A 144,179-nucleotide genomic window follows, 5' to 3' on the forward strand; every position below is an offset into this window, starting at 1 on the left:
TTGGGTTGGGCTATCTAAAGGTATAGATTATACCCTTGTGAATGATACTTGGAGATGGGGGAACAACAAACTCCTCACATACTCCAACTGGTTCACACCCTTATTTTGTGCAGTGATGGATGTGAGAGGCTTCTGGCATGACCGTGTTTGCTTCGAAAAGAACCCATTTATCTGCTCTAAAGAAATAACAGGCAACCTTGAATACAAGCTGGTCTTTGAGAGTAAAACTTTTAATGATGCTTGGAACTACTGTAAGTCGATAAGCATGAACTTGGTCATGGTGAAAACAAAGGACAACAACACTGCACTACTTAATTATATTCATTCCTCTGTAGATAATCTTTACTTTTGGATTGGGTTATATAATGACCCATGGCTGTGGGACAATGGCGCTTCAAAAGTTCGAAACTGGAACAGCTTGCAGCCTGACAATATGGATTTCCAGAACAATGTCATACGAAGCCAAGTTAAAACTTGTGTAGCATCAATGAACGGTGAATGGTTTGATGATGACTGTTCCAAGTCCCACAGTTTCTTTTGTTCGACCCCAGTTCGCTCCATGATCCTGGTGTCAGAACCCAAATCATGGGAGGAGGCACTGGATTACTGTAGGGGCAGATATGTGGACTTGGTCAGTTTGACATCAGATAAAGAACAGATTGCGGCTGTGAGGAAGATTCAAGGGGTTCAGAATGGTTATGTGTGGACTGGACTGCGTTTTCTGACAGATACTTGGTTCTGGGTGTATGGTGATAGTTTACAGTATGAAAACTGGCTGGACGGTGGACAGAAGCAGTGCCCGGGAAATCTTCGCTGTGGTGCTCTCGCTGTAGCAAGCGGGAAGTGGGAGCCCAGATCATGTGAGGAAAAACTGAACTTTCTCTGTTTCCAGAAATGACTTTGATGACCCAGTTACCACCAGATGTAGTTTTCTAGAAGTTAATCTATAGTTGCTAATAGATATTTTTTAACATATTTAATTAATTGTACAATTTAATTGCTGCAGTACAGAACATGAAATATTTAATGGGTAAATGACGAGTTGTGTAATGCTGTTGAAAAGTTTCAATAACTTTTAACTGCAGAAATCTAACACTAATAGTTGTTTTCAACACTTGACGCAATGAAATTACAATACAATGTTCCCTTGTAAGAAAAACTTTCACCACTGTTGTACTTTTTAGAGAAACTAAAACTTTCTAGTGAAAATTTTGGTAACACATTCTTTGGACCAATGTACAGTAGCTAATAAAATATTGTTTCACATGTTTCACATGCTGTATGTTTTTTGTTGTTGTTCTTTCCTGTTAGTTGGGATATTACACAATACAAAATAATTGTACATTTTAAATTAATTTGGTTCAAATCTCCTAAATATCGTGTATATATATATATATTTTTACAGTGTTAATGGCACACATATTGACTTTGTAAGCATATTTCAAACTGTATAGTATGATAAAGTATGATAAAGTATGTCAGGTGGTTTTTGTTTCTTATCTTTGCCGAGGACTTGCAATTTCCATTGCAAAGTAAAGATGAGCAATTGTATTGACAGCTATCATGCTCTTTTTTAAATACACAAACACACACTTTCTATACCTTACATAAAGCTCTTTCTGGCAAATTCGCTTGAATTGAGGGTCATACAGTATATGCATATAGATTCACACAAGTTGTAGTAAATGAATTTGTGGTAAGACACTCAGTTGAATTCAAAACAATGAATATTTCTATTTAACTTATCAGCTGTTCGATATTATTGGGTTAATCCTTATCATGCTCACTATTTGCTTACAATTGAAAATAGATTGTGACTTTGCATATACAATCTAAACAATTCAAATGACAACATATGCAGAAAGGATGTTCCTCATTTTAGCCCTGGATAGTTGGATGACCAATATAAATCAAATAGTTTTTAATTTGAGTAAAAATTAAATTTTTAATTTGTGTACTTTTTTCCTGTCTTCCTTGCATTTCTGGGACATGAAGATGGTTAAACAACCAATTACGTTCAACATTGACAAAGCAAGTTTTGCTTTTCTCAGCAATTATTTAATCATGCAAATATTAAATATACAAAAATGAATTGCAGACACTGAATTATACACAGCAAAATCACCAGTGTTACATCTACACTGCTGGTGTTTATATGGGTACCACTGGACCTGGTACATTACCAAGTAGTTCAATATCCTGAACAATGAATATATCCCAGAAGCCACTCGGCCGCCTTGTCCCTGAAACCCCCATGTTCAATTAAAATTGGTAGACTCCCAAACTGAATGGAACAAAGGATTCCCGCCACTACTTTCCCAGAGATATAAAACTATGGGACAAACACCCAGGCCCGGTACTAGGCTTGCTGGACTGGGGGGGCAGTCAGGATTTTTGGGTGGGCAGCCATTTCTCGACTAAAATGATTCATACACAAAAATAATGAATGTTTTTTCAATCCAATATTATTTTGCATATGTTTTATAATAAAAGGCCATTTATATGTCATTTTGCACATTCAAATTTTAAAAGTAGATGCAATTAGATTAATAATTTATAATGTTGTAATGATTACACTAGTTTGACACATTTAGTCACAATTAATGAAATCAGGCAAGCAGGTGATATGAATACAAAGCTGTACATATAGCTATATTTTATTAATGTTTACACTGCATTTAATCTATTATTTCACTTATAGATAAATTAAAGCCATCCTTACCCTACCCAACATATGCCTTTATTCTAAATAAACACTTGTTAGGAACTTTATTTCCACTTCTTAAACATTTTCTTCATTTAAAATAATGTATTTTCAATGTGATATATGTGATAAGCTGTATTGTCATTAATTCCTGACCCTATCATACATACTGCTGCAGCAACCTCAAATATCACAACAAAGCACAACGCTTTAAATAATATATTTTGAAACATCATGCAATTTGACATGCATGACAAATTCGTCAAAGGTTATCCTGTAACAGCACCAGACAAAAGCACAAGCCGTAAAATACTGTAAGTGTGATTTGCGGCGAGACCAAAGATAAATCACATTGCTTTGTTCATAACACAGCAAATTAGATATTATAATAGAACGCAACATTATAAAATACAACGTTTTACCTTACGATGACCTTGCGGAGTGAAAGTTGCTCCTGAACTTAAGAGTCTGTAGATTTTTGCGTGTGAAGTTTTCCTCAAACGCGAGCTGAATGATGAATGACGATGACAAAACCGCTAAAATTTGAATTTAAAACTGCACGCGATGCTCAGCTGTTACGATACTGTATATTTACTGTATAACCATCTTATATCTACTATATAGCATGCCACAACCAAACTGCATATTCTAATTTTAATAAACAGAACTACGTCTAAAACAAACACATTAAATGCTGCTGGAGACTTGCCATTGGCTGTTGTATTTGAATGAATAAATAATGAGGTGAGTCCAAGAAAGGATAAGGGGCTATTTTGGGCATGTTTTACTATTAAATCTTTTTTCAAATTAATATGTGTTGGGTTATTACGTTTATGTAATACTAAATTGCATTGTTTCTGATATATATTTTAAAGATGTGGTTTTTTTTAGTTACCGTCATAGAGAACAGTAGTGCTTTTCCTGTGACTTAAATACTGCTGAAAAGACCTTTAAGGTTTAAATAAGCTAATCAGATGAGAGTGGTGGGAGCTGTAAACACTAGCGCTTGTCTAAAGAAGACATTTTTGTTTAAAGACACTCCATTATTTTAAGGTTGGCTGGACATTTTTGGGGGGGCAGAAGGAAAATCTGGGGGGGGGGGAATGCCCCCCCAGCTCCCCCGTAGACCCGGCCCTGCAAACACCACAATGACAAAATTCCATACACTCTTTTTACTTTACAATTAATCATTATAATAAAAATATCAATACAAAACTCACAAGAGTCTTGTGATATCTCTCTAGTTCTTGTTTCTTTGTATGTGTGAATATGTCCATGTTCAAGTCCCAGTTCTCTGTGTGGTCATTCTGTGACCGTCACACTTACTACAACTTTACTATAATAAAACCATGGTTAATTTTTCTAAGATTTTGCGCCTAAATACAGAAAATTAAAAAGAAAGAACATCACAATGCCAGCTATGAAGAAGTGGCATCACTCATGTTTCACTTTGTTGTGTGATCCTCATCCAAAACATAATCGCTTTATGCTGAGCTACTTTCATGGTACCCAAAACCCAGGATTGGTACAACTAAACCGGCTTCCTGGTACAGGCCCCTGGTCTCCTTTTTGTGTCTTTTTTAGTGTCTTGTGTTGTAATTGATTTATAGTGGCGGTGGCTTGGTTGCAGGGACGTGCACAGGAATTTTTAGGGGCAGTTGCTCTGACCTAAATAAAGGGCACCCCCCCCCCCCCCCCAATTTTTTTTAAACTCACGGCCTATATTAAGGACTGAGAATAACATGGTCTTTATTAAAATCAGCAAACATGTTTACCTAATGCCAACCAAAAAAATTGTAGCCTAGGCTGCTTGTCTGCAAGCTGTAGCTAGCTGCTATCTGTCTGATTGTTTAGGCTTAAACATGGCAAACTCAGCCTATTCATGAAGATTTTAAAGCTCCACTGTGTAAGATCTACTCCCATCTAGCGGTGAAAGTCTATATGACAAGCAACTGAATAATACTTTCTAGCCCCCCCATTCGGAACGCGTTTTAACTCGTACGGTGGCCCGGCCGTGTCATGCCAAGGTTAACATGGCTTCCAGTAGCTACAAAGCAAAAGCAATGAGAAAAAAATGAACAATTTGCAATGTCCTTTGCCTGTGATCCATCAAAGCACACCGATTTATGTTTAACATGAAAAAAGTCTGATTGTCATGATATGTCCGCTTAAAATCACATACAAAAAGCAACCATGACGGGTTTAAATGGACGCGAATTAATATTATGTCAAAGTACAATGCTTATGTTTTAAGTAAACGTTACATGTCCGTGTATATGTAAGAGCTTTCTCTCATATTGGTGAAAAAAGATCACGCAACTTTCACACGCTTGTAAAATGAAACGAAAGACGCGCAGATCAGACGCTTTTATCAGAGTATTATGTCAGAGTACAATGCTTATGTTTTAAGTAAACGTTAAATGTCCGTGTATATGTAAGAGCTTTCTCTCATATTGGTGAAAAAAGATCGCGCAACTTTCACACGCTTGTAAAATGAAACGAAAGACGCGCAGATCAGACGCTTTTATCAATGAAAGGCTAAAAATAGCGCTGTCACCGTGTGTTTGTGCTAGAGGTCAGAAAAGATGAAAAACATTTATCTCAGTACCTCAGATTACATAAATTGGCGGAGAGACGGCGTGTGTCTGTTCGGACACATTAAACCACATGCATGTTTACACTAACAAGTGTTATGCATAATCATGCTAAAGTTAGCCAAGGAACTATAAAACTTCAAGTTCACAACATGGACTGTATAGATGTAAACGAATATGCTGAATTACCTGTGGAGAAGATAGAAAGTGCAACTTCAGTGTCCCTTGAGCCCCCTCTTGGAAAACTAACTCCAATAGTGACTTTGGTCTTGATGTTTTTCCTGTCGCGTTGTCGTTTAAAATCCCCGTTTCGCTTCCTTGGCGATTTGTTTTAATGTCCTCGAGAATATGTCTTCAACAGGCTTTCAAATCAAAGCATTAGATCGCAGGTTCATCACGGTGTGCGGCTGTTGTAAAATCCGAAGGATTCAGCTACGCAGGTCACAGGCTGGATACGATACGTCATCAAGCCTGGTTTATTTAAATCAACTGAGCATTACATTCGCAAGTCATACGCATATTACATCAATTTACAATTAACTAAAAATAATTGTCAGCTTTATAATTGTTAATATTCTGAAATAAGACTGTCTTGATGACGTATACCGCCTACACATGCAACCTCCGGAGGCTTCAGCTATCGGCCAGCATGAGTGTAGAGTGAAAGCGCGAAAGGCGGAGCTTGAATTTCAGGAATGTCCCTCGTCGGCGAATGTATTTCAAAGATGGAGGTACAACATGGATTCAGCCAGAGAGCGCTTCGACGGTATGCATTTTAAATAGCAGATTCTACACTTACGAGAATACTTTGATTAGTGGGTGGGAAGTAATTACACATGAATGAGCACATACTTTTGAAAGAAAACATGGGTTTTTGTTAAGAATTAACTCAATAAAGTACACAGTAGAGCTTTAACAGAGGTGGAAAGAGTAGCCAAAAACTTTACTCAAGTAAAAATACAAGTAACTAAATAAATAATTACTCAAGTAAAAGTAAAAAGTTTTCAATGAAAATAATACTCAAGTAGCGAGTTACTAGTTACTCATGAAAAAATAAATCTAGACACGCGCAAACACACACACACACACACACACACGCAAGCACGCACGCACGCACACACACACACACACACACGCACGCCCACTCTGGTTTCCATGTTTTTTGGGGACATTCCATAGACGTAATGCATTTTATTCTGTACAAACTGTATATTCTATTCCCCTTACCTGCCCCATTCCCTAACCCCAACCATCACAGGAAACTGTCTGATACCTTAGATTTTCAAGAAACATCATTCTGTTTGATTTATTAGCTTGTTTCCTCATGGGGACATCAAAATGTCCCCACAAGGTCACAAAAATACTGGTATTCCTATCTTTGTGGGGACAATTGGTCCCCCAACGTGATTATTACCCGGCCGCATGCACACACACACGCACGCACGCACGCACGCATGCACGCACGCACGCACGCACGCACGCACGCACGCACGCACGCACGCACACACACACACACACACACACACACACACAATACAGTGCCCTCCATAAGTATCAGAACTGTAAAGACAAGATTTTTCTGTTTGCTATGGAGACCAGAAATTGATAAGATAAATATCAGTATGTCAGAAGTTTAGAATGTCACATTTTATTATTCTTTGTTTATGTTCCAACACATACATTCTTTAACAACAAAGAACAACAGCATTAAATGCTGACTTATGTGTGTTGTACACAAATGCACATAAGTGAATCAAACTGATCCTACACATTTTATGCTTTTCATCTGTAAACAATCAGGACACAGCTCAGTGACCATTAAAAAAAATAATGTGATAGATTCTGTACTTTTGTCTCATGTTCATCTTTTAATGTTTAGACATTTCTTGACTCCACAACAAACAGAAGAATACTTATGAAGGGCACTTGTACATTATGTGTAAAACTGCAACATACACAAACAGTACAGAAAAAAGAATACAAACAAAGAATAGACAAGCATTACAAATTAACTCTAGTCTCAATGTTGATGTAGCTTATACATGGGTTTCAGCTGGCGTCACTCTCTTGTCTTCCGCCATTTTGAGGACCTGAAGTGATCGCAAAAGAACTAGAAGCTATGCCTTCAATATGTTGTGAGCATCAAAATCGCTATTTTTACAACACTAAGAAGGCTCGACAAAACATGATATTTTGCTCGAAGTATCGCCTGTGTCTCTACACGTGAACTCGAGCATTGAGAACATTGTTTGTGAACAAAGAGTTTACTAAAAAGAAGGTTTTGAACAACTGACTTTGGTTGATTTGGCTTCCGCTCGCCGCCATCTTCCCAGTCTAGATGTATCGATCTGCGAATGGAACGTAAGGAGGGAGGAGAGTAAAGATGGATAGCTCCTAAAGCATAGTTCCATATAAATGCACAGATAATTCGTTGTTTTGTCGCAAGTGAAAAACAATATTGACCTTCTAGTTGAAAAAGGAGCCTCATATGAGATTCATTCATTCGCATTCAGAAATCGATTATTTCCGTCTGGCAGGGATGACGAGCAGACACCATAACAGCCAAAATCAGTTGTACAAAACTTTCTTTTTATTAAACTCTGTGTACACAAACAATGTTCTCAATGTTCGCGTTCATGAGTAGAGATCCAGGTGATACTTCGAGCAAAGTTTCATGTTGTGACGCGCCGCCTTAGTGTTGTAAAATAGTGGTAGTTCGGTAGCAGCCAACAGCGGCTGGAAGAACGCATCAGGGATTGAGTAGGCATCACACCCAAACCAAGGTATATTTTTTTAAAGTCGCGTTTCTTTTCATGACAGTCGAGGTGCGACATGTTGTCTTTCGTAGCCATTTCCCGTATCCATAAGAATCATAGACAGTAAAAGATAAGAAATCCGTAAATCGTAGCAAGCCAGCCAATGCTTGTCAGTAGCCTACTGGTACTCGGTAGGTCCTCAAGATGGCGGCATAACGTAAAAAGTCACATGACTGAAAGCCATGTATAGCTGAAATATCAGACAAGTAAACTGACAACAGTTTTGCATATGTATAAAGTTAGAAATCTCCTATGGTCTGAGGACATTGGCAGTTTACACTTACATAAAAATGATTTTAGACAAAACTCATGTTTTCTTACGTTGTCATGTCACGTGTGTTTTGTGAGAATCACTTACAATTACAGTACAGTATACAGCGAATCAGACGTCAATCATCGATGGATTTTCTTTAATCTGTGCTACAATGCTTCTGGAGGTTGTACGAACAGGTCGCGTGTATGTAATGGTGGGTACATGTGTGTAGTTTTGCTTTTAGTTAAAAGATTGGTAATTTCATTTCCACGTCACCCAACACTGGTTATATTCTGCGTGTTGCTACATAGGTTACGAGTAAAACAGCTTCGAACGATTCCGTTTTTGCAGCGATCTGAACAATTCATTCAAACTGATTCGCGAACCAATTAAAAACGTTTGGCCCATTCGCTTTGTAAAGAATCGACTCAAAAGACTCGTTTATTTGCAACACTTTGTAAGGAATCGACTCAAACGAGTCATTTATTCGCGAATGCGCCAGAAACACAAGATAGCAATTTAAAAATAAAATACAAATTTCGTAATTAATTAAAATACAGTAACGAAGGAACGCTGCATAGTGTAAACGAAGTAAAAGTACAATTTATTTTTTTCCACCTCTGCAACTTGAGTCGAGAAGGGCATATGGGCAGTTGCCCGGGCAACCTGAGCAACCCACCCTGTGCACGTCCCTGCTCGGTTGTCTACAAAGTGGAAGGTTGGTGGTTCAATCCCCAGCTCCACCTGAGCAAGTGTCGAGGTGTCCTTGAGCAAGACACCTAACCTCAGCTGCTCCCGACAAGCTGGATGGTGCCTTGCATGGCTGACACTGCCGTCTGTGTATGAATGAATAGGTAAATGTGATAAAACTTGTTAAGTGCTTTGGATGGCCATGGGTCTGTTGAAATATTACAGTTTTTTTCGATTGCTAAACGACAGTGGGCACAACTGGAGTCGCATGTGCAAAACTCTAACTACAGTCTGCACAGCAGCAGTTCATGTGGACCAAACTCTAGTTCGTTTTTCATTGCTTGAACACAGTTTTCAAAACTTTACACACTTATCCCATGACTTTAACCACAACCTGCACAACACTGTGGATTTACAGCACTTTGTTCAAATGCTAACACACTGCTGTCAAAACTGTAAACCACACATTCAAAACAGAATTGATTTCAGCATTGTGCCTTTTTGAAACACTGCTGATTTCAATTTCATATATATATTTTATATATATAAAACATTACCTTTCATGTACTTTTAGTTTCTACCTTTATTTTCTCATTACTGTAATTCCGTAAATTACTGCGGACTACTGAAGCAAACTGCTAATTTTCATTTACCTTAAAGAATTATGATGTTCTGAAAAAAAAATTATAAATCATGTGATAAATCAATAAATAAATCATTATTTGAAGAAAACATTACTTTGTGTGACATCACTGAAATTGTTGAAACTGTAAAGATAAAAAGTTATTGTAGTTGTATTTTGTGTATTGGTGTTTGCTGTTAGTGTTTTTCCTCTCAGTGTGTTGTGAGTGACAGTGTGTGTTATCTCAGTGAGGGTTATGTTTAGTGTTTGGCTGCAATGAGCTGTTTTGAGCCATGTGTTAAAAGTTGTGCTCAGGTGACTTTTGGTAGTGCAGACTGTAGTTAGAGTTTTGCACATGTCGCTGCAGTTGTGCTCACTGTTGTTTAGCAATTGAAAAAAACTGTAATGCAGTCCATTTACCATATGTATATTTTTTTGCCATTTATTTTGCATATATAAATTACCTTTTTTGCTACTTTTTTGTACTAAACGGAACTGTAGTATAGTACACTCTTACAGTTTTTTTCGATTGCTAAACGTCAGTGGGCACAACTGGAGCTACATGTGCAAAACTCTAACTACAACCTGCAATACCAAAAGTCACCTGAGCACAACTCTTAACACATGACTCAAAACAGCTCAGTTCAGCCAAACACTAAACACAACCCTCACTGAGATAACACACACTGTCACTCACAACACACTGAGAGGAAAAACACTAACATCAAACACCAATACAGAAATTACTAATTTTTATCTTTACAGTTTGAACAATTTCAGTGACTTCATACAAAGTAATATTTTCTTCAAATAATGATGTATTTATTGATTGATTTATCACATGATTTATTGAAATTTTTTGACCAGAACAATTCTTTAAGGTAAATGAAATTTGCAGTTTGCTTCAATAGTCTGTAGTAGTTTATGGAATTATAGTAATGAGGAAAAAAGGTAGAAACTAAAAGTACATACTGTAATTCAAACAAATAATTGAGGAGCTAATCCTGCCTTTCTCTAGCATCAGGCCACTACCTGCCACCCTTCTCCCTCCACGAACCCGTCTTCCTTGTTCCATTTCCAAAATTTGTCTTTCTAAGCTCTACCTATCATATTTATATAAAAAGTAATATTATATATAAATGAAATATATAAATGAAATTGGAATTTATATTTATATGAAATTGCAATCAGCAGTGTTTGAAAGGCACAAGGCTGAAATCAATTCTGTTTTGAATGTGTGGTTCACAGTTTTGACAGCAGTGTGTTAGCATTTGAACAAAGTGCTGTAAATCCACAGTGTTGTGCAGGTTGTGGTTAAAGTCATGGGATAAGTGTGTAAAGTTTTGAAAACTGTGTTTAACCAATGAAAAACGAACTAGAGTTTGGTCCACATGAACTGCTGCTGTGCAGACTGTAGTTAGAGTTTTGCACATGTGACTCCAGTTGTGCCCACTGTCGTTTAGCAATCGAAAAAAACTGTAAAATGACTGGGTTATTTTTGACCCATAATGGGTAAATATTGGACAGAACACACCTCTGGTTTAAAATTAACACAATGCTGGGTTGTTTTAACCCAAATGCTGGGTTATTATACCCAGGGCCGGTGCCTAGGGCCTCAAGCTTGGAGGGAGGCCTCCATAACTGCTAAATCCATGTGCGCTGGTCCGACAATCAATTCTGACAGCAATAAGTAAAGTTTAAAGGAGATTACGACTTTATGCTGCACCGCTGCCGCAAGAACCGCAGGCGGATGACATCAAGAGAATGACTGATAAGCAGACTACTTTGTATTTCTCTCATAGTGCTTTGATATCGTCCACATGTCGGCTCTTGCAATGCCTCATGAAGTTAAAGAAGCTTAGATGAACAGCATTCAAATCTCTGCAGCTGACCAACTTGAGTGACGCTGAAAGCGGCTATCACATCCTTTGATTTCTGCTTAGATAAAGCGGCATGCAAAGACAGTTCGGCACATGAGGTATCTTGAAATAAAAATAAACTTAGCTTTGTTCTGTGTATCAACGTCATTTCAGGGCAGATCAAACTTGAGCGCTGTTGACTCTGTAGACACTTTGAATGCTTGCGCTCGATAGCATCGCGTGGGGAGCTGACTATCAAAATAGTCAAGTTAAAAAAAGTTTGTATTTAAAGTCAAATAGCAAACAAAACTGGCGTTACCTAAAATAAACTGTCTGAATATCTTGTAAGCCCTCTATAATTTATTTTAGTTTTCAAATCATGAAAACATGATGCATATTTATTGAAAAAAAAAAAAGTATTCTGCTTACTATAGTTTGTCTGTTTAACTTCCAGTGGCAGCTGATTTGTATGGATATTTAAGGTATAAAAAGGTATTGAAATACATATGAATATATCATAGTCTAATAGATAACTTTATACTGTATATTGGTTCAGTAAGAGGGGAATTCCTCTTCATACCCAACTAAAATAAAAAAGTTTTCTTTGATATGTGTTTGATTGTAAAGTTTTCATTTCGCTGTGACTCAAACTTTTCTATTCAAATGCTCAATATGATAATACATGCAAATGAATTTCAAGACTAGTATAGCATGAAATCTGTTCTTGGGGCATTCATTGCTTGATCATGGAGAAGTTTGGGTTACTTAGCTGTCTGCTGGTGCTGTATGCATCTGCAAACGCATCTATTCCTGGGTTAGTGAAGGATTTTGTCCACATAGAGAAAAAACTGACATGGGCTGAAGCAAGAAAGTATTGCCTAAATAATGTTGAAGACTTATATGTATTCTCTAATCAAAATGACCTGGGAAGTCTCAACACTTCTGCAAACCAGCTCTCTTGGTTTGGAATGTTTGGATCTACCCCAACATGGAAATGGATAGATGGGACTGTAGCCTCTTACGTCAACTGGTTTGGAGACTGTGCCTCAATAAGGAAGAATGGATGGTGGTTTTCCATGTCCTGCAACACTAAAATAAGCTTTGTGTGTAATACAATTTCTGGAGGATGGATCTTAGTAAAAATTAATAACACTTGGCAGGAGGCAAAATTATACTGTGATACATATCATGCTGGTTTAGCGCTTATACGTAACGCAACGGACAACACCAATATTCGTGCTGTACTAGAAACTGATCCGTATTACTGGATTGGACTGGCTACAGTTACAGAATATACCCCTTTAAATGATTCATGGAGATGGGTAAACAACGAGCCCCTTACATACTCAAACTGGTATACCCCCTTATTTTGTACAGTAATGGATTGGAGAGGCTTCTGGCATGACCGTGTTTGCTTTGAGAAAAACCCATTTGTCTGCTTTAGACAAAATAACAACATCCTTGTATATAATCTGGTCAATGAGAATAAAAATTTTACTGAAGCTCAGAGCCACTGTAATCTGTTGAAAATGAACCTGGTCATGGTGAAATCCCAAGAAGAAAACATTGCACTTCTGAGGCAAATCAATATCAACAGCAATCTTTACTTTTGGATTGGGTTGAAAAATAGCCCTTGGTGGAAGCTCCTTGGCAGCCTTGCACCATTGATAATTTGGAACCAGCTGCAACCTGATGGTAAAGATTATAAAAACCAAACTATATCTGACACCACTATTAATTCGTGTTTAGCTCTACAGAATGGTGAGTGGTATGATGAACCCTGTACAGATCCACACCCATTCTTTTGTACGACCACAGTGCGCTCAATGATCCTGGTATCAGAACCCAAATCGTGGGAGGAGGCACTGGATTACTGTAGAGGCAGATATGTGGACTTGGTCAGTCTGGTATCAGATGCAGAACAGCAGGTGGCTGCGAGGAAGATTCATGGTGATCAGAATGGTTATGTGTGGACTGGACTGCGTTTTCTGGCAGGTTCTTGGTTCTGGGTGTATGGGGATAGTTTAAAATATGAGCGCTGGCTGGATAATGTACAGAAGCAGTGCCCGGGCACAAAACGCTGTGGTGCTCTTGGTGTAGCAAGCGGTAGGTGGGAGCCCAGATCATGTGAGGAAAAACTGAACTTTCTCTGTTTCCAGAAATGACAGAAGAGTCTTTACCTGTAGTTTCTCTGCAAACCTATATTTGCTTTTGAATAGCAAATTTGCCAGATCTTTAAGGCTAAAATTTTGATAAATGTATTTCAACTTAAATAACAACTTAAGTAAATGACAACTTAAGTAAATGACAACTTAAGTAAATAACAACAACTTAAATAACAACTTAAGTAAATGTATGCTACCATCTTATTTAGTCTCTTTTGTGCTTTAAGGGCTTTTAGATTAAAATAAATGACTGATAATCAGCAAATAAATGTTTGTATAGATAATAGATGACATGAGAATTTTTAAGAGTTAAAGAATGATGCTTTGGTTAAAAATATTTTATTTAAATATTATATTTAGAAGATTCTGTTATGAAAACATTGTATTTTTCTGTTCACTGTTTCTATGTGCTTCAATAATTTATTTTGTTTAACATTACATTAGACATATTGGAGTGGTTTCGCAGACGGGGTTTCCGAGAACAGCTCAAACATGCATTTTAAAAACTTGGACTATAGGCAAGGCAAGGCAAGGCAAGGCAAGTTTATTTGTATAGCACATTTCATACACAGAGGTCATTCAAAGTGCTTTACACAGAAATGAGAAAACAATATATAAAAAAGAAAAAGAAAAAGTAAAAATAAGATTTACACGATAAGATCACAATAAAGACAAAGATACATGAGAATTTAAAATAACAATTAAAGAAAATAAATGTGATTTTAATAAAACAGTTTAAAATGTTAAAAAGAATAAAACAGGAGTAAAAGTGACTTGAGTTAAAGGTGCAGTCAGTGTGAAGCAACACAGTGCTCATTCTGTATAGCTTTAAGACATTCCTGTCCGTGAAACAGCCGCATTAAGTAAATCTAATCTCACAGTTTAAAGTAGTTTCTTGATTTAAATGTATAGATATTCTGTTTGTGCATTAGGCTATATGCCGGTTTTGAACATGAAATAAAAACAATATGTGCCAGTTTAAAATTTTATGGCTATAAATTTTGCACTATTAGACTTAGATATAATTAAACAATTGCTTTGAAACATCACCATTATAAAATATGTGGGTAAGAAGACATAATAAAATATACACTGTAAAAAAAATCCGTAGAAATTGCAGCTGGGTTGCCGGTAATTTACCGTAGATTTACATTTATGTTATTTACTGGCAAGAGTTTGTTCAAAGTTAAATGAACATTAAACATTTACAAGTCTTTGTCTACGGTAAATTACCGGCAACCCAGCTGCAATAACATCGTAATTTCTACGGAATTTTTTTACAGTGTATGTTGTTGCAATTTTTTGTTTTTACAGGTTAGTTTGCTTATTTTTGGCAAGTTACATAAAGTTTGATATGTGTTAATGTTCAGTTTTTATGTTGTATACTCAACGATTAAATACAAAGCTTTGCTTTTTGATGAGATAAAAATTCCCATTGCAAATTACAGATTAGCTGTAAAGGCATAATTTAAATAGCCTACATATATCTTTTCATTCAAATACTTGTACACAAATATTTTTACACATATAGGTTTTTATTAGGTATATGGCAGGTTTTATGACATGTTTTCTGATCAAGCTAAGACACTTTATAAACTGGTTTAATTACGTAATGGCAAGAAAACAGGACAGCATGAAACCAGGATGATAAAAAACTATAAAAGTCTCTATTTTAAAGTCTTGTTTTAGGCAAAGTATTTTCAAATATTTAAAAATACATTTGACCCATGCTTATGTACTTTCTGTAGATGTATATGCCTGTTTTCATTTAGACAGGTCAATAATATGTTGCCTAATGCATATTTGTAAGGAGACAAATTTAAAGAAATTACTATTCTAAAAAGCTTATAAATATTATTTCTGTACTTTCTATAGATGTGTTTGCCTGTTTTCATTCAGCTCTAAGACAGATCAGCAATATGTTGCCTTGTGCATATTAGGAAGGAGACAAATTTAATGTTAATTATTTTGCACGTACAATATAAGCAGCACAGCAGCCTTCCTCTCAAGTGATAATTCAGTGAAGTATCCTTCCTCAACCCCATCCTCTCCTGTATTGTAATGTACATTATTAAAAGACTGGACTTTGTTTTTAGAAATGACTATTCTGACTGATTTAACCATAGTCTATTTTTGCACTGGACTGCAAAAATTAACTGGTTTGTCCATAATGATTCCCGTGTTTGGACACAAGATGGCGCTTTAGTGTCCACATCCACTCACTCGTTTTTATTCAAGTGCGCTTTAAAAGTATTGTAGAAATAGAGAGTGAGTACTGTATATAGAAGTTAATTTATTTGCACACAACCATTAATAAAAAACGGAAAATCCTTATTTTTTTCCGAAAATCTTTGATAATAATGCATTTCTCTGAGAGTGAAAGGGCAGGCATGCATTCCTTGCTGAAAATAATAGTAAAAAACAGATGGTTTGCTGTTTTAACTAATCTCCCAGTCTGGCTTTAGCTTGTTGTGAGAAAGACCAATAAAGGAGGTAAAGAGCACAATGCAAGAAAAGAAAAATATCTCTGGGGTCATTCTTTATAATGGACCTAAAGAGAAAGGTGACATGATGGCATTTAATAACACTTGTAGTATCCATGTAAGAGACTTGCTGTGACGCTGTCTATGTTGTGAAATATCTTTACTTAATAAAGAAGATTTAATAATAACACTGCACCGTGGGTGGAGTCCAGCTGTAAATATGAGCAGAATCAGCACGCTGGATAAGGTGACCCATGCATTTTGGTCTAAATAGTCTAAATAAAATGGCACAGAGTCTAAATAAAATGTGTGTATATTTATTGTATTTACCTTGGCTATAACTATATATAACAAGGGTGTAACAAAGCACCTTTGTAATTTACAGCCCACAATGTTACACTTCTTCAGTAAATACACAGAACAAGAGGGTATCAAGCATTTCTTAAAATTACAGAACGCCAATGTTAGTTACCCTATGAAACAAATGGATATTTTTCCACTGTAATTACAGAGATTATTTTACTTCCTTTAAAACACAGGATAACCAAATTAAATCAGCTGCACTTTTGCAATTAAAATCTTATCAGTTATACAGTATGTGTAATCAGTGCATTAAGTGGCCCAAAAGAGGTGCCGGTACTCTAGTTTTCTTTTTTTTTCTTTTTTTTGCTGACTCGACTCCTATTGAAGGGGTTTTATATTCAACAGTCAACAGACGACCTTGTAAAAAATAATAAATCCTTTTATACATTTGTGGATTATCTGTGCAAAAGGTAGATATGTGAGAAAAATTTTCAGCATGGTTAAAGATAAAAACAGCTTGAAAAAAACCTTAAAATGACACTAAGACCATGTCCATGGGTTCAAGAATAACAACATACTGGCCATTTGAAACTAGAAAGTCATCACTTTATTTTGTCCCATTGTTTTCCATTTTGCAGGTGTTAAAACTCCCGTTGTCGTTCAAATTAATTGAAATTTTGTTCACTTGTAGTTTAGCAATTAAACTAAATGTCTATTACAATTTCAAGAATGTTTTTACTCTGCACATTGCCTGAGGAAATCCGAAGGTGCTTGAACCAAACTGACAGCCGTGACACAGCGGAGATTGTCACGTACCTACAAAAGGGTATTGGATAAAGCTTGCGTGCGTCTGACCTGTAGCTTTCATTCTGGCTTGGTGGGATGTCAGCCAGCGAATACTCTGATTCTGACCTGGTTCTTTTACTACTCAGAGTCTAAAACAAGTAGGGCATATTAAGTGGTCATTGTACTTTCATTTTAACCAAGCAGCTATGGTTGCGCCTTTCACAAACAAACACACGCCTCCAGTCCAGACTACACTGACTGACAGTCAGCGGCAAAAGCGACGCATGCGCTTCTAACTTGTAAACGCAAGGGTGTATGGGTAATGTAGTCTCTGCTCTCGTTGGGACGAATTAGGAAGCATACATTGTGATGGGCACTCTGAAGAGTTCCAGCCATAGACTGTTAAAAAAGTTGGACGATGTAATTCATTTTTTTAGTTGGTCTCAAGTCCCATTGAATAACATGAGGAGGCAGGGTTTATGACCTATACTGGGACCAGTCACTGGTGGGCGATTGAGAAGTTTTGGCTTCACTTTTTGGCTTCACTTTTCAGGGCTTGTGCGGCACACTTGGTACCGGCGCGATCCGGCCCACTTAAAGCACTGTGTGTAATGAAATTAAAGTGATGTGTTATATTTATATTTTTGCTGACAGACATCGACTGTATACATATACAATATACACTTTCATCAGGTATCACATATTAATAAAATATAAGATAAAATCAATACATTATTTCCCCATATTACCAATAGATTGTTGCCTAGTACAGTAAGTTCTACATACCACATAATATTACAATAGGTACCCCTGTAGTATGTGAATAACAGTGAGCCAGGTGTGTCGGTCAGAACACCAGAGAAAGCATGGAGCAGCTTCAATTATTTGTTGAGAAATGAAATAAAGATGATTATTGAAGGGGAGAGCCAACATATAAGATGTATTATTAGGCAGTATTTGCTAAACAACAAATTTAATTAAGGGTGGAGAGACTGATGGCTGCTTTTTCAGGAATATGGTATAGTAATCCAAGCACAGACACAGTAATGTGCTATGATAGGGAAACTTGGGCTGATCCTTGATATTTCAGAGGTATAATGGCTGAACTTCTGGAGGTTGGACCGTATTTGGTCATAATTGCAGGTAATGTAGGTGTGGAGATGTGGGTTTCCCTGCAACAGACAATTAACATTTCCCAATAACACCAAACTCTAAACACTAATGAACATTCAGACCAATAGCACATTATTATGATAATGTATCATTGTTAACATATAAACTATATGGCTTCTCCCCTAATCCATTGGCAAAGATGCATAAACATATAATTTAACATGTCTATTTATCAGGGGCGTCAGTTTGTGTTGAAAAGTGGTGGGGACAGATGAAAAAACATTACAGCAGGATGGGAAAAATATTGAGTAACGGCGCATCAAAAATGGGTATAGTGTAGGCCTGTCAACAACACAAAAATACTTAGAATAAAACCCTCAACAAGTCATTTTGCTCAAGAAAAAGCATCTTAATTTATTTTTAGATATTTCTACTGAAAACAAGACAAAAATACTAAGTAAGAAAGTCATTTTTGCCGTGTAAGTCGCACAGATACACTGCAAAAAAAAAAAATATATATATATATATATATATTTCAAGAAAAAAAAACTTTGTGTTTTTGTCTTGTTTTCAGTAAAAATATCTAAAAATTCTTAAATTAAGATGCTTTTTCTTGATAAGCAAAATGACCCAAGAAAATAAGTCTAATTTTTAGACCAAAAATATCAAATTTAGGTGGTTTTGTGCATAAAACAAGCAAAAACATGAATTTTTCTTGAATTTAGTGTTTAAGAAAAATGTTCAAGATTTTTTTGCTTAACCCCATTGGCAGATTTTTTTTGCTTGTTTTATGCACAAAACCACTTAAATTTTATATTTTTGGTCTGAAAATAAGACTTATTTTCTTGGGTCATTTTGCTCATTAAGAAAAAGCATCTTAATTTAAGAATTTTTAGATATTTTTTTCATGAAAATAATTTTTTTTTGCAGTGTATCACTTGATTGTTAAGAACATTTTAACCAAATGCTTTCAAAAAGTGGTGGGGACAAAATCAGCCATTTCAAAAAGTGGTGGGGACATGTCCCCAGTGTCCCCAGTGTAAATGACACCTATGCTATTTATCAACATTTACAATACTTACATAGCTGTTTAATATAATATAACACCAGGAAACAGGTTAAACAAACTAGCACTGGTAAACATAAATAGCTGCATAACACTATGCATAACACGCTAATGAAACATATATAACTCAATCAATTATTATGATCCTCTGTACTTACTCACTATTATACAAAGCACATGAGCACACAACACAATGTAATCTAGCAATAACAATTACGAAACAGGTCGTCTTTTGTACCGCAGTGAATCTGCTCGCTCTGATGTCCTCTTGCATCCTTCTATCCTATTACATATTTTTTACAAGATTTAAATACTTTTATGCAACATTAGACAGACAGCTAGCAAAGCAACACCACTGGGAGAGCGAGCCAAGTATGGAGCGAGACCTGACCCATTTTACGCCGAAAGCGCACCCTAGTGGGCGGGAGCATTTCCGTTGTGTTATCGTTTATTTCGTTGTGTTGTGGCTTTATTTCGTTTTGTTGTGAGCTTACATTTGCTTTTCAAATGTTGCGGTACTTGCCTGAATGATCCACCGTAGGTTCCTAATGCATATGGTGGATCCCGGATCCCCCCAGCCACCCTCAATTCGAGCACTGAGGCCAAAAATAGCGCTGTTCACAGTGTGTTCGCGCCAGAAGTCAGAAAAGACGTAAAACCTTAAGGCCGCGGTATACTTTTTTTCCGCGTCCGCCTCCCGCGCGCACGCGTCCGCGCAGCTTTTCGAGTATACTCCCCGCGGCTACACGCGGATGGCCGCGTTCGACACTATACGCAATACAAATGATTTCTTATTCAAATTATTAGTCTAACAGGCTGTCAGGGCAGCACTGATTTGGCGACATTTACAGTACATTAAAACATTAGGATAGGAGAAGAAAAGTAACTCATCCACCATTGCAAACACAGTTTAGAACAAACAAGAAGACAACAAAGTCTGTCGCGCACTGTCCGCGCGGTCTCAAATTTTGGGCTGCACGCGGACGGTCCGCGCGGCCGGCCGCGGACCCTCTTTATGACGAAAATGACGTCATGCGGACGGCGCGCATACGCGGACGTCCCTAGTATACTTTCGGCTTTACAGTCTATGCGTAAAACATTAGGTGTGTGTTCGACTTCATGCGGCGCTGCGCAGACCGATCGGTGGCTGACTTGAAGCAGTGCATCCCGGTTAGTAATTTTGGCGCTGCAGGTGTGGTGGGTTAAAAAATAAATAAATAAAATATGCAAAGGAAAAGATCAGAATATGTTGTTATCATTGGAACATTAATTTAATGTCCTTAATGCATACTGTTATGATTGTGATGTTGGCGATTGGTATCCCTTGCCTATTGATGATCGATCATTTGATTATTTTTGCCTGGGGACTTTCACCTGTAGAGGGAGAGGGCGCGCTGCTCAGATATGTATAAAGGCTAGATGGCTCGCTAGCGCTGCTGGCCAATTGAGTGGAACGTCTGCATTTTGGCGGCCATCTTACAACAGGGCGCTCGCTCACTCCTAGCATTGAGTTTTAATGATGCAGGTACTTTTAAATGACCATAACTTGCTTAAGTTTTTTACCGATTTTCAAACGGTTTGGTGGTTTGTTATAAACGTCAAAGATGTAACTATGACACTGCATACCTATACTAAAAATATATAAAAAAATCATGAAACATGTCAAAGCATCCAGTATTATAGCCACGTTAATAACGTTTGTAAAAAACCAAACCGTTTGAAAATCGGTAGAAAATTGAGCAAGTTATGGTCATTTAAAAGTACCTTCACCATTAAACTTAATGCTACGAGTGAGCGAGCGCCCTGTCGTAAGATGGCCGCCAGGTGATGCCATTAGGAACTCGTCGGTAAGCCATCTAGCCTTTATACATATCTATGGCTCAGACAATACAGAGACTCAGATGATGTTGCAGCAGCTCCGTGTCTTGTGTCTTTTATTAGCTCTTTATCTCCCCTAACCAGGTATGAGATGAGTAATTGTAATTAAATACACTTTATATACGTAAAAGCTGTGGTAAATGGCAAGTGTCATTGTGTAAAGTGTATCAATTGTTCAAATATACATGTCTAAAAGTTCGTTAACCGCGTGTGTGTCACGTCCTTTCATATTTTATTTTATTTTAATTTTGTTGTTTTTATTTTTTGTTGTTCGAAATAAAAATAAATTAATAAAGGAAGAAAGACAAGTGTAAACAGCCTCTATGATTTCTCGATTCACTCTCGCTGTGCTATCCTGTCGGTTCCTGCAGTGCCTCATGAAGTTAAAGAAGCCTAGATGAACAGCATTCAAATCTCTGCAGCTGACCGACTATGAGTGACGCTGAAAGCGGCAATCACGTCCGTCTGCTTAGATAAAGCGGCATGCAAAGACAGTTCAGCGAATGATACAGGTACTTTGAAATAAAAGTAAGCTTAGCTTTGTTCTGTGTATCAATGTCATTTCAGGACAGATCAAACTTAAGCGCTGTTGATTCTGTTTAGACACTTTGAATACGTGTGCACGATATCATCGCTTGGTGAGCTGGCAATCAAAAAAGTCAAGTCAAAAAAAGTTTGTATTTAAAGTCAAACAAACAGCAAACAAAACTACTTAAAGTAGCCTATCTAAAGTAAACTGTCTGTATTTCTTGTAAGTCCTCTACACTTTATTTTAGTTTTCAAATCATGAATAATTTTTTTATTATTCTGCTTGGTAGTTTGACTGTTTAACTTCCAGTGGCGGCTGATTTATATGGATATTTAAGGTATAAAAAGGTATAAAAATACATATGAATATATCCATAGTCTAATAAATAACTTTATACTGTATATTGGTTCAGTATGAGAGGCAGGGGCGCCGCTAGCCATTTTGGGCCCTATGAAAAAATAGGGGGTCGGGCCCCCACCATACCCATTTCGCACCAAACATACAATCCAACCTACTGTATCTATTCAAACTCTTTGTCTGTAATTTAATAATACAGAACTATTTATTATGCTATTGTTTTGACCACAGTTATCAGTATTTATAGATACCTAAAATGTCTGCAGCTAAGATATTTTATAGTGCTATGTAAATTTAATTGAAAAATACAGTACATTAAATCAAATATTCAGAGAAAATGCAACATTCTTAAAGATTAAAGATAAATGTGACCATGCCTGTGAAAACCCAGCTGAAGTATTTCTTTGTAATTTACTGTTTTCCACATAAAATCATCCTATAGAACATTTTGTGAAAATATAAACTTGATATCTTTAATATTGACTGAGTAATGTCATGTCAGCGATTGAAATCATAGTGAAATTAATGCTTGAAATTAAACTGTGATGCTTTTTATCTCACAATAAGATTTGAGACTTTTCTGATTTTCACAGGCAGTCTCAGTGACATACTGTACCCTTGAGCTGTTACACACACGACAGAGGGGACGAACTAAGTGTGTAATGAGATCATAACAAGGCGTGGTGAGCTTGAACCTGCTTACATTACGAGGCATTTTTTGGACCCAACATCCAATACAAAAATTCAACTGCAGTAGCCACCGTTTAACCTGAAGAGGGCAGCACTCAGACGTTTTTACACCAGTATTGAAACACTTTATATCCAAATGTCAAAAAACTTACTAAAATCAATGAACAGCACTAAACAAACCCCATTCTTACAGATCATTAACTAAAAAAGTTGTTTTATGGTTTATTACTCTTTAAGAAAACAGCTATACTGTTATTAAATGATTCTTCAGACTGTTTTTTAATCAACGGGGCTCTAAAATGAAATGAATGACAACTATAGCAGATTACGACATAGATTTCCATTGATTTCTTAAAACTGTTGCAAGTTGAGAAGCTTTATAACATAACTGGACTAGTTTAGCCTTAGTTGCATTTCAGTTTTATCACAACCAACTCGATTCACGACTGCATAAAAATACTTCCTTGGCATATTGCGTTACAAAACTAGTGTGTAACTGATCGCATTTCTAGTTTATGCTACGGGCTACGTTAATTAAACAGCTTATAGCTGACTTCGCGTTAGAATCATAACACAAAACAGGGAACGTAAATCCCCTTGTGTTTTTTTAAACTGAGGTGAACAGAGCGAAGACTTATTACAGTGGAAAGAAAACTACATTGTATTGATCCAGCGTCACATTGTGTAAACTGCATTTATAGTAAGGAAGTGCACATATGCAGATATCATAGCAAATAGCAGTAAATACACACACCTTGCTCTGTTGTGAAGTTCACTCCGCACTGTGAGACCGTGGATTGAAGACGGGGCGGAGCTAAGAGGGCTCAGCTTAATAAGGTGCGGCACAGTCCTTGGCTGGGGCCCTCAAAAGTTCATGGGCCCTTAGAATCGTCCTAACTTTCCCCCCCTTATGGCGTCCCTGATGAGAGGAATTCCTCTTCATACCTAGCTAAAATAAAAAAGTTTTCTAGGAAGTGTTCATCTTTTTTACAGTTAGGGTTTTTGCAATGCAATGTTGTCTTTTTCATTTTTCTCTTTGGAGAAAGCAAAACTGTTATCCAGTGTTTTAAATAAATTACTGCATCCACAACAAAAAAAAAATTTAACCTGCCTTAAAATGATTAACACATGTGGTTTACATAATTTTTAATGAAATTTTAACATAAATTTAATAAATTTGTTATCATACAGAAAAGTAATGGGGTAATGTTTAATCACTGTAGTGGTCAAATGATTTCTAGGGTAGGAAAAAAAACACTTTCTCAGATTTTTCTGAAAATTAGAGGGGTGTGAGGGACCTCCAACAGAAATTTTTCCTATTGGGCCTCCAAATATCTAACCGGCCCTGGGTATCCTGTAGGTAATTCCAAGAGGAGGCGGCATTATATGTAAAACTTTTGTTCCCTATCTCTGTTCGAACCCGGTGAACTTTAAAATGCGTCAAATCATTTGAGCGGATTTTGTAGGATCCGTTTGAATTTGATAAGTTGAGAGACAAATAATGTGAGTTAAAATTGTAAATCGTCTTATAGATAAAGAAATACCAATTAAAACTCCTTCGGGTATGCAAGGATGGTTACTGTCTTCTCAAATGATGCGTTTGATAGCTACACCCAGCTATAAAACGAAAGACACTATGGAAAACTATATCTAGTTTTGCATTCATATTCAAAGGACAAAATGTTGCAGAATGCAGATACCAAATATTTTCTAGTATTAAATTAAAATAAGATTCAGTTTCTGTAATAAAAAGCTGATTTCTCAGTGGCCAAGTAAACTTTCAGTATCATACTCTGATTATGGTTCCAAAATTATTGTTAAACAGTTGCGTATTGTAAGTGTTGGTGCTGTATGGATACATTCCGGACATACTATATCCACCATGTTTTATTTTTACGTGAACCTTTTCTTTGACCCGATCATTGTCGTACTAAACACAACTCTTAAACAATAAACTACTTCGGTGTTAAACAGGTACAATACATTTCTTTGCACACATGTGACATTGGACCACAAAACTGCTGCATGGGTATTTGTAGAAAAAAGACATTGTATTGGTCAAAATTATCAATTTTTCTTGGATGCCAAAAAATGATTAGTATATTATGTGAATATTATGTTCCATGAATATATTTTGTTAATTTCCTACCGTTAGTATATAAAAACTTTGCGAACAAAATTGGCCTAAAACTCGTCATGCTCAGTCCACAAGTTCATTACAGCGGTAAACCAGTAGAAAGCGCTAAAGCAAACATTTTCATTAGTTATATGTGCTGCTAGGACTTCATTTGGACTTTGATTTTATATATTTAGCTTTCAGATTATGTATAAATCTCAATTTCACAAAATTTACCCTTGCGACCGGTTTTGTGCTCCAGGGTCACATATTTACTGTAGTTTGAAAATAACTACCCGGCTCATGGTTTCCAGTGTTTTTATATAAAATATGCATGGTTTTCTGCATTATTTTATTTGTATTTCAAGGTGAATGAGCTGTGTTTTGATTTAATTATTTTACATAGTCATCTCTTCACATTTAAAGAAGTAAAAAAAAGTGAAATCAGTACTTTGCTCAAGTTTTTACAATTCCTCATGACAATTAATATGTTTCTGAATCTAACCTTTGAGATTTAAAGTAACTGGAGGTGAAATATCTTCTTATAGATTGTAATCCATTGATTTTGGTTGAGAAATATAAATGTTATTGTGTTTTTTATCCAGAAAAAACACAGCTCCCATATTTAATTACATGAAGTCATAGGGCAGTTTAATTTTACTTTATGGAGTACTAATATAAGTTGACTTAAGGTTAGATAGTCCAGTGTATCTTTGCATTCTTCGATTTTATGTTGTATACTCAACGATTTATCACAAAAGATTTTTTGCTTTTATGGGATTAAAATTTTCATTGCAAATTACTGATTGTTTGATAAACATCAGTATCTTCCCTGAACCGTCTCATTCAAATACATTTACACTTCATATCTAAATACATTAATCTTCTCATTCAAATACTTAAGCACAAATACACGCACCCTTTCTCAAACCATTTTTGTTCTGCAGATACACACACCTTAATTGGTAAAGGGTTACACATTGATCACTCCTTATGCGCCCACTTAAACTTTATTACACAATAGAAAGTAGGATACACAACAAAATGAAACTAAAAGAAAATAAAACCTTTCATTTTCTTAAAAATGACTAAAACGTGTATATTTGGTTAGTTTCAATAGCCTAAATGTATCTGCTTATAATAAAATAGCTCTGCTAACTGACAGGATTGTAGTTTCACTAATAACAGTACCATGATTTCATTTAAATGAAATGATAACTTTGCAAGTTTTATGATGAGTTAAGCTAAGTCCAGTGTTTTTCTTCAAATAAATCTACATATGGGTTCTCTGTTCTTGCCTCTCAGTACTTTAGTAGTTTTGTTTATTGCTGCCACATATTTGTATACGGGGTGTCAGAAAGAGTCTTTGTTGTTTGTTTGATTGTAAAGTTTTCATTTCGCTGTGACTAAAACTTTTCTATTCAAATGCTCAATATGATAATACATGCAAATGCATTTCAAGACTTGTTTAACATGAAATCTGTTCTTGGCGCATTCATTGCTTGATCATGGAGAAGTTTGGGTTACTTAGCTGTCTGCTGGTGCTGTATGTATCTGCAAACGCATCTATTCCTGGGTTAGTGAAGGATTTTGTCCACATGGAGAAAAAACTGACATGGGCTGATGCAAGAAAGTATTGCCAAAATAATGTTGAAGACTTATATTTATTCTCTGATCAAAATGACCTGGGAAGTCTCAACACTTCTGCAAACCAGCTCTCTTGGGTTGGAATGTTTGGATCTACCCCAATATGGAAATGGATAGATGGGACTGTAGCCTCTTACGTCAACTGGTTTGGAGACTGTGCCTCAATAAGGAAGAATGGATGGTGGTTTTCCATGTCCTGCAACACTAAAATAAGCTTTGTGTGTAATAAAATTTCTGGAGGATGGATCTTAGTAAAAATAAATAACACTTGGCAGGAGGCAAAATTATACTGTGATACATATCATGCTGGTTTAGCGCTTATACGTAACGCAACGGACAACACCAATATCTGTGCTGTACTAGAAACTGATCCGTATTACTGGATTGGACTGGCTACAGTTACAGAATATACCCCTTTAAATGATTCATGGAGATGGGTAAACAACGAGCCCCTTACATACTCAAACTGGAATATCCCCTTATTTTGTACAGTAATGGATTGGAGAGGCTTCTGGCATGACCGTGTTTGCTTTGAGAAAAACCCATTTGTCTGCTTTGGACAAAATAACAACATCCTTGTATATAATCTGGTCAATGAGAATAAAAATTTTACTGAAGCTCAGAGCCACTGTAATCTGTTGAAAATGAACCTGGTCATGGTGAAATCCCAAGAAGAAAACATTGCACTTCTGAGGCAAATCAATATCAACAGCAATCTTTACTTTTGGATTGGGTTGAGAAATGCCGTTTGGTATAGGCTCCCTGGCAGCCTTGCACCATTGATAATTTGGAACCAGCTGCAACCTGATGGTAAAGATTATAAGAACCAAACTATATCTGACACCACTATTAATTCGTGTATAGCTCTACAGAATGGTGAGTGGTATGATGAACCCTGTACAGATCCACACCCATTCTTTTGTACGACCACAGTGCGCTCAATGATCCTGGTATCAGAACCCAAATCGTGGGAGGAGGCACTGGATTACTGTAGAGGCAGATATGTGGACTTGGTCAGTCTGGTATCAGATGCAGAACAGCAGGTGGCTGCGAGGAAGATTCATGGTGATCAGAATGGTTATGTGTGGACTGGACTGCGTTTTCTGGCAGGTTCTTGGTTCTGGGTGTATGGGGATAGTTTAAAATATGAGAGCTGGCTGGATAATGTACAGAAGCAGTGCCCGGGCACAAAACGCTGTGGTGCTCTTGGTGTAGCAAGCGGTAGGTGGGAGCCCAGATCATGTGAGGAAAAACTGAACTTTCTCTGTTTCCAGAAATGACAGAAGAGTTTTTACCTGTAGTTTCTCTGCAAACCTATATTTGCTTTTGAATAGCAAGTTTGCCAGATCTTTAAGGCTAAAATTCTGATAAATGTATTTCAAGTTTAGGTAAATTTATGCTACCATTTTATTTAACCTGTGTTGGGCTTTAAGGGCTTTTAGATTAAAATAAATGACTGATAATCAGCAAATAAATGTTTGTTTAGATAATAGATGACATGAGAATTTTTAAGTAGTTAAAGAATGATGCTTTGGTTAAAAATCTTTTATTTAAATATTATATTTAGAAGATTCTGTTATGAAAACATTGTATTTTTCTGTTCACTGTTTCTATGTGCTTCAATAATTTATTTTGTTTAACATTACATTAGACATATTGGAGTGTTTTCGCGGACGGGGTTTCCCAGAACAGCTCAAACATGCATTTTAAAAACTTGGACTATAGGTTTAAGACATTCCTGTCCGCGAAACAGCCCCATTAAGTAAATCTAATCTCACAGTTTAAAGTAGTTTCTTGATTAACATTAATAGATATTCTGTTTGTGCATTAGGCTATATGCAGGTTTTAAACATGAAATAAAAACAATATGTGCCAACTTAAAATTGTATGGCTTTAAATGTTACACTATAGTTAGACTTAGATATAATTAAACAATTGCTTTGAAACATCACCATTATAAAATATGTGGGTAGGAAGACATAATAAAAAATAGACTTTGTTGTTGCAATTTTTTTGTTTTTACATTTTTGTTTGCTGATTTCTGGCAAGTTACATAAAGTTGATAAGTGTTAATGTTCAGTTTTTATGTTGTATACTCAACGATTAAGTACAAAGCTTTGCTTGTTGATGAGATTAAAATTTCCATTGCAAATTACAGATAAGCTGTAGACATAATGTAAATAGCTTACATATATCTTTTCATTCAAATACTTGAACACAAATATTTCTACACAAATAATAAGGTTTTTAGGTATATGGCAGATTTTATGACATGTTTTCTGATCAAGCTAAGACACTTTATAAACTGGATTCATTCAACACATAATGGCAAGAAAACAGGAAAGCATGAAACCTAACAGGATGATAAAAAAACGTATTTAAAAGTCCCTATTTTAAAGTCTCGTAATTACAAATATTTAAAAATGCATTTGACCCAGCTTATAAATAAATTTCTGTACTTTCTATAGATGTATGTTGCCTTGTGCATATTAGGAAGGAGACACATTTAATAATAATTATTTTGCACATACTAAGCAGCAGCCTTCCTCCAGTGATAATTCAGTGAAGTATCCTTCCTCATCCTCTACTGTATTGTAATGTACATTATTAAAAGACTGGACTTTGTTTTTAGAAATTACTTTTCTAAAAGAAGACCCCAAATCATTTCCCTTTCATACTCCATGATTTCAAAGCTTTGTTTTCTTATAGGATTAAAATTTCCATTGCAAGTTATACTAGCTATACAAACACCAACATTCTTACTGAACCATCTCATTACAATACATTTATACTTTTAATACCTCAACACGTTTATCATGCCCTGGTTTTAAGACATTTGCCACCACGGTTTAACCATGGTTAATTTTCGCACTGGACCGCAAATATTAACTGGTTCGTATAATGATTCCCGTGTTTGGACACAAGATGGCGCCTCAGTGTCCACATCCACTCACTCGTTTTTATTCAAGAGCGCTTTATAAGTTTTGTGGATTAAAGATTGAGTATATAGGAGATCATTTTGCACACAGCCTTGGATAAAAAGCAGAACACCCTTCGAAAGTATCAGATAATAATGCATTTTTCTGAGAGTGAAAGGGCAGGCAGGCATTCCCTTGCTGAAAATAACAGTAAAAACCAGATGGTTTTCTGGTTTTAACTAATCTCCCAGTCTGGTTTTATTAGCTTGTTTTGATATTAGTAATCACTTCTTCTTTCTGCGTAAATGAGAGTACATCATGTCTTCTTTCTACCACATGATGGCAACACAACGCAGGAAAATGGCTTGGAAATACGAGGCTGATTCTCTCAAGGATATGAACCTTTCCTTCCTGTTTCTGTTACACAGGCAGCAAAACCTCCGCATACTGGTCTGGAATATACAAACCTATCAGGCCTCCATAATGGCAGTGTTCGTATCCTTAGGGTTAAAACGGCAGTTAATTCATATCTTTAATCACGCTGAATGCGTGATATTATTAATATAGCATCTGTTATTGTAGTCATTGCATTTATTGCGGCCACACGTTTGTATAGGCAGCGTCGGAAAACACGCGCTGTTCTCCGGCAATTGTTCTCACCATATTCTCATGGCGGAGACTAAAATTATTTACCACATTGACGAGGAGGAAACTCCGTATCTAGTGAAGCTGTCAGTGGCCCCGGAGAAGGTAACTTTGGCGGATTTTAAAAATGTCCTCAGTAACCGACCGGTCAACAGCTACAAATTCTTCTTTAAATCTATGGATCAGGATTTTGGGTAAGTCTGCTTTGAAGGTGGAATAATCTTGTGCATTGGCAGTATATGCTAGTATATAAACAATGTAATACATAATGCACAAGACTAGCCTTTTATTTAGGATCGCGTGTAAATAAGCTGTCATCTCGGCTGCGGCAGTGTCATCATTGGCACCTGCCCCTTAGTGCTGATGATGATGTCTGTATCATCTCCATTGTGGGATCAGCATCAGAAAACAGCGGGCAAAAATGGACCTGGCTATTAAATATACCGTAGCATCCCACATGAAAGATACTGTAGCATACTTTAGTTTTTACTATAGTAAAAGTTGTAGCATAGGCCTATATGATAGTAATTACCAGAATTTATTCATGTGTAGGCCCACTGTAGTATTTTGTCATATTAACTATTCTAAATATATTGTAAATACTACAGTATAATTTAATTTAATAATTTAAAAACACAGTGGTATCTAAGCTTTTAACTACATTTTACTATAATTACTAAAGAATAGTTGTTTGATTTGCATATGGTAACCTGGCATTTAGCAAAGAAGAGTACAAGAGTACATCAGTAATATTTGAACTACAATGTTACATATGGATTAATTCCATATTAATAATGTTGATACATTGCTGATTGGCTGATACTCCTCATAAGTGAGGTATCAACATTGAATTATTGTATAAATTATTATTTGCTTCTGTCCATTATCTTTATTTCCAAATTTAAATTCATGTGTTTGTAAAACTCATTGACAATAAGTATAAGTTATTTTTTAGGGCTGTCAGTTATATTTCATTCAGTCATTGTCAACCTCATTGAATTTTAAGACACAGACTTTGTTTATTGTGCTAAAACAAGTAACACTTACAGAAGTAAGTGGACTAATGTTGTTTCATATAGTGATTGTCATCCGCAATGAATATTTACATTGTAGGCAATGTCACTAATTAAATTTTTGAGGTTTGTTGTGCCTAGTAAATATCTGCTCTTAGCTATTTGTCCATTAAGATCAAAGGGCTAAAAATAATCTGTAACCAAAGGTACTCTTTAGCAAACTGAAAGTCGAACTGCAAACTAAGTCAGACGTGTGAGATACCTTTGGCCCAATGCCGGCCTTTGAAATTCCAACAATTTTTGCATACGTATTAAAAAAGTATAAACATTGACACAACAAAGATATTTTCATAGTTCAGTATGTATAGTGTTTTTTAAAAAAGTGTAGTGATTTCAAACATTATTTTGTAGCATTTTTGTAGCACATTCAGATTTTTTAAAAGGTCAACTAAAGGGCTGTCACTACAGGCATTTGTTATGTAGCCTAATTATCTTTAGCTTCTTTTAGACTTGGTAATTTTTAGGTAAACTAATTACAGATACGTATTTTAGGTCTTTTTCTGAACCACATTGAATATAAAATGTCTTTTGAAAACAGTATGTGGAGTAGTAAAATAAAAAATTTATATTAATTATATGTTTATTATGCATTTCTAATATAAATTAAGACATACATTACACAATGAGCTGTCATTTTCGTCTGATTAAAATTGTATAAGAATTATAGTATAACACATTATGTATTAATTATGGTGTTATATAGTATTATATATTTATTGTATGTATTACAGTAGCTGCATGTTGCAAAATAATAGGTTATTGCAGAATAATATTTGTAGTAGGACTTGAATGACCTTTGACTTAATGACAAACCTGTTCTGTGACCTGTATTTCATACTAGTGTTTAATATTTACATATGGGACAACAACAGAAGTAGCAATAAATCATCTGTAAAATTAATTGTTTTGCTGAGGGAAGGTAAGGGAAAGTTGTTTAAACTTTAACCTGTGTACTTGTGCCATAGCCTTTTAGCTTTATTTGTTTGCTTTCCACTGAATTTAAAAACAAATATCTGTAATATGGTCAAAGAAAAATGAATCCTCCAAAGCATAAATATGAACATGCATTTTAAAACTTTATTTGTACTGTCATGCAGAGGCTGTATGAAGTATGCAGAGACTGACAACTTAGATGGGGGCATACTTGCATGACAGGCAGGCAAAATAGGTCCTTTAATAAACATTTACTGTGGTACATCATGAAAGTGGGAAAATTCAATATGGATCAAAAATATACAGTAGTTTCTTTAGCATGTGTTGCATTACAATGTATAATGCATATGGTTATTTCTCTGTGTTCCTGCAGGGTTGTCAAAGAGGAAGTCTCAGATGATAATGCCAAATTGCCTTGTTTCAATGGGAGAGTGGTGTCATGGGTGAGCTGTGATAACCTCAATCCAGTATAGCATCAAATTAGACGGGAAGAGGCGGGCAGTAATGCATTCATAGACATCACATGCACTGAATCATATACTGCTTTATATTGAACATCACTGGCCTGATTGATGGTACTGATCTAAATATGTTTAAAAAGGGTTCGATTTGCAGAAAATGCACATACTATGAATGTAGTATCTGCCAAAAGCAAAAATGTTAAAGTTTGTCTACAAAGTAAACATGCATTACATTGTAAAAAAGTACAACAGACTTTCAAAACTGTGAAACATCAAAAGTTTATATGGGTAGTTTTGTTGTGACTATCAAAAATCATTGTAACATTAACAACTTAAGCTATTTTATCCTCATTTTCTGAGATCTTCTGTAACCTGTGATATGTTTAAATTTCCTCATATTTTTTATTATGTATTTTCAGCTTGTGTTGGCCGAGAGCTCCCACACGGATGGGATGTCAGTGTGCACGGACAGTCATACTGAGCTGCCCCCACCTCTGGAAAGGACGGGAGGCATTGGAGACTCCAGGCCCCCCTCATTCCAGTGCGTATGCTCACATCTTTAGTCAGTGGAGCAAACAACCTACAGTCACCTGCACATATTCATAACACTCATTTATGGCTTAATGTAAAGAAGCAATGTACAAAAAGAGATCAGAATGCTGTTTATCGCTTCTTGTATTAAACTTTCAAAAGTAATGTATCCCACACATTTGCGCTACCGAAATACCACCCCAAGTCATGTGACATTTTGAGAATAGGTGATTTTTTACGATTTCGTGCCTGGTGAATAGAAAAGCGGCAGTATTTAGGAATATAATAGGACTTGCAGTGGGCTCTTTTGACTTGTTCTAGTAGGTATACAATTAGAAATCACCAATGTGTTCATAGCTCTAATTGAGCACGTGCCAGCAACATCAAGGTCAAACATCGAATAAAAGCATCTGTTAAAGGACAAGTTCGGTATTTTAGACTTAAAGCCCTGTTTTCAGATTGTTTATGGTGAAATAGAATGGTTTTGACTGAAATTTCGACATTTGCGGCTGTCCTGAGAATTTTCGCGTGTTTGTGTTTCAGCTCACACCTCTACAATGGGTTTAATGGTGCACTGGAACAATCCTTCCTAAAATGCATTCAACTTTCGTTTACAAAGACGTGAAACTCACCGAGTGGTCAGGGGTGTTCACTGATATGCTCACACAAAAATCGCTGCAAAAGATGCTTTCCAACAGCTGTTTTAGCATTCGTTGTTAACTTGTGGACCTATTTTTCCAAACGCCTCACACCCGTACATTCTTCCGCTTAGAGCTTGAATAATAAACACTCCAGCCCAGGTGGTGGCGCTAATCCGCCTTTGCCAATTGCAAGAATAGAAACAAAGTTCCCGGCGCGGAGTAATACCGTACCTCACAGCACATCTAATACAAGTCAATGGAGTTGGTAAAAACTACGATAAAACCTGTTGGAATGCGTCTTTTGGAGCTATTTTTGTGTGAGCATACCAGTGAACACCCCTGACCACTCGGTGAGTTTCACGTCTTTGTAAACGAAAGTTTAATGCATTTTAGGAAGGATTGTTCCAGTGCACCATTAAACCCATTGTAGAGGTCTGAGCTGAAACACAAACACGCGAAAATTCTCAGGGCAGCCGAAAATGTCGAAATTTCAGTCAAAACCATTCTATTTCACCATAAACAATCTGAAAACAGGGCTTTAAGTCTAAAATACCGAACTTGTCCTTTAAAGGGGAGAAAAAGTCAATTTAGCTTTAAATATAAAAATGCTGTAACTGTTAGTATTTAAGTATAAATATTGGGATTATTCATTTGTAAAGAATCTGTGATGCTTTTGTGTAGTTAACAAATTCAAGAACAAATGCAAGAAACTTAAACACACAATTTACATTTTTTTACATTACATTTTAAAGCTGTAATATAAATATAAAATAGCCATTCGAAGACCCCAGAAAGAAGTTTCTGCAACTTTTACTTGATTAATGATGATACGATACTAAATCATATTTAGTGTAATGTGGTTTCAAACCAACCTCTTGTTTTGGTGTCCATTAAGGGGTTGACGTGGCCTGTGGATGAACACACTGATATAGGTCACTAGGGCTGTAGCTAGTATATTTCTGCCCTCTTGTGACTTGTCTTTAAACTGCAAATCAGTTATTTGATTATGTAACTTTGAAAGGGTCTTTACAATTTCTTACATTGGCTTGACTGATCATACTTTCTTCACTGCTTTTAAATGTGCATCAAATTCATTCGTGTATCTGTGTAGTTAAAATGAATAACCATTTGATGTTTGGTGCTGTAAGTTCCCTTTTTATGGTATATGGTAAATTGTTTTAAAAAAGGTTATCACATTCAGGGATAAAGATATAGATGTAGGCTTTTTTATTTGATACTGGTAAGGTTGAGCTTTGTGTGTTCTTATTGGAGGACAGAGGCAGTTGGTTGGGGATTAGTAATATTTCTTAGAAAAAGATAAATCCATTTCTCACCTTGCTCAGGTTTCTGCAGAGACCACGTATAGTCCACGTTTGCACAAAAACTAGCCTTCCCCAGGGGTGTAATTCAGAAATCTTTTTTGGTAAAACACCCCTGCGCATCATTATTTACTGACTACTTTATCCCTCCTCTCTGTCATCTCTTATAAAAACTCATATATCTTAGGTGTGTTAGGGCACACTGTTCAATGTCATCCCACATCCTTTTTATAGAGTCTTAGGATTACATTGCTTACATGTGTCTTTTACACACACATACAGTGGCAATAAAAAGTAAACCTTTTGGAATTTTATAGTTTTCTGAATAAATTTGTCATAAAATGTGATTTGATCTTAATCTAAGTCAGGGGTATTAACTAACATAATGTCTAAAAATAATAACACAAAAAATTCTGATCTTTCATGTCTTTATTGAGAACAATCAAAAAAACTCATAGTGCTTGTGAAAAAGTATGTGAACCCTTAAAAAAGCTAATTGGAGTTAGGTTTTAGCACACCTGGAGTTTCCTTAACTCTTTCACCGCCAGCGTTTTTTTAAAAAGTTGCCAGCCAGTGCCAGCGTTTTTCATGATTTTCACCAAAGTTTAATGCCTTCCAGAAAATGTTCTTCTTTAAATATATAAACATACAATATACCAAATGAAAGAACAGACCCTCTGCTTTCAAACAAAAAAAAAAAACATTTCATCCTACCTTCAGTGGTTCATATTTTGAGCAAAAAGCAGAGATAATTCCATTTTTGTGACGGACTTTTCATAGAGATCGCATTCAGAGCGATCTTTAAAACAGACACGGACATGCAGCCGCTTGCCATAGGGCAATACTTCCGGGTTTAAAAAGTTGCAGAAGGCGGTATTGCGGAAAGACTGAAAATCTCGTCATTGGCGGGGAAGCGTTTTCTCTTAATTGACGAGATATAATTTTATAGTTTTCTGAATAAATTTGTCATAAAATGTGATCTGATCTTAATCTAAGTCAGGGGTATTAACTAACATAATGAGATATCTTGTCAATGGCGGGGAAAGAGTTAAGATAATATGTTTGAAGGTGTGGACTACAGATACTTTGATAGAAAAAAACCCTCAAAGTTTTGGAGTTTGCTCTGCACAAGAAGAACACGCTTATTTGAGCCATGACTCGCCAAAAAAGAGCTTTCAGAGAAGTTATAATCAAGAATTGTTGCTTTACATAAAGCTGGAAAGGGTTACAAAGTTATTTTAAAGACTTCAGAAATTCACCAGTCTACAAATGGAGACACTTAAGGACTGTTGCTTCCCTACCAAGAAGTGGGCGCCCAGTAAAAATGACACGAAACAACCCCAAATGACAGCCAAAGATTTGAAGGCATCATTGGAACTTGCTAACATCTCTGTTCATGAGTCTACAATACGTAAAACACTGAACAAGCAGGGTATCCACGGCAGGACACCACAAAGGAAGCCACTGCTTACTAAAAAGAACATTGCTACACGCCTGAAGTTTACAAAAAGGCACATTGACACTCCACAGAGGTATTGGCAAAAAAATTTGTGGACTGATGAAACTAAGATTGAACTATTTGGAAAAAAACACACACAACGCTACACCTGGGGTAGAAAGGGCATGGCATATCATCATGAAAACATCATACCAACTGTAAAGTATGGTGGAGGAAACATCATTTGGCCCTGCTTTGCTGCATCAGGGCCTGGCCAGCTTGCAATGGGGAGGATGAATTGGGATGAATTCCCAAGTATATCAGACAATTCTTCAGGATAATGTGAGAATGTCTGTACATCAGCTGAAACTGTGTAGAATGTGGGTGATGCAACAGGACAACAACCCAAAACACAGCAGCAAGTCCACAACAGAATGGCTTAAGAAAAACAAAATCCGCCTATGTGGCCCAGTCAGAGCAGAGACCTCAACCCAATAGAGATGCTATGGATTGACTTGAAGAGGGCCAAAAAGCTACAGCAGTTCTGCCAGCAAGAATTGGCTAAAATTCCTTCTCAATGATGTGCAGGTCTGATCCACCGCTACAGGGAGCGCCTGGTTGAGTTATTGCTGCCAAGGGGGTTCAACCAGTTATTAATTCTAAGGGTTTACTTACTTTTTCCACTGCCATTTTGAATGTTGAATGAGTGTATTCAATAAAGACATGAAAGATAAAAAAAATTGTGTAATAATTTTTAGAAGTATTATGTTTGTCAATACCCTTGACATGAATAAATGAAATTACAAAAGGTTCACATACTTTTTCTTGCCACTGTGATTTGTTCACTGTCAGGCTAGTTAGCTGACCTCTGTATTACGATTTGGGTTAGTTAGATTAATTATAGCTACAAAATAGTATAAATAAACATAATAGGCCTACATGTACAGTATGATAATGTCTTTTTGTGTATCTTTCACACACAGTGCTAATGCAGTAAACAGCAGAGATGGGTTGGACACTGAGACGGGAAGTGAGTCTGTTCTCCGCCACCGTCGAGAGCGAGAGCGTGAAAGGACCAGACGGAGAAGGGATGAATGTGAGTGTTTTCAATGAGATGTTTCAAAATTGCTACTTTTCAGATCCCCATTTTTTTACAACTAATATCAGAACATTTCACATTCTTAGACAAACTGGATATGATTGTGGCTTGATCACACCTTGAGTATGACAAACCAACTTGCAGTATTTTTGTCTAATTGGTTTGGTAAATGCGTTATCTTTTAAAAACGGAGACCTGTGTAATTTTGTCTTATTTGCCATCTCTTCTCATTTTTGTTTTTTTATGTCTCAGAGCAAAAGTTTTACCAACTTAATTTAAAGCACACTCAAATGACATCTTTTTGTTTCATTCATTCTCTGATTTCTATTAATGTACAGAACAATGCATATAGAAAGTAATGTTTAAAAAAAATTAATACAACATTTTTCTTTGTTCTATTTGATTTGCATTAATTGTTGGTACAATAACTAACTGCACAAGCAAATCCAAACCCATCCATAATTTACAATTTATTCATTTACAAAAACAGATGTTCACACTGGAGATTTACCCTCCCTTCCTGTTCTATATAGTTCTCTAACAAAACAGATGCTCTCTCTCTCTCAAACACACAGCCAGAACTCTCACAGTAATTTGTCTGTGTGTCCTGGCAGTGGTGCAGGCTCTCCTCTGTTGGCCCATTAGTTTCCACTGATCATTAATCAGTTGTGGTTTAATTAGGTAGCCAGTCTGGAAACAGTGCTGTCAGTGGTGACAGTGCAGCGTACTCTAATAATAGGGCAGAAAGGATATACAAATATTAAACTATAAGGCATGTTGTCCTATGGGAATACCTAACATATAAGCTAATATGTATATTTGGTCTTTATAATATAATGTAATCGTAAAATATATAGATATATATGCCTGTTTTATTTGCTCTGTAGTTGTGAAAGAGATCCGTCTTTAAAGAATTTTATGGGAATGTTCTGTCACCTTTGTTAACACGCCGTGTCCATTATTTAGCTGCTGGTAAATGTTGCGCCTGAATTACTATGCAAATGATGATGGTTGGTTTGGTTGTCGCGCTCGAGCAGCAAATGCGAAAGGAGAGTCGCGTGCTCATTGTTCGCGCGCAGCAGAGGTGATGAATGGCAACGGGCGCGTGGCTGGAGCGCAAGCAGAAGGGGCGGGTAATAAATTCACAGTGCGCGCTCCCGCGGGAGATCCAGTTCTCTGTAGTGTGTAGCCTAGTACTTTATGTGCACACCGCCGACAAGCTTATGCTGTTCCGTTATCATTTTCTGAGGTAAGGTATATTTTTATCACCATTTTGTTATACATCAAATACAAACGTTAACTTACCTTAAACGTATTTATTTCTGTCCTTTTATGGTGGTTTTGTAATAGTTATTTATCAGTAAGTTATTCGTCTTTGATGTGTTATTTGGGCAGGTTGAGTGACCTGAAAAGGCGACTTAAATTTTCCCATTTGCTGTCCAATAAAATGTTGAATTGAATAGGCAGCTGTTTTTTGACGTAAAACTGTTTTATTGAAGCGTCCAGGACATGTCCTCTCAGATTTAAAATGTAATTTGAATGTAATACCTTACGAAATCTAACGTTAAATTAAAAATAATGTAATACATTGTCGCAAGCATTCAGAAGATTGCCTTGTTCGAGTCAACCGAATGATCTATTGTTATTATTTTTCTAAACGCGATTTATCTTTAGGCTAAATGTATATTGACTCACTACACACGTGTGGGTGATGTATTGTGTACCCTGTTTAGTAGCCTACATTTCGTTGCTGAAAGTCATACATTGGATGGTTTGTAGTGTCTGGTTTCCTGTCTTCATACAGATGTAACGTTGTACAGCTGGATGTGCATTATCCTGCTTACATGACCACGTAAATAATAATTGGACACAAAATAAAGATTTGTAATATTTTATTAGCTTATTTTTAACAAATACATGCTGGTATCGGTAAGAAGTACAGATCAATATCAATTTCCAAAGAAGACGGTACCTATATGAGCGGTGTTTTGTCATTTTTAGGAGTGACCAATCAGAATCAAGTGTTTCGTGCGGCGTATACTGCAATCATTTGAGTTTGTGTGCTCACCCTCTGTAGTCTATGCAACTTTTTTATGGGAAAAAACTAAATAAACTTTTTATGGAAACTTCTATTGTGAAAGAAACTGAATATTTAATTGTTTTTTTCTACAGTACTGTCGTGTGCTTTTTCAACCTCTTTTCTCATTCTGTCAAATTCATATTGTTTTATAGCCTTTTCTCAATCAAACCTGTACATTTTTACTAGTCTGGAGTCTGGAGCATGATCTATAAATGAAAATCTAAAAAACACCCCTAAAGATTGGCACATGTGTGTGCCTATCCAGTATACAACATAACAGTATGAGAGAGCGATATCAGCCCGGTAAAGGAAGTGTGGCCAGTCCAGCTCTTCTGGAGTGTTTTGGGTTCCACCAGAAACAGTATTCAAAGTTTGGCTCTTTGAGATGCAACCGCCTTACCAAAGCCTTCCAGCCAATCCGCTGTCACCCAGAGGCACAGCCCCGCCCAAAACAATGTATGTGTTTCCCTTCTTTGTTATATTCTTGTATAGCAGAGTAGACCTCAAGGTGTGATCAAGCCATGAATTTATTGACATATGTGTTAAATGTTTTTAGTAAATTTCGACTACTTGACAAGCCACATATTGTGCATGGTTGTCACCCTCAGTCCCCCGTGTAAATGGTCACTCTAAAGCTGAGCAGCGGGTGGTGAGAGACACAGCCATGGGTTGTGACAGCACTTCAGTGATGAGCAGCGAGCTGGAGTCAAGCTCCTTCCTCGACAGCGAGGAGGATGAGAATGCTAGCAGGTCAGGATCGAAAAATTAACAAACTTTTATGTCAAATTGCTATAAATAACACCGTTTGTTAAGTATGCTTATTGTTTCACATAGACTGAGCAGTTCAACAGGCCAAAGCTCCTCGTTTCAGTTAATGAAGAGACACAAACGCAGGCGCAGACGACACAAAGTGACAAAAATTGACCGGGTGAGACTTGCATGTGTGTATGGTCCGTAATATACTGTGCGGTTTTTTGGTACCTTATGTAACTCCATCGCTTTTACTTTCACAGTCCTCTTCCTTCAGCAGTATCACAGATTCAACCATGAGCCTCAACATCATCACAGTGACCCTTAACATGGGTAAGATCAGCTTACCCCAAAGTGCACATCTTTGGGTACGCTACATCGCAATTCTTCACTTTCCCTTACTATTTTCCTCTCTCTTGCACAGAGAAGTATAACTTTCTTGGTATCAGTATTGTGGGCCAGAGTAATGATCGAGGAGATGGTGGCATCTACATTGGCTCCATCATGAAGGGAGGAGCTGTGGCAGCAGATGGAAGGATAGAGCCAGGAGACATGCTGCTGCAGGTGGGTTGAGCTTTAGGAGACCTGTTCCTTTTTAACACTTATTTATACTTAATTTATAGAGATGCAGCGATACCGATACTGGTATCGGGTATCGGCCTCGATACCACATTTTCTAAAGTACTCGTACTCGTTAAAAGTCCCCCGATACCAGGGATCGATACCACGGTTTGAGAAATGTCTATGTTTGAGCGGCGTGTAAGGGGTTGATGCCTCTTGTGTTGTCCAAAGAGGCAGAGTTTACAACAAACTGGAAAACTAGTCCCTTGTTTTTTTGTTAAATTATATGACTAAAGCTGTTACCTGTAAATTTAAATCATGTTTTTTTATTAAGTACTCGGTATCGGTATCGGCAAGTACTGAAATGCAAGTACTCGTACTCGTACTCGTATTCCAAAAAAGTGGTATCGGCGCATCCCTATTAATTTATGATGAAATTAGATATTAAATTAGTATATAAAGATCCATGGTCTCTTGTTTATTCCTTTTTTCCAACGCAGCATTGTAGAGTTAATACAGTGAAGTGACTCGACGATGATATGTCTTTTTCAACTTTATCTTTAATACAAGGTGGAAGCTTAGGCTTGTGTTTACATTAGTATTTTAGAGATTATCTCGATATCCAGGCACAGCTGTCAAATGCCTCCAGCAGTTACTAATCCTTATTGAGTGACATATTACAGTAATGAAGGTGGATTAGACTGATACTCTACATGCACATGGCACAGTGTGGCAGACTGATAATCTGAACATAACCATAAAAGGTTTTAGCATCGTTGTATATATATTTTAGTTTCCAACACTAAGGGCTGTCACGATCATGAAATTTTTCTGATTAATTTCCTAATAATTTATGACGATTAATTGTCTGTTTTATTGCTTTGACATTTAATTCTCATACAGTACTTTTTTTGTTGAATTGTTTTTTTTAAATAATGAAATAATTTTCTCACATTGTTGTGATTATTTAAATTAATTATTTGCAAGGTTTACCTGGCATTAAATATTAATACACATAACACACATTTAAAAGTAATAATTTAATTAATATATTTCAAAAACTGGAAATTCTTCATAAGATATAAACAACACAATAAAGTGTCTAAAAATAAATGAAAATAAAATGCAATACCAGAACAGGTCTTAAATAGTAGCCAATCCTACTAAGGTCATATTTGGGTCTGGACCACGTTTCTAGTGGCTGCAAAAAAAATCAATTCCTTACAGATCCTTAACATTATACACTTCCCTGAATTTGGAATTGCTGTTTTGGAAATGTATGTTTTGTATGTTTTATCTGCATTTTTTTCCACTGTATTGAATGGCTTTGCATAATGTATCGTGTTACACTGTTAAGTAGGGCTGCAAAGATTAATCGCGTGTCCCATTAAAAATGCCTTTGAAATCGATTCACGCACAAGCTATGCATGAAATGTGTTTCATGCACAGCTTGTGCGTGTACTACGGCATTTGGTCAGTAGAAAGTCCTTATGAATCTAACATCATTATGAGTCGGAGTCGTTTATAACGTTCATTTAAAAAAGCTAATTTTCTTTATTATCATGAAAATACCTGAAACAATTTGAAGAACAGCAATATAAATATTCCTATAGACATTTCCTGGAATAGCATTTGTAATGGTACTTCTCCTGTGGCACAAAGGGAGTTTCTGCACGAGAGCACCCCCTGGCTTTAGGATGTTCCGGGATTTCACCATAATTTTATTACAATTTATTCATTGAGAAAACGCACATTTGCACGAATAATCATTGCAGCCCTACTGTTAAGGGTTGTCATCTGATACAGTCTCATTTATACTGGCGCTGCAGCACCCCCTTGTGTTTTTAGAGAGATGTGCAATCATTGCGGTGATTTGAAATCATCACGATGAGGTCAAACAATCATTATGAGACAATTATTTAATCATTGTGACACCCCTACAACACCTCCCCTCGTCTGTATGTCCTTATCAGTATCGAGTGCCATGTATTGTCAGGGAATTAGATGTAGAATTAAATGTACATTTTTCCTGTTTGTATTTGTAGTTGGTATCAGCTGGTCCTAGTATAACAATCCTATAGGGGACATGTATCATTTAAGTCTGGTGGTCTTTATATATGAAAGATAAGGGTCTGATTAAATAGTTTTGCCACATTTTGATTTGCAGGTAAATGATGTGAACTTTGAGAACATGAGCAATGACGATGCAGTTAGGATCCTCAGAGAGATTGTCTCAAAGAATGGGTAAGAGTGAAGAGGAAAAAAGTGTCAAAACATGTTGTAAATTTGTTTTAGTTGACCAGTGTCCTTGTCTTCAATAGCCCTATCAGTCTCACAGTCGCCAAATGCTGGGACCCTTCCCCTCGCAGTTACTTTACAATACCCAGAGGTGAGCACACACACACATTTTGTTTTTTTGCAAATGTAGATATACACAAAATATATTTATTTATCTAAGATATTTTGCTTATCTTTTTTTCCAAAGCTGAACCAGTTAGACCAATTGACCCAGCAGCCTGGATTTCCCACACTACTGCACTAACAGGGTCTTACCCACAAAATGGTATAGTCCACTTTTTGACGGCTCAAGTTTGTTTGAAGGCACAGCCCTAATCTTCTGGTTGTCTTTGTGTTCCTCGCAGAGTTTGACGATCTCCCTCTTACAATGGGAAAGACAGACATGGCCACCATTGTCAAGGTGATGAAGCTCCCAGACTCAGGGCTAGAAATCCGTGACCGAATGTGGCTAAAGATTACCATTGCCAATGCGGTTATAGGTGAGATATTACTGTGTCTTTTTTCCTTTAATAGGTTTGTGTTCATAAACTACATTTTAATGATGTGTGAAATATGGATGAGCAAGTTATTGAACTAGTTCAGCAACTTTTTTTAGTACAATTTTAATATTGTTAGCATTGGTGGTTGGGGGGGTGAAATAAATGAACTTGGCAAAAAGACATGGCAGAGGGTGCTAACATTTCAACAGTGTTGATGTGGATATATATAGACGCACGTGATACACGTCTGGATCCGAACTTTACTTCCGGTTTCGTTTTTTTAATGGTCTGACTAGTTGCTAAACTGATCTGTTGAACAAATGCCTCGTCGAAAATAACAAATGTTTTGGTTTTCTGTGTGTTGTTTTTTTGCTTGTTATATAAATAAACTACATTTAAAGTACTTTGTTGTTATTTATTATTAGCGGAGTTTACCGGAAGTTACGTGCAGACCGCGACAGCCGCTTGTTTATGTTGTTACTGCTGAAACCGTCTATATTAGTTTATATATTTTTTATAAGTGAATTAAATAAAAAATACACATATATTATGTTTTTATGTTATTTCTTTCTATTTCCCATTTTTTATATTCATTCTGTTTTAAGCTGCACTGCTACAGCCACCAAAACACATTTTATATAATTAATCCAACCCTCTAAACAATATATTTTAAAGTGTCTGTTTATTTTTTTGTGTGCTCTGATTGTATTTTGTGCTTTACAGGAGGTGATGTAGTGGACTGGCTCTACTCACGGGTCGAAGGATTCAAAGACAGACGAGATGCCAGAAAATACGCAAGCAGCCTCTTGAAGCATGGTTATCTCAGACACACCGTCAACAAAATCACCTTCTCTGAACAGTGCTACTACACTTTTGGAGATCTCTGCCAAAGTATGACAAACATTGCTACTTTTCCTTCCTAGTTCATACATTTTGAGTATTAACTTTATTTTAAATGGTATTTAGGCAATGTGCAAACAGTACCTATTATAATATCCTAAATCTTTATTCTGGATTATCTTTATTGCTCACTTGCTTTACAGATATGGCTACACTAAACCTGAATGAAGGTTCAAGTGGTGCTGGTTCAGAGCAGGACACGCTGGCCCCTCTTCCACCTCCTTCCACTAACCCATGGCCCATGGGTGGCCAACCCTTTCCCTATCCACCCTTCTCCACGGCTCCCTCTGGCTTCCCTCCAGGATATTCCGACCCCTGCCACAGTTTTCACAGTGGCAGTGGAGGAAGCCAGCACAGTGAGGGTGAGTGATTATAACTGAATTTACTAAAGGATAATTCACACTGAACTGACAAACTCCCAACAAATTAATATGCCTTAATATGTTCACCCGTTATGTTTTGAGCTGAGGTTGTATTTAAAATCAAATATGGGGATCTGGTGGTTATAGGTGTAAAGTGTTTTAAGTTTTATATTTTTATAATATCGATTTGGCTCATTTCATGATTCACTTCAATGTTAATTCCTGCTTGCTTTGAATTTGTCAGCCTTCATCTTCACTTCTGCTTCACATGAATACATCACCTTTGTTCATCTCACACATGGCATGCATTTTTCAGAAAATAAGCTAAGGTTAGCTGTTAGGAAGAAAACACTGCACAGCAGCCTGTCATGGTGAAATGCATTACGAGTATTTGTGAGTTTAGATGTGTGTGTGTTTGTGTAGAGAGTGGTAGACGTGTTACTGACATCCCGTTGAGGCTTCACATGTGGTGTTTTGGTTTTGGCCAGATTTTACAATATAGGTAATTACGTTAACTTAAACAGTTGGTTTGTCTAAAGCGAATATAAATACGGTAGGCAGGTGAACATTTCAGATTGATTAGCCAGCGTAATTGCAGTCCAATAGATTTTCTTCTTCCTACTTTTTTGATAATACTATCAAATACCAGTCCTGTTATTGCTCTTCTTGAAAATCTATTTTGTTTCCTTCAATTATTTTAATCATTACTTTAAAGTCCCCATGAAATTAAAACTGAAAATTCTTATTTTTTTATTTAATATTGCGGGACATTTAAAATGAATGTGTTCTCATAAACTTTAATCAAAATCTGAATATGTATTTTTGCCCTCTTGTGGCGATCATTCTCTGATGACCTCAGCTAGACGTCTTGGGCGGTAGCATCTGTTAACCCCGCCCCTGCCAACTGTCAGTCTGCGGCAAGTTAATTTTTCAATGAAATGCCTACTTTTCTGTATCCAATCAATTCACAGAGGAAAACATAAGACACGTCCGCTGTTTCCTCGTGTGTTATTCCATTTGACTTGGAAATTCATCACAATACGGAAGTTTAGTAGATCGCGTCTTTGTGTTAACAGGAACTGTTAAAATTGAATAACACTTGAAGACTACATGCTGTTGTTTAAATGGTTTAAACGTTTGCCGTTATTTTTCAATCAAAATAATGTTTTTAATAAAAAAAACTATCATCAGTGAAATACGTCAGTATTTAATAAACATTTAATCTATATTTAAATTCACATTTAAATCTGACATATCATCAAAACATCTAAATAAATATCTTATATGAGCACATATAAGATTTTATTTGAAATGAGCAGATAGTTGTAGATGTGGTATACGGGCAGACTTGGACAGGCACGTGGCTCTGTGTAACTTTGTTGTTTCCTGTCACTTTTGCTGGGCAATGACAGACTGATGGAGGAGGTTATCTCAACGCTGGGGTGTCCGGTAAGGCAGCCTCACTTCGACTCTCCCCCCTTCTCTCTCTCTCTCTTTCTCATGGTCATGCCTCCCTCCATAATTGGGTGTTTTTGTTACTGGATCTGTCCTGCTGCCTCACCTCTTGTCTTTGTATTTTTCAGCATGTTTTGGTCATGTGTTAGATTGAAAATGCACACAACAAAATCAATATAGATCTGTTTAGAAAAGGTTTAGTTGAGTATAGAAAATGATTATTGGCTTTAGTGTTTTGTTTTTGTCTGAAGCAGTAGTTTTTATATTTAGGAGCACCTCATCTTCTCATTTGCATTATTGTCATTTGGCTTCTGTGCTGCATCTAATTTCATTTGCACATCTCATAGATGTATTTCATCAGCTCTTTAATTTCCATATTTTCTTATCACGGTCTTTAAAAAATAGATGCACATTTGAAGTTATTTTCAAATATGCAGCAAATTTGTGTTCTTATAAAGAAGTGAACCCAAGGGATAAAATATTTTCTGAACAAAAGGGATTCATTCATTCCAAACCCATTGGCTGTTACATGTAATATGAGAAGGTACATTGACTAGCTAGAGACGTTGTTTTTAAAATCAAATTGTAATATTTATTGTTATTATAATGAACTCCACAAGCTCAACATTTTGCACAATTATTAACCTGTTTATTTAGAAACTAACCATTTGGTCTTTTAAATAGTATCATACTCCTGAAACCCTCACAACATAAACCATGGTTATCCTTGTTGCATGTGAACCTGTATTTTTTGTAGCCTGGGTTAAATTTTTTTTGTCTTGCATAGTTTTGACATTGGCCTAATTTAGTTTTGACCAAATGACAAATTAATTTAGATTGACAGTTTTTGGTGCAAAAATGCTTTTCTAAGTTTTCATAGTTAATTGCATCCAAGTTTTATTGGATCATTTTAAGTGCATCAGTTAAGCTGTACTTTGGTTGCTATGATACTTCTTTTTGGTTTATTAATTTTTTTTTTTTTTTAGGATAAGCCTGTTGGTTGGTGTGGTATTTGTCATGCCCATTCACTGTTTAAACAGCTGAGTAAAAAGGGACATTGATGAGCGAAGCATTTTACCCAAATTTGAATCATGGCGACCATTAAACAAAGCAGAGCACCCGACACTCAGTGCAGAATAAATGCTCAGCATCTCGCTAGCTGCCAATATTTTTTGAAAATCCAAATAATTACACTGGCCTAAGGAATATTGTACACATGGCCTTATTAACTCTTTCCCCGCCATTGAAAAGTTATCTCGTCAATTAAGAGAAACATTTGCATAAAAAAAACGTGTTCCTGAAGAATTTTTATGTTAATCTGCAATACCGCGATTATCCACTAGACCCACTTACCCAATTTATGAAAAAACTGAAGCCAAAAGTTTTTTTTTTTTTTAAATACCCATATTTAAGAGTTTATAAGCAGAGAAAAAAATATAGATAGGATAAAAAAATCCTGTTTGTTTATTTCTTTGTTTGTTTATTGTTCGTTTGAAAGCAGAGGGGCTGTTGTTTCATTTGATATATTTGTATATTTATATATTTTTAGAAGAAAATTTTCCTGGAAGGCATTTTGTGAAACTTTTGTGAAAATCACAAAAAATGCTAGCGGCCAACTTTTCAAAAAATGGCTGGCAGGGAATGAGTTAAAAGAATTTCCACCCTTTTTTTAATGGTTAAAGTCATGTAAATATTCAAGCATTATATTTATGTCTGTGTTTCTCAGTATATGTTTTAAGTGCTCATCTTTATCTTTTTCAGTAAGTCAAAGCAGCAGTTCCAACCCCAGTGTTGGGAGGACCCAGCGATCTTTGCCAAGAGAAAAAGACCGCAAGTCGACTGGTAGTGGCGGCAGTGAATCCGATTCAGCCAATCGAGCGGGTGGGAAGAGGTGTGAACGGTCAGGTAGCCAATTAAGTCATCGTAGCCATGCCCTATCATCTCACAGCCACGCCCACTCCGGACACAGCCAGACTCATTCGCGGGTCCCCTCCCAACATAGCCGCACATCCTTCTCTTACAGCCATACGTTTTCCAAATATGGCCGCGCCTCTTGTGCACTCAGTGAACGGAGCCACGCTTCCTCTTATGGACCCCCAGGTCTGCCACCTCCGTACAGTCTGGCCAGATTGACCCCTAAGGGCGCTTTCAACAGCGGGCCCCCAGGGGCCCCACCAGTTAGGGAACTGGGGGTCATACCACCTGAACTTACCGCCAGTCGCCAGTCCTTCCAGCATGCCATGGGCAACCCTTGTGAATTCTTTGTGGATATAATGTGATCATCTAATGAAAACAAAAAATAGTAGTACACTTAAATTCATTTTGTAACCTCACGCAGCACCTCTGTTCCCTTGAAGATGATGCCATATAGCATTTTACAGTCAGTTTTTACTAACAGTATTAAATACTGTGGTCACAAGTTAGCTATTTGAAGGATAAGATAAGTGTTGAACAAAAGTGAACCAAACTCTTCATGCCAGAATATTTACAGTGCTCGAATTATTTGAGGGGTATGTAAGTTATATATTTTTTATTATCCATTATTAGCAATAAAATTGCACACCAGCAGTCTAATTTTTAAGTTGCTTGTAAAGGGTACTATAGTTGCTTTAGCACAAATGTAAAATATAGTAGAGACAATCAGATGATTGGTCAAGAACTGTTAGTCCATTCCAAAGTTTAGTAACTCTACAATCAGCTTGACTACTCGACACTCTCTAATATGAGAAAGATCCAGCAACAGTCAAAAAGTATTTTCATCTTTTCAGATGTCTATATTGTATTTTTATGGTGCACATGTCGTGATTTATGCCTACCGAGTGGTCTGGGATGGTGAAAAGTATTGGCAGTATAAATCAGTTTTGGACACTTTTTCAATTATTATTATTATTAGGTTTATAAGGTAGTATGTCACTGTTATGAATGGCTCCCATGGCTATAAAGCACTAACTAGAAAACTGTATTTTTAGAACATAAATAAGCCCAAAACGTCTGGGCTGCTGGACATCAGGGTAAACTCAAGAACCAGCACTTACGTATGTGTGAAACCGATTGGCTCCTGCTTAAAGTTTAAATGAGTTGTATTTTGTTAGGATTTTAAATATTGTCTGTAAAGTCTACAGAGTCTTGCCCTTGGGAACCTGTCAATCAGTCTGAAAGAGAAGTTGAATTGGTGAAGAGGTTTAAAGGAACTAAATAAAGGGGGATTGATATATTTAGGATACTTACTGTATGTTCAGTATTTCTCCATTTAGATTTCTGTCAGCTTAAGCTATAATTGGCACTTTTACATGGTTTGACCTGCCCTGTTATTGTAAGTGTACGTCACTAAAAGATGTGTCGTCTATTTTTTGCTTTGGAACGGTCTGAGAAGTGTTGTGTATATAGTTCATTTTTATTGTAAATATGAAAACTAATTGTATAGAAAGATGTGTACAGAGCTTCTGGCAATGCCTTTTTGTAGTTATGTATAAATTGACCTCTGTGTAGGTGTTTGTGTATGTTTTCTGTTGAAAGCAGTTTTCTAAAGTTCATTCTACTCTGTGTATTGGTCTGTCAGTGAAACTGTCAAATAAAAAAGATCCATTCTGTGAGTTTAGTTCTTTTCTTCTTATTCGGTGAAGTACACAAGTCAACAGTGTTGGGGCTAACGCATTACAAGTAACGTGCATTACGTGATAATATTACTTTTCTTAAGTAACGAGTAAAGTAACGCATAACTTTTTAAATGTACACATTAATATTTGAGTCACTTTTTTAAAAAAGTAATGCAAGTTACTTTTTTAGTTTGATTAATTTGATAAAAAAATTATGTACTGATTAAAAAACTAAACGTAGTCACATTTATCGTACACGCCTGTGCCGGAACAGTTTGAGTCAGAAACTGAGATGGCAGGCCAGAGCTCGACATTTTTATGATGAAATATGCAATTTCTGAATGCAGAACTTTTCAGTCATAAAAAACATCTGCAAGGCCTGAAAGAGATCAAGCTTCAGCCAAGAAAAGGTAACGCAAAAGTAACTAAAAAGTAACGTGAGCATTACTTTATAGTTACTTTTTTGGGGGAGTAACTTAATATTGTAATGCATTACTTTTAAAGGTAACTTTCCCCAACACTGCAAGTCAACATTTGAAGTGGATCAAAACCTTTCATAAAAGTTGACCAATACCCAATACTCGTTCTTGTCCTAGGACAACTTTGATTATTTTTTTTGGATCCACATCAAATGTTGACTACTATCAGCACATGTATTGGAAAAAATAGGTGGTTTGTATGTTTATTTGTATAACATGCAAAACAGAGATTTTGAGCCCACCGAGACTACAGAAGTTGCAAAATTAGAGTAGGAATAATTTGCTTGCATTAAATTCTTACTACATGGGCAGGTAAATGCACTAAAATACACTTTAGGTACACTTGGTAAATGTACTTTTTCATGCACTAATTTTCAGGGTTCATTCAGGCAACACTTCACGAAAATGATCACATTTGTCCACGAAGTTCATGAAATAATGTGGATATCATGTAATGAAATGAAATACTTTTTCCACAAAATTAACATACTTGGGGAAATTTCATATATATGCTCATTTCATATGTGACCCTGGATCATAAACCTTAAGTCGCAATAGCCAACAATACATTGTATGGGTCAAAATGAGAAAAATAAACTTTATTTGAAAGTTGATGCAGTTGGTGAAGACTTTACATGGAAAACTTTAAGTTAAAGGCAACTTAATTATTGAATTTAATATTAATTAAACTTAAATATTGTCCTATCCTCAGGGGCGCTGCTAAGGATTTTTGGCCCCATGAAAAGAATCTTGACAGGGCCCCCAACACAGCTGAGAGTTTTTTCATATTAATTTACATAAAATCAGGCGCTTTTATTGTATTTCGACTACCAATGGGGTGAGAAAATTTTACTTGAATTAAGTGTTTGAGAAAAAAGAAATCTTATTTCACCATTTTTTTTCACCCCATTGGCAGATAATTTTGCTTGTTTTGAGGACAATTTCACTTAAATTGTATATTAATTTGTCTTAAAACTAGACTCATTTACTTAGGTCATTTTGCTCATCAAGAAAAAGCATCTTAATTTAAGAATTTTTAGATATTTCTACTGAAAACAAGACAAAAACACTAAGTAAGAAAGTAAATTTTTGCAGTGTTGAACGTTTAACTAAAACGGTGTATTATTATTTTTTCCAGCGTTTTCTTGACCTAACATGGGGAGAAAATTGATTTCCCTTATCATGCACTTTTAACACTAGAACGGCCACAAGCAGTCATTTTAACCGTAACATTTAAACTTTTGCATTGCAAAAAATTATTTTCAAGAAAAAAAATTCTTAGTATTTTTTTCTTGTTTTCAGTAAAATATCAAAACATTCTTAAATTAAGATGGTTTTTTTTGAGCAAAACGACCCAAGAAAATAAGTCTAGTTTTTAGACCAAAAATATTACATTTAAGGGATTTTGTGCATAAAACAAGCAAAAAAAATCTGCCAATGGGGTAAGCTAATTTTTCTTGAATTTAGTGTTTAAGAAAAATTTTCAAGATTTTTTTGCTTACCCCATTGGCAGATTTTTTGCTTGTTTTATGCACAAAATCACTTAAATTTAATATTTTTGGTCTAAAAACTAGATTAATTTTCTTGGGTCGTTTTGCTCATCATGAAAAAGCATCTTTATTTAAGAAATGTTAGATATTTTTACTGAAAACAAGACAAAACTACTAAGAATTTTTTCTTGAAAATCATTTTTTGCAGTGTGGTAATTATCTTTAACACTAGAACGAACATGGCGTCATTTTGACCGTTTTGAAATTTGCATAGTCAATAACTTTGTCTAAATAAATCATAAAGCCTTGCTGCTCCCTGACTTTTCCTAAAACTACATGCATTTTCATTTAAACTAGTTGAAATATTTATTGTGTGAATAAAAACAGAAATATAATCATTTCTATCTATAACGTCCACAGGCAGTCATTTTGCGCTGTTTAAATTGAGTTTTGCCAAGTTGATATTCTGCCGGCGCTATAAGTGAAGCCAAGCTGTGTTGCCTGGATTATACAATTTGGGCGGACTGAACCATTTTATGATAATTGAGAGGGGGGAAAGGGGCCCACGGACGTATGTGTTTCCTAAACAAATATTTTTTTTTTGATGCCAGGAAATGGCAAATAGAATAATTTAAAGTTAATAATTTGTACTATTAAATATTTTTACTCATGGGCCCCGAGAATCGTCATTGTTTACCCCCCCCCCCTTTACAGCGCCCCTGCCTATCCTAACATACCATATCCAGGGTCATGTGTTTATTTTCAATCACTTTTTTCAAGTTTTCCAGGTATACTTCTAAAAGCTAAATTTAAGCACTTTAAGGACCTTGAGTGTACCCTGAATTTTCATACAAAAATGTATTCTCTAAAAATTTGTTTCAAGATGAAATTAATAAAATGATACTCAGCTGTGCTATTTTAATGTTTATTTCAATACACTATGGGAGAGATTTCCAGACACGGCTTCAAACTTGTCCTAGAGTTGTGTTCTGCTGGTGTTTATGTCCATGATTTGTATCTGCTTAAGAAAATGTCTCTCTGAAATGGTACTACTTTGTCCCATATAACACAAGGTATATACTTGTAAAGACATTTATTGAAATTAATTTTGTTGATCACAGAAATAGTACAGTTATCAGTTTTTGAACAACAGACACTGAAGTGTGTAAAGTGTTTGTGGTATAAACTGATGTGTTCTACAAAATAAGAGTTCAAAATCCTTAAGATCACATTCCAAGTAATTTAAACTTCACACAGCACACAGACAGTAACTGAAATAATCTGTATAAAACAATCCTAAACTTTTCACTAAATAGTAGTGAAAGCTGATTTTAAGACAAAGCATGCATTTGATGAAATACTCATCTTTGCAATCTCAGCAATTTACCAATGCACTGGAAATCTTAAAAAGTAAAACAGCTCACACAGTTAAGCCAAAGTCCCCACACAGAGAAATAAAATTGTGCGTTTATTTGGTGGGAACAAGGTGAAGTATTTACAAAGCAGCCACTTTTACTTCAACTGAAACTGAGTTCAGTGCTGGGTCCATTTGATGCTCTTGATATCAATGCCTTCCTGGACCATCTCCCACAAAGGACTAATAGGGCAAAGACAAAACAATAAACATCATAACATTCATTTGTCCTTTAGACTAATGTTTCATAAAGCAGACAAACTTTAAAAATAACAAATCTCTTACCTCATCTCCCTTAGCCGTTTAACATGTTGAATGCATTTATCTGCTGTGTAGTCTACTTCCTCCTCTGTGGTAAATCTTCCAATTCCAAACCTAAAAAAAAAAACATTGGTTGTGCTTACAGAGAAGTTTTAACTTTGCACTGACGATCTTTATCACAGAATACAACAAAGGGAAAAGAAGTCTATGCATTTAGATTCATGTTATTTAGCGACAAACCTAATAGACGAATGTGCCAAGTCCTCATCTGTTCCTATTGCTCTTAAAACATACGAGGGCTCCAAGGAAGCAGAGGTGCAGGCACTTAAAAAAAGTCATATTAGGAACTCAAGTCAGCATATTTAGGATAATATTGGCTTATTTAGGTTAGTGTGGTTTTTAAACAACTGACCTTCCAGATGAAAGCGCAACATCTTTTAGGGCCATCAACAGACTCTCACCCTCAACATAGGCGAATGATAAATTAATGCATCCTAAAATAGAAACAAAAAAGTGTTTTATATTAAAATCTGCAGAACGCAGAATGACATCAGGTAACAGTAAAGCCGAATCTCACCTGGGTACCTCAGTTCTGGGTCTCCATTCATCACAACATCAGGAATCTCAGACATGATCTTCTGCACAAGGCGCTTTGCAAGTATGGTCACACGATTGTGGTCATACTAAAAAAAAAATTAGTAGAAGGGTAAAAACCAGTGGTCATGCATCTTCGCCATTACAAACGGTTCCTCATAGCTGTACCTCCATCTCTTGCAGGGCGACCTCACAAGCAGCTCCAAGTCCCACAGCTAGAGGTGTGGGTACAGTCCCTGAGCGCAGGCCCCGTTCTTGACCCCCTCCACTCTGCAAAGGCTCAATACGAACTCTGGGCCTTTTCCTTACGTACAAAGCACCAACTCCTAATAAAATGACAGTATGTTTAATAAAAATAATAATAATAATAATACACAAACATGCAAAGTGGGGTAAAATGTATAATGCATTACCTTTGGGCCCATAGATCTTATGTGCGCTGATGGACATCAGATCCACTTTCCAGTCAATGACATCAATAGGAATCTTTCCCACAGCCTGAGCCGCGTCAGTGTGCAGGAAGACATTCTTGGATCTACACAGATTACCTAAAATATAGTAAAGCACTGGCATGAATGCATTGAAGCCAGACAGCTATGAACTTTGAGAATAAAGCGATAATAAAGCCTACCTATATCTCTGATTGGCTGTTTGACCCCAATCTCATTGTTGATGGTCATGATTGACACCAAGCTTGTATCAGGTCGGATCATTTCCTCTAGGTGCTAAGAAAAGAAAATATATGTATCAGAAAATTTTGAAGTGATAAAAAAGACAGAGGTAACTTTTTACACACTTTTAACATAACAACTTACCTGTAAGTCAATGATCCCATTACTTTTCACTGGTAAATAGGTTACATCAAAGCCTTCTGCTTCTAAAACACGACAGGAATCTAGCACACACTTGTGTTCTGTCTGTGTGGTAATGATGTGCTTTTTCCTAGCCTTATAAAACCTAGCAACACCCTGAAATAAAACAAATCAAGAGATATTAAGTTAAAGTAGTCATCACAGACAGGGCTGCCCTGTCCAACAGGCAATACAGGTGATTGCCTGGGGCCCCACAACAAAACAAGGGCCTCAAAGCATAAAAATAATTATCATTACACAATAAATACAAAACATCAGTATAAATAAAGACAGAAAACATTACAAAAGTGGGCTCATTTGCATAATTTTTGTGTGTTTTAACTTGCATGGTCTTGCCTAGGGCCCCATAACCCCATGGGCCAGCCCTGATCACAGAAACATTTTACTTTGGACCTATGCAAAACTTGATTTACTGGTATACTGTGGTGGTGGTATATACCAAGTCACACAAAACAAAAGTTTTAGGCCACCATTAGATTTGTTTGTTTTTGCAATGGTATCCTTATTTTTGACCTAAATGTAGGAGAAACTAAAGCTAATGGTAGTCGTAATGCAAGGGACAGGAGTGAGCAGGTTTGACTGCCATTTTAATGTTTATTATGAAATCCAGGAAGTCCAGCATAATTTGTACAGTTAGCGGTTGCCATAATAGCTGGTACAAATGCAGAAAATCTCTACAAAACATTTGTTTTTAACTATAATACACGCATAAGAGCTGAATGTGTATGTGGCGCATGTGCACCCATGATCTGTATCCACACATCCATCCAGTAAAACCTTTCAGAGAAACTGCCAGTAAACAATAAATACAATAACTGTTTAAAAAGAACTAATATTATGGTGATAAAAATATGCTGATTTATTTATTCTGCTACTATACATTGATACAAAAATGCGAAAGGGGACAGAGAATGAAAAACCATTTTCACCTTGTCTTTGTTGAATAATGGTAGTCTACCCACATTCTCAAACATACAAAAAGTGCTAGACATGCTAAACATCTCAGTCTCATAGAAATTCCTTTTTTAGAAATGTCAGCCAGAAAAAACGGCCCAATCTGAAAAACTGATGCTTATGACATCACAGGCATCTCACTGCCCCTCCACTTTAAAATAATTGGCTACATTTTTTGAGTGGCAGCAAAGTCAGTCAATCAGTAATAAGATTGCAAGTTAAGCCAGTAGGGGGAGCCAAATAGGTGCAAAACCACTTGTTTAAAATCCCCCACCCTAATAGAGTTATCTGAGGTTTTTAGGAAGCTTCTAAGGCATTACAGACCCAAACAAAAAATTTGTCGTCTACATGTCACATCACAGAACAAGGATAAATACCCTGTTCAATCATTCTATGTCACCTTTAATCTTTTCATAGTTCTTAATGTGTTTGCGAGTACTTTTGTTATGTTTTAAATGAAAAAACAAATCATTTTAAAATAAGCAAATCATTTCATAAGCTCATGTCTCCATCTAGTGCGTAAGAAGCAGTGTAATAATATTTTCATAAAACGTAAACAATACTGAATACATGTTATAGTTTAATATGTGTATTATGGTTTGTTTAAATAACTTTCAATGTGTTGAATGAGAAAGATACTGCTGACTGTGGACCGCATGAAGCTTGATGTGTCGCCATCAAAACTCAAACAAAAATTCCAATTTATAAAAACCTCACACCAGAGGGACAGTTGTGACATTTTAAACCATCACATGAAAAGGTTCAAAAGAAAAATGTCAAGAATTTGTGATGTACAAACACTCAACTGACTTTCCAATGGTAAAGATGGTATGCCTGTGCTTTTATAGTTGTGCATTGAAGACCCGTCACCCGCGAGCAAAAATATCAAATTAATATATCTTAATATGTTGAGGACACTTCTTAATTTCATCCTCCCACTGGGTTATACATGGCAGGAGATGTAAATATTTACCACAACTGTTTAAATCATGTTTTATGCGAGCTCCAACTGCACCGTTTTCAACCGGCTGGGTATTAAAACGGACGTCTCGCACAAAAAAGGGAAAATACTTCACATCTCTTACTTTTGCCTTAAAAAAAATAAGGCGGATAGTGACCATAAATATTTCTCTTTATAAGAATACAACATGGATGGTCATTAAAACTTGTGGCCTAAGAATTTTGACAACCATACTTTCACTATTAAAGGCGAAGTGCACCATTAATGAAAAACACTTGGGAAAAGGGAGTCGGGCTGATTCCCAAAACACACTTGTAGCCAATCAGCAGTAAGGTGCGTGTCTACTAGGGATGCAACAATAAAGTAAGGCACGGTTCAATACAATTTTCGGTTCTTATCCATGGAATCCATTATCCAAGGAACACAAATTTTATATGCAACACAATGTTTCATCAAAGTAGAATATCTGAATCCATCTCAATACAAACATATCGCGTACCTACATTACCAAAATAAACAGTGCAACGACCCTTTCAGACCCTTTGCCTCCTGCAGCTGTTTGCATCTCGTGGTAAAGCAGTAAAGTTACCGATGTTTATTTGGGTTTTTGTTCTTGCTGATCCAGGCAGTTTTTGCTGTTGTTGTTATTAAAGATGCCTTTAGTTTTGTGGCTCCTGTGTAGGTTGTCAATTCAGCAGAAAAGTTTGCCATTCTCGCTGTTTACAGACAGGAGGTGAGCGCACGTGAACGCGCCGATTACGTATGGTGTCTGCGTGGACTAGCTGCGCGGTGGGAATTCAAATTACGCTTACGTATGAGGGACAAAAAAGGAAATCTATGATTTGTTGAACATTTTTTGGTCCTACGCCTTTCACAGATGACATAAATTTCTACAAATACATTTAAACAACTTAACATAGTGATTGCTATCAGGATGTGAGGAGACTTCTAACCAGCATAACTAAAAATGTTTCAGGATCAAATCTGTTACCCTACCTTTAAGAAGCAAAAAAAAAATGTGTATACATCTCTTTATTTTATGTAAATGCAAAAATCATCTTACACATTTCTAGTGTATAGATAAAATTATATAAGATATAATTAAATAAAGATATATAAAAAATGATATCTTATTCAAACTGGGGAACACGTGAATTCTTTACATGTGGGGCGGGTCTATCAAAAGAAGTTCCGGATTCTATTGGGGTTAGGGGTGTGTTTGTTTAGGTGATTTCAAATGTCAACATTGGCTTTCAGAGATCATGGACCCTGCCTTTAATCTTACTATTGCTTAAAGGTGACATAGAATGATTGAATGGAGTATTTATCCTTGTTCTGTGATGTGACATGTAGACAAAAATGTTTTGTTTGGGTCTGTAATGCCTTAGAAGCTTCCTAAAAACCTCTCTCAGATAGCTCTATTAGGGTGGAGGATTTTAAACAAGTGGTTTTGCACCTATTTGGCTCCACCTACTGGCTTAACTTGCAATCTCATTACTGATTGGCTGGCTTTGCTGCCACTCAAAAAATGTAGCCAATTATTTTAAGTGGAGGGGCAGTTAGATGCCTGTGATGTCACAAGCATCAGTTTTTCAGATTGGGCTGTTTTCTGGCTGACATTTCTAGGAATTTCTATGAGACTGAGATGTTTAGCACTTTTTGTATGTTTGTGAATGTGGGTAGACTACCATTATTCAACAAAGACAAGGTAAAAAGGGTTTTTCATTCTCTGTCCCCTTTAACAATAAGGAGATACTTACTTTGATGGCCATATTGTTAGATTCTGTTGCACCGCTGGTAAACACAATCTCTCTTGGGTCAGCACCAATAAGACATGCTACTTGCTGAAAAGGAAACAAACACGTATAAACATTATGGTTTGACATCAATAAATGAAGCAATCTAAGCATTATTTGGGGTCATTCAGTATTTTCAAACGAAGTTTGGTGGGAAGTTTAAAAAATAGTTTACTTTTCTTGCTTTTTCCATTGCACTCTCACTTTCCCATCCATAAACATGAGTCCTGGAATGTGGGTTGCCATAGTAATTCACTTGATAGGGAAGCATCGAATCCAAAACCCTTGGGTCCTGTTGAATCATTTGTGAACAATGTTTAATCCAAAAAACTAATAACACAAATCTCAACGTGCATTAATGGTATTTCTTTCAATTTAATCACAAAGCAGATTAGTACCATCGGTGTAGTTGCTTGAAAGTCCATATAGAGAGGTCTGAGTTCATCCTTTTCTAGGTCCCTACTTTTGATCACCTCTGCGGGAGAAAAAGATCGGTGTGTTTATTAGCACTCTGTGCTTTCCTGATCAAAGCAGACTGTAATTCATAAAGTAAATGTGACTTATAATAATAAAATGTAGCCATACAAAACGCTCAATGACGTTTTTAACGTCACATGCCAGTGTGCTAACAAGCATGCTAGCAAATTGTATCGGAGTAGATGCTAAGTTTAACTGCGTCACTACTGAGATTGATATCTAAGTGTCTAAAGATTTAAATGTGCTGTACCTTTTTGTCGTTGCACAGTGTTGCCAGAGCTTTGAGTGTAGCTCAGTCGAGGGCTGCAGTTGACACACATGGAGCCAAAAAGTTTCCTCGACAGTGTCGTGTTCATCATCTTTGAGCAATCTGTATGTTTTTATAACAAAAATTGACAAGAAATATATAGACAATGGCTTCCTTCGGTGCTTCGCTCCGAAGTCAGTTCATTAGACCTTTAGATAAATGGCTTTATTTCGAGCAGTGTCTTCTCAGCTTGCATCAGGGAACTGCGTGTTGTAACATTCGTGTAATGCTTACACAAGGCACAGAAGAAAGCACTGTTATGAAAATTCTAATTGGTTATCTGGCGTCTTGTAGGCGGGATTTTGTATGACGTTGAGCAGATTGATTGGTTGGTTGAAAAATTAAATGGGCCGATTTCTTTGACCGGAAACTGTAAACGTGAACCAATACAATACGGTACTGGGTTGCTCTGTCCTTGGCAGTAGCATTTAAATAAATCAGTCGATTTTACTTACTGCGGGTTATGTTTGTACTTCTATTAGTATTAAAAATATTACTTGTATATAATTAATTCATTCAAAGCATCGTTTATCGAAAAATTGTCTAAAATGAAGTTTTTCTTTTTTCCTTCAAACCACATTGACACAAACTGCTTAAAAACAATGGTGATTTTTTTTTTACCAATTTTACATCACTTAAAGGGGACATATCATGAGAATCTGTCTTTTTTCCATGTTTTAGTGCTATAATTGGGTCCCAGTGCTTCTATCATCCTAGAAAACGTGAAAAAATAACAACCCAGTAACTTTTTATTGGTTGAAAAATTAAATGGGCCGATTTCTTTGACCGGAAACTGTAAACGTGAACCAATACAATACGGTAACTGGGTTGCTCTGTCCTTGGCAGTAGCATTTAAATAAATCAGTCGAATTTACTTACTGCGGGTTATGTTTGTACTTCTATTACTATTAAAAATATTACTTGTATATAATTAATTTATTCAAAGCATCGTTTATCGAAAAAATAAGTCTAAAATTAAGTTTTTCTTTTTTCCTTCAAACCACATTGACACAAACTGCTTAAAAACAATGGTGATTTTTTTTAACCAATTTTACATCACTTAAAGGGGACATATCCTGAGAATCGGTCTTTTTTCCATGTTTTAGTGCTATAATTGGGTTCCCAGTGCTTCTATCATCCTAGAAAACGTGAAAAAATAACAACCCAGTAACTTAGTTTTGGTAAACCATTCTCTGCAAGCATGTGAAATTTGGCTCCCCTTGTGATGTCAGAAGGGCATAATACCACCCCTTAATCTGCACTATCCAACCAAAACACTGCCATTTAGTGCAGAGGTCATCTTATTTAAAAGGACACACTGAAAAAACAGCACTTTTTTGCTCACACCTACAAGTGGCAATTTTAACATGCTGTAATCAATTATCTATATGGTATTTTAAGCTAATAAACTTCACATACATACTCTGGAGACACCAAAGATGTATTTATCATCTTTAAAAAGTCTTGTGAAGTGTCCCCTCTAATGCATTATCTGATTGTACTGACACAAATGCTCAGGCTCCACTGAACTTACATGCATTGCCAGAAATCTCACCATGTCCCATGATTTCTAAAAAATATAGAAATAGAAATGACATATGCTAAAATAGCCAAATATCCAACATGATTGGATTAACCAGATTGTTTCCTAGGCAGTTATTTTCCTAAATGTTTTACTTTATTTAATGTTGATTCAAAAGTTGAGTCCATGTGCTCGCAATGCCAAAACAGAGACAATGTATTTTATAAATATAATAAGCAAATAAATTAAAACAAACCACCCAGGCAAAAAGTATATCAGTGACTGACATATATTCACATATTTTTTTAAGAATGAACAAACATTAAAATGAAGACAACCACAAGTTAGTATTTTGGCTTTATTTGAAATGAACTTTCATCAAGGACTTTACAAAATCAAATCTGGATTAGAAAAACAAGATGCCTCTAAACCTTCAGGTCTCTAAATGAACAAAAGATATTTGTCAGCCATTGAATTCCCACAGCTCATAGAGCCAAAAACTTGAATATGTTAATGTTTGATGTAAATTGTTGGGTTTCAAATCATTCAAGACTTGTATTTCGTGTGTAGCAAATTGTATACTTCCTCAAGTGGGAAACATGCCAATTAGATATATCACAAAGACAATATATGTAGACGAAAAGAATTAATAAAAGATCAAGACAAAATTCAATAAGTAGACTGTACATAGGAAACTTTTTAAATCACAGAACTTCTTTCTTTTAAATGTCCAAGACCAGTAAGGACACTATGCAGGTGAAACTTTAAACCTTACCAGTTTTGTAACCAACTTAAAAGGTAACAAAACAACTGTGCCTCAGTTTGCAGAACTGTTACTTTTGTCCAAAAGTTAAAAAGAAATATTGAAAAATGTTTTGAAGAGTGAGGGATCACCGGCGACTGGGCATAAGAAGCTGTGTGGCTTGCACAGACTCTGGGAAAAGATTGTGATATGTAGGAAGAGGGACGTAAGCTGCTGTGATCATTTTACCTGCAAAGATAATGAAATATAAAATGAGAGATATAAGAAATGAGACTAAATTGCATTTTAAGGTGGATTAACAAAACAAACAATGATTTAAATGGAGCTAAATGCTAAAACTAATTGAACTAAAATCAACACTGAGAGTTACCTCCAAACCAGCGTCCATGTAATGCACTAACTGCAGCCATAGCAGCAGGAATGGTTGGACACTTCACATAGACATTACCCTGGTATAAGGAATCAAGACAATATTTAAGATTACAAATTATGGCAAACAACCAACACATTGACAATATATTACTTTAAGGAAGATTCCTACTTCAGCGGATTTCTTGTCCACATATATATGTATGACTCCTCCATGTTTGTTACACTCCTCAATGACATCATCCTGAATTTCAACTTCCCAACCATGCTCATTTTCTCTGTAAAAATAAAGATTAATTAAATGTACAATATATTCCAGTGTATTTTCTTATGATATGCATGTAATTTTTCCCACTACTTACGAGTTTGGATTAAACATGTTGGAAAGCTGGAAGCAGTGTGTTGCGATTGGTTGGGATGGTAGATTCAAAGCTTGGTTTGTGGGCACATTAATGTTAAAACTCAACCCAGGGTTCATAGCAGCTATAAAAACAGAATCACAAAACCTCAAAAACGATTATCTTACTAAAACATTTACTAAAGGTAAAGCAAAGACACTGACCAGTAGCAGCAGCCATGGCTACCATTGAGCCACTCATCTGAAGAGCCTGCTGTGCAGCGGGTGGAATCTGCAGACCAGTACCTTACAACACATAACAAAAAGTGAAATGTTTTAATCAACATATAAGTGTACATACATATCTGTATCAGGGAGCTACACTGCGACCAAAATGGTCGCATATGCGACCTTTTGAACTGCCGTTGCGACCCTAATTTTTAATGGGTCGCAAATGTGCTACCTAATGTTTTAGACAATATGCTATGATTTACTATGAGCATTTATTAAAACAGAAATGTGGATTTTAAGAATACGTTTTATAACATGCTCTGAGCCATCAACACGTTGGCTTCATTTTGCGTGAAAGCACGTCGTGTCTCTCCCTATCAGTGTGCGTTTGCGTGCTCAGCTGTTTCTCAATTAATTGGATGGGACGCGACGCAAGCGCAGTGTCTTCCTTGTTTCTGAACTTGAGCAGAGGTCTTTCTTCACTGAGGACACGGGACTCGTATGGTTCCGGGTTTATATTTTAAATGGTCTGTCGGGTCCGGTTAGGTCCTAGTTTAATTACTTTGGGTCCCAAGTCTGATTAATGTTGTGTTTATAACCCGAGTCGATCGAAAAACGGCCATGAGCGCTACCGCGCTAAAGCTCGAGTGCAGATTCAGCGTGCCTCCGGTTTCTATGGCGATGGTTCTTGTTACGACCACGCGCTGCATTTTCTTTCTCACATTTTTTTAATAATCTTATTATTAATTAACCATATATTTTCTAAAACCATATCCATATTAAGTTTGGACAGAGATTGTAGCAAAAAGCAATGCTAATGTCAAGCCAATTGCACTGAACGAGCAAAGCAATGTAAAGTCTGTCCCCGGGACAGCAAGTACACTTTTAAATCTGAAATAATGAGTGGATTAAGCTTTTTAAATCGGCAAGAGAGAAATAGAAAGATAGGCACTTTTACTGCTTTTGCTCTATCTAATAGAAATTATTACCATTATAACATCAGTCATAACATCAGTCACATTTATAATCTATAGACCTGCACTGTATATTAATATACTATACATAGTATTGTATTATATTGAGTTTGATAAAAGGGGTCTAATTGCTTCATATATCAGTGCAAAAACAGTAAGTGTTTTCGTGGTGCTTTGACAAACAGTGTCAGCTTTGTTAATGGCAAAGAAAGTTTGGGGTGGTTAGATTGATGAAATATAATGTGAAATTAATATTAAAACATTATTATTGTCAGTGGGTAATAATTGCCCTTTTCACCGGCTACCACCACCAAGTAAATTTCAGATCTGTGGGAAACACTGCAACGTTTAAGAAAACAAGGCGGCATGTGGTTTAAAAAGCATATCTGTATGCAATACAGTTTCATTATTGTTCATTATTATCCAGAGCGCCTTAATATAACTTGAAAAAAATATGTGCGACCAAATCATATTTTGCGCCAGTAACTGAAAAAGTTGGTAGCGCAAGTGCCACCAGTGGAAAAGGTTAGTGTAGTTCCCTGTGTATGCTGAAGTGGTAAACGGAGAGTCTATCCTTACCCTCAGCCAGTCTGGCCATTAGTTGAAGTCTCCCAGTAGTTCCCAGATCAATGCCTGTCCTTTCCAGCTCATCATTGTCCAGGAAGGAGCTTGCAGTGGATGCGTCAGTACGCTCTGTCACATGTCCTACTTTCATCGGCCTGCCCGCTAACTCAAAGCCATTAAGCTGCTCCAGAGCCTTCTTAGCACATTCAGCATCAGAAAACTTTAGAGAAACAGAAACGCTAATAAGCTCAAGCAGTCTCGGCTCATGAAGATTTTTATTCAAAAACTTTGTGCCTTATATCTGTAACAAAGCTTCAAATGCAGAAACTTACTGTGATGAAGCCGTATCCTTTGGATCTTCCTGTTTCGCTGTCCATCATCAGCTGAATACTATCAATCTGTATTATGCCAAACAAGAAGAAAATTAAAACACAATCGTACAATCAAAAAACATTGAAATAAAAATAACACAATTTACCCTTCCAAATGGTTCAAAGATCCCTCTGAGCATGTCCTCTGTTATGTTAAAATGCAATGAGCCGACATACAGCCTCATGGGTCCTGAACTGCCCTTCTGCAAGTTGTTGGCCAAAGCAGCTGCTCTGTTCTTTTCAGCCTGTTCATCAAAATAAATAACACAACGATTAGATTCACAAAACCAAGAAAAAGTAATCATTTCCATTTTATGACTGACTATGTTTGTTACCTGTGAAGCCTGGACAATGATGGGTACTCCAAGAAGTCTTTGTCCAGACAGGCCAATAGCTAAAGGTACAGAGGTGGAATCCACAAACTCAATGTAAGCAATACCCTTGGATCTTCTGGAGTTTCTGTCAGAAATGATTCGCACATCTCTCACCTTAAAAAGAAAAATAGGATGCGATGTAATTTACATTGCTGCATACTGAAAACAGTGTAGGCAAGAGAGACAAAATATTTCCCAAAACCAAATATTTATCCATTAATCAAATCATCAAAAACATTTTAGCCAAGCCCAGAAAGAAAAAGGAAATGTGCAAACACAGACTTTTCCCACTGCAGAAAAGAATTCCTCCAGGTCTCGTGGTCGGATTCTAGCTGCCAGCTGCATGCAGAACACTGTGCGTGCATCTCTCTCCTCGGGCGTGAGGTTATCAATAGGCAGTCTGTTAGCACATGACAACAAACCGTGAATAACTTCATACAGTGAGCGCAAAACATGTGCGATTTGAGGCGGAAACACACTCACCTCACAGGGCTTTTGTCTTTCTTGAAGGGACTCTTGCTTCTGGACCTTCTGCGGCTGTGAGAGAGAAACTGTGTGAGTGTTTCTGCGAATATTTTCCACATCTGACTCATACACAAAAAAAACACCCACACACAACAAAAATAGTATCATAGAAACCTTAGTTTGATGGCAGGTGGGGGGCCAGTCTTCCCCCTGGGACCACCGTTAAATTTCAGGCCAGAACTGTGATTTAAAAACAAGGTTTTTATTTTTAGTAGCTACGGCTATCGCTCTACTGCTAAATTATGCTGTTAAATATGTACTGCGAGTATAATAGGAAACACAGGGGTAAATGTTGTATGCATTACAACAAATCCCTTGTCTCTAAGGAATCTACCCAATTTTATCAATGGCCTTAAGAACGAAGACGTCATCTATAATCCTATCCATACTTACATTCTCTAAAAAAAAAAACATTTTTACACACATTAAGAGCATCTGTGAAAACCTTTTTACATGATTACAATAGTAAAATTCACATGTATAGATTAAAATCTCTGAACTGGCCAGAAGGTCAGCTGACATTAAAATAAAACCCCCCAACCAAAAGATTTCTAACGTACAAAGGAGGTTTGTAACGACCGCCACGCTCCCTGCTCCTGGAACGGCTACGGCGCCTCTCTTTGCTGCGGCTGCGCTTCCGGTCTTTACTGCGACTCCGTCTGCGGTCATGACTCTTCTTACGGTCACGACTTTTGCTTCTTTTCCTCTCCCGGCTCTTGCTTCTGCTGCGACTCTTGCTCTTCTTTTTCCTTTAAAATTAAGAAAGAATTCAGAATTTAGATTTTGCAACAACAATTTCATGCATTCAAGGGTAGTTTTTACAAATTTATGCAATTCTGTAATGCACATAAAAAAAAACACATTAAAGGAACACTTCATCCAAAAATTTTCTCATAGTCAATAAACTGCCAAATAAAAATGCAGTCATAGATTTGTAGACCAGATTAAGGGTTGTTTTAGTCATTCTGCACAGAAAACAGTCAGTCATGTGGATTTCGAGCAAACACACGACAGACTCTTAATTTTGGGTGAAATGTTCCATAACACAATGAATCCAAAAACTCACTTCTTGCTCCGCTCCTCGTGGCCATTGGTACTTAAGGACTTGTTGTCATCCTAAGCAGGGTCGATAGAAGACAGCATGAGGAGGACGGCGAAACATTTCAAGTCGTAAGGATAAAGAAGGGATGGGAACAAAAGAGAATATGATATGATCATTAAATATGAGATAATTACAGGGTTTGTGTGGGAGGACGAAAAATACAAGGGGGGACCTTTAGAAAGAAACCAACCACATGGCTGCCAATGTCGTTCTTCCTTACTGGTGCTTGTATTACTTGTTTAATACGGTCAAAAGGTCAAGTGCTATGCGGGGTATGTAAAAATAGCAGTTTTAAAGACTTCATTCATTAAGCAGCCCAACAAGTTCAGTACCAAGGCTATCTGAGCCTAAGACCCAAAGTGGCAACGCTAGCAGCCAGCCACTAAACGAGCTCCAGTGGTGGATGCCATTCCAGTGATCTTCACCCCTTTTGCCTTCGTGGATTGAAAGAGCTCGATGCCACCTCAGTCACACATCTCGCCCTGAAGCAAACAGGGATTCACACGGCTTAGTAATAGCGACTCCCACAGACCATCTAAAGTTGAGTTTTTCTTTATTTTTACCTACTGAGCAGCATCTATTTAAAAGAGACTATATCGTTTACAACAACAACATAATGTAGGTTACGATGAATGTTATGTCACTATATGCTCAATACCATCATTTCCTATTTGTAAGACCGTAGAAATAGGCATTTATAAGTATGTTAATGTCATCAGCATGCAAACACTTACTTTTTCTCCTAAAAAGGCAAGTAAAATTTGCCTGGCCTGTAAGTTAAAATGCTTTTCATTTAAAGTCTTTTTTTAAGTGGTGTAAAAGCCAACTCCGGGATCTCAGCACTGTGGTCTGATATTTTCAGTGGAAGCCTGAAAAATATTTCATGCAATCTACGCAATTTGAATGTCTACCTCTTTTTATGACTGATATGGATAAATACCATGCATAAAATAACATGAATATAGTCTCCACAGAGTTTATACCAGCTTTTATGCGAATCCACTGTATTTATTCTGGCGGTACCTATATAATTCTGCCTATGTGTTTCAACCAAGGGTACCACAGTACATCAATATATTGGGCAATTACTACCTTCATTTTTTTGACAGTTCACACTGGAATTCATGGGAGTAGAGGTGAGATATAGGCAAGTCTACAAAGAGAGATAGATGGGCAATTTATTCATTGAAACCACTATGACAGAAACAAACAAGTTATTGATCTGACAATAAAGACTTTGAGAAAACAAGTCTGGTTAGCAGTTTCAATTGAAAGATATTCACATTCCTTTACCGAGTTGGTTAACTTACACAAACACCCACCTTTTTATAAGGAGCCTCTAGCATTGCTTCAATGTCCAAATCATCGGCCATGTTGTTGTTGTTGTTAATCTGCAGGCAAGGAAGACCATACCGTTTATTTGTAAACAAACTATTTTAGCATGAAGATCACATTTTTATTAACCTTTTGTTGCTTAAACCAAATACTTTATATACACACTTTACACTGACTATGTTGTACTTAGGCCTTGTATTTTCGACATGGACAGGGTCATGAAATCGTACGTTAAATTTAGCTTCCTGGCTAACTTTCCAGTTTACACACAATCGCAAACATTCTCAATATTAATCAAATTGTAAATACTTTAATACAACAGAAGAACGTAAAATAAACGTTTATGTCCGTTTAAATTGCACGTGTCCAGATTTCATACTTGCAGATGAATTTTTTTTGCATTTGCTTTGTTAGCATTGATGCTAATCTGCTAAAGTGGCTTCGTCTTGACAAACAAGATGCACTTACCTACCACATAGATCCCAAATACCATAATTAAAACTTGTAAACATGTAAAAAATAAACAGAAGTTGCGTTATTATAAATCCAAAGAAAAGTAGCTAATAACTGTTCCGTCTTACCTCTGAAACTGCGGCCTAGAGAAATATACAGTCGCGAGTCCACAAACGAGCGACTAAAACAAATCCACAGACCGCTTCCGGATGAGGTATAAACCAGTACGAGCACAAACAAACTGAAAAATAAACGTATTTCAACCAAATTTACTCGTTTCCAGTAATAAAATTTAGAAGACGTGTGTCGCGGTTGTGAACGACAAAACTGACTGGCGGCAAACAGTTACTGCGCTGCGCGTGCCCGTCTCCCCCGTGTTGCATAAGTGCCGATGCGCTGGATCCTCCACAAGAGGGAACTCTCACTAAACAAAATTATAACGGAAACTGAATTACAGTTGTCTGTCTGTCGGTCGGTCGGTCTGTCTGTCTGTCTGTCTGTCTGTCTGTCTGTCTGTCTGTCTGTCTGTCTGTCTGTCTGTCTGTCACTATAAGGGTCATTTTACGGAAATGTCAATTTTTCTCTATCTATATTACACTTGAAAAACCCTTTAGGGTTACACTTTTTTATATTTTAAAATGAAACAATATGTTATTTGAACAATTACACCTTCTTGAGCCATCAATGGAGCAATTTTTATTAATTAATTGGAATTCCAAGCACCACAGAAGTGCTCGTCCCCATAGTCATGTACAGAGGGAAAATGCTTTAGTTTGAGACCAAAAACAGTGTTTTCTTCCATTTAAAATACAATAAATAAATTACATTAAAAGACAAAATGCTAAATAAATATTATAAAATGTATAATGAAAGTAGTGGTCCCCTGGAGTTGTGTCACTGGTGTTACCTTTAACAAAAAAGCTCTTATTTTTAAATAAAAATCACACTGATGACATCACTTGACTTTCTTCGTTCAATTTCCTGGAGATCAATTAAGAGACGCCCATATAAGTCCACTGTCTCTTTTCAGTTATCAGAAATCTTCTAATTTATCTCATGATTTATCTCATGATTAAAAGCTTTCATTTGAAGCTTTTAGTTTAAGTCACTGGTATGACCTCCTTTATTTTTTTGGGAATTGCAAAAAACAAGAATACAAATGGATTAAACTACTTAATTTAGAAAATATATGACAACCTGTAGTTTGATACTTTGCAGCAGAAATTTTGTAAAATGCTGTTTTCATGAAAATTGTCACTGGTGTTACTGTCACTGGTGTTACCTTCCTTATGGGTAACAGCAGTGAAGATAACACCAGTGACTGGTGATTTGTTGTGTCACTGGTGTTAATGTTTTTTTTTCTTTCACATTAAATAAAATCTTTCACATGTGACATGATGATCAATTTTAATTCAGTGAATTCTGCTACACTTAAGAATTAAGTTTTAAAGCTGACAAAATGTAAAATAATATTTTGTGACAAAAAAGGTCTATGCAGTCTTGAAGTACATGCACACAAAAAAATAAAAAATCATTAAGCTGTCATTTATGTGTACTTATAAAGTCAAAGAGTAATCTAATAATGTGGTCTAAGTTTAAATGTTAGAAAGAGAAATACATTTTAAGACATCTTGCCATACCAAAAGTGGAAGTTTCAGAATGACCCAAAAATACGTAAAAACGTACTTAACTACAAGAAAATGGTAAAAAATACAATTAAATGATTTCTTGTATCTTTTATAATATATAACCATTATGAAATACCAATCTGTCTGTTTGTACAGTATATTTGTCTTGTAAAACTGCTTATCTGTTGCAGTTTATCTGGAATATTCTTACTATAAGGGTCTGGAATAATTTGATCTTTAAGTCACAAATCCATAAAGGAAATGAGGGGAAACAAAGAATAAGCAGAATTTGTTTTCTCCCAATAGGACATTAAAATCAGTGAAAATGTTAGTGCCATAGCATGAACACAAATATAGCTTTTCATAATACCACTGAGACCAAATAACACTCATATGACACTAAACAGTCATATTGTGAGAAATAGGCCTATACATATAAAACAATCATAATTTCTTGTCATTTTGTTGTGTAAAAAATGACCCCACTTTTTGGTGTAATCTTATTTTTTCCATTGACTCTTGCCACATCTTGCCTGATGTTCTGCTGCCTGCCAACTTTCCATAATTCTCTCTCTCTCTCTCTCTCTCTCTCTCTCTCTCTCTCTCTCTCTCTCTCTCTCTCTCTCTCTCTCTCTCTCTCTCTCTCTCTCTCTCTCTCTCTCTCTCTCTCTCTCTCTCTCTCTCCTCACACTGCCAAATGTAAATCTCTCTAGAGGCTTTACACAGTACGAACATGACACACATCTGGAGGACGCCAGATTCTTGACACGACCAATGCAAGACTGTTCCTGTGTGCACTGCCACCACCTTGGCCTTATTCACTTTTTCCATTATGCTCTCTCTCTCTCCCCCCTTTCTCTGTTGTTGTTGTTAGTTTTTACAGCATGGCTGTGGTGATTGTGTCCTCTTTAATCTCATGTCAAACACTTAATATGGTTATTTTTGGCATTTTGAGTATCCTTGTCTTCCACTTGTTATAAAAAGAAGTTGCATTGCATGTGTTGTACCTGTTGGGTATGTGATAAAGAAGCTAATTGTTGCTTGTACAACAGCTTGTGAGATGAATCATAGTTCAAAGCTACGAATGGCACGAACAAAACGTTTGAACAATTTTTTTACATTTAACTATATTTACTATAATGTACTGTACATTTACTGTATAAATACATTTTTTAATTCCATGCAAGAAAGATTATTTACTTGATTTGCATGCACGTGCATAGCCTGTATTCGTTAGAGCAAAGGTTGAGTGTGGAGGGGAGCATTCTTTCCATTACACAGACCAAATCAATGCACAGAGCTCCCAGCCAGCAAACCATGTCCCATCCCCCAGACCAGTGGTGGTGACAAGGAAGGGCCAGTGGAAAGAGCTGACCCAGACACAGCGCACTGGCTGGCCTAATTGCAAGCACTGGCTTCCTGCTTCTTTCCCTGGTGCTAAATACTGTTTGTGGCCATGCATGCAAAAAAATACATGCTCAACCACATAAACAATGGTCCAGCATATGTCTATTGCGTGTTATGAACCTCTAATTTGATTTTTCTAGCAGCATTCCAAGGATGCTGATGTTTAGTTTAACAGGCAGTGTGTGAGAGAGCCTTGTTATAGCTGGCATTGGATTAAACTCCACAATGCAGATGGGACACAGGTGTGGGGTTGATGGTGAGCCAGGCACAGATCCGAAAAAATAGAACATCCAGATCAACACCCACACGAAGGCATCACCAAAGTTTTGTAGGCTATTTTATTTGAATTGGTAAAATGGAGTGAAAGTATTGGTAGTTTATTGCTGACAACATCTAAACCAATCCTGATAAAGGTATAAGAGTACCTTAATTGCAAAGCTCTCCTTGGTATCATATTGGTCTCACGGGTGTAAGCAGGTCCACTAGCTGGAGCTCCAACTCTAACTTCTGTAGATTAGACATGTAGGTTTTGACTTTCTCCACACACTGAACATTGTGGTCAAAATATGTATTATTTGGTATACAGATATGTATACATTTAGTATCAATGTGTAATTTTGAGGAACTAATATGGAATATAGTGCAAAGGTGTACTTTGGGTACCAACCTAATGACAGCTGTAGACCATTGTTTTTGACAGTGTAGGAACTCGTCCCTCCAGTAGCTCCCAGAAAAGTGGAGAATTTTGTATAATAATAATAATTATAAACTGTTTTAGTGACATTTCTGAATTACTTTGTACCCGGAGGCTCCAACCTTTTTGTGGGCAAGGGCTACCACAATGGATACACAATCTGGAGAGCTACTTTTTGATATAGTCTACTCAAAACTTTTTTGTTTTACTTGTTGATTTTATTTTTTGCTTATTTTACTTGTTGATATGTTTAAGTATTGTTTAAATGTTAACATACGTAAACCAAGCCAAACTAATATAAAAATATGTAATAAATAAATATTACAGTTGAGACCATTAATAGAATTTGCTTTGGCGGGCACCTCACAGGTCTCCTTCATACTTTGACCCTCGCTACAGAGTTGTGCCCTGTGATATTTTATGATAATGCTTTTGACATGAGTAATATGTCAAAATTTATGCTAGCATGTGTAAATGGTGTAAAACATTGCATCTAAAATATTGTATCATTTTAAGATCTTTAAGGGAAAAAACATAAATAGCTTGGAATATAGGATCTAAATAAGACATACTGTACCTATGTTGGAGGTCCTGGAAGGGTCTCATCATGCATACGTAAGTGACATGGTTATTTGCATATTTGATGACTGAAAAAGCATAAAAGGTGTGTAAAACTGAATGGGTCAACATCCAGGTTTACTGATACCAGTTTGTGAAGTATTCAATTTTGTAGTACATTTCAAAACTTGCTTGGATTACAAAAATACGGTGACTTTTTGTCATTTTCTTTGTGGACTGTGCTTAACTTTATCTATCACAGGCCAATTTGCTTTGAATAAAGAATTAGAAATAAAACAACAAATAAACTAAATTGTTTAGTTTGTGTTTCGTTCTGCCATGTTTGTTGATCTTAATTTAATGAAATATTGAGTCGTTCTATTTTAGGAAATAAACCCATCACAAATCAACTGTTCTTTGTTTTTCACTTACATATTTCTTGGTGTTATTTCTTAGACTATAGCATCTTTAAACCTACATCCAGTAAGAGTAAAATTTTCAAGTTATTTTAAAATACTTTTATGGACTTTTACTCAAGTTGGAATGGGATTAGTGACTTGTATCTTGTAATGCAGTCACTGTTGCAGTAAGGTATCTGTACTTTTACTCAAGTAAGGTACTCTTTACACTTCTGAGATTTCAATGATTGTTTCCATACTGTTGTGAGAAAGTCACACTTGACTGTTTCTGCAACAATTACATAGGAGGGTGTTCATGATAGCATGCACTCTCATTGGATATCTGTAGTACCTTTCGTTTACAACTAAGCAATTTGTAATGGGCAAACTATTTCAGTCATATGCAGCCCTTTATGCATAAAACAATAACTTTATTTTTTATAAATTTTGCTATAAAGGATTTAGTTTGTTACACATTAACACATAGTATATGAAAAGATATGACTGAATTTACATTCAACTAAAAGAAAGATAAAAACCCTAATAAAAACAATTACACATTTAACAAGATTAAAAAACACAAAGTCTGTTATTATGTTTGTATTTATGCAATGCATAATAAACATTTGTATTTACATATAGCTTTTTTTTACAAATTTTATTTATATATTTACAAACCAACAACATTTAGCACTGACTTGTACAAAACATTTTTCCTCTAAGTCCAGTGCCAAAAAGTAGACAAAAATACATTTAGAAAGCTTGTAAACCATTATTTTTGTTGTTGTTGTTGTATAAAGTTCCTGTTTACTCACCCACTACCTCATTCATATAAGCTGCAAACACTAAATGCTTATAGAGGATATTCACATGCCCTTTTGAATGATGACTGGCATGTCCATGCTATTTTTTGCTTTATTAGAATAAACTTATTTGTAATATAATAACAGATTCCTCTCCTTTAAGGTTTCTGGCTGTGCCTTTCTCATAACAAATATCTTTCAGTGAATACAAAGTACTGTTTCTTAAAAAAAAATGACAAATAATCATTCTTTAAGAAAAACTGTACAAAAACACTGAATAATAAATATTGCTTGTTAATTCTAACTATTGTTTACTCAGTCTTGATAAGGCAAACAAAGTCCACTTGATTGGTGATATACAGTAATAAGCCTTTGGTTCAATTCAAACACCTATCAAATAGATGACCTACAGCACATATGACAAAAAGCGAAACTTCTGTCTTCAGGGTAACTATACCTTGAAATGGACAAATAAATATAAAAAAAGTGTATTCAACTTCAAAAGCGAACAAATTATCTGTGCTTTATGAGCATAAACCATAAAGAAACAGAATATCTAAAGTCCAAGAAATCTGAGCGGACACAACTTGTGCATCTGCGGGTTCACAGCACCGCAAGGTCATGGCAAGACTTGGAGCGGACCTTCAGGGCCATTTTCTTGTTATTCTTGGCCACCATCCGATCCAGGAAGCGCCTGGCCTTCTTTGTGATGCTCTCTTTTCGCTTGTAGACTGAACGACGGCGCTCGTTCATCTCTTTGGTGTCTCGCCTCAGTCGTATTTGCCTCACAATGCCCTCAAAGAGCTCGTGAACGTTGTGATGGAGGGAGGCAGAGGTTTCTATGAACTTGCAGTCAAACACCACCGCGCAAGCCCGACCCTCTGCCACGGAAGATCAGGATTGTGTGAAACCATCGCCTGACCCCACAATACTTATTATATTAGCCTTAAATCACAACAGTCACAGTAAATACATGTGATGTTGTGCATTGACACTATGATATAAGTGTGTGAACTATAAGTATTACAACTGATCTCTCACCTTCCACCGCCACCTCTCGGGAGCGCACCAAGTCACTTTTATTCCCCACGAGGATAATGGGAATGTTTTCGGCCTGCCGGATGCGACGCAACTGGATCCGCAACTCTGAGGCGCTCTCGAAGCTGCTGCGTTCGGTGATGGAATACACAATGATGTAAGCGTTGCCCACCTGCATGCAGTAGTCCTGCACCCACTTCTCATCTTCCTCCTAGAGGTTGTGGTTCAAACAAAAATGAAACATTAAGGGTTAAACTCTACAAGTGTACAGGCATGCATGTGTTAAAGAAGAAATGTCCAAAAGCCGTGCTTTAAAAAAATACTGTGCATTCTAATATTTCCTCTGTTAATCTTTGAATGCAGTTCTTGTGTCCAAACAAGCCTAGATGCCAAACAGACGTCACATCGAGTCATCAATAGTGGTGTAACTAGACCCCAGAGCGATCAGTGTACTTGGCTGTGTGATCAACAGCAGGGTCCAGCGGTTTGTTGCTCGCTCACTGTGGGCCACCGTTCGTTCTCAGTGGAGTTTAGCCACTGGCACAGAGTGGCACGTTTTTCCACATTGCAAAGGGCATCACAGCCCTGCAGGTGGCACATGGCTGGCAGACACATGCGATCCCCTGCAGTCCAAATGCTTTCATATTTTCTTTTTTATCAAGCTCTGTAGTTTACTGATTAGGTTATACAGCAAATTGCAGACTTTCAAACTATGAAATGTATAATGTTATAAACCTGTTTTTCTGATTCCCACGTGTCCATCACAACCAGAGTCGTCTCCTCCCCATCCACTGTAAGGGTTCTCTCATACGTGTCCTCTATAGAAACACAAAAAAATAATTTTTCAATCATATAATTCAACTGTTTTTGTTAAATGTACCTTTGAAGCCATTTACTGAATAATTGTTAAGTCTTATCATTAAGGAATAAACAATTGCAGAAATCAACATGTCTGAAGTCTTTAGATAAATGCATAGATTCACAATTTTAAATTTCCTTTGGTGTGTAGGTGTGTATTAGTTCATGTTAACGATATAGAAAAGGTACAAACCCCAAAGTAAACAATCGTTTCCAGCATAAATCTCCTTTTCTTGGACTACAACAAACACACTGATTGTAAGCAACAGTTTACTTCCTGAGCCAGTTGACGTGGACAAGACCGACATTATCATATTTCCTCCTGCTTTGACTCTCAGCCTGTAAATTAACTCCTGTCAGCATTGCATTGTGAGTGAATCTTTCAAACATGGTAAGGAGCGTCACATTTACGCCTGACGTCAGAGGTATTGAGGCCAATCACTACGTATAGATAAGCTGACCAATCAGTGACACAGAGCTTTTCAAATCCATGACCTTTGTAAAAAATCAGAGCGTTTGAGGAAAGCAGTATATCTGGAGCTACAAAAATGTATGTTATGTGAAAAATAATGAGTTTTTTTAACCATAAACGCAAACCCATTGTATTATACCAAATACACAAAATTAAATTAAAGAAATAGGTGCTGTTTAAAATGTTTACTAATGTGAGTTACTGACATGAGCCTCAGAGCAGAGCTCAACATTATTATTCATGGCCTTTCCAAATAGGGCAATTATAGACAATTTCATTCAAAGGACAAATCCTGGGGTTCTAAATGGACATGTAAAATGTTTCTGGATAATTTTTGCACTTAATAAAGTTACATAACTTAAATGGGACATATCTTTAAAATCTGCCCTTTTCATGTTTAAGGGGGCGTGCACACCAAAGCTTTTAAAAGCAGCTGAAAACGCATGGAGGACGTCGAATGCCAGCTGTTTTTCAGCTGAGCGCCAGCTTTTTTCAGCTGAGCACTTTGGTAGCTGTGATACTTCTGCTTTGTTTATCAGTCATTGTACAATGCACCGGTTGGTTGCTGTGGTAATGTCCCACCCCTCCTCCACTGTGATTGGACAGCCATGTGAGAACTGACATTGACGAACGGAGCTCATCACCTAAAGTTGAATGTTTTTCAATTCTCGACGCCCAGCGCTGAGCACGGACACCCGCTGAGCGTCGGCTTTCAGCGCGAAAAAAAAACCACTAGCTGCTGGGTCTTTTGAAAAATGTGCGCTCCAATTGAAAACATATGACAGCCGCGGCCGTTAAAGCTTTGGTGTGCACGCCAAGTGCTATTATTGGGTCCCCCAGTGCTTCTATCAACCTAAAAAAAAATTTGAAAAATCACCACCCAGTAACTTTATTTTTGATAAACCATTCTCTATAAGCATGTGAAAAAATAGGTCATTTAAATTTGGCTCATCTTGTGATGTCAGAAGGGGATCTTCTTATAATAATACCGCCCCTAATCTGCACTATCCAACCATGGCACTACCAATTAATGCATTAATGCAGGTCACCTCATTTGATTTTTAAAAGATACATCCAAAAACGGCACATTTTTGCTCACACCTACAAAGTGGCAATTTTAACATGCTAAAATAAATTATCTATATGATATTTTGAGCTAAAACTTCACATACGTACTCTGGGGAAACCAAAGATTTGTTTTACATCTTAAAAAAGTCTTGTGAAATGTCCCCTTTAAATATCAAAGAACAATTTAACACACTATTTCAATGCATTCTTTGGCACCTTTAAAAAACATCAATCTGACAAAATTAAAAAACAAATTTTGCTGCCATAATTGTGCTTATCAGTGATATATTTGAGTGATGCTACAGTGTTTTTACAATTTGAAATGTAAAAAAAATAATATGGAGCAGAAAAACACTACTTTAAACTGACTGCATAACCAGTTTGCCAAAAGGATAAACATTTCTTTGCAGTTAAACAGACCCACTTTATTCCAACTTTATATTTTGCCAATTTTTAGATCTTAATATATCACCTAAGAAAAAGCCATCTGTGAACTGACCATGAAGAATAACAGTGTACTTAATCAACCTCAGTGTCGCCAAAACTTCATGTCACTTAAAATCTAAATGTTAAGGTCAAACCTAAAATATAATCCAGACATGGACTAAAGTGTTTACTGGAACGTTAAGAGGTGATCTCAACTGCCAGGGGCCAATGCACATTTTAAAATGAAAGGCAAGATACTACATTTCCTGTCCTAAGTGTTCAAACTCAATGCTTTCTTATTAGATTCTTCATGTTTCTGAATAACTTCAAAGATAAATGCTTTTATATTAGCATAGTCACTTTCATATATAATCACTGTCAGGTTTTAAAATATAAACTGTTCCACCTTTGTCCACTTCTTTGAAGCATCATCCAAGCATGCAACTTAATGCATAAAAAAATATCTGGAAACTATACTTTTGTTCAGGGGAAAACAGAAGCGTACTGTACGAATATGCCACCACTGATACAGGAGTCAATAAATGGACATCAGCCTGTCAATAACATGATTATCTACAACATGATGTTCTGCTCAGATCAAAACCAAAACAGCCACGAGACATAAGGTCATAAGCCATTAGAGAAAAACTATATAGAGGTCAATACTTCCACTCGAAGAGGCAAATCAATATTTTTTTATAAAGGCACAATTTAATGCATTAGAACACCAAACACATTTATACGCCATTTCAAATATATTTTTATATATTTAATACATGCAAATATGTGGGCACATGTGCGTATTTAAGCATGTGTATACTGCTGATATAAAGTGCATTTACTGATAAAGTGAATCAATGTTTAGAAAATACAGTACATATCTCTGATGGAAACAAGCAGACCTTAATTCTGTATCAGTCAAAATGAATTGTCTCACACGCTTGAACAGTAAAAGATGACGTGGACTGGACAGATGGGACATCTAACACCATAGTGATGATTATAAAATCTGTCAGCTGCTGTCCTAAGTATGCACACATATACCAGAAACATAAAGTAGGCATGATTCTACATTTACAGTATAAAATACAACACAATCACGCCAAGCAAAAAAATCAAATATAACACTCTAGGGTCTAGACAACGGCTGGTACACAAATCAATGTACTGCGTGTACCTTTTGCACTGACTGATGTATTAATCAATAGTGTCATACAATTAATGTTTCAGGATCGATCATGTCACGTGCCAATTCGGGAGCATAGTGGTTGACCATTATGTGTTTTTTTAAATGGCCAGTACAGAAAATGAGAAAGGAATATGGCCGATTGGTCAGTAAGAGGTGATGCAATGAGAGATAAACTGAAAATAAGTGAAACTAAATGTTTGTCATGCATATTTATTAACATACCCTTTGAAAAATATTTACAAGACATATGTACTGCAAATCTAACACCTTGTGGTACTGTATGATTAAGACTTTGCAGCAAATAAACATGCCTTGGGACCTAATACCTCCGATGTGCTTGTGAGTATCCTTCTCCTGTATTCCAGCAAATATGTTGGCAAGGCTCGACTTCCCAACACCATGATCCCCCAACAGAACCACACGATAAAGGCATTCTGATCCAGAGCTGTCAGACTCCGAGTCTGAAGACCAATTGGCCCGGGAGTGTAAGCTCTTGTCTCCGGTGTGGTATGAGGCTGACTGGGCAAGAGGAGGGTGACACGGGTCAGACGAGGGGTCTCTATCTCCCTGGCGTGCCTGGCGAGAAGAGGGGATGGGAGTACTCGCTCTTCTTCTCAGGGGTTCCTTTCGCTCTTTTTGTGTGTTGAGTGTCATCTTATAAACATATGCATGCCTATTACAAAAACGTGACATTGTTAGAATAGGACAACAAACTTGTTTTATCATAATTTACCTGCACTTGTATCATTGCTAGTTTATGATTCATTGCACAAGGAAAACAAGTTGTAATCTTAGTAGGTTATACTAAGTTTTAAGTCAAACCTCAAATTAGTACAAATGTTTGTAATCTACAGCTTTGTGAGTAGCCTTAAGATCTAATATCATATTTGTTGAAATACTACTAACTTATATATTGTATAAAATGAGGATATTGTTTCCTTTGTTGTTACTTCAAAAGTTTGTACTTTTAAAAACGTAATTAAATGCTTATTATTTGGTAACACTTTACAATTAGGTTGTATTTCTTATCACTACTAAATGCATTGTATAGCATTAACTAACAACAGCATTTATTCATCTTTGTTTATGTTAGTAAATTCAAATACAATTGCCATAATAGTTCACAGTGAATTAACTAACAAACAACTTTTGTGTAAATGTAATAAATGCTGAAATTTCTAACTTAAACTGATTAATAAATAGGCTACTGTATGTTCATTCTTTTTTATAAGCACTGAATTAGCTAATACATTCACTAATGTAAACAAATACAATAGTTAGGCGTTACCGATTACTTTATTGGCAAGATCTTATTGTGACAACCTAAGATTTAAGCGTAAATCCATGCCTTAATTCAACGCGCGTTTAAAGAAAATAAATGTGGAAATGTTTGAAAAACAAATCTGAGAGATATAGGATGTGACAACTAATCCCGTCTATTAGGCATGCATAAAAAACATAATAACTTAAGAAGACACGTTACACAAAACATTTGAACAATGTTTGAAGTGTACTCACAACCATGCCCGTAAACGGATCCAAAGCCCAGATCACATCAAGCAACAGTGTAGTATACAGTGTTAGTGATCCTCCTAGTTATGTATCTACAGTGAACTGTAACTGCACTTTCCTCTCAGACAAGGAATCAATCAGTTAGGTCGCAGTTGATGTACAAGGCAGTGCCGAAACGCAACACCGCTGCAGTCATAGCAACAACCTGCTGAGCCTCACGCCGCCTTTAAAAAATTCACGAGCGGAATCAAGGATTTCTTGCGTGTCTCGCGCTGTCACAAACTCTCAGTGGTGAGTTCATCCATGACCTTCCTCACCTTTATCTCCTCACAGGCAGTTATAAGGTGCGTTTCACTTCATCCATCTGGACTTCAACTCTCTGATAGGCGTGAAGTTGCATTTATGCGTTGCCAGCTCGACTCGGTCTCAGTGCGCGCGGAGCGGTGAAACGTGCCTTATGTTTATATTACTCATATGATCCATAAACACAACTGAACACATGGGCCCCCTAAATGTAAGTGTCGCGAGTTGGGAAGCGTCTCTCACATCATCCAGGGCTACGAAAAGTTTTAATGTCTGTTCTTAGCACCGTCCCTTTTCCACTACATGACGTAGATCATCTGTCATTTCCTGCTTAATATCATCTTGTCGTTAGTCGCACTTTGATGTAAAACTCCTGTTGAACTCATCTTGTTTTATTGACGTCATCATTGGGACGTCATGCAACGTGACACAACAATCAGATTCAGCTATTCAGCGCTTTGTCTCTACATTTTTATAAACTTCAAGGTTGTATTTTCTTTGTGCAATGCTAAGTAACTTATTTAAAATGTTTGTTTTTATTTTCACACACTTCGTAGTGATGCCATAGACGAGCTATTTTGCTGACCAAAGAACCTACAGTTAAAGGTTTTTAAATAACCATTTCTTACTTTTGATATTGTTTATGGCCATTTTCACTATAGAAATAACTTTTTTGTTTATCTTCACCAAGACCTTTAGGAACCTTTTATTTATGAATGCCAAATAAGATTTTTTTATTTTAAAAAGGCATTCCAGTGCTGGATATGCATGGAATAACAATCTAGAATCACTTAGAAAAAGATAAAAGATGCTTTATTGCCTGTCCAGACCTTGCAGTTTTACCAGGAATTTTTAATTCTCCGAGGTAATCAAAGCAGTCACCCATACATCGGGGTGCTGAAATCCATAACTGTTTACAGAGCAAGTCTCGTTCCCACACTTCGGACAATTACATCATTGTCACAAAACTACTGTTTAAAGCTTTACAAAAATACCCAATGACTCAAAAATGCTCCATTTACAAGATAGAGTCATATATAGTCATGAAATGAAGAACTCAAGAATACATAAAAGACTAACATTAAGCACATTAAAGTTTCATTAATTTAAATGACGTTTGCTTGGTGACTGGTTCCAGAATGAAACATGGGAAGCGGAGGCAAATGCTCAATAATAAACCACACGCATCCTGTAACATTTAGGCAACACTTTATGGACTTTGCGGATGAAACAGTTTTATTTTTAACCAAAGTAACCAAAATTCAATCAGAATAAGTAAGAAATCAGACTACATTTGAAGCATAATTACAAAAAAGTCTGTTTTAAAGGAATATCCCATTACTGTTTAGTAGAAAGAGATCATTTAACCGCCATTTGCACAGCCAGTGTAATTTATGGGCCACTAAAATGTTCTTAACATGCGCATGCAGACAAATCAATAGATTATGGCACATGCAGTATAAAGCCAATAAAACATACTGTAAACAAAGTCAAATCGAAGAAACAAAAGAAAGATGATAAATATAACTGTTTGGCTCTGAGGAAAAGGATTTATTGAAGTGGCTTCATTCATTTTCTACTATAATATACAGCAGCTATAAAGTCAAGACTCAAAAAGGCAATGCTGTCAGCTCAGGTTTATATAGGGAGTAAATCCTCTTATGGTGGTATACTGAGATGGACATCCATATCTGGTGTACACCTAAAGTAAGACAACATAATGACAGTATAAGAATTACACAACCCTAAGATATATGTAATGTAACGATGGTGTTAGGCATTATAAGAGATGCAGTATAAAAAGACAAAGTTTTTCATTTTTGAACTTTTAGCAGCACCACTAAAAATTCAGCACAGCAGAATTGCAAAAAATGTGATTGTTTCAAAAAAAAAACCCACTGTAAACAAAAATCCTTTTGTACTTTTTATGTATAATCAACTTAGATTTACAAGTAATTTCAACTGTACTGACTAGTGATTAGTTGTTGCTGTAACTTAAATAAAATATGACATAATGAAAGCAAATTGATCTCGATTTAATAAGTTACAGCAACTCATTACTTGTCAAGATAGTTTAAATGACTTGTAAATCTAAATTTGCACTTAAATCCATATTTAAGTGCAAAAACATTTTTCAAAACATTGGTGATATTTTCAGCCCATGGGTGGGTCAAAAAGAGACAAACCCAGCCATTGGGTTAAATTAACCCTACAACAACCCTAGTTTACTTTTTAACCCAGCTTTTTTTAGAGTGCATCCTCTATTTGTTTATGGTGAGACCAACATATATTCCTGCCCTAAACTCACACCACTGCTTAAGCCAATGTTGTGGCATATGTTCACGTCCAGCAAAAAACAACTGATCGCAATACTGTTTTGAAATTTAAAGGGGACATATAATAAAAATCTGACTATTCCATGTTTAAGTGCTATAATTGGGTCCCAAGTGCTTCTATCAACCTAGAAAATGTGAAAAAGATCAACCCAGTAACTTAGTTTTGGTAAATTCTCATTCTCTTGAAGCATGTGAAAAAATAGGTCATTGAAATTTGGCTCCCTTTGTGATGTCAGAAGGGGATAATACCACATCTTATTCTGCACTATCCAACCACGGCACTGCCATTTAGTGCAGAGATCAGCTCATTTGCATTTAAAAACACACACCCAAAACGGCACATTTTTGCTCACACATACAAAGTGGCATTTTAATATGCTATAATAAATTATCTATATGGTATTTTGAGCTAAAACTTCACATACACACTCTGGGGACACCAAAGATTTATTTTACATTTAAAAAAAGTCTTGTGAAATGTCCCCTTTAACCAGCCTACATGTTACCAGCCCTCATGTTTTAATTTTGCACAATAAACGTCCGAACTAGAAGTCCTTTTGCACCAAGTTGTGCATCAGTGAGGCAATGCATTTAGATACGACTATACTATCATGAAAAGGAAGCAAACGTTCTCCCCCAAAGCACCATAAAGGTGTGTGCACACACAGGCAAGGATAGCTAACAGTCTCACATCTGTCTGTAAATCAGGATTCAAACTAAACTTATGGAACATCTGAGCTTAAACATGGCCACCGCAGCCTGAGACAGTTTGTTTAAGACAGGAAACATGAAAACTTTCTCTGCTGGGGCTCTGGACATCTGCAGATACTAAACCCAAGTCTCTGTCACGAGCAGAGCAGGAAATCCCAGATCTGTTTATAATTATCTCAGTTTAATGGAAACCATTATAATTTGGTGCTCGGTGTGACATGATATGTGGAAACCCTAAATGTTCTTGCCTGTTTTCCACATCCCTCGTCCCCTAGGCCAAAACACTTAAGGACCAAAGGCCATCATGAATAAATCTTAACTGTGATACAACGGGTCCCAAGGGTGAAAAGAGGCTCTGCATGCATTCGCTTACCACTGTTGTGGTTTGCAGAACCTTGGAATAAATTGTTTCGGAGATAAGACTGACTGTCATGGAGAGGAAAATGTCAAAGTGTTTTGGAACAGACTGTTGGGAAATGTGAAACCTTCATTAACCTTTAATGGACGCCGGGGATTCCATGAATGCACAGCATTCTCTTGTTCTTCATCTATCTTTAAGATGGCCTTTGGAGTCTTTTCCAAAACTGTGTAATATAACACTATCTCCAACAGCCCAGTACTTTTTCCAAACCATGTCTTTGTTTGAAAGAAGAGAGGGCTAGTCTAGTTTATCCACTTTATGTTCAGTTGACATGAAGCATCGCCTCCAAAAACACCTCAGTGTTACTCATCATGCATATCTACGTTGTGAAATCGTTTTACGTATGTGTTTCTAATAAGGCCTGAATGGAAAGGCTTCCAGCAACTCAAACCAGACATTGTTTGTTGTTATAGCCCAAAATGTGACCACGATTGATAACTTGTGTTGCATTCTCACATTTGCCACAAGGGGCCGACATTAGCGAACGTGGCGAACTCAAACGTTAGTCGTCGTTATCTTATTTTTTTTAGTTAGTAGATCAACAGAAACTGCCGTGTAAGTCAATATGTTTAGAACTGGGGATTGGCCAAGTGCTCATAGGCCCGTGTTTGTGAACTTGCATAAAGTATGCTTCTGGTCTAACCCAAATAGAACTGTCACGGGCTGTGTCCTTATCAGTATGTTGTTTGGGAACGCCTAGAAGAAGGCTCTTGAAAGTGAAGTTTTTTAAGTGTTGCTGTACTATATCAGTTTATAAGAGGAGTCAGGTCAAACTGACAGTGTTAGACATTTTAAGGGGGTTACTGAACTTCCTTTAAGTGGCCTGTTGTTATGGGAACTTTGTCATTGTAACTGCGGTTATTCTAAAACTTAGTTTGCTTGAGCTTGGCTATGTTTGAGCATTTATTGAGGACACTCGTCTGTGTTTGTGATAAAGAAGTTGATTCCCTTAATAACTAAATATCCTCATGCACTTACTTATCTGGTTTGAGGAAAACATCTGGAAAAATCTCTCTCCTCAAGTTTGGTCTTGAAAGTCGCAGTTCTCGAATACTCTTCATTAGCTCTTTGTTCTTCTGCTCCACCTCACTTATCTCCTTTAAAAATATAAAGTTATTTAGTGAAGTACTAGCTTATACATACCCAGCAAGCAATTTTGCATTTAAAAGACGTCTAAGACCCTGTTCGCCAGGAGCGGTTCACCGTCGACCGACGTTCTTGTAAAAGCAGTCAAAGACAGAGAAGTTGTTTTTTATGGGGATGGGAGAAACCCGGCCAAATCAGCGTCGGTTAAACAGGCGTGGGAGGAAATAGCCACAATTGTCTCATCAGCTGGCATCCCCAGGACATTGCGCCGCAAGCGCTACAATGAGGTCAGGAGACGGGGGAATCCCAAGCTTGCCAGCATAAATCGTGCACACCGTGCAACGGGAGGTGGATCTGCCTCTACACAGGACCTGACGCTAGCAGAGGACATTGCTGCGTCCACCCTCACTGCTGAAAGCCAAGAAACGCAAGCAGTCCAACCCCAAAGTACACTTACAAATCAAGTTCACATACATTAAGGTTTCTTATGAAAACATTTTAATAATTATTTACATAAAATAAACGTAATACAGCCACACAACAAACTTATGAAAATATTTTAATCGTTATTTGCATGATAATGTTTTAACGCAGCCACACAAAATAAATCACAATGATTTCCCTTATCTCATGTGTTAATAGTGCACGCTATACATTATGGTCAAGCATGCGCCCTTAAAATAGCATAATGAACAACGCGCAAAGCGCCACTGACTTTAGACTATTTTTTTTTGGTCAGTGGCGCAATTGTTTTTTGAAACTGCAAAATAGCATCAGTGATGGTTTGCGCCGCAACACGCCTCCTTTTTTGGCTGAACCGCCCAGGGAGCGCAAGTTCATTCCCTCGTTTGCCAACATGCGTCTGTGGAGGGAAAAACCCGCTGTGCGCTGGTGCAAAATACGAATGATACATGTGTCACTGACAAAGTCAATTGCGCCGGGTGCAAGATAGGGCCCTTGGAGTGTGAACGGGGTCTAACAGGCAAAATGTGTGCTGTCAGTCATGTAATCAAATTTAAGTTTATTTTGTCTGGAACTGAGGTTGCACAGATGGTAAATTGATGGCTATTGCTTGCTAGGTAGTCACAGTTCATTTTTAAATAATTTTTGTTCTAGATTTATATTTATTTACACAAAATATCTTAAAAATTAACTGACCATGTAACTACAAACAACTGTGAACTAAAATGGTTTCTGCATGTCACCTTTCTGTGCATATTTATCTCCTCCCTCATTCTATGGTTTTGTGTGGCCATCAGTATGACAATGGGAGGGATGCGGCATGCATGTTTCTGAAATATAAACAAGTTATTTTGTAATGTTCCTAAAATTAAGAATGATCATACAGCATCAAATAAAACACTTTTTTGGACAGTACAGTAGTGCCTTCCCACCTCAACAGCGCTGGTCCACACTTTCTGTTCTCTTTGTTGTTGACATCTCTCCAGTTTGACCATTTCTTTTTCAAACAATGAATTCACATCTTCCTGCTCATTCTAAGAATCACAAGAGAGTGGATTTGTAAAAAGAAAATGAACATTATACACTCTAAAAACAAACGGTGCTAAATAGCACTAAAAGTGGTTCTTGGCTCGTAATCATAGAGGAACCATTTTTAGTGCTATATAGCACCTATGAAGAACCATACGGGGGCCATATAGCACCACTGTAGCACCACATATGGTTCTTAACAGGTGCTACACAGGTACTTAATCGGTGCTATATGGCACTTAAAATGGTTCCTCTATGATTACGAGCCAAGAACCAATTTTAGTGCTGTTTAGCACCGTTTGTTTTTAGAGTGTAGGGTTCTTATGAGAACTAAGACCATGTGACATTGGTGCTTTTAATAAATTAAGGATTTTCCTAGATCTTCCTATGTTTACTTTTAATTTCATTTGCTCATCAACTGTCCAGAATTCAAATATGAGCTTTCAAACAGTGCATCAAGTCCCTGGGTAGTGTACTTGTAATTCCTGTCCATATTTTACCTGCTGCATTTCCTTTAGGCTTTCCAGCTGTCTCTCCATGTCTGCAATCTGCAGGGCCTTGACTGGGAACTCCATATCTTTGTATGTCTTCAAGATGTGCAGCTGCTTCTGAGCCTCACCAACCTCTGCTTGCACCATATCCAGATGCTCCTGCAGACCTGTGCTTACACAAGATAACTGGGCTGCTTGCTGTGATTTGGTCCATTAGTTTTGCACTACCATTAAATGACCCCTGAGCAGATATAAATTGCACTTAAGCCCAGTTTAGAGCAGCATGGTCCTAACTATTTCATGCTGGTTACTGCTCATTTTGAGGCTTCTGTAGCTCAAATGGTAGAGCATTGCATTCGCAGCTCAAAGGTCATGAGTTTGCTCGAAACACACTGTAAATCGTTTTAGATTAAAGGGAACTGAAAATCTGACTTTTTTCATGTTTACGTGCAATAATTGGGTCCCCGATGCTTCTTAGAAAATGTGAAAAATAATGTCCCAGTAACTTAGTTTTGGTAAACATTCATGTGAAAAAATAGGCCATTAAAATTTGGCTCCCCTTGTGATATTCCAAGGGGATAATACCACCCCTTAATCTGCAATATCCATTTTGCCCAAACCCTACAAAGTGGCAATTTTAACATGCTATAATAAATTATCTATATGGTATTTTGAGCTAAAACTTACTTAAAAAAGTGTTGTGAAATGTCCCCTTTAAAGCATTTGCCAAATGCATACATGTAAAAACTTACTTGCGCTAGTTGAAAAGTATGCTGGAATTTGAAAACACAACAAATATCTGCACTGTAAAAAAGTTGATTCAACTTAAAAAAAAGTAAATATTCAGGTTACCCTAATGTTTTGTGTTAATTCAACTTAAAAATATTAGTTGACAAACAAATTTTTACACAACGTTTTTTGAGTCAACTAATATTTTAAAGTTGAATGAACTCCAAATTTTAAGGCCAGGTAACTTTTTTTTTTAAGTTGAACCAACAAATCGTTTTATGATAATTTATATTAATGCATTTTGACAGTTTTAACATTGTATTTCGAGCTATACATTATTTCTATTATTTTGTGTGTGTTTCTTGAGATTCGAACCCACAAGCTTTTGCACTGCTACAGGAACACTGATCGGCAATGCTGTTTATCTTTAGGAATAAATCACATAAATAATTTCAATATAATGACTGAACAGTAGATGTAAACTAACCTTTGAGAGATGTCTGTGATGTTTTCTTTGCATCTGCCAGCTCTGCTTTGACACTTCTGATCTGACTGTCATCCCATCGTTTTAAGGCTATTATTGATCTCTAGACAGAACAGATAATACGACTTATCAGCATAACTTATCAACATAATTTTTCTAAAAATGTTTCTAAATCTCCCAGATGTTCAACCTTGGAGCGCCCTTTATACTGTATGTTGCTCACCCTCATTTTTTCTTGCTGAACGAGTTCTTTGTTCATAGACATTGAATTTCTCTCTGTATCCATAATGCTCCTGGCTATCTGCAGATTTCTCTCTTGAAGTTTGTTACAGTGCTCCTCTAGGTTTTTAATGGCTTCTCTTCTGGATATGATGAGCAGCTTTAACACAGATTGCAGCAGAATGGATTTTAAAACACGGCATAAACCAAAGACAAGCAAACTATCCTCTACTTTCTTGCAGTACACACCATCAGTGCTTTTATATTTGCCTTTGTGGTAACTTGGTCCTGTACCACTTTTTCAGTTCTTCTGGGAGATTTGAAAAATATTGTGGAGTCATTGTGGGAAGTGTTTTGTTGAGATTTCTCTGTACATCAAGTAGAAATGACAAATTTATGCATAAAAACAGAATAAAGTATTACACTGATGCTTAGCTTTTGTTATATCTTACCTGATCTTCCTGGCTGGGGTTGTCTGATAACAGTCTCACCTTTTGGCTTTCTTGATGTGACTGTTTTATGAGGACTTACCCAGAGCAGATGAGGTTTTGTCCTTCTCTCCCATTTGTAATCCATATTTGTAAGCTGTATTACTTTACATAAATGCAATGATCAAATCAACCATAAACACATAACGTCATACCACCACTGCACATGATCTCGAATTCAGTGTCATGTCTTTCTTTTCGCTGCTTGAAACATTTTGTCGACTGGACATTAAAGTTCACAAAGTTTACCTTAGCAACCGGATACAATGCAGGTCTGCTTCCATCTAGTGGACATATTAGGCTACTTCATACGGCGCTGCGCAAACCGATCGATTTATGACATCAAATTATCGCGTGAGCGATTCGAGAGCTTAACCAATTAATTTTATTTGGTCTTTATAAAACTTTTAAGCCATTGTATCAAAGATAATATACATTTATTGTTGTTACGGATGCATTAAGGTCTAATATTATTTGTTATACAGTAAAGCATTCAGTCATAATGTAGAAAACAAATAAACTGAACAAAATATATGACAGCATCATTAAATATCATTATGAAATTATATAAATATCTTACATTATCATCAAAATATTAACACTAAGATTTATATTAATTTGTATCATCACGCTAACACAAAACATTTTAAATGCTAAATTTCCTACATAAATTATAATAATGTTGTTATTATGAAAATACAGAATACATTTTACATACATAAACAATTGTAAATGTTTACATACATGTGCAATAATTGTATGTACGTTTGTTGATATGGCACCATAGTAGATTTTTCATGATCTTAAAGTTACCGACACATAAAAATCATGCCATTATTACTGAAAAAAGTCAGTAAAAAAAAGTCACCTTGATATCTGCAGGTTATTTTGTATGAGGTTTTGATTGGCTCTTACAGTATGGATGACATCATACAATGTTGTTGTTGTTGTTGTTGATGTCCATGTGGCTTATGAGTTCGGTGACAAGTGCCTGCAGCGTTTCTGAGCGCATTTTGCCCACTTCCAGCACAGCTTCATGATTGACAGCCTCATTGTCCTCATAGCTTTTCACCACTTTGTTAGTGATGAGAGAAAGACCAAAGACTCGTATGCCACAGTGGCTGGCAACCAAAACTTCTGGGGCAGTACTCATTCCTATAAAGGGAAAAAAATATCTAAATGACATGCAGATCTGACTATCATCCAACTTAAAAGTACATACAGTATATTTCTGTGCAACTATATCCCAAATATATGCACAAATAAAGTTTAAACCCTTCTCTCATCTGCCATTGGTTGACAAACGTATACGTCCACTGTAAGCGCACACTATTGGTTGATGGCATTATTATATCAGGTTTGGATGGTAAAACAGACAGTGCAATTAGACAGATTGTTTAAAGGGTTAAAGTAACTTTTAAATAGGCTTAAACATATTTGTTGAGTTACTTAAAAAAAACTTCATATATTTAATTTATAGCAATTTCAGATAAAGTCATTGAATTGATTGTACTAAATGAGAAACATTTAGTTAATGAGAAACAATTCTTACCGACTGCATCCACTCCCAGTTTGTGTAAAAGACGAGCTTCAGCAATACTCTCAAAGTTTGGCCCTCCCACCATGCAGTACACACCCTCTTGGATATATTGAGAGACACCCATGGTCTTACAGATGTCAAATGCCAACTTCCGTAAGTCTTTGTCATAGACCCCAGACATGGACGGAAATCGTGGACCAAATCTTAAAAAAAACAGTCTTTAGTTATTCAAATAATGACTGAATACAGCAGTTTGTCTGGATTTATCATATACATATATGCTTTTACATCAAATTTAACCTACACGCATACAGTAGACACTCACCTATCATCATTCGGTCCATTGAGTGGGTTCAGTCCAGCTAGTCCAGGGAAGTTTATGTGGTCACGGATGATCATAATATCACCACAACTGTAACTGTCCGCTATTGATCCGGCGGCATTAGTGACAATCAAGGTCTCAACACCCAGAAGTTTAAACACTCTTATTGGAAAGGTGACCTGAGAAACACACAAAGATTTCAGGACAAATGAGTGTTTTCTGAATATAAGTATGTAGACCAACTGTAATTCATTTTAATCCATGTGTGTGTGTGTGTTTGTGTGTGTGTGTGTGTGTCTGTGTTATGTAAACCAGACAAAAGTTTTATTGAATGGTGGCATACAGCATGTGATTCAGATCAGCATGATCAGCTTGGTGTGAATGAACTGGCATTAAACTAGAAAAAGGAATCAGCCTGCACTATCATCACAAGACAGCATGAATATGTGATTATATGTAATGTGATTCATATGGATATCTGTGCAAGAAAACTGTAATTAAGTGAAATAAAGTGTGATGTGATAGTGTGTTAGCTCCAGAATTATATATTCTAATCAAAGTGAAAAATGCAGTAATACAATTATGCCTAGCTGTCATTGGGGCGATACCCTTTCCAAAAGTATAAAGGTTACTGCATCAGTGTCACTATTTTTTATCATTATTAGTGGACAAACCTTGCTTAGCGAGTGTCCCTCATACATATGAAATCGTCCCTGCATGCACACGCAGGTCTTCCCTTTAAGATTCCCAAACACTAGCCGTCCAGCGTGGCCCTTTACTGTTTGCATACACACAAAGACAAAAAGTTACATCATGTCCAACATGTTAAGGAAAAAATATAGCATCATTTTAACTTATATTGTGTCTTTCTTTTTTTATCAAATGAAGAAAACATCACTCTGTGCTGTTTCACCTGTGCTCTGAGGAAAGCCGGGGATGTCTACATAATTGAAGGAGTCTTGATTTTTAAGGGCATCAGCCAGCAAGCCGAGCCCAGAGCCACAGATGATGGCCACTTTTGGTCTGTGTTGTGTATGGGAGAGCAGCCAGTCTGCTGTTGTCTGGTAGTCCTCATCGCTGGTGATAAGAAAATACTATAACACTCACTCACTGTGTACAATGACAGGGATTTGTGGAATTTAATGCATGAATAATTAAAAAAGGCTTGACTGTGTGCAGTCCTGTTATACAACTAGCTAATCTGCAGCATGCTGTGGACTATTTGCTCAAAAATGCGATAGTAGTTTTTGAAATAGCAAATTGTTAAGAGAAACTGAGTTTATATAAATCAGTGCTGTATTATGTGGTCTAATATTTTAGGCATTCTGTAAAATGAAAAAGAATAAATTGCATACGATAATGATTTTCATCTTTTGTCTTAAATAAAGACACGCTTACTACAAATGTATATTTCAACTTTAAAATAGACAGAAAATGTAACTTACCCGATCTGGTCTTTGTTATGCATCTTGACGTTGGTGTATTGCCCTGGAGAAAGTTTGAAACTGAAGATCCTGGATGTTTGTGCGTGTGTGCATGACGGTCCTGTAGATTTATGTAGCCTACCGAATGCCTGACATCACTACACATACAAAGTTCTGATTGGTTACAACTTAATGTTATAGTTACTGTAGTCATGCCAAATGAAATGACTTGTAATGTGTATACATGTCACAATTTTACTTTTAGCCTGAGTCGGATATGTTCATTTTTAACTGTTATGATTTTACAGCTGTTCATTATTCACAAAAAAAGTCAATCACAATAATAAAACAATATTATATATATATAACTTAGACACACACATTTTCTGGAATACCAACTATTTAGGTAATGCAACAATAAAACATTTAATTGGTGTAGCTGAGTACCAAAATAAAAAACTGAACTGACATTCACAAGTATGGTGCAGATGGAAGAGTGTGTTGTTTTGTGATTGGAAGGTTGGAGGTTTGAATCCTGGCTCCTGCAGGTGCAGACTGTCATTGGTTGAACCTTTATTTATGTTTAATTTATTAGCAGCTACAGATTTTAATAATTTTACTAATATATAGGTTAACATATATGTGCATATATGTACATATAATATAGGAAAACGACCATTCTTTTATATATGTTACATACAGTGTTGGGGTAACGCATTACAAGTAACGTGCATTACTTAATAATATTACTTTTCTGAAGTAACGAGTAAAGTGACGCATTACTTTTTAAAGGTACACAATAATATTTGAGTTACTTTTTTAAAAAAGTAATGCAAATTACTTTTTTAGTTTAATTAATTTTATAAAAACATAATGTACTGAATTAAACTAAACGTAGTCACATTATGCACTCTATGCATACACGCCTAATCAAGGTACAGTTTGAGTCAGAAACTGAGATGGCAGGCCAGAGCTCGAAATTTTTGTGATGAAATATGCAATTTCTGAATGCAGAACTTTTCGGTCATAAAAAACACCTTCAAGCCTCAGCCAAGAAAAAGTAACGCAAAAGTAACTAAAAAGTAATGTAAGCATTACTTTCCATAATAAGTAACTAAGTAACGCAATTAGTTACTTTTTTGGGAAGTAACTTAATATTGTAATGCATTACTTTTAAAAGTAACTTTCCCCAACACTGGTCACATATATTAAAAACCAATATCAAAACCTATATTGAAACATATAGGTTTTTTCCATGTGGGTTGATCTGTGTGTTTTGAAATAGGTCATGTCTTATATAAGTAACATGGTTTAATAATTAAATAGTTAATAGTAAGTACATTTCTGGTGTTTGTGTTTTGTTGGGCAAACTAAAATAACTCTTTTCATGACATAAGTTGTCCCTTTAAGCGTGTAGTAGATCAGGTTTGAGGCATACAATTTCCTAATGAAGTTGTCAATTGGTCCAGCTGGAGTTTTGCCACATGACTGATGGCATGTGAGGCACATTACCGGGGTAAAAGACTCCGCCCCAAATCCAAAGCATGGGATCAGAAAAACTCAATTTGGTTACCTCACGAGATTTGTCTGATTAAAAGTAATTTTTCACTTTTAGACAGACATCCAAACTTTTGGAAAAACTTCTCTTGACTCCATTATTACACAAGTTTACATTATACACTCAAAAAATTGCTGGGTTGTTAAATATTGGACAGAACATATGTTTGGTTAAAAATAACCCCATGTTGGATTAAAATGACACAATGTTGGGTTGTTGTTATGCAATTTGAACCCAGCTGTGTGTTCTGTCCAATATTTACCCATTATGGGTTAAAACAACCCAGCAATTTTAAGGTGTAAAGAGTGGTAGTAATGACCTAGCTTTAATTTGACCTTATTTTTTTATTTTTACAAGGATGCAATATAGTTTACATTACGTCACATTAACATAGCTTCATAACATGTAAGGGATAATATACAGTCAGCCAATTATTTTCTCAAAATATACCATAACGTGACGTCCTGCTTATTAAACAATCATGTGTTGGATGAATAAATATATAGACATATTGTGCTGAAATGTTTTAACTATGTTAAAAGAAAAAACTGATTTATATAGGCATTAAATCAGCACAGCTACTGTAGGAAATAGGTTGAAGGGACAATAGTGAGTTATACAGTTTAACGTCATTATAACAAATATTTAATCATTCTGCTAACTGAATAATTGTACATGTGTCATTAAACATCAGCCAGTGACAAAGAACTCATTGATTCATTGATTTTCAAATACTACCTTAAATCTGTAAAGCCTTTTTCTTCCAGAAACATTATTTAGCTGAAGCTCTTTCACAGAGCACATTCAGGTCTAGACAATAATATTTACATTTTTGCCACTGCTCACTTACATACTCACAGTCTGACAATGCACTCTGCTGAGAGAGTTCTCAGAGACGCAAAAATCTTTTTTCCAAGGACATGGTGAAACCTGCATACCGGGTCAAATCTAACCGGGCCCATGTGAGGAAGACACACATAGAGATAGAGAGAAACAGTGTGTACTCCATTCTCTGTAACAACATTAACAATGTTGAGTGCCAAGCATACCTCATTCATCTCTTTCTCTCTCTCCCCTAGAAGAAATATGTGGCATATGAGGCACATGTGATTTTCCCCACCAAAATACAGTCATAATTAATAAATGAAACACAGAATAAGAATTATACTGCTAAAAATAAAATTGTTTTGGAAAGTTTTTGTTATCCTTGACTCAAACTATAAAAGGTGATAAATTAATTTAAGTCCCCCATATCAATCCTAAGATGTCAAAGAACTGATGAGCAGATCTTGGGTCACAAATGCCACAAAATGCGACAAAAGACATATTGGGGGCAAAAAAAGGCTGAATGTATATATGGTTAGAAAAAAATGCCTTTTAATAGTATAATGAAAATAATGGAGAGGTACATTAGAGTGCACAAACAATCATATAATCTATATATAAAAATAATATATATAAAAATTTCTAAACGTAATGAAATAATAGCATAGTGCTTTGAAACGTGCCAGACATTTGTGATGCATTTCACGTGCTTCACAATGCTCAGGCTGACCGGTCATGCCGAGGTGTGCACTGCAGTAATTCAAGTTTAGTGAATCTGATGAGAAACTTGTGACTTGTGGAATGGTCATACATGATCAAGTCCTCATCCTAACCCTGACCTCTTTGTATTTGGTTTTTGATGAACCAAAATACTAGCCTGGCTCCGCCCTCCTACGTGCTTCTGCTTAATTTTCATTTCGCTTCAGCAGTACGTCTGGGACTGCTCTGTAGAGTTTCATTTTCTCCTGCAAAAATCTCAGGTCCAATCAGCGAACAGAGGGGGGTGGCTATTGACACGTAATGACACGTAAATAAATACCTTCCGGTAGCGCCGCCATCTTAGTCGCGTCCGGATTCAGGATGAGAGCTTACGCACCCTACGGAGGCTACTCTGCTGCTGCTCTGTGCCCCCGCCCTCCGAATTTGTCATACGTCACTAAGAAAAGTGCGTACCCTACGCTAATACTCTCTCCTGAATAGAGGAGTCTAAGATGGCGGCGCTACCGGAAGGTATTTATTTTCGTTAATAAAGTTTTAAATATGGATATTTCTACAACAACACCGTGCGGATTACCCTCAGAAGACCTTTATTTATCATGGACGCACTTTTTTTGGACTTGAAGGTCGTGGACCCCGTAACTTCACATTTGATTAACTGAAAGATCTAAAACATTTTCTAAAATATCCGAAAATGTGTTTGTCTGAAAAAACGATGGACGTACGCAACTCGGACAGCTTGGGGGTGAGTAAATCATGGGTTTAATATCATTTTTGGCCGAACTATCCCTTTAATGTAAACCCTAAAAATGTTTACCCCTCAAATAAGAATTTTTTAAAAGCCCCTAACCCAACCCTAAATCTAAATCCAACAATCTGTCAATTCCTCCAGAAAACAACATAAAGGGGCACGTGTTTACATTTATTTTAGATAGAAATTTTTTATTAGATTATTTTTTTGCAAAATTGGGACAAATAATGCACAGTGTTGGTTTGTGGCAGCGCAGAACGAGAAGTTTAAATTCATGTATTTTAATATGAATAACCAGGGGACCTAAATTTATATTTTTCATAGGGTGCTTCATAGTCCATCAATGTTTATAGGAGGGCCGGGACCTCCTCAATTCGAACACTGCATTTTCCAATTCACCTTCAAAGACCACTTTTACTTAACATCTTAACTTACAGTTTTAATTGATAGCTGAATTTCATTCCGCCCTAACCCCAACCAAATCACTCGTCTCCCCTTTGCCCTTTCACAGGCCGTATGAAGGTGAGTCGATGACCCAGTGTGGGTCTGAATCTTAAACAACTGACCCTAATCCTCCAGAACACATGGAGCAGGGTCATCCATGTACATCTGGCTCCTCTGCTGGGTGCCAAAAGCCAAGGACAGCCAGCAAACATGCAGCGTGACCATCAAGGGCGCACTCTTGAAAATTACACCCCACCCGATTCCTCCCGCAGGACATGTGGACCCGTGATGGCCTCTATATTACTGCAGACATACACTATACGTGTTTTTATAAGAAAGTCACATATACAGTACCCTTCCCCTTAGTGACACCATGATTAAGTCTGTTTGATTAATGTGTTATTATAGCCTGATGCTACAGAGCATGCCATATTATGCAAATCTGATTTTAATGGAGCCACATTGATAATCGGCCATGTGAAAAGAAAGGACATAATTGCATTTCAGAAAGTGAAACAGAGGGGGTGGGGAAGGGGAACGGCCACTTAATTGACCAATTCCAAAGAAATATAGTACACTAGGAGACACCCTTCTCTTGAGTACAGTAACAGATGTCATTGAGGTATAAAATGCACTTCACCTCTGTCAGTTACGGTATATCTCCCTGGCTGCCCCGATAAAGCTCCCATCAAAGTCTGCTGGCTGTAATTGACTCTAATTGTCAGACGCTCTCTGTTGGGAGTCACCAAGATACGGGCCAAAGTGATGGCATACATCTACCATCAACAATGTGAATGCTCAATACACACTCTAATGCACATTATCAAAAGCAGACACTTTGAGCAATGAGCTGCCACACACATCTGTGACACACACGCACACACACAGCTCACTGATTGCAGTCCCAAACCATATGTGACCCCCTTTATTTGGGAGGGTTTCAAGGTTGACAGTCTGTCCTCACTGGACCCACAAACCTCAAGCTCAGCAAACAGTGCAGTCTCTGCTGAACATGCACAAGACAGTGAGAAAAAGCATTTATTAATTGGATTCCCAGAAAATGAAAATTCCACCCAATGGGGGATTTGCATTGGTGTTTGATTCTATAGTTGCCAGTTAGCTGCTCTCGTTGCCAGATAACTCCCATGCGCTGCCTAGGTCTGTGGATTATTCTGGATTAGAAGCGCTTGGTATAATCTTTCGCACAGTTTGTATGTTTGTGTGAAGGTGGCAGACAGCAGGGCTTACAAGGGCATGGCTGCTATCTCTGCTCACACCCAGACGACACAAAAAATATGTGAGGCCAGCATTGCTCCTGTGGGAACCTTTTGTGGCCTCTTGGATTTGCTATGACTGTTCCTATAGCTCAATTGGTAGAGCGCTGCATTATTGGCAAGTCTATAGGTTCAATCCCAGGGAACACATATGTTGATTAAAATGTATACTTTCATATTGCATCATCTGCATTGATGCTTTTGTAGCATGCATTATACTGAATGGTTACATGCCTCATTGCAATAATTGATTCTGATTGGTCAAAGTTGCATTCTGGATCAAATGTGACCCATGTTTAATTTATATACATGTATTTTTTTGGCATATACAGTGCGCTCTTATCCAAAGAGTGCTGAGGTGAAATAGTGCCTGATTTTGCAGTCAACCATCATATCTGCTCTTGAACAAATAAACTATTACATATTCTGGTTTTAGTGTTTCATTGCACATAGATTTACTCAATCAGTTTGAATGATTCTAGTATCTCAGCAGTCTCCACATGATCCGTTGAATGAACGCACCGTCGGTGTGAATTAGAAGGGTGTTGTTGACAGCTGGATGGCTGAGCCCAATAATGGGACCCCTGCTGCGAGGATGGCCAACACAGACGGAGGGGGATCTGCGTGCGGGTCATGCATGGCTACGCTGATACAAAAAGCGGATATGGCGCTGTCACTCAACACCATATCCTAGATATGGAGACATTACTTCAGACCTCTACAAAGTCTGTTAGGATGTAGGGTTATGTGAAGGCTTTCACATGGGTAATTTATGGTGGAGAAAGTGTGCATACGGCAGCTAAGTACATCAGGAGCCATTTAGCACCATAAATCAATATTTGCAAATGCTGTACATTTCATAAAAGTGAGAAATCTCTCTTATTCTCTTTAGTAGTGCTCTTTCACTAGTGTACTTCAACGTGCTTGCATATTATATATTTATACAGGTAAACACAATATGGTAAAATGCACATAGAAAGGCAGAAAGAGTTCAATGCACATAGATTGTTGCCAGTAAAAACTATTACTTATTAAACACCCATAACATGTAATTTCCAGCACTGGACAGTAGATGTCACTAAATCTTAACTTGTTATTGCTCAGAATTAAGCAATGCACCTGCCACATGTGTCTGTTCTGTATCTACTGAACCCACACTGACGGGATGTTGTAAATGTTCAACACACAAACAGGATTTTGATCCGAACCGTTGTTTATACTACATGAAACTGCATATGGATAAGTTTATGAGCTCATGCTGATTAAATCAGATCTGTACGTTTTTTCATGGTATGAACGGATATGGCATGATACACACACACAGTGTTCACATTATGTGTAATTGAGACTTGGAACAAAGCACATTTTATACATTTGAAAGCAATATTCGAATTCACAATAACATGAAAATGGTTACCAATACTGTGATTCATATAGTTGGCTTAACATTACAGGGTGACATCAGTAAACTGCATTACTGGTAGGCCTATTATAGTTTGTTTATTATTGCACCTGACTGCCTCAAAAGCACATTTTGACATATTTGCACACACCAGACTCACACTTTGATGTATTCGGATATTGTTATTAATATTTCATGATTTCAGGGCTGTGAGTACTTTAGCTTTGATTTGCTTTTAAATCTCACTGTATATGATACAGCTCACTGCTACACTGTTATACAGTAAATAAATAAATAAAAACACTTTTTAATACAGGCACAATTCATTCATTCTGGTTTCATCATATTTACTTTCTGCAAAAGTGGCCTTTAAAACGCTTTCAGCTGACAATATGAATCACAATTGATCAAATGCGCATTCTTTATGCACCCATGAATAATTTATCATCAAATGGGTGCTTGATGCTGTTTTTAATAATTCATTACATTGAAGAAGCCCGGCATCACACTATGATTAAAAGAAAAGAAAATATATCTGAATCAATCAGTGGTCTGCTGAAGGTGCTTTAGATGTAGCAAAGTGCATGTGCCACCAATACTAAGAAAAATATCCATTGCTCATGAGATTAAATTTATCTGATTGAAAGTAACATTGTTTAACCTCTGAAATGAAATTGTGCCTCCGTGACACAGGAAATGAATTGCAGACAGCGTCTGGCACCTGTGGCACCGTGAGTTATCGCTCTTAAACTTTTACTCTGGGAAACAGGTGGGTTTCTATGACAATGTCTTTTGACGCCAACTTATTTTTAGCATGCTAAACCATATCCGTTGGTGCTCTTTGCAAACTTAAAGCAGCAAAAATGTTTTGAGGGAACATTAAAAGATCCCATATCTGACTTTCTTCCAATAAATGTCCTTTTGTATATTTGAGCAATGACAAATACATATAACTTCATATAAATCACAAAGTATAATCAAATAGCGAAATATAATTAATACCATATCCATTTTTCATAATGTTGCTGCCCAAAAGACATGGGAATACAAGGTTAATGGATTCTCCAGCACACAGAGATGTCTTCAGGCACATCTGGTTATGGTGTAGGGCTCTGTAATAAAACCCTAGCTGTGATTCCCCTCTCACCCCCAACCCAAACACTGTTTCCCTGACCTGCCCTCCTGCACACAGCAGCTTGATGCGGACAGAAACCGAGGCTTGGAGAGATTGGACATGTCCTTCACCTTTCTTTAATTACAATTTCACCTTCCACTAACTCAATTTAAGAAGAATGACCAAAAAGAAGTGATGACCGGCACATTGATTACCCCTGAAGGAACTCTGGCTGTGTAGGTTAACAAAACTTATTTTGTTCAGTTCAATTCTGACTCACTCGTCATGTCTGTTCTGATCTTTGATCTCACATGCTTATGTTTTGAGGTTTGCTACATTGACACTTGGTTGAGGTCATGACACTTGGACTTGTGGGACTTGGCAGCTTGTAGGTTATGAAAGTGAGGTTAGAACACCCTACACCCTAAGTTTCTCCACTCATGAAGGATGATGGAAACCCAAGATAGAAATAGTAAACACTTTTTAAGCTGCATTAATAGACCGTCTTAACTCATTCCCCGCCAGCCTTTTTTTAAAGGTGCAGTGTATGGAATTTCAGCACCATCTAGCAGTGAGATTGTGAATTGCAACCAACCACTCAGTCCACCATTAACTGAAAAGCATAGAGAAGCTACGGTAGCCGCCACAGGACAAACATGTTGCTGTCTAAAAGAAAATACAGTAGTGACAAAATATGCTCTGTAGAGCAGGTTGTCCATTTAGGGCTGCTGTAGAAACATGGCGGCACAAAATGGCGACTTCCATGTAAGGTGTAGATAAAAAAAGTCTCATTCTAAAGTAATAAACACATAACAGTTCATTATGTAAGGTCTTAATACACCACTGATAATATAGTTATGTATATAATAGTACATTTCTGTCATTAGATCTGTCTAAAAGTTACACACTGCACCTTTATAAGTTGCCCGCCAGCATTTTTGTGATTTTCACAAAAGTTTCACAAAATGCCTTCCAGGAAAATGTTCTTCTAAAAATATGTAAACATACAAATATATTAAATGAAAGAACAGACCCTCTGCTTTCAAACAAACAATAAACACCAAAAAAAACAAAACAAAAAGGAAAAAAAAACTTTTCATCCTATATCTTTTCTCTGCTTATAAACTCTTAAATATGCGCATTTTTCTTCAAAAATATTTTTTTAGCAAAAAAGCTGCAATAATTGCATTTTTGTGAAGGAATTTTTTTTAGAGATCAGATTCAGAATGATAATCAAAACATACACGGAGTGTAAAATCAATTAAAAAAAAATCGCTTCAGTTTCTTAATAAATTGGGTAAGTGCATATTGTCTTGAACATTAACATTAATCTAAATGATGTAATCAAACAAATAATAATGATCTGTAAGACCACACAGTTATTAAATGTACCATAAAAGTACATCCTTTTCAATTCAATGTATCCCAAATATGATTTATTTTGATAGAAATATATGATGAACTCAACAGTAAGGAGAAGTCAGTACCGCAGAAATGCACCGTGTGGGCTGAAGGGAGCTCGGCGTGTGCCGTGATGTCACACCACACGTGCACCTGACTCTTGGGAGTAAATTTGCGGTTTGGATTCCACCTTTAAAGACAGAAAGCGCTCGATAAGGCAGGGAAAGCTTCACACTGCATTCAATATTTTAACAGCTATTTTGCTGATCAGAGTGAAATGGAAACAATTAGGTGAGTGAAACACTGCATAGATTAACAGGATGGAACCTCCCAGGGTTTGCTCCAGCTGTCATAGTTTTCACAATCTATCTGCCCCAATTCCTTTCCAAATCCCCCCTCGTCTCCCCACTTTTGGCTGCAGGGTAAAATATATGGGATGGAGTTGGGGAGGGGTGCAGGCGGCGAAGGGGCGCTGCCCATGTTTTGAGGAGGAGGAGTTGGAGTCATGCCATCTTGATTCACTCCTGTTTTTTAATGGCTGACTGAACTCCAGTTCATGAGTCTCGGCAACGGATGCTCATAAGACTCTTTGCAGACTGAAAGGTGGTGAGAGAGAGAAAGAGAAAAATAAAAGTAATGAGTGGGAGAATTTACAGGACTAACATCTGTTTCATAAGTGTGACTACTAAGTAACTATGTACACCCTTAAATTTCACACATATGCAAACAAGTATTTGTGCGCATGCATGCATCCTCCTACGCACCCTCAATGATTTTTGGAATTAAAAAGGGCAAACCACAATAAACATGTTCTCACCTACCCAAGACAGACAGATAATGGGTGTATGTTTCCTTTCTTTGGTGCACACATAACATTAGTCAAAACAAACAAAGTCTTAGACTTTCTAGAATCAGGTAGCTATCTGGGCAAAAGATAAAGTTTTGGTGCTTTGCATAGCTTAACCTGCATGGCCAAGAACCACCCACTTATAGACAGGAAGAGGGGTTTGATTGAGAGGTAATGCAATCAATTACAGTTTTGCATTCAGGGCTAAATAAATTATAAATGTATTTAAACAATAACAATACACATGCATAAAAAATGTGTGTTCCTGTGAAGCTCGGTGGAAGAGCATTGTGTTTGCAGCCAGAAAAAAGGTCATGGGAACACACATACTGTTAAAACACACTGTCGCTACTGTTGTAAGTCGCTTTGGATAAAAGTGTCTGCCAAATGCATAATTAAATAAATGAACCATACAGACATATGATAGAACAGGCATGTATAGACACTAAAATTTACTCATAATATAAAATATCTGTGTGCCTTTACAAAACATCAGCCAATTTGATGAGTGCTTACCTTTTTTTCCAGTTAAGTATGTAACATTAAGCAGATGGTTAGCAAGCACACATAGTGACATTAGACAAAAGCTGTTTAAACCAGTGGTTCTCAAACGTTTTCAGCGTGCGGCCCCCCTTGTGTACGGCGCATTCCTTCGCGCCCCCCCAAAGAAAATGTATGACAAAAAACTGTACTAAAACTCAACTTTAAATTAAACAAAAAATATTGAATGTTACAAAGTATTGCTTTTGGTTAGTAGCCTTATTTTTTAGGTTTTATTGCACAGAATTCATGATAAATTAATTTATTTTATACAATTTCATAAAACTGGGGCCCCCCTGGCACCATCTCGCGCCCCCCCTGGGGGCCCCGGCCCCGTTTTAAAACCACTGGTTTAAACAACATGAAACAATAATAAGACAGCACTCAAGAAAGCAATACTATCAGCCGCCCTGCTCATTCAAATCCACTGGTTAGTCTGAATCATTCTCTGCCCACAGATTTAAACCTCTTACGTGACTACATTGCATAGGTCAGTGGTTAAATAGAGGTAACCATGAAGTTAGCATTCCATTTATCCTGACACATGCTCTTTGAAGTAGCCTATACTCTGATCATAATGTGATCCTAAAATATTTTCAAATGTCCTCCATTAAAATTTGTTACATGACTTCTTAATCTAGGGAAAAACATGAACTAAAAGTTTTTATACTTGAAGTACATTCTTACCAAACTGGATTATTGTTATTATATTTTTCTGCAAATAGAAGCAGCATTACTAGATAAATGTCATTTCTAAAACACATACATTTGCTTTGTCAAAAAAAAGCATCATACATTTACTAGCTCTTTACAATTTGAAGAAATAAAGGTTTTGAAATTAATGTTATTTTTACATGCCTACCTTACTAAGGATCCCAGACAATACAGCCAATCTCAACAGAACATATATTTCTTTCATTTTTTATGAGTTTTTCATGTGTCGTATTGTGATGGGTACCATCAAGCTACTGAGATTTCCCTTCCCTGATATCTCATGAATAATTCAGCTGAGGCAACGACTGTAGTGTGGCGAGAATGAAAGCTGTGGGGTGAAAAATTTAGGCTGATTTCAGTGTATGAAGGGGCTGTGGGGAAGCATAATGGCACACCCTATTCTCACTCATTAGTACATAGACCGCAGACGGGGCGAAGTTTCTCATGAGCGGTATTACTATAGATCTTATTATTGTATTTAAGAGATGAAAATGAAACTATAAAATGTATATAAGTCTGAGTATTAAACTAGATAAATAATGAAAGTGCCTCTTCAAAGGAAGAGGTTTCTGGTTTTGCGCAACACTGATTCATTTTATCATATGATAACAGAAGCAGATTATTCATGTGACTTCTAAACAATCTGAAAGCTTTTGAAAGTCACACTGAACTACTTCAGTTTGATGCCTGGAGCCATAATCAAAGACTTCAGGTTCGACAGGAGATGAGAGGAGAACTTGCTCTTTGAATGAGCCCCAAAAACTGCTTACCCCTGCATCTTCCTCAACTTGATTATTTTGCATTCAGATACTACAGACCACAGATGGCTGACAACATCTTGGCAGCCGTCTGCCTCCCCGTTCCCCCAAAACTGTGTGAATTCAAAGAGACCTTAGAGCTGTTTTTCTATCTTGATGTGACAGGAAAGAGCTGCTTGTTTAGTTTCTTTGTTGTATTATACATTCATTTAACAGTTTCATTGAATATTTTAAAAATTAATCAGGTCATTGAAAAACTTTTGCAGGAGAAAACTAGAAAGATTAGCATTGTATTGTTTGTAAGATTGCCAGATTGTATTAAAGTCATTTAAGTATTGAAAATATTAAAATAAGACATCTATATTTTATCAGTATTAATAAATCAATCTGTAATGTATTCTAAATGTATTATTCAGTTAAATTTTGTATTATTTCCAATCGGGGATTTCAAGGGAATGGGCTGAATTGTTCATAACACATCCTCTACAATATATGAAGTAAACATTGAAGGGGACAATCTCCTGTCAGGGATTTGTGAAATATTTGTTCTCTTATATTCTCCGGGCCGTTCCGAGCCTTCAGGTGTGGAGAGCTGCTCTCTGTTCATCCATATCACTCGCTGGCTGGATAATCCAGCCGGGGATCAGCCACAGTCTGTCGCAATCAATTTGACATTTTTTTCTTATTTTCTGATTAGCTGGTCTATCACAGCTCACAGACGTGAGGCGCAGCGACCCATCTCTGGCACATGGGGCTTTTACATGGAAATGCATTGTAATTACTGGGCTGCATGGCAGTGATATTAACTGAGGCTATAAGTGAATGGCATGAGATTTAAAGCAGGCTGCTTTTCAGAGGCGTCTGTGGCAGGACGAGATGAAGTGAGAGAAAGAGGGTGACTTGAAAGAAGGGGGGAGAAATAAAAGTCTTAGCATTGAATATAATTGGTGATGAATACAGTACCTGCCAAAGGCGTGTGAATAAATAATAGCCACTATATTTCATAGTGATGTTATGCAAATGCATTAAAATTCTATAGGCTTACTATTACTTATATATTTACATTTATTGGAAGTCCTTTTATCCAAAGTGACGTTTAGTGCACTTCACATATACATTTTTAACTCTTTCCCTGCCAGCGTTTTTTTTTTTTAAGTTGCCAGCCAGCGCCAGCATTTTTCATAATTTTCACAAGTTTATATAATGCTTTCCAGAAAATGTTCTTCTTTAAATATATTAACAAACAATATATCAAATGAAAGAACAGACCCTCTGCTTTCAACCAAAAAAAAAAAAGTTTTATCCTACCTTCATTAGTTCTCTTTTTATCATCTCTCAAATATGGTTAGGTTTCTTCAAAAACATCAAATTTTGAGCAAAAAGCTGAGATAATTACATTTTTGCAAAGGACTTATGATAGAGATCAGATGCAGAGCGATCTTTAAAACATACACGGAGTTCTTTCTCTTTCACGTGAGGCGTTACTTCAAGGTTGTACAAGTTGTGGAAGGGTGCCACCTGGTGGATAATAGCGGTATTGCGGAAAGCCGAAAATTCTCGTCATTGGCAGGGAAGCGTTTTCTCTTAATTGAGAAAGGAGATAATGAGACAACTCGACAATGGCGGGGAAAGAGTTAATCATTATGAGAATCGAACCCACAATCTTTAAGTTGCTAACGCTAGGCTCTACAACATCTTGAAAGTGCAGATTTCGTCTATGTGTCCTTGTGAACAGCCGTTAAAAACATATTTTATGTTCATATCGTCATTTGGCTTGCAAAATGAAATAAATACATAACATTACCACATTAAAAAAGTTAAAGAATAAGTATAAAAACAAATTACATTGTAAATTTCCAACTGATAATCTTAAAACAATTTATTATCTAGACACAGTACCCAGAAGTGCCAGCCATTTGTGAGTAAAAATTGCTTTGCATTTGCAGCGTGGCAGGTGTTCGTTTTGGACTCGGGATGGAACATTTGTTAAATAGGAAGCAGATCCAGAGATAAAAAATAAATAAACATAATTGGGCAATACAAACTGAACTCTCTGGTTTCACATTAAGTCACACACATTCATTGGTCAGCTTGAAATCAATGTTTGTATTTGTTAAAAACTATTTAAAAAATCAATTATGTCTACAATACGTCCATTTTGAATTCCAATAACAAAACATTGATCAGGTACTAACTGGGTGAATGGGTAATGATTGAATTGTTAAACAGAACAAAGCACCTCAAACATGCCATGTCATGATGTGACTCTTCTAAACGGTTGAATTATTGATTATTACAATTTTGGGTAGAATACCAAACATCACAAATCGACATGCTGTACGTTACCTGAAAAAGGTGGGCGGTGTGGCCAAAGCACTCGGGAATATACATATAATTCACCACAGATCATGCATTAGTTTGCCTTTTTTATATTTGTAAAATCCCCACAAGTATAAAAAACGCTGATTGAGTGGGTAAAACCCAAGCACGCATTGCAGTCGACAGGTCAAACGGCCGATCAATATATTGAAAAGACTTTCCGATGTCTAACAGATCAACTGATCCTTGAGCTACTCTTTAGCGCATGACCCTAAAGACCAAAACAACGCTAGTCCATAATAAGCTATGTAACACTGTTTACCCTTCTCTATCATGTACCTTACATGAACTGCATTAGCAATGTGTCAGCATCCTTAATTGGCTACTTCTGACATTCGGATGAACAATCAGAGCTTATTAAACACTCATCCCACTGAAACCAATGCTACAATGACAGATTTACTGCATTTATTGTCAATTATCACACAAATGTACATGCTAGCGTGTCTGGCAGTAGGACACCTGGGATTAGCAGCTAGAAGTGTGGTGTCTCCAGAGAGCGAAAAGTGTTTGCGGTGGGGTTAACAAGCACCCCGTGTTTCTTTTTTTGCTAATTAACACATTAATCTTATGAATATATGTAAATCGGGATTTGACGGTATTGCTGTGCATTGTGGTCTACAATCATCAATCACGTGTAGCAGGCACAGTGGTGTGTACCACGGGAGATTATGGGATGTGTAGTGACAGTTCACATTTAACCTATACAGATGTCATATGTGAGTTTATATCTCAGAGGAGGGACGAGTTAACATACCTGTTTACTGTAAATGAACAGAATCTTCCCTAAGCATTTAAGCGGATAGCTTATAGCTGATGATATTAACATTTAACAGATGCCCTTATCCAATGAGAGAGCATTTAACATTTTGTCAAAGGAGCCAACAGTCAGTGTAGTTTACATATGGAATACAGTATGTGATTTTAGGCATACAGTAAATCCTCTAAATCCCATTTAAATGGACAGATTAACAACCTCGATATGACATAACAATGACAGACTCTTATCTTTGGTCCCCCCAAAAACTGATTTGTCCTTGGTACAGGCCTCAGGTGAAGTCCGACTAAAATCCCATTAAGCAAACGTCTCCCCCATCCTGGCCATTTGGTCCAGAGATCACCGGCCAACTCAATCAATCCAAATCACTGGGGCAATCTGTCAGGTCCATCTAGTGGCACTGTGCCTGGATTTCGCCTTAACATGACTGATTATTCGATCTGAGCCTAACTACATATTGCCCTAATCCTTAAGATGGATGAGGTTTAGCCTTTTAATGCTCCTGCGAATGTAGTCCATTTGGGTAAGAAAGGATTCAATGCACAGACCACTCAAAACAATGACAGAAAAACAAGGGCCAACAAAGGCCAACTTAAACCGGGCCTTAAGCCCCAACAAAGCACCAGCCAAGCACGATCATGCCAGGAAGTGACAATGCAAACGTGACAGCCCGTGCTCTAAGTACTCTTTTAATATCAATAGCCTGACGGGGTCTGTATCGCTTTTACTCATACTTTAAAACTTAGGGTTTCTGGTAGTAACCAGAGCATAAAAAACTACAAAATTCGATTGCTTTACGGCATACGTCACTTCCTCAACACATTTTTTTTTTTGACGTGAATTTTGCTGGAGGATACTTAAGGAGTGTAGAGAGCAACTTCTATTATGTGACTATGTGGCACTGTGTTAGAGTCATGGGACTAGACATGGGTGACCCGGGTTCGATTCTACTTTAAGGCAATTTTTTTATATAAACTCACGATCTTGATTCATACATAAATGCGATCTTCTTTATAAATGACGGCGATTATCTTGCATATAGTTCCCTGTATTCAGATGCTGCATTCACGTGTTCTTTTACTGTCTATGGTATTTACATTACAATCCAGGATGCTATAGCAGTCAAACTTGCTCAAACTCACACAGTATAAAACCAAACCCTATTCATTCACCAATCCCTATTCATTCACTTGAATGGTGCGTTCCACTGTCACTCGCATGACGTATTACAATTTCTCCCTGATGCCTTAATATGTTGATCGTTTAGCGTTTAGTTTTTAAAGGTTTAGTTTTTAGTTTAGTTTTAAGTTTTAAGGTTGGCCAGTTCTTTTCCTTTGCGACAGTGCTGCGGTGCTTGTGGCCTCTAGGGAAGCTAGGTGTGAAAATACATGTCTAGCGCCCCCTATGGCCAAAAAGTTCTGCGGTGTGCCTTTAAGGTACTCCCCCAAAAAGTAACGAATTGCGTTACATTACTTACATACTTACATTACATTTTTCCTACATGGCTGAGGCTTGATCTCTTTTAGGCCTTGCAGGTGTTTTTTATGTCGGTTTAATTCAGTACATTATTTTTTTTTTCAAAATAACTCAAATATTAATGTGTACATTTTTAAAGTAATGCGTTATACTTTATTCATTATAGAAAAGTAATATTACTTCGTAATGCACATTACTTGTAATGAAACTGAGTTATCTGGAATGCAGCATAAGAACAGACAGACATTTAAGAAACAGACAAGAGGCTGTGCCAATCAAACATATGGAAACAACTGACCATAAAATACCAATAGTATGAAATAAAATGATGATTATGATTTTAGTCTGGCCTTTAGCAAACAGATATAAACATGAAGTAAATGCCCATATACATATATATCAACTTCATTATAAAATTTTTATCAAATCACAATATGAAGCTATTCTTCATAAACATATTCCATAATGACCAGAGCATTTTCATCTTGTGATTGCTATCCATTTTCTTCCAAGTGCTACTGCCCTCTTGCATCTCCAACCACCTGGACCTCTGCTTTTACCTCACTGTAAAAGAAACGTCAAAGGCAAAGGGTAATATTTTCCTCTAGATCAAGGAAAGCTTTCTGGGCAAGTCAGTCCTATTTTCCGGCTCATTAGCTCTAGAAGCAATCCTCCACTGTGGCTAATCCACACTTGCATCCAAATCAATCAATAGCTTTAATGTCAAGACAATATTTATACATCGGGCTGACAAAAGCCCCTACTGATGCAATGTAAGACACAGTCATAGCCCATATATAAGTTTGGGTTATGGTTTATGAACAAAGTTAACATCGAGTCTCTCTAAATGAGAATTTATGATAGAGCAAAAGTTATGAATGCAGAACTGAACTATAGCTACATACAGAATCTTGTTTTTTTCATTATAAATGAATTAAATAAATTACTAGAAAATGTGTCACCACAATTCAAAGAAGGAAATTCGCTCTTACAGCATTGAATCTGCAAATGTGCAGTAAGCTGACTGCAGGTGTGCTATGTCAGCATGTGTGCATGGAAATTGCACTGCAGTGGTTAGGTCACACAGTCAGGTTAACCAACTGCCAATATTATTTTACTACATACTTATTATTATTATTTTTAAATTCAACCCTCCTTGAATAAGTAATGTGTCATTTCTTCTAATGCTAATCATTATTAATAATAATTTAGTAGAACTGTTGCCTTCTTCATAGTTGTTAAAATTAATAAAATAGGATAAAATCCAAATGTGAAGGGAATCTTTTCAAAATTCGCAAAAAAAGAAAAACAAAGAAATGCGAATTAGTTGCATTTCCAAGTTGTTTGAGCGAAAGACGTTGGTAACCTAGTAACCAACAGTAAACAAAACAAGGTACGCGTGGACAATGGTGACAGAACTGCATATAGTCACAATGGGGAAAGTTATGAATTTATTGTCGGTGCAGCTTGTAATTGCCAAACTGAATGCTGTGCACAGAAGAAGGAATGCAGCATTTTTGATGATGGCACTAGCAGCAAGGTACCTCTAGTAACATATGATATTAGTATCTCAGAATTAGGATTGGGTACCAAATGTATATATAAACATAATTGTACATATACTGTAAGGACTTTAAAAGGGTACTGCCCCACTGACAGCTATAGGGTAAATATTTTGTCAATTTTTTTCTAACAGTGTTATACAGCAGAAACGATTGATAAAATGTAAAAAATATTTTTGACACTTTTTGTTTGGAAACTCTGTTAGCCTATAACAAAAATGACCTTGGGATTAAATGGTTACAAGTATGATCGAATGGCCCTGAAATGTTAGCTCTAAACAAAAAGACCATTGGTTTGCTATTTTATTCCAATGCATAATCTAATGTGATGCATTCAGTACTTTCAAACTAACTAAAGTGTCTGTTTGCAATTGCATACGCCTGTGCGTACGTGTAATGTAGTGAGAGATCTTATACTTATAAGATAAGGTCCTTCAAGTTTGAACTTCACATCAGAGCTTTCTCCCCAGCATGAGCTCCATTTGTGCTTTATCTGCGCGCCCTGATATTGGCATTTCACAGGTCACCACACACACAGCAGGCCATTAAAGAAAGAGTCTCTGACGCAACCGCACATACCTCCAACAGCGGGACCACATCACCGACACCAAAGAAGACCTGCACAGGAAGACCACGTCCTGATGTTAGATTTGACCTGATGAAATCAATTAATTCTTCACAATATAATAGCATCAAAAAGATGTTGAATCAATTAACAGTAACGAGAAGGTCAAGGGATATGATTTAGAATTTGCAAATATTTTTTTAATGATTTGAAAATATTAACATATAAGCTTATGGGCAATCAAGCAAGCAGATTGACACAAAAAGCTACAATCCTAAAAGAACATGTTGTGTGTGAGAATGTCACAGAACATGAAAATGTGTGCTTATTATTTCTCCGCTGTCTCACATTGTCACTAAGAATACCCAAGAAAAGACACCTGAAACACTGTGTGTGTTGACTAAGCTGCTATAGGTTCTGTTTCAGAGCCCACAGCAGCCATGTGTTTCTGTACTGATTAGAGCACTGTATCAACAAACAGCTGGGGTCCTGCAGAAGAAGAGAGGTAGAGAGAAAGAACAAGGAGGAAATTTAAAAGAATGCGAATAATCCTTTAAAAGCACCCTGCGGGAAATGAGGTTGGGATTGGACTGTTATGGATAAACTTACAAACTTAAAATGCAGAATGCTGAAGACATTCACTGACCTACCTCTAAAATTGGGGTTAAAGTGACCCACCTTCTCTGCATCGTCTTACATGATATCATTAATTATGTCATCATAAACAACTGGCCTGACATGTGCAACACAGTAATTTTTGTCATTTCTACAGATCCGTTAGCCTGGCTAACACCAGACCAGTCTCATAGAGGATGAGACGTGGTCTGGGAACCACATGTTCATTTTCTCGTATTTGAGGTATGGTTTACGAATGCCAAGAGCTGTTTATTGGGCGCTACAAATGTCTATCAAATGCGTCTGTACGTACTGTAGCTCATAGCCAATCGGTGTGTCACATAGACGTCGTCATCGTCTTAATGCCCCCTCCCCGTTCTGTGATTGGTTCCCTATGCCGTTAATTGGGGACTACGAATGTCTATCAAATGTGTCTGTACGTAGCTCATAGCCAATCGGTGTGTCGCACAGACATCGTCATCATCTTGCTGCCCCATCCCTGGAAATTTGGGCCATGGTTTCCATGCTAGACTTGCAGTGTGAATAAATTTGCGCGCAAGACAGCATGGGGAAAACCAGGCTACAGATCCGTGTAAATGGAGTCATTTGACCAACGTCAATGTCTATACATGTCAAGAAGAAACTTGGGATAAACATAGCCTTAGAATATGTGTTTTCTCATATACACATTGCCACAATTGTTGACCACCTTAAAATGTAATACTTTTTATAACCATTTAATTAAGATAACAGGTGTTGAGTCTTCTCCTAAACCCCTGATAAGGTTGGAGAATAGAGTATGCGTTCATACAGAACCTCCACAGATACTTCACATTCTCGAGGAATCTCTTCTTTAGTTCAAGCCAATAATTTTCTATGGGGTTCAAGGGGATCAGAATGGCCATGGCAGGACCTTATGGCACCCATAAATCTGAACAGAAATATACATGTATTTCATAAACTTTCTTACTAACTTAGATTTTCTGCTGTTCTTTAAGGTTTATTTGACACCAGGCCACAATTTCTACTTTTTCATTATTAAGAATATACTGCACATCAAATACTTGCAATAAGAAGCATTGATAAATAATTAATGCTCTGTTTCCAAAAAAAATTAACACAATGGGTGGGAAGGGCTAATTCCTCTGGAGGAGTACCCACTCTTTCCCATGAGACCAAACAGATGTTTACAATAGTGGCATCAAAGAGACATCTCAGCCAGCTCTGAAGACGCCACGGCTGCCAGTTGTCAGAACTGTCCACTTTGTTTTGTTGCTTGATGGTTCTGAATTCATTAATGATCTTAAATGAGCTGCAGAAGATATAGAAACAGCCTGTTTCCTAGCGGGACGATTTTTATGCTAACACTAGTAAACAGTCTCTGAGAATTTGTTTGCATGCATACATTTTGAGATAACTGCATATAAATATATACATACATTTGAACCATTTTGTCCATCTCTTGGCCTTTATTTACAGTAATGAACGATCATAAAGTGCCAAGCATAAATTCACAATGGTGAAATCTTAAGCCTGCGCAGCTTTAAAGCATTGATAATATGCACACTTTTCTCTCTCTATAACGGTTATTAAACTGTATACATACTAGGAAGCAGCATTTAATAACTTGGCCATCAGAAATAAGGAGGGTATGATTAAACACAACTGTTTTGATACCCCCCTCTCGTCCCCTCTTCCTGGCTGCCACATCTACTCTGAAAATTAGCATTATAGCCATGAAATTAAAATTCAGTTCCCTGGAGATAGCCATAGAGATTAGGGTGTATACCGCAGGTATTTAGAGATACACATGTCAAGGCACGTCAAATTAATTTCATGATCACAGAAGATTTGAAAGGATTTCATACCAGTGTGTCTGCCACGTATATTGAACGTCTATTAATTGGTTTTTCCATGTGTGAGGGTGTAATAAATCACCGTTCAATAGACGACCCATCTAATGGTGCAGAAACTGTACGCCTGGCATGAGCAGGTTACATGCAAGACATAAAACTTAGATGCTTTACTCTTTCTTGCATCAGCTGTGATTATGAAACCTCTACAACTGATGTTATGGATTCTAAAAATAACCCTATCACTTTGTTGACACGTGTGAGAAATTGAGATTCATGACTCCTTGTCTTGGAGATATTAAAGGGACAATTCACTTTTTTAAAAAAACATGCTAGCTCCCCTAAAGTTAAACATTTGATTTTTACCTTTTTGGAATCCATTCAGCCAGGGGCGGGTCTAGAGAATTTTTCATGGGGGGGCCGGACTGGGGCACAGACTTAGAGAGGGGTGGCACATTTAAATACATATAAACAGTGAATTAGTGTAACTTGCCCTACATTGAAGGTAATAATACTGTATACTGTATCCTGATACATTCAGTACATTTAAACCTCCTGATGTGTTTTTGTTTTAACCTCCCTCTGGCATGTAATACACATACCTTGGTTTGCAGAAAAGTCAGTGGACTACTGCTGCGTCTTCCTCTCTTCCCTCTCCTCATGCCTTTCTGCTTCTATCTCTCTTTTTTCTTCAAAATGAAGAAATTCTGAATTTTTTGAGACCTTTTCATTGGTCCTATTGCCTGTATCTGACTGTCTGTCTGTCCCTAAAGAAATAATAATGCATTTTTCTCAGTTACTTTGTCAAGTCATAAACTAATTTATTTCCTAAAGTTGAATGTTATCCGCATATCATCTTAATAAAGATATTACATTTGGTAGGGATGTTAACCGATGACCGTTTGACCGATGGTTGACCGTATCAACGTTAACCGGTCAAAGTTGTCGGTTGTCGGTTAAAAAAAGGGATCTGTAAATTAGGCTATTATAGACAGTGGACTAAACCCTACTACAGTTAGTCATCTCTTTCTTTCCAAGATCTTTTTGTGTGAAGTGAACAAATCCCTCACACTCAGTTTTTCATAACTGGTCTGTTTGTACTTTATAAACCAATAAAAAAACATTTGGCGCGAGGTCACTGCTTTTGGTTTCGCATGTTCACAAGGTTTGCGAAAAGTAAATGCTACAGGCTATTTTTTGATAAATTCCTTTATTCGAATAGTAAATAAAATACAGTAATACAATAATTAAAATTAAAGTCTCTCCTGGTTGTGTTCCAAATTATTAACATTTATGTCTTTTAGGCTAACAGTAAAGTGCAGAGTAAGTTTTGTTTCTGTAAATCCTCAGCCATGATTTTTACCACTTTATTAAGTTTTGCTTTGTAGAAAGCATTTCTTTGAAGTGAATTTCGTTTTGTATAAATTGTATCTTAATTTTAATAAATGTTTAATCAACCAAATGCATGTATTTATTAAATAAAAAGCAAATATAGCAGAGTATATAATTACCGGTCCGTGCATGAAGGCGCCGGCACTGCGCGTTCACTTGCATTGCATTGTTAATTAGAACGCACCTCATCATAAATAAATAAAACTCAGCGTATGCCTATATGCCTCATACAAGCATTAAATATCTTTGCTGCATTTGTTCTAGAACAAACACAGTGCGAGACCTGCTTTGGCCGGTGCTTTTACACATTCTGAAGGTGCCCGTTTAATCCATTGGTTTTATCGTGTTGCAGTCTATTAGGCAACATTCCGCATAAGATGGGTTTAGATTTGGAAATACATTACATCTATATTTCAGTGGTAACAGAAAAGGTGATGATGATCATCCTATGTCTTTAATATTACTACCCCAAACTAAAGCGCAGTCTCTTGCTGAGCTGTCATTTTATTAAATGAGCCGCGGCAATTTTCAAATGAGCTTCACAAACGCCTTTATTTTCAAGTTCAACGCGATCACCTAGTACCTAAACTATTTCGAAACTAAGCACGGCGCCGTTTGCGGGACTCATGTTTCGCGCTGTAGGGGATTTAAAAAGTATTGTGAGGTCTGTGTGTGTGTGAGCCGGAGGCAGAGCGCAGAGAGATGCGAGTTGCGAAATTGCAGGCACGGCTCGAAATGGCTGTTATTTTAAATAGCATAGCATATTTTAAACTAATAGGCCTATCAGTTAACCGGTTTCAACCGGCCAATGAGGCTCGGTGGCCGGTCAAGAAAATTTTTCGTTTTCGCCATCCCTAACATTTGGTTGTATTAAATGGCATATTGCACAGAGCCCCAGTGAGTTAATGTATAGAAAAAAATAATGTTTATGTTGTTTTCTTTAAATATGCTTCTGAGGCTGTGGTCTGTTGCATGAAGCTATTTGAACAACAAACTCTTAATTTTCAAAATTCAGAGTAAGTTTGGAGTCGACAAATCCAGATAAATCCAAACTGGTTTAGATCAGGATCAGATGTTGGACAATGCTTGGTTTAAACTTTGTGTTTTATCTAGAGTTTGCAAAGCCTGTGCACCTGAAAGTGAAACCTGCTTCATGCAACAGAAAATGTACTTAACAAAAGGAAAACAGTTAATAGCAATGAAAGTTTAGAGGCTGAGGAAATTCTAGACGTTTATTCATAGTCGTATGACATGTTAATGTTTTTGCATGCGCCGAATCAACGCAAAGCTCTCTCCGTGTGTCGACTATTGAGGGCAGCTTAAACAGTCACTCCACATAAAAACGTTACGTTGTTTTTCATTGATCTATTCCATACACTATGAGATACAATAGCGCAACTCTCTCTAAAGTTTACACATCAATATTTGAAGGATATAGGGAGGATTACGTCTGATTGGAACGGGACCGGACACATTCAACCTGTCTTTGCATACAGCTACTCACTTAGTGCCTTTTTAGTGTTAAATTGCTTAAAAGCACTTGAAGGTTAACATTTTAAAACACGTGTAAATTATAAACTATCCCTGTTTAATCCGCGATCGAATCGCATGCGGGTTGAAACGTGGGTTCTGATCCGTATGGATAAACTGCGATGTAACACACCACTATTACAAACGCAAAGGCAAACGAGACTTTATATATTCTTTTAATGTACCGTTAGGTTGTCTTCAACTTTAGTAATGAGCATTCTCGACAGTAACAGAGAGGAGCTAGCTCTAACTTACTAATCGCAGGTTTCCACATTTAAGGAAACATATCAAAACTCAGCTCACTCACCTATGACTTTGTTGTCCTTTTTCACTATCTGCATAAAACTCCTTTCTCCGTCCTCTGTGTTTTTCCTTGTTTTTCCTTGCTTTTTATTGGTGCCACCACCGTTCGTTACTATAAGTGTGCGCCTACTAATTGACTCCGATAACAACATGTCACGGTAGAGTGGTTCCTCGGGTCTAGACAATTTTTCATAGGCGGAGCCTCCACAAAAATTTATATTTTAATATTTTAAGCTAATAAAAAAAATGTAATATAAATAAATCAAAGCCCTTTAAAATATGAAGTTTTATTTTAAGAAAAGCAAAACCACTAGTACATAATTAATACTGACGAGACTGATGGTGTGGGAGGGGGGGCACTTGGGGTGGCCAATCAAATTGTGGGGGTGGCCCGTGCCCCCCCTGGCCCCCCCTGGCCCCGCCCCTGCATTCAGCTGATCTCTGGGTCTGGCGCTACCACTTCTAGCATAGCTTGGCATAATCCATTGAATCTGATTAGACCATTAGCATCACACAAAAAAATAACCAAAGAGTTTCGATATTTTTCATATTTAAAACTTGACTCTTCTGTAGTTACATCGTGTAATAAGACCAACGGAAAATTAAAAGTTGCGATTTTCTAGGCCGATATGGCTAGGAACTATACTCTCATTCAAGGACTTTGCTGTTGTAACATGGCTGCAGCAGGGGCAAGGATATTACGCACTGCTCGAAAATAGTCCCCTTGTTTACTGTCAATAGCAGGGGACTATTTTCAGGGCCTGCTTAATATCATTGTGCCTACTGCATCAGCCCCTCATTTGGCAGTGAGGCATAACTTAATAAACTACTCTCATCAAAGAGATCCAAATCATTGAAACTCGCAACCATCTCTGATTCAGTCCTATATCACGGTTCCTGCAGGTTCAAACAAGGTGATGTCTGGCTGTTCCTCACACCCATCACTCTCAGTCTGAAGTTATCATCATTATCATCAACTTACTTATATAGCCCTGAAATCGCAGTCTGTCTTAGCAGTCAGAGTAAGACAAGGCCCATGGCCGGGACTGTGTATTGCATTTAAACTGCTGTAAATTGCCTCTCTTTTCCCTACGCGACTGCCATTTCCCATGTAATGGTGTCTGATGGGAGAGACTGTGATTTTGCTGTCAAGGCTGAAAAGGCTAGTGCTTGATTTTAATGTGCTGAGATGCAGATGAATTCAATGGGAAAATGCAGAATATAAAAGGCAGCTGTCCAGAAGAAAATGAGACGCATGAGTTTTGGGAGTAGACTGACTGTGCCAGTATCATAATTAGTGTTTTGTAAACATATTTGTTTCATTTATGTTCTTTATAAAATACATTTTATACATCATTTGGTACAAATAAAACATGAAATATTTAATGAGAGTGGTCTACACAAACAAATTTCAATGTGGCTGGTTTGGTAAGACATTGTAACCTCCCAGCATGCACTGAATGAATAAACTACACTGTCAGAAAAAAATATCATAAAGTTGTCCCTAGCTGTCACTGGAGCTGAACCCTTAAAACAAAAGCATGCATTTGCACCTAAAGAGTTCATAGTACCTCAGATGTACAGTATATATTGGTACCTAAATGGTTTGTACCTATATGTTCTTGTTTCTGTACTTACAGTACAGTATATGTTTAGCTCGGTAGAGCATTGCATTAGTAGTGCAAAAGGCCATGGTTCAAACCCAGGAAACACGCATACCTGTGTTCCTTGTAATGCACTGTAAGATGCTTTGGATAAAAGAGTCTGCCAAATAGATAAAAATGTAAATGGTACTTGATAGGACCTATTTCAAGAGTACTACCCCATTGCCACCTGGGGACCATTTGTTTCTGACAATGTATGCGGTACATTATGTATTTACCTTTAGTTTTTAACAATCATGTGGCACTGACTAAATTCAGTTTATTGGCTAACACAGATTTGAATAGAAATGATGAAACTATGATATCAGCTTCTGTTCTGCAGTTCTACCTGCAGCATTAAATCAACAGCAGTGGTACTGCAGGGACAGTAACTCGGGACAAAAGCTGCATTCTACCAGAAACTCCAAATGGTTTCCCATAATTCAACTCTCAGCATTTAAACTCAGCACGGCAGGCCGCAGTTCAGAAGAGTCTTTAGCAAATAAAACACTCCCGTAAAGAACCAGATGTCAGACATCAGCAGAATAGGATGCAGGTTGAGCCCGTCTCACGGGGATGTTCTGTAGGCAAACTGAGAAATGTGCTGCGGCTCAGTTGGCTTTTTGGATGGAGATCAAGAGCGTGAGGAAGTACAGGTGCAGAAGGTCCCACAGTGCGGAGAGGCTAACCTTCCAAACTTCATAGATTAAAATATCATAGCGCTGTTAGTTATGTGTGCCTCGCGGGCAGGAAGTAATTGGTATGAGACTGCCAGCTCCAGTGCTCGCTGCATTTGGGTTAAAGGGAGGCATTTGTTGTAGCTGTCAGGAAAGGACTGGATGACACATCTATGCTAAACAGAGAAGGAAAGGCCTTAATTACTTCACTTAATATGACTTTTCTTCTGACGGCATAAATTCAACAAACAAAAATAATGTGTCTCTCAGAGAAACGACTCGAGCAACTGTGTTTGGTCAAACTGTCACAAAAATACATCACATCTGTCCATGCAGTAATATACAGTAAGTTGCACCTGCTCATAGCATCATTTATGTGCATGTACTCTCAGTTTGGTTTCAGAGTCTAAATCAGTGATGAAAAGTCACTTTGAATGTCAAAGTGCTTGCATTTGGAAATATGCCATTTACAATGCTTTTCTCCATCACTGTATCTTCATTTGATAAATACACGCAGTTTAATTTAAGGTCATATTTATCTGGATGCAGTGAGCTTATTCAATTTAAAGGTTATAGTTCAAGAATATCTACAGTCACCACTGGTGTACACCAGGGTTCTGTTTTGGGCCCCCTTCTTTTCATTACATACATATATTGTCCCTCTTGATTATATATTAAGGAAATATGGTGTTCATTTTAACTGCTATGCGGATGACACCCAACTTTACCTGTCTGCCAAACCCACTGGTTCTTTTCCTCCGCCATCCTTGTCATGCTGTCTAGCTGAAATTAAAGATTGGCTTTCAGCGAACTTCTTGAAGTAAAATGGCTCTGCTGGTTGGCAATAGATATGTTGTGTCTAAACCTAACTGTTTCTCCCTCACCATTGACAACACCGCAATTTGACCTACCTCTCAGGTTAAAAGTTTGGGTGTCATCATGGATAGCACACTATCCTTTGTAGCACAAATTAATAATATCACGTGGATTGCATACTTCCATTTGGGTAATATTAACCATCTTTTTCCCTTTCTTTCAAATAAGCAGTGGTTTAAAGGGATTTTAGAACAGCTAAGCATGTTTTAGGTACTCCGCCCCCATCATGCCTAACAATAGGAGTTTTAAAACTCACTATTAACCACTGCTACTTAGGGCTTACTGCTTTATTTAAAAAAATTTGTTTCGGTTTAATGTTTTTTTTTTTTTTTTTGACTTCTCATTTTGAAAGGGTAAATCAAATAGATCCAAATTCCAACAAACATTCATTATAAATTTGAATTTAATTGTTTGTTGGTGTTGGTTGGATCAATTTGAATTTGCCTTTAGAGAACTTTTAAAACGCTTTAGACTTATTAATGGGACACTCCAACAGGAAATCATATTCTATACATCTATCTTAAATGCAAATGTCTTTTAGGCCATAAGAAATTCTTTGATCCTTCAAGGAGTCTCTCACTGCCAGGGTCCAGGCAGGTTGATTCATTAACACGGCTTGCAGAGAGATAACGGCCTCATTTGCTCTCTCCTTATTACCTTGGGAAAAGAACTTTACTACAGCAGTGATGGAAATAATGATGAAGGCCCAATTTAAACAGACGAGATGCTTCAGGAGACCAAATTAACACAGAAACAATGAAACGGTTTGGTCTTTCACATAAAATCTCACTCAAAAACAGTGCCGCTTGCGTCTTGCAGCATGTTGCTCATCTGGAACAGATCGCTTCTAAGGAAAAACAAATTTCCTGCTGATATTACACAGATTATTTTCATTGGCTACAAGCAGACAGATGTCATGGAGAAAACCTCATTGGCCATGAGAAACACTTTCTCTATGCGACTCAACCTAACCAGCAAGTTACATCAGTCGATAATAATCCACAAATCCTTTCTGCTGCTTTGACGAATTTGTAATTATGAAAATTTTATTTATCTTGAAAATCCATCAGGGATAATTGCGAATTAAAACATATGTTTAAAAGAACATCTTTTTAGTACCTGAGATCCAGACAGGAGGATAATATAAATGTCAGGAGTGTTTTACTCATAATGATATAGTTGGGGAGTCTAGATCATGCAGAACAACATGTACCCTGTCCTGCCCTTCACTCCAAAGCCTACTTTCTATGCTTTGCCCTCCCCTGACAATGTCAAAGCCAGACTTGTGATTTGTTAAAGGACACTGTGTAATGTAAACTCTACATATTCTATTCATTTGTCGTCGACCTCCATTTTCTGTCTGGTTCCTTGTTTAAAGCCGCCGCCACAAAAAAAGAAACTCTCAGTACTTTATAGTATCACTAAGTATCGTCATTGGTGAAACTACAATACATAATATCTTACAGTTTAATGTGTTACAACTCTAAACAATATTTTGGTGAAGAATCAGTTTCGGTGGTAAAACACCTTTGATGATGTGTGGGAGAATCTGTACTGTCTGCTTTCATACTGTAATAGACACTTTGGGAAATGTCCAGAAATGCACACCCACATCCGATTTCACTACACACATACACCCTGTAAACATTGAATTAAATTTTGACAGATGGAAGTCGTGGCCAATAAACAGACAATTACAACAATATATGGTACGTGTACATATTTCAGTGTATCTTTTTATTTATAACCTCTGTTATGGAAAATGCTAAACAGCCACCAAGAATATATTTTATGCCCAATGTGTTTTACACACTTGAAGTCACACACCATAATGATGGCAACTCGTATCATTTAATTGATACTGAAAGTTTAATGCCCTACAGTGCAGAGCTTTTTTGATAATAAAAAAAAGTTATTTCCGTATCGTAAAGATTTAATGTCTGCATCCAGTCAAATGTCCCTAAAAGCTGACTAGTTGACTACTCATTATATCTCATAGTCATGTCAGACTGAGCTGTAATCTCTCTCTCTTTAATGAAACACTTTGAGCAGATGGAGCATGTCAACATGCAAAGCATAATAAACTAGCCCTAACCGAACAGTTTGCTACTTAAATACCTGCTAAAGATAGCACTTTTACTTCTATTGTTATTGAAGAAAAATTTTGTTAAAAGTTATAGGACAGAATGTATGTATGTATATTTTAGGGGTGGGCCGATCCAATTTTCAGTATCGACATTATTCCGATATTGGAGAAAATATCGGACCTTGTCATGGCAACTTGCCGTAAAGCGCGACTTGCTGAGCAACATATATTTGCACAAAGTTGCACTTTAAATTGTCCAAAGTTACACCTTACATTTCATTTAGAATTTTTGTGCTGACTAAATAAAAAGTTTCTACTATTCTGTTTGAAACATTTAAATAATAATGAAGCAGCAGTATTGCATAATGTTTCATTGAGTCTTGAAATTGAACAGCCATTTGTTGCACAGTAAAACATTTGCACTGTAGCTCTGTTTAAGCTTTTTGTAGGGTTAACAAATTTGTTATTTGCAGTTTAATTGATTAAAAGGGCGACAGAGATGGTATTGGATCGGTATTGGTATCAACAGATACTCAAGGTTGTGGTATCGACATCGGTATCAGGCATGAAAAAGTGGTATCGGCCTAGCCCTAGTATAAAGCCCATGGTCATCACTTACATCATTAACAGTCTGCATACATTCGATATGTTACAGGCAAATATTGCATACTTTTGCTATTAATTCTTTTAAAAGTGCGCTAATAAGCAGGTTTGCATGTATTTTAAGTCTATAATAGTAGATTCAGAGTCCTTCTTTCATGAATAAGAAACAGTGAGGGTTGGTTATGATGGAATATGAGTTCAGAGGACTTGATCGACTAAAGTGCTCAGATGCAACCTTTTATGGCCCTGGCCCTTCATTGCCAATGCATATGGTCCGAATCCCCTTTATTTATTTCATTCAATCGCACCACTCAGACAGTAACCTCTCAAGAGAAGCTTGACCCTCACAATCGTCTCCTCTGATTGGCCAGAGCAGGGTCAGCAGTCGAAGAGTGAGGATCTTCCAGATGTCCTTCCACTCGGAGTGGATGGGGTGATACTTATATCAGAAAGCTTTTGACCCTCCGTGTGATCTATTTCAAAGGAGGATGGTGCTAAACATCTCCATCACAGCAAAGTGTCTAATGTAAGATGAAACGTGTCTTATTAAAGTGATCGGTCACCTAAAAATAAACATTTTGGTCATCGTTTACACATTCTAATAAGTTTCTTTCATTAAACACAAAAGGAGATGTTAGATACATTTTTAGAGGCAACCACAGTCCACGTTCACTTTTATTGTGTAGTCAAAATTATGAGTGCGCATTCCTCAAAACAAGTTTTCCATGGGAAAAGTGAGTAATTTTTTTTTTTTGGATGAACTATCACTTTAGGTTTCTGAAGCTACAAGCTTCATAATGGCAGCCACTTAAAGGCTCTCTAAGCGAATCTGCGAGACGTTAGTTATTGTTGACGTTTGAATTGTTTTCAAACAGATGGAGTGTAGCTAACTCCTCCCCCTCCCTTCCGTGCTTTCATGAACGCGCCCAACCCCCACGCCCAAATCCTTTTTGTCGTTTATTGGCTGGAATACTTTGTTTTGTTTTGCGCTGCTAGGTTTGGCCACTGTTTTGTTATTGCCGTTTGTGAAGCCTGGGCTGTCTACAGAGATCGAGTTTTTTTACAGTTTGATCAGCGGACAAGCAACAAGCAGATAGTGAGGAGATGTTTCCGGTATGTAACAAAAAATGTTTTATGGTCTAAAACGCGTCAATTTGCTTAGAGAATTGCTATATTGTAAATATAGCTATCAAAGCAGCTTAAAAAAGAAATAAGATTGAAACGACAGTACAGTAAGAATTTGTTTGTGACAGTAAATCAGTTTCTATACATGAGGAACAGATATACAAGTTTGTTTTAGTGACATAACAGTTTGAATTGATTTTGGGGAAATCGGGAACATTTATCTTCACTCCCCTGGGGAGATTAGATTTACACACTTACTAATCCGTCATCTCTGTTTTAGTTCAGCCTGAGTTTCTGTCCTCAGAAATGAATGGCTGAGATGGGGGCAGGGGGGCTTTAAACAGGTCAGGGGCCACAGACTGGGATGAGGAACGTTCACGTTCATTTCTTTTGCTTCTGTCTGACATGGATCAAAGGTCACCAGCACAGGAAAAATAGGAGAGGGGGTTGGAGAAGTAAAGTCTCAGATTTGTGCCTGCTAGTGCATGTAATCCACAATCTCTTATGTCCCAAAACAAATCTAGACAAAAACAAACACACGTGCACACACCCCTCTCCAGGGCCACCCTTGACCATGAAGGAGAACAATAAAGGGCGGTAATTCTACCATTCAGCTCTGACTTTAAAAAAAAAATACATTCAGAAGCACACATTTGTGTACAGACACATACAGTATACATAAAAAATATATACATACACTTATGTATAGTTAATTCATCTGTCCATCCACCACTTCATGTCTACTGCAAAGCAAACAACAAGGGCTGCGCATACATAGGCAGCACAGCTGTACATGAACGACACCTCAGAGGGGAATTTCAACTTAGGTCAAAACAAGATTAGGTATATAAAAGTCAGAGTGATATAAAATGAGACTTAACTATAATCTTGTAGGATATATAAGAGAGCTGCGAACGTCATGGAAGAAAGCAATCACATTCATTATCTGACCTCTGACAGACCAGATGAGATATTTGGTTGAAACTCAAGAGTGAGCAATTGGCGTAACGTTGATGTAAGTGGTCACAGTGGCAGGTAGATGCCAAATTTTATCACATTTTTTATTATTAAATAAATGGTGTCACATTTATGACGTGCTTCTCCTTCAGCACTCCAGTGACATCGCTGCTCCCTCTTTTAGAAACTGGAACAGCAGCCACATCAAGCAATGCCCCCCTCTCTATGCCCACTAATCCCTGAAAGATGATCTATCTATGTCCCGCTCTAATGCTCGCCCAGGCTGGGCACAGAACAGGAGGAGGCCCATCCTTATCAGCCAGACAGACACCCATCCTGATCTGGGGGTCCAATCCTCCCTTCTCTGCCCGTTCTGTAATTAGATGATGTGTCTAGGTCTGGTCGGGGATTTGGCCAGGGTCGTGCTTGATAGTCTTGTTGTCTTTTTTTCTCTTAACGCCCCCATAAACCCCACACTCCATATCTAGTGTCAAGCTAATGTCAGTTTTATTTGCCAAATGAATGTGTCTGACACACCATGACGTTGGCGAGATCATTATGTTAAGTGCTGAAGGACACACAGGCTCGATGTACGTCCATTCACCACGAACTTGACACAATGGACCATGCAAACATATCTGTAATTGGATTTTATTATTTTTGCTGATTCAGAGAACAGAAAGGCAACCCGGCCCCCATGCTTACATCAGAAATACACGGGTCAACTGATGCGTGACTGGGAATATTTAATTTGGCAGACACGATTTTGGACAGTTGCCCATTATATGCACATACCTACAGAAATGCAAGCTTGCAGACCTCGGCTTCTGACGACCGCCCCCATTGATTACTAAATGTATATTACCATTATTGGCACTTTAGTGACAGTCTGCTTTAATTAACTGTTTTGGGGCATTTCAGCGTGTATCGATGCAGCAGTGTATTGATGCTGTGACGCCGACCATATGGATCGGCTGACATATTTCACTAAAACATTAGTGGCGGTATCTATTTAGATAATGATTGCTCATTCTAGCCGTCAATTTTGAGGATAGATGTAATGATGTCATACCTTATGCTTATAGATCTTTTTATTTAATGTTCGTAATATGTCAGGCTTATTAGATGCTGTTTGTATTCCCTAGGGTCCTTCATTTACATTTTTGTAAATTAAATCCTAAAGAAAATCATGTGAAAGACACTAGACAGAGAGAGATATCACATTGCACCAATGTTTAAGATCTAGAAAAATATGAATTGTAACTAATATATGCTCGTCTCCATTCAATCTATCATGACCATTCATAGGATTTTAGTGACGATACGAAACATATTTACTTTCATTAAAGGCATAGTTCGGCCAAAAATTATATTTAACCCATGATTTCAAGCTGTCTGAGATGCATATGTCCATCATTTTTCAGACGAACACATTTTTCAATTATCTTAGAAAATATCTTAGATGTTTCAGTGAATCAAATGTAAAGTTATGGGGTCCACTCCTTCAAGTAAAAAAATAAATCAAAATGGCTCCACGATGATAAACAAAGGCCTTCTGAGGGTAATCCGTGTGGTGTTGTTGTAGAAATATCCAAAAGTAAAACTTTATAAACGAAAATAACTTGCTTCCGGTAACGCCACCATCTTAGTCATGTCCGCATTCAAGATGAGAGCGTACGCAGTTTATGGAGGGTTGTGTGCGGCTGCTCTGTGTCCCCGCCCTCCGAATTTGTCATACGTCACTGAGAAAAGTACGTACACTACGCTGATACTCTCTCCTGAATACAGTGGAGTCTAAGATGGCAGCATTACCGGAAGCTAGTTATTTTCATTTAGAAAGTTTTAAATGTGGATATTTCTACAACAAAACGGCGGGGATTACCCTCAGAAGGCCTTTGTTTATCATCGTGGAACTGTTTGGATTTCTTTTGTGAAGGATGGATGCACATTTTTTGGACTTGAAGGAGTGGACCCCATACCTTTACATTTGATAAACTGAAACATCCAAGACATTTTCTAAAATAACTAAAAATGTGTTTTTCTGAAAAATGATTGACATATGAATCTCGGACAGTTTGGGGGTGAGTAAATCATGGGTTCAATATCATTTTTGGCCGAGCTATCCCTTTAATAGAATGTACAGTACTTTTGAAAAGTTGAAATGTACTGCGGTCTGACACATTACATCCCAAACTATTTATAATTGTCATGCATGCAGATTATAACCTCATTTAAACCTCATATCTACCCCAAACTTTACATGTAAATGCATATTTCCCTACCTTCCGCCTTCCCAAACGCTAAACGAATGGCTGCAAGGTGCTTACTGTACTATCACAAGTTACAGTTTGAAAATTACATCACACCTGTGATTGTACATGCAGTAGACTTCAAGCTGGCTTGAAGGTTATGTCCTTATTTAAGTTTTGTGCTTGTAGCACACCTCTTTAGCATCTCTCTCTGTGTCTTTCTTTCTCTATTTCCATCCGCTGCACTGTAGCTGCGCCTCACTGCATGGAAACTTTCACCCCCCATTCCTGACAGTCACACACCCACATGCACACAAACACATGCAGCACGGCTGAGAGCGGTGGGTGGAAGGGGAGGAGACTGTGTCTGGTAAGGTTGAGCTGTTTACAGTGTGGGTTTATAAAACAGCAGACGGGGGGGCTGTCCCTACAAAGAGAGGGAGCAGGGAGGAGAAACGACAGACAAGGATAGAGAGAGTGACTGAAAGAGAGAGAGACGTCTGAGAGGGTCTGCATACGGTCTGCACAGGACAGAATGATAAAACAGCAGGCAGGCATTGGAGAGTAAGCTTTTTGTCAGCTGACATCCACTACAGTTGCAACGGCGTACGAGATGCTGATGTGAGAAAAGCAAGATCAACTTTGTATGCGTTGTATCACAAAAGGGCACTTTTTGTCTCTTCTGTAAGTAAATCTTTGTTTGTGTTGTTTTAATATGAACTGTAGTTATAGTGCTGTCTCATATGTAAGGAGTAATGCAGATTTATAATCATAGACTTATTAATATCTATATAAAAGAAAAAATGTTACACTTCAGAAACAGCTGTCTTAAAGGGGTCACAAAACTTTTTAGTGCATTTAACAGATGAATGAGGACGCTTTCTTTCTTTGTTTAAGGAAAAGGGCAGGAATTGATGAGTTGCCGCATCTAAGAGCGTCTAGTCATGGGTGACTGTAGGGAACTTACTGAATAGATTTTAGTGCTGCATCATGGTTCAGCAAAGGAGCCACAAATACTCGTCAGTCATGGACAGCGATTCCACCAGAGAGGCGTTTGCGGGACTGGCAGCAGATGATGACGCTGAGGTGTTTGGCCACGTACCGTCCAACAAAGACCCCAACTGGTGTAAAACCCCTACTGGGCACATAAAGAGGCCAATGAATGCTTTCATGGTTTGGTCTCAGATCGAGAGGCGAAAGATTATGGAACAGTGGCCTGACATGCACAACGCTGAAATTTCCAAGCGTCTCGGAAAACGCTGGAAGATGCTCCCTGATTACGAAAAGATACCTTTCATCAAAGAGGCGGAGAGATTGCGCCTCAAGCACATGGCCGATTATCCTGACTATAAATATCGTCCCAGGAAGAAGAGCAAGGGGTCCACTCCTGTGAAACTTGGGGAGAAGCTTCCTCTCAAATCCAGCAAGTCCTATTCGGGAAGATCTACTAAAGGGCTAAAGATCAAACCTGCTTCTTCCAAGCATAGAATGAACTTCAACAGCAATAAATATAAGAGCTACAGCGAGAGCATAAGCGACGATGACACAGTGGATGTAGACTTGGAAAGTCCAGTGATACTGCAAGAAGATCACAACCAGTCGAGACATTTTGTCCTTCACCAGCAAGCAACCAACTCCTCTGAGGACCAGCAACCAGTTTTTGATCTCAGAGAGAAAGTGCCCATCTCTCAAACCAGCAACATCCAGAGTCTCCCTTCTGATAATGAGTGCCCGACTCCTCCAGAGCCACGGGGGTCGACCTCAGGTAGATCCTCCACACCGACCTCCACCAGCTCCTCTTCTTTGGTGTCCTCTGCCTGTTCAGATGAGGAACTGGAGGAGGAACTCTTGCACATCATATCTAACAGTATTCCTATGGACTGCTCAACTCTGGACAAGGACTTTGAAGCATTTCATGCCAACTCAGGATCCCATTTTGACTTCCCAGATTACTGCACTCCAGAGGTGAACGAGATGATTTCTGGAGACTTGCTCGTACCCAGCATCTCAGACCTAGTGTTCACTTACTGAGGTCAAATGTAATGTGACAGGGCCTGCATAGCTGCCAATTTGAAATATCAGAGGTCCTGAAAATATTTGGTCCATGTCAAACTTGGACGATTCCTTTTTTCCATGTGTTTATTTTTCTCAATGAATTCCATAAGTGCTATTGCTTTTCCGTTCCAAGCATGTCACATCTTGTTGGTTTAGCTAAGAGACACGCAGGCCTCTGCAGAGCTGCTCAGTAAAATGCTCAGTTTATCGATTTCTATGAAGAGACATCCACAGACATCATCCGGGTGTAATTTTCAGTTACATGAAACAAAGTTCTAACAGCTGTCTTGATAAATGTTTTAAAGCTTACATTAATGTCTCTAAGCATCTGATGGGCAGCAATAAAACTTAGATCGGTTCCAGGCGAAGATCTGTATCTATTTAATATCCAGTCATGTAATTTTCATGACAGCTTATAACATTGATTGTGCTGTGTTGCTACCCTTAATCATCTCCAAGAGACGTCAATGAAAGTTTCGAAAATGTGCAGATCCCCTGACAGTATTCTTGCATTAATATAAAAAAAAACTAGATTGGAAAGAATAAAAAGGAAAAGATGAGTGAATTTGTAATGCGTAATAAAATTTGCGTCCTATGTAACGCACACAGCACAGCAACCATAATGCGGGAACCTAGCCGAGAAAATCACTGCAGACATAATTCATATCATATTCTTTAATTAGGTAATAGCACTTTCATCGCCTCACCATTGCCGCAGACCGACGCACATGTGTGATTTAAAGGCAGCTCTGCAATGGCCCTGCGTGCAGGTGCTTGTGTGTATGCAAGTCTGTTGTGCCTGAACTGTTTGAACTGTGGACAGAGGGTTTGGGGTGTGGGGGTTAGGATTGGTTCTTTCAGGAAACTGTGCATCTGTCCATGCAGGCAGCAGCTTTTATGCAGGGGTCGAACCCTGCGTTCACTGAGCGTCTGCTGGGGGTGGGCAGGCGTGGGGGGCCTCCTGCACCGGTTCGCTAAAACACGCTTAATGTCTGCAGCCCGGCTGCAGCTGCCCCGATCGGAGCGAGAAATCTGTGTCTGCCAGCTGGCCCCCATTGACTCTCTCAGGGATTGTTTGTCTAGGTCCTAGTGCCTCCCGTAGGTAATTCATCTGTGATGATCTGTGTGTGTGTGTCTCTCACCCACACTCTCGAAGAAACCATCTGAGGTGACAGATTTCTCATTGGGTTTCCAACAGGATCCATTCCTTTTTCACCAACAAGCTCTTAATAATTTCAGCTCAGTTTGGCACAACAACAGTTAAAAGAAGGGACAACAAACCCTGCAGTTCATATCTTACATAAACTGCTAATCCTCTTCAATTCCTCAAGATTCTGTGGCATGGTGCGCACCATCAGCTGATAGCTGGAGACGTCAGAATGAACCTGCTGGGTGGTTTAACCTCACTGTTTGGACCACTAAATGACTACTTTTGTCACATAGACCACAGTGGCATACATAGTTTTCACCTCGCTGTGTTCCTTACTGTAGAAAAGAGCTGACTGAGATAGTTCCTATCAACTGTATAACCAATATTTTAGAAAGTCCTAGTTTTACCAGCCAGTTTTTAGTACATACTGTAAAGTGACACCACATACTGAGGTACAATCACACACACAAGTTATTCAGGTATCTGTACTTTAACTGAAAGTGAAACATATATAGACAGGAAAGGAAACACGGTCTGTGGTACACGAGGCCTTCTTCATAAAACACAAACATATTTGAGGAATTTGAGCAATTTGTACAAAGAGGAGCAATAGGCCTCAACACATATGTATAGTAATGAAAAATTTAGTGCTTTAAAATGGAAAGCATTTTGATGCTCAAAACCGTAGAAACCTTTTAGAAGGTTCCTGGACATTTTCATTTCTTTAAGACTGGAGCAATGGACAGTATTGATTCATAATACAGTAGTGTTAGTTGTATTATGAAAAGCAAATATCAAGTTTGCATGCTTCATTAATCAGGATAGTGAAAGAAATTTAAAGGCTTGAGCCTACAACAATCATCAGGGAATTTTTCAGGAATGCAATACATTCACTATTGTAATCCAGATCTTGCACACTCTAAATGTGGCAGCATTGTTGAATAAAATGGTCAAAATTTGGTCACAAACTGTCACTTGGGCAGTACCCTTATGTGAACCATTTAGGTACTCTTTAGGACCAATATATACCTCTGAGGTACTAATATGTAGTTTAGGTGCAAAGGTTACCCCAGTAAAAGCTAGGGACCGTTTTTTGACCATATGACAGTGACATTCTGAATTGAATCGCCACACCTGAAGTTCACAACTAGGGACAAGTTCATGCATTAAGACAGGGATGGGGATCTTCGGTCCTGGAGGGCCGGTGTCCTGCAGAGTTTAGCTCCAACTTGCCTCAGCACACCTGCCTAAAAGTTTCTAGTATGCCTAGTAAGACCTTAATTGGCTGCTTCAGGTGTTGGAGCTAAACTCTGCAGGACACCGGCCCTCCAGGACCGAAGTTGCCCATCCCTGCATTAAGACATGAGCCAATCAAATCTTTCGTACACTATGGAAAACTGTAACAGGTTACACACTGAACCAATACAGTACCAGACACCAGCAGTCAAACGGACTCAGGACAAAAACATCAGCCCACTGTGGATCAAGGATGCACTCCATTGTATGTTATTGTAGATGATCTGCAGTACAACTGTATGTAGCATCAAAGGTCAATCTGCAAAGTTGTACCTTTTTAAGTATTAAATATCTTAAAATCCAATATTTCTTTTGGTGCATTTTTCAGCTGTAAATAAAACGTGTATTTAAATGTATTGCACTTGTGCTCTGCCAGCATGTTTTTATTTGCCCATTTGGCAATCACTTTTTTAATTTTTTCTTATGCAGTTCTGATGCTGTCATTTATTGTTTTGAAATTTTTGAAAAAGCACTAGAAAATAGGGTAGACACATCACAGATGGGCTCAGGCAAATTAGTGTCAAAGTGATAAATGCAGAAAGCTGTATATAACTGAAGCGGTGTAAAAATACCCATCTGGTCTGCACCTCCTACTCTGGGCTGGCGATTAATGAATAGCATTCGGTGGGACTGAAAGCCAAGGACAATGCTAATTTCACACAGGCAAGACTCAGCTTTGCTAAACCTGTCATATGTGGAGCATGCGATTTCTCAGAGCTATATATGTCTGTCAGAAACCTGCTGCCAACAGGCTGCCAAAAATCACTCAGAAGCGCCACCAATAAAGTGTTAAAGAGAATCCCTTTCCAATCAGGACTGAAGATTTTGACAGCATTATATCCAAAAGCTGATGGCTTTTCATGCATTTTAAACATGCATCAGTGATGAGCTTCACATTTAAGTCCAGAGCTTATTAATATTCTGAACACTCAGTGGTGTTTCTTTATTTATTACAGTTAAAACAAAGATCTTTTTTTAAATCACATTTGTTTCAAATGTGAAGAGTTAAGATTCTCAGTCACTAGCTAATAAACTCTTCTACATAAAATACAGACTACAAACTATGCCCCCCAATGAGATCTGCCTACATAGTTAGCTGCCTACCACCTACTGAGTGGTTTGAAATGCTTGCGTTTGGCACCAACTACAAACAGCGTTATGCACAGCATAATCAACTCTCAAATGACTTCAGATTTACTGTGGATGCTAGGCTACTGGATACTCCATTAATAAAAATAATCATGTATAGCACACAAACACTGGGAAAATTGAAAGAAATTCTTAAAGGAAAACACCACTATTTTTCAATATTTTACTATGTTCTTACCTCAACTTAGACGAATTAATACATACCAATCTTTTTTCAATGCGAACACTTAATCTTTGTACAGCGCGTTGTGAATGTGTTAGCATTTAGCCTAGCCCCATTCATTCCTTAGGATCCAAACAGGGATGAATTTAGAAGCCACCGAACACTTCCACGTTTTCCCTATTTAATGGCTGGTACATGAGTAGTTACACGAGTAAGTATGGTGGCACAAAAAAACTTGCAGATTTTTAAGCGAATAAAAAATGAGAACTATATTGTATGGCGGAAGAGCACTTATGCTGCATTTACACCAACCGCAGTAGAGGCGTGAAGCGCGAGTGATTTCAATGTTAAGTCAATGTGCAGACATGTTGACGCGCGTCAGGAGGTACCGCGGCGCGGAAGAGGCGTTCGGCGTGGAGCGGAAGACGCGTTTCCGCGAAAGGCGCGAATTGAGCGTTGTGCGCGGTACGCGCAAATGGTGCTTTTGTGCATTTTGCGGATCACGCGAATTTGCAGCTGACGCCGGAGTTGAAAATTTTGAACTTTGGCGGAATTTCGCGCCGCGTTAACCAATCAGGAGCCTGCCTGCTGCTGTGGTGGCAGCCCCGCCCGGAGTCACTCACTCAAGCAGTCACTCGAAGCTATATGACACAAGTTGTTATTTCTATAGAGGAGACAGGAATTAAAAGGACCTCGCTTGGAAGAGTGTCAGTAAGGACTTTGGGTTGTAATACATACTTGACTTTTGAGTCACGTGACGTTTATCTAGCCGTGCCGTTTATTTTCCCCCTATAGTAAGTTTACCCAATACAAACTGGTAACTCTCTTGATAAATGCACAAGTAACAGTCATCTTGCAAACAGACACTCGCACAGCAGTGCTCCTCCCACAAGAAGCGGATTTTGCTTCGGACGCGCGTCAAATGCTTGCTTTTTCCGCGCGTCTACTCCGCTGTACACGCGCGAATGCATCCAAATTGTTCAAGCGGCAAACCACGCGCGGTAGACGCGATTTTGACGCCCAAAACGCGTTTGGTGTAAACTCAGCATTAGTTTGCAGCACTTTGACCTCGGGTGCAGTAATATTGATGGAAGTTTGATTGAGAGAGGGAGGAGTCAGGGGTGATGATGTTACTGCACGCCGAGGTTGTAGTGCTGCAAACTAAGTGTTCTTCCGCCATACAATATAGTTCTCAATTTTATCTGCTTAAAAAAAATCGCCACATTTTATTTTGTGTCAACATACTTACTCGTGTAACTACTCATGTAACAATCTTTAAATAGGGAAAACATGGAAGTGTTTGGTGGCTTCTAAAAATCCCTGTTTGGATCCTAAGAATTGGCACTAGGCTAAATGCTAACACATTCATGACGTGCTGTACAAAGAATAAGTGGATGCATTGAAAAAAGATAGGTATGTATTTATTTGTCTAAGTTAAGGCAAGAACATAGTAAAATACTGAAAAACTGTGGTGTTTTCCTTTAAAAGACATTCTTAAAATGTATTTTAACAGATACTATTAATTTTTTACAAATCAACGTTTCTTTTTTTGTCATATGATTATTTTTACACTATGCTCCCTGAAGTGAATTATGGAATTGCGATCTCCCCAAAGGAAACAGAATGATGCCTTAAAATAAATATCTATGAGGTCAAAATGAAGTGTCTATGAGGCAAGTAAAGATGTCTGGCCATTGAAGCAGTGGTGTAAGTAAATAAATCAATTAATTGAATAAAAAAATGGTTTCTGAATGGTCAAGCCAACAACTGATCCGTGGTTTATGATTCTTGTTAAGCCTGATGTACTTATAATTAAAAGAAAATGATTGTCAGCAGTGGCGCTGTCATGAAGGTATTAAAGTCAACATAATATCTCTGCTTAGGAAACATAATTTCTAATCTCTGTAATAGACTGTGAATCGTTTCCTATGCCATTTGTTTCACCAAACTGCAATAAAACAAGAAGATTTACACTTCTGTAAACACAAGTCATTTTTTTCTGATTTACTATTTTCAACATAAATCATCCTATATAATGTAAAGGAGATTCTTTCGGTAAAAATATAACCTTAATATCTTTAATACAAAGTAAGGCCATGTTAAAGATTGAAATTGAAGTGAAATCAATGATCAAAATCAAACTTTGATGCTCCTAATCTCAAAATTACATTATGGAACTGCAATTGTGTGCAAAAATGCTCATCTGACCTTTAAGACAAGGATATGGGGAAAATTAGCAATGCGTTTCTTATTCTGCAGTTGGTTTCTCTGTGCGTCAAAGCAGGTTACAGAGCAACAATAGAGATGAAGCATCTTGGTGTACATAATGACGTTGGATCTATCGGCGCAGTTAGTTTTTGATGGAGCCATCACTGTTATGACACACTCATCAATAAAGTGCTTTAGTTGACATGTGACCTTTCGGTCTGTCTGTATAAATGTTCGTGGGTGTACAGACAGAGCATTCGAAAAACATACGTAATGTATAAATAAAATTACAAACAGATTTGCACATTAAGCTACTTTTCAGAAAATCAATGATTTATAGTGCAGATTACTTTAAGCATACGTGTTGTCAAGCTTTCCTTATGTAGCTGGCAGTTTTCTAACATACGTTTGACACAGTCCTCTCATGTATGTCTGTTTCACGCTGTGGGTTTCTCCCACTCTGCCTGTGACGTGAGTTTCAGAAAGGATGCAGATGTTCTTGTGGTCAGAGCGCACAGGCATGAAAGGTTGCAGTCGTCCTGTAACTTTACATGCACACACATCTACCCCACATGACATATGACAAGTCTTAAGCGCTACCAACAAACACAACAGCTTTTAGGTTTACATTAAACCATTTGGCAGATGCTTTTTCCAGAGCCACTTCCAGTGCCTTTCAGCATATGTGTTCCCACCGAATCAAACCCATGACCTGGACATCGCAAGCATCACGCTCTACCAGTTAAGCTATGGTGAGCCTCTCCACAGGGACTGAAAGACATAAAGTGTGTTGATTTAAATTCAATTGCAGTAGTTCACACAGCCAGTGTGCTTTGAAGAAATACGTTGGTTTAATGTAACTAAAAACACTATTTCGACAAATCAGTAAATAATGAATACCGTGAACACTCCCCCATCTACCACTTGCAGGACAAACAGATAGCTCCTCCCCAAAGTCACTCATTGGCTGTGCCAATTTTGCAGTGTTAGGCTGGTCATGTTTCTCAAACATACAGAGCAATGCTATAGACGGTTTCAGCAGCAACAACATAAACAATCGGCTTTTGCGGACTGAACGCAACTTCCGAAAGACTTCCACATAAAAATCAATAACAACAGAGTTCTTTTACAGTCGTTTATTTAACGCGTATCAACTATTAAACTGAGCTAACATTACTGTGTAAAATGAATGTATACAATGTAAGCTACAGGTCCTTTCATTCTTGAATGGCTTCCAAACCTCTCTGCACATTTGTGATCCATGCTCGTCATCTGCCCTCATCTTTAGCAAACCAAAAATTTTATTTTCGACAAGGTACAGTATTTGTTTCAGAGATTAGCTTAGACAAATAAATAAATTCAGACTGGAGAAAGTATTTAAACCTCTAAAACCATACACATTTTTCCTTTAACTCTTTCCCCGCCATTGACGAGTTATCTCGTCAATTAAGAAAAAATATTTGCAAACAAATGTATTCCTAATGAGGTGATATGTTAATCTGTAATACTGCAATACTGCTTACCCAATTTATATAAAAAAAATAATAATAAAAACATATTTACTAATTTTAAACTCTGTGTATGTTTTGATATTCATTCTGAATCTGATCTCTAACAAAATTCCTTCACAATAATGAATATTTTTTTTTTTGTTGAAAAATACCAATATTTAAGAATTTATAAGCAAAGAAAAAACGTATTTTTCCTGTTTTGTTTATTTATTGTTTGTTTGAAAGCAGAGGGTCTGTTCTTTCATTTGATATATTTTATATATTTTTAAAATGGTGGTGGCAGGCAACTTTTTAAAAAATGGCTGGCGAAGAATGAGTTAAGTGAATTTGTGACAGCTTTTTGGATCACGAAACACCTCTATATGACAGTGACATTTCAAGTTAATTTTAAAAGCATGCCTTCTTTTTAAGTAAGTGCCGTAAGAAGCAGACCTGTGCAGTTATAATGTTCCCGTTGTTCAATGTGTGTGTAGCTCAATTGGTGACGTCTGGCACTAGCAATATCAAAATCATGGGTTTGATTTCCTGTCAGAACACTAACTTTTACAATGTAAAACTGAAATGAACTTTCTTACTTAAATGTATGTGTCACTTTGGATAAAAGCATTTAAAAGTGCGTAAATTCAAACGAAAGATAATAAACATAATGCTGTCCGTCATACACTGAGTTATTTTCAAATCAGCGTTGGGTTTAAAAAGGGCCAAACCCAACCCGTTGGATTGTATACTGTAAAAAATTGGATCAACTTCAATTGGTAACATTTAATAAAAAAAATCTACATAAAATTTCACGTAAAAACGAAATTTTTTAAGTTAATCCAACTTATAACTTTTTACAGTGTAATTTAACATATGCCAGGTTGTTTCAACCCAAAATGCTGGTTTGTTTTAACCCATTATTGGCTCAAATATAAAAAAAATCAGAGGTTAATTTACCCATCAGCTGGCTTCGTCTCTTTTTTTGACCCAACATTGGGCCATTTCACACAATACGTGGCAAAATTGCTGCGCGGCTACCGTTTTTCTCGTGTAGTGGAAGAGTTTCGTGCAGCATTTAGTGCCAATATGTTTATCCTTAACAGTGCCCCCCGTGAAGAGCTGTATCCACTGAAGGTGCAGGATTTTGGGTGCACGAGCAAGGCATGCGGACCGACTCCAGTTATGCCGCTTTCCGCACGTCTTCTATTGACAATGAACTTGACACTCGTGGTTGCCGCGGTGACGTGTGAAATGGCCATTATGCAGCATTTTTTAGATTGACTTAACAATGGTGAAGCATATCACTTGCAAAAATATAATGACTTTTCAAATACGCAATGTTTTGAAAGTGCAACTATTTACACTCTTTAGGGAAATCAACCTTCGAATGGCTTACTTATAATTGCCTTTAAAAATTAAGCAGAGCACTGTTTTGAATGATGTGGCACACAGTGGCAAATGCAAATGAAGTTAAAGTGCCTCTAGCCCAAGGGCTCAATTATGTATTTTAAAGCACTATGGGCAGAATTGAAATTGAGATGTTCCTTTTATGGTGCATAGCACTAACCGTTATGACTTCCCTCTTGCCAAGTTCATGCGTATGGGAACAAATATTCAAAAAGTTTAACAATATCACAGCACATTCGGCTAACTCTTCTCACACAACTGCCAGGGTGTTTGATAGACACTCTGGCCTTGATTCCCGGACACCAGTAAGCTACAGTACCTTCCTGTAACCAATACCTCACTTGAGAAACATTACTAAAGGCATAATTTCAATAGTATACAGCAGTCAAAAGCTGAGTCCTTAAAAAATAGCACTCCCCATGCAAAAAAGTACATATGGACGACCATTATTTTCCAAATACAGCGTGCCAGCTTGGCCCACAATGTCTCGCTTTAATTTTAAGGCCTGCTGAGAGAGCACACCATTCATTAAATATCGGCAAACTAGTTCGTTCGCACAGCTACGTGATGGATGCTCACAAAATCTGTGTCCAGTAAAAGCCAAGCCTCATCTGTGGAACAACTTATTGAATTTCCTTGGGTGCTTGGCTAAGCAGATAGCTGTTTTACAGTGTGAATGATTGGACTCTTATATTTCACCTCAACCGGCTTTCCAGTGGCTCGTACGGGTGAGTTTGCCAATAATGGTGTAGATTTGAGCTCCTTTTCCGAGGGCTGGAGACTGAAATGTGCCTTTCTGTCCTTGCTGATTTATCTAGTGGTCTTTCTAATATAGGCTGCACATGGGAGAGGAATTAGCTGTATGCTGAACTGCTGTGTCAGTCTAGTGTTGTCCATACTTAGATCAATTAGAGCTCACTAATTGCTGTACCTCCAATTATGCGGTGATAAGCAGTTGATGGGATGATAAGGGTCTGCGTTAGGATGGAACCTGAAGATCTGGTCTGGTGAATTATGGTTGCGGCGGATGGGTGCAGCAAAGCAAAACATATTAGGCTTTGCCGAATTGGTATAGTGAACTTTCAGACATGGAACAGATGAAACGACACTTTATTTGTGCCGTGCTGCATTATGACATTTCTCTGACCTTTTTCTGTCCTCACTGCTGGAGATACGGCCGGCTGCCTGTGTGAGTCAGCATCTCCACACAGATTCAGCAGACCAAAGGGATTCTGCACTATTTAACATGCCACCGCTTCTAATAACAGACTATTGGCAAGGATTTAAATAAGATGGGTCAGAGTAAGCATGCCAAAAGCTGAGTAAATAGGTTTAAAATCAGGTCTCAGGGAAGGTCGTCATATGTTTCAGCATCAACACCCTCTTGAGGAGCAGGGATGTGAGGGGGCATGGGGACATCCAGACGGACAGATCTAGACTGCTTGTCCCCTTCAGCCATGTCTCCAGACAGCTGGGCAGGGAACAGTGTGGCACAGACGGAAACAGTAATGAGAGATTTACGAGAGGGTGCAGTTTGCCCCTAACTCACTTCAAATCACAAGTTACATCAAACACACACAGATTTGATTATAGTGTATAAACAAGTCAGTTTTATGCTGCTTTTTTCTTAGTAATTCTTTCCTGTAACTATTCATCATTAATACATAACAGTACACTGGGAAGTTGAACGCTTTATTCTGATTGGTTAAGGAATATTTCACGGGTATGCATTATCTTACAAACATTCACCTGACCTGTCAAATTTCTCAAAATAACCACCAGAGCAATGTCTCAGCAATGTCTGTGGTAACCGTGGTATAAGCAGAATAATTGACTTCCGTCCTTAAATTATGTAAGGAAAAATGATGATGGGCCAAATAATTCAAAGAATTCAATAGCTCATCATCAATTACCACAGACATTGCAAAGACATGACCCTGTTGGCTATTTGACAGGTCAGGTGTGCGTTTATCGAAAAATAATGTATACCCGTGAAATATTCCTTAACCAATCAGAACAAAGCATTCAACAGCCCTGTGGTATAATTGAAAATAATGCACACCTGGGATGTGTGCATTATCTCCAATTCGTGTCGTGCCACATAACCACATTGAATGTGCATTATTTTCATCCCGTAGTCAATTATTTCTTATTTATGTTATTGACAACAGCACAATAAGTAGTCAAAATAAGTCATGTGACTCTTAACCTGACTGTCTAATTACTTTTTTATTTTTGTGGAAAAATGGTCTCCTCATGGTCTGGTTTTCTTAACAATCAGATTATGGATTTTTCTTATATGCATTTATATGATAAAGTAAACTACAATTAATGCAGGAATATTATGTAAAAAGTCATTGTGCAGGCTCTGTGTTTTGCTATAGTGTTTTAGGGATGCCTGTGGCCTGTCTCCTCGAGTTAGAGTTAGTCTTAAGAAGACAAAAGAAAGCAAGAGTAAAGAAAGGAATATCTGAATGTGCCTAAACCTTGTATTCTGTTTTCGCGCATACATGTTATACTGCACAACATGACTTCCTCTTTTAAAATGTCACAAACTCTGAAAGTTTTCATTTCCTGGCAATTTCAATCTTGATGCTTTCCTATTTGTGAAATTGTGTCAAAGCATTAGTCTACTAAATTAAAGCAAATATTTTATGATTGAAAGGATGAACACATTAGGCACTCAAACAAGATCAATTCTATAGCAAGCTTATAAGATTCTCTTTAAAGACCCTTGAACGCTTTAACAAAAATTTTTTGTTAAAGCGTTCAAGGGTCTTTAAAGAGAATCTTTGACACACATTTAATGTTTTTGCAAAAAACTGAAGCCAACATTTTAAGCAAGCCTCAAAGGAAAAGTTTTAATGTGCATGATATTAAAGAAAAATGTGATACACAATAACTTGCTATGTGATGCGATATACAATATGTGGTACAATAATGCTTTAAAGAGACACTCCACTTTTTTAAAATATGCAAATTATACAGCTCCCCTAGAGTTAAATATTTGATTTTTACCATTTTGGAATCCATTCAGCCAATCTCTGGGTCTGGCGGTAACACTTTTAGCATAGCTTAGCACAATCCATTGAATCTGATTAGACCATTAGCATTGCGCAAAAAATAACCAAAGAGTTTTGATATTTTTCCTATTTAAAACTTTTGTATTTACATTGTGTACTAAGACAGACGGAAGTTGCAATTTTCTAGGCCGATATGGCTAGGAACTGTACTCTCATTTTGGCGTAATAATCAAGGACTTTGCTGCCGTAACATGGCTGCAGGAGGCGTAGTGATATTACGGAGCATCTGAAAAAAGTCCCTTTGCGAACTTTCAATAGCAGGGGACTATTTTGCGTAAGTTTTCAATAGGAAAAATATAAAAACTTTTTGGTGTTTTTTTTTGCGCAATGCTAATGGTCTAATCAGATTCAATGGATTATGCTAAGCTGTGGTACCACCAGACCCAGAGATCAAGTTGAACGGATTCCAAAACAGTAGAAATCAAATGTTTAACTCTGTCGGAGCCGATGGTGTAGTGGGCAAGTGCTCCGACATATGGTGCAGTCGCACTTTCGGCGACCCGAGTTCGAATCCCGGCTCGAGGTCCTTTGCCGATCCCGTACCCCTCTCTCTCCACCCTATACTTTCCTGTCCTCTCCTACACTACTATCTATCTAATAAAGTCATAAAATGGCCCAAAAACATAAAAAAAAAAAAAAAAAAAAATTGTTTAACTCTAGGGAGCTGGAAAATAAGCATATTTTCAAAAAAAGTGGAGTGTCTCTTTAAGTTTATAAAAAAAATCCATTTTAATAATAAAATATTAAAAACTGAAACTTATAACAACATACATGTTTTTCATATTTTCTTAGAAAAATCATCACTCTTTTTGTCTACGTCTCTTTACTATCTGCAATAACCTAAAACTTTTACTATTTAAATTATTCCATGATTGCAAACCACTGCTATATGTATATATTTGCTTGAAACAATATGCACATTTGCAATATTTCGGTTATTCCGGTATATCTTGCTGCTCTGCATTTCACAATTTAAAAAAGTATGTCTCCTTTAAATACCATTTCTTTCCCATAACATTAAATTCCGAAGAGCAGACATCCCAAAATAGTCCAGATGCCTCACAGTTCAGTGAAAATGTTGAAAGACAGGTTGGTAACTCGTACATTAGCATTCCCTGTCTACATGTCTACTCACACTTCGCATCAACAGGATGGACACATGCAATCTGGCAACATGCTTCTGGCACTAACCCAGTTATTCCTCTCCATCTCTGACCTTGTGTCTGTACAGGGCACTTTTCAGACAGAGGCTCAATTTCTAGATAAATATTCACACACGCTCTGTCAGACAATTACACATATACAGAAATACAAACGAACATGCTATTGCGCACGTTAAAGACTGGTGATGAATGAGGAAGCGACAAAATGTTCCGCTATCATCATTCAAAACCAGTAATTCGCATTAAAAGTCTCTAGAGAGGATGTTCATATGATTACTGTTTTGTCCATGATACATTAGGGCAGAAAGTAGAACATGGTTGTAAATTCTCCAGGGCGCTTAGCAAGACAAATTTAACCTCTGCGGATCCCTGACAAGCATACAATTGTTTATGGCAAGATGACAGATATGCTAAGGTAATCTTGAGGTGCGTTCAGCATGGACTGTGAAGTCCGTTTGGCAGGGAGATGTCTGGGAGATCAGCAGGTTTTTAATACAGTGCCAGACAGACAGAGAGCACGTTCGTATGTTTTGATCACTTAAACGCATGTAACCCACACACATATCCTCTCCACCTGGGCGGCTGGTGAAGATATGAGCTCGACTCGGAGAGGTTTGTAGGCCACGGCTTATCTGTCATTCACACAACCCTTTCTGAAACACGCAACAACTTATTTATTTTTTGAAACACACACGCACGCACACACACGCTCCCTGTGGTTAACAATCACTTTACCCTGAATAGAAGTCCTGAAAGCTTGAAAATCTGTTACTGTCTTTTCCCACAGAAAAACAGTTACTGATGCAGTGCCAGGTTTCCTATGTTAAGATGAATATCAATATGGAGAAATCTGTATTAGCAGTTACAGACCTAGTTATAAGTAGGTTGGATGTCAAGTACCCCGAAGACCATTTGCTTTTTCTGATTCCCTGCTAATCCCTAGTACTCCGTCAGATTGATCTTCTTTCTGAAAAGATTTAAGCTAAAACGCACACTTTGGATTTCCCTAAACTGGTTTTATGCCTCTGTAAGAATGATACTTGAGTTTTGAGAGACTGACAGTACTCCACTAGTCTTAATAATAAAAGACTAGTTTCGAGCAGAAAGGCGGCTTTTAGTTTTCGTGTTGATAGAGGGACACATGGGGGTTGTGTTTATGTAAGGCAGTAT

At 37.2% G+C, this 144,179-nt stretch overlaps 6 protein-coding genes across 11 annotated transcripts; 2 read left to right on the forward strand and 4 right to left on the reverse strand.

Annotated features, from left to right (window-relative positions):
* Positions 1–29,992: 29,992 nt before the first annotated feature.
* dvl1b (dishevelled segment polarity protein 1b) lies at positions 29,993–50,207 on the forward strand. The gene is made up of 15 exons (XM_065241312.1): positions 29,993–30,428; positions 32,614–32,683; positions 33,121–33,242; positions 37,614–37,726; positions 40,418–40,559; positions 40,644–40,737; positions 40,823–40,892; positions 40,984–41,123; positions 43,288–43,364; positions 43,442–43,509; positions 43,606–43,683; positions 43,763–43,897; positions 44,621–44,788; positions 44,941–45,159; positions 48,376–50,207. The coding sequence occupies exons 1-15, from the start codon at positions 30,259–30,261 to the stop codon at positions 48,891–48,893; spliced, it is 2,184 nt and encodes a 727-aa protein (XP_065097384.1). The 5' UTR covers positions 29,993–30,258; the 3' UTR covers positions 48,894–50,207.
* A 3,048-nt stretch (positions 50,208–53,255) lies between these two features.
* Positions 53,256–60,059, reverse strand: nfs1 (NFS1 cysteine desulfurase). The gene is made up of 13 exons (XM_065241313.1): positions 59,759–60,059; positions 59,430–59,506; positions 59,207–59,323; positions 58,996–59,079; positions 55,264–55,416; positions 55,080–55,173; positions 54,862–54,996; positions 54,617–54,774; positions 54,432–54,537; positions 54,267–54,348; positions 54,095–54,178; positions 53,879–53,968; positions 53,256–53,776 (listed from the first exon to the last, which is right to left on the reverse strand). The coding sequence occupies exons 1-13, from the start codon at positions 59,865–59,867 to the stop codon at positions 53,713–53,715; spliced, it is 1,353 nt and encodes a 450-aa protein (XP_065097385.1). The 5' UTR covers positions 59,868–60,059; the 3' UTR covers positions 53,256–53,712.
* Positions 60,060–61,681: 1,622 nt separating this feature from the next.
* On the reverse strand, positions 61,682–69,115 carry rbm39a (RNA binding motif protein 39a). 2 transcript variants are annotated; one of them, XM_065241315.1, is made up of 17 exons: positions 68,864–69,115; positions 68,270–68,338; positions 68,040–68,100; positions 66,912–66,961; positions 66,406–66,594; positions 65,960–66,025; positions 65,804–65,857; positions 65,603–65,720; positions 65,282–65,434; positions 65,054–65,191; positions 64,908–64,973; positions 64,591–64,795; positions 63,032–63,112; positions 62,832–62,952; positions 62,642–62,747; positions 62,471–62,549; positions 61,682–62,328 (listed from the first exon to the last, which is right to left on the reverse strand). In XM_065241315.1, exons 3-17 carry the CDS (start codon positions 68,043–68,045, stop codon positions 62,228–62,230), a joined length of 1,533 nt encoding a protein of 510 aa, XP_065097387.1. In that variant the 5' UTR covers positions 68,046–68,100; positions 68,270–68,338; positions 68,864–69,115; the 3' UTR covers positions 61,682–62,227. The 2 variants fall into 2 exon arrangements, with proteins under 2 accessions (XP_065097387.1, XP_065097386.1); XM_065241314.1 differs by lacking the exon at positions 68,040–68,100.
* A 4,851-nt stretch (positions 69,116–73,966) lies between these two features.
* rem1 (RAS (RAD and GEM)-like GTP-binding 1) lies at positions 73,967–89,637 on the reverse strand. 4 transcript variants are annotated; one of them, XM_065241316.2, is made up of 12 exons: positions 89,510–89,637; positions 89,307–89,425; positions 89,062–89,217; positions 88,842–88,941; positions 87,635–87,792; positions 87,038–87,139; positions 86,849–86,935; positions 85,536–85,654; positions 79,601–79,947; positions 75,997–76,079; positions 75,265–75,472; positions 73,967–75,104 (listed from the first exon to the last, which is right to left on the reverse strand). In XM_065241316.2, the coding sequence occupies exons 1-12, from the start codon at positions 89,631–89,633 to the stop codon at positions 74,827–74,829; spliced, it is 1,881 nt and encodes a 626-aa protein (XP_065097388.1). In that variant the 5' UTR covers positions 89,634–89,637; the 3' UTR covers positions 73,967–74,826. The 4 variants fall into 4 exon arrangements, with proteins under 4 accessions (XP_065097388.1, XP_065097391.1, XP_065097390.1 ...); XM_065241317.2 differs by having other exon boundaries at positions 74,965–75,168; XM_065241319.2 differs by lacking the exons at positions 85,536–85,654; positions 86,849–86,935; positions 87,038–87,139; ... (3 more) ...; positions 89,307–89,425; positions 89,510–89,637 and adding an exon at positions 81,104–81,381.
* An 836-nt stretch (positions 89,638–90,473) lies between these two features.
* pnp4a (purine nucleoside phosphorylase 4a) lies at positions 90,474–105,505 on the reverse strand. 2 transcript variants are annotated; one of them, XM_065241321.2, is made up of 8 exons: positions 104,567–105,505; positions 102,404–102,913; positions 92,853–92,989; positions 92,321–92,484; positions 92,082–92,185; positions 91,411–91,586; positions 91,098–91,288; positions 90,474–90,700 (listed from the first exon to the last, which is right to left on the reverse strand). In XM_065241321.2, exons 3-8 carry the CDS (start codon positions 92,873–92,875, stop codon positions 90,474–90,476), a joined length of 885 nt encoding a protein of 294 aa, XP_065097393.1. In that variant the 5' UTR covers positions 92,876–92,989; positions 102,404–102,913; positions 104,567–105,505. The 2 variants fall into 2 exon arrangements, with proteins under 2 accessions (XP_065097393.1, XP_065097392.1); XM_065241320.2 differs by lacking the exons at positions 102,404–102,913; positions 104,567–105,505 and adding an exon at positions 95,240–95,655.
* Positions 105,506–128,137: 22,632 nt separating this feature from the next.
* Positions 128,138–133,636, forward strand: sox12 (SRY-box transcription factor 12). The gene is made up of 2 exons (XM_065241324.2): positions 128,138–128,529; positions 128,743–133,636. The coding sequence occupies exon 2, from the start codon at positions 128,836–128,838 to the stop codon at positions 129,874–129,876; it is 1,041 nt and encodes a 346-aa protein (XP_065097396.1). The 5' UTR covers positions 128,138–128,529; positions 128,743–128,835; the 3' UTR covers positions 129,877–133,636.
* The last annotated feature ends 10,543 nt before the right edge of the window (positions 133,637–144,179 follow it).

The sequence above is a fragment of the Paramisgurnus dabryanus genome, chromosome 14, assembly GCF_030506205.2.
Source record: "Paramisgurnus dabryanus chromosome 14, PD_genome_1.1, whole genome shotgun sequence".
In the NCBI taxonomy this organism is placed as follows: Eukaryota; Metazoa; Chordata; class Actinopteri; order Cypriniformes; family Cobitidae; genus Paramisgurnus; species Paramisgurnus dabryanus.

Excerpts from the sequence above, each read along its gene's own strand:
- dvl1b (XM_065241312.1), top strand. The coding sequence starts at position 30,259 with ATGGCGGAGACTAAAATTATTTACCACATTGACGAGGAGGAAACTCCG. Across the intron at positions 32,684-33,120 it reads ATGGGAGAGTGGTGTCATGG|CTTGTGTTGGCCGAGAGCTC; the intron begins GTGAGCTGTGAT and ends ATGTATTTTCAG. Across the intron at positions 40,738-40,822 it reads AAGTGACAAAAATTGACCGG|TCCTCTTCCTTCAGCAGTAT; the intron begins GTGAGACTTGCA and ends TTACTTTCACAG.
- nfs1 (XM_065241313.1), bottom strand. The coding sequence starts at position 59,867 with ATGATGAACACGACACTGTCGAGGAAACTTTTTGGCTCCATGTGTGTC. Across the intron at positions 55,174-55,263 it reads ATGGGATCATTGACTTACAG|CACCTAGAGGAAATGATCCG; the intron begins GTAAGTTGTTAT and ends TTCTTTTCTTAG. Across the intron at positions 54,997-55,079 it reads ACAGCCAATCAGAGATATAG|GTAATCTGTGTAGATCCAAG; the intron begins GTAGGCTTTATT and ends ACTATATTTTAG.
- rbm39a (XM_065241314.1), bottom strand. The coding sequence starts at position 68,320 with ATGGCCGATGATTTGGACATTGAAGCAATGCTAGAGGCTCCTTATAAA. Across the intron at positions 64,796-64,907 it reads AAGGATACGGCTTCATCACA|TTTTCTGATGCTGAATGTGC; the intron begins GTAAGTTTCTGC and ends GTTTCTCTAAAG. Across the intron at positions 62,748-62,831 it reads AACATGTTTAATCCAAACTC|AGAAAATGAGCATGGTTGGG; the intron begins GTAAGTAGTGGG and ends TTATTTTTACAG.
- rem1 (XM_065241316.2), bottom strand. The coding sequence starts at position 89,633 with ATGGATTACAAATGGGAGAGAAGGACAAAACCTCATCTGCTCTGGGTA. Across the intron at positions 88,942-89,061 it reads TTCAGCAAGAAAAAATGAGG|AGATCAATAATAGCCTTAAA; the intron begins GTGAGCAACATA and ends TGTTCTGTCTAG. Across the intron at positions 75,473-75,996 it reads CGTGGGAATCAGAAAAACAG|GAGGAAGATGAGAAGTGGGT; the intron begins GTTTATAACATT and ends CACAACCTCTAG.
- pnp4a (XM_065241321.2), bottom strand. The coding sequence starts at position 92,875 with ATGCATAACAAAGACCAGATCGG. Across the intron at positions 92,485-92,852 it reads CATAACAAAGACCAGATCGG|CGATGAGGACTACCAGACAA; the intron begins GTAAGTTACATT and ends TCTTATCACCAG. Across the intron at positions 91,587-92,081 it reads AGGGACACTCGCTAAGCAAG|GTCACCTTTCCAATAAGAGT; the intron begins GTTTGTCCACTA and ends TGTGTTTCTCAG.
- sox12 (XM_065241324.2), top strand. The coding sequence starts at position 128,836 with ATGGTTCAGCAAAGGAGCCACAAATACTCGTCAGTCATGGACAGCGAT.